The sequence below is a fragment of the Thamnophis sirtalis genome, unplaced genomic scaffold (assembly GCF_051295495.1).
Source record: "Thamnophis sirtalis isolate CommonGarterSnake01/CBP01778 unplaced genomic scaffold, rThaSir2_p1.2 scaffold_8, whole genome shotgun sequence".
Taxonomy (NCBI): Eukaryota; Metazoa; Chordata; class Lepidosauria; order Squamata; family Natricidae; genus Thamnophis; species Thamnophis sirtalis.
This window is the reverse complement of record NW_028261388.1, coordinates 69,051,531-69,156,876: the sequence shown is the minus strand read 5'-3', so window position 1 is coordinate 69,156,876 and position 105,346 is coordinate 69,051,531. Positions and strand designations below refer to the sequence as shown.

Below are 105,346 nucleotides of genomic sequence, written 5' to 3'. Positions count from 1 at the left end.
CATGTTTCAAAAGACAGAATAGTTGCCTATAGCTTTCTGCCCATCCCCAGCTAATGGGCCATTAAGATGGCCAGGCTAGCCCACTTTACATAATAAAGACTTCTCCTCACTGCAGCTGTAGGGGAAAGGGATATTACTCAACTCTCCACATGGCATCTGAGAACTCATCTATATCTGAGAACTCATCACAGCCTAGAGAGTAGCCCCCTGCATGGCACGATGGGAGTCTGATAACCAGTCAGAATACATTTCTTACACAGGAACAGGAAACAGAGAGGTGGGACTAAACATGGTATAAAAGCCTAGCAAGCCCCTTCCTCAGTCCTTCCTTCTCTTCTTCTCCATCAACATTGAAACATGTGATCACCTTTTCTGTACAGGGCTCAAGCCATGTGGCCCTTTCCAACAATAAACCATCTTTCCAAGCAGCCTCCATGTCTCCAGTGTCTTCTTCCTCGCTTGGAGCTGAACCCAAAAGGACATTTCTTTCAACAGGAGTATTCCTATAGCCTTGTGTAGGGGGTGGCTGCCCCCCTTTGCCAAGTTGTTTTTCCGGCAGATTACTTTAAGGATTTATGAGCCAGGAAAACTCCCTAGTTTGGTTCCTTTATCTATGTTTTCAAGAATGTCCCTAGCTTTGAAGCCAAGAATAGAAGTGAGATGCAGCAATGAGATAACATTCACAGTAATGCCATCCAGTATTAAGGTTCCAATTTGCTAGGCTAGAAAACAACTAATTTCTGTCATTATACAATAATATAAGCAGAAGCAAATATAGATTCATATTGATTCATATACTCCTTCACTACAAAATACCTTCCCCCTTCCCCTCTAGGCTAACCACAGAGTTTTTCAAGATTAATTTTACTTACTAATTTGGGAAATAAGTGATTAAGGAGAAACCTACAGCACTTCAAGCCACAACAAATGAAGACATAATTAGTACATTGAACTCCTTTATAGTGTCAAATGTGTATGATCCTTTGATTGAGGCATTATAAGAATATTGTGGAATATGTATAATAACTATGAAGGAGAAGGTGCTTTTAAATTGTGTATTGTTTTGTTTGTCTTTTTATCCCTTATCTGTATCCCCTTCCCTGACTTGGATTGTGAGCTGCCCTGAGTCCCCTGGGGGGGGGGGGGAGGGCAGCATATAAGTGCAATAAATTCCAATTCCAATGTTCTTAGAGAATAAGAAAATTTACACATCAGTTAGAAGCTTGTAGTAATACTCTTCTTCCACTATTATCTTCAACAAAACTTGTTGCCAGGGAATGCCTTTAATTTAAGAACTGTGGTGGTGCAGTGGTTATAATGCAATACTGTAGGCCAGTGGTTCCCAAAGTGGGTGGTACTGCCCCCTGAGGGGCGATGGGATGACTTTGGGAGACGTTAAGAGGCAAGGGGGGCAGCAGGGGGCTCTAAGAGGCAAGAGAGGTGGTAGAGGAGTGTTGGAGGTGGCCCCCTTGCAGGGCGCAATTCTGGTAGGACAAATTATGGGCAGTTCGGAGAACCGCTAAAATGCACCACAGACTGGCTCCGCCCTCACCTCCCGCTCCTCCCACTCACTCCTTTTCATACCTCGCCTGCCTAGAGGCACAAGTGCTGCTGCTGCTGCTCCCTGGTTCCCTCGCTTATCTCAACCACACAGCCCAGCAGATCTCTGCCTGGTGAGTCTTCCTTTGCTTCTATTCTAGCTATCCCCCCATGCCCCAGCCAAGGTATCTATTCTTTTCCCAAGCTATTTACCTCCGTCTGGGCTCTCCCTTGCAGAGCTGAGCCTAGCATTCAGTTTAAAATCCAGGGTGGGAGGGGGGTGGCAACAGAGTAGCCAGGAGGAGGGAAAAAAGTTTTTCTTTTTCGCCAAGCTATTTATTTTTTCACGAGGAGGGGGGGCAGAGAGGGAGGGAGAGAAAGAGGAGAGAGGAAGGGAGGAAGTCAGAGAGAGAGAGGAAGAAAAGGAGGAAGGAAGTTAGAGGGAAGGAGGAAAGAAGTGAGAGAGGGGAGGAGGGAGAAATAGAGGGAGAAAGATGGAGAGAGAGGAGAGTAAGAAAGGAGAGTGGGAAGGAGATAGGGAGAGAAAGGGGGAAGGAGGTAGGAAGAGAGAGAGGAAAGAAGAGGAAGAGAGGTGAGTGAGAGACAACTGAACTTTACTTATGAAAAGGGGTTAATTATGTCAATGGAAGAGATAGGAAACTGCATTAGTGATACATATGTCAATGCGTTGATTTGTACTAAAATGTTTAGCTTAAAAAATTATAAGGAATCACAAATGTAAGTTAAAAGTGTGGAAAATGTATGTGTGGTGACCTTTTGCATGAGTTGCATTGGGAAAAATAAAACAAAACATAATAATTAAAAAAAAAATTCCCCAAAGAGGTAAAAGGCTACATTTTGCTAGAGTTGTTCTTTGCTTCCAATCTGTTGAGGAAGGGGATTGGACTCCATTGTCTATATTTCCCTTTCCACCCCCATGGTTCTTTAGTGAAAATTATAACACGACCATATTTGTATGGGCAGTTGGTGCTTTCTTAATTACACCAATGCAAACACAAGTGCCCACAATGACTTTGTAAAATGAAACTTTATTTAATTGGTCATCTCATCACACTTCAGAATCCCAAATGTGCTTTTTCAAGAGGCAACAGTACTTTCTGGTTTTTCTTTGAAGACACTTCTTGGATGAGAAGCAAAACATCTTCAAACAAACATCAGAAAGTCCAGTTGCCTCTTGAAAAGGTATCTTTGGGACAACCATGACCTGGGTGACTGAGAATCTCCCTGTAGACATCAAGCTCCAGAATCCTTGCTTTGCTGCAGAGTAAAGAGCAACATCCTGGTTTATTTGCACAGAAAAGGCAGGCAGGGAGTTGGTTGGGTTTATTTATCCACTTAGCAAAGCCTTAAGCCAGATGTGAACACACACATATTGTAAGTATTCTGATTTTCAGAGCAGGAATGACAGAAGCCGAAAAATCAAAGAAGAAATGTAGACAATATAGTGTGGAATATCTGAAGTATGGATTTATATCAGCATCATCAAACCAGCAGCTGCCACAGTGCCTACTGTGTGAAAAAGTATTTTCTGATGAGGCAATGAAGCCTTCCACACTGAACATTTGAAGAAGGTACATCCTGACAAGGCAGACAAGAACCTAACTTTTTTTCAGTCACTTCGTGACAACTTGCAAAAGCGTCCAACACTGTCACGCATGTTTTACAATGCTTCCCAACAAAACACTGATGGTTTGCGTGCATCATACAACATTACATTGCTGATTGCTAAGTCTGGAAAGCCACATACTATTGGTGAAGAACTCATTCTACCAGCCATTAGTGAGGTCCTGAGTACTGTTTTGCATAAGTCACTACGTAATATAATTAAGACAATTCCTCTCAGCAACAATTCAGTGCAAAGACGCATAGATGAAATGGCTGAGAATGTGGAAGATATATTGTGCAGCATACTATGGACAACAGACTTTGCATTACAGTTGGATGAATCAACTTTGCCAGGCAATGAATCTTTGCTTCTTGCTTATGTGTGCTTTATTAAAGACGAAGGTTTGACTCAAGAGTTATTTGCAAGGCAACTAAAAACAGATACTAAAGGGGAGTCAATATTTCATGTTGTTGAGCAGTTTTTCAAAGACAAGGAAATTCCATTTACCAACATACTAGCTTGTGCAACTGATGGAGCACCATCCATGACTGGTCGCTACCGTGGGTGCGTTGCTTACTTGAAAAAAGCCGTGCCAAATGTGTTTACCATTCACTGTGTCATTCATCACCAACATCTGGTTGCAAAAAACCTCAGTGATCGCTTGCACAAATCATTACACAATGTCATTACTGCAGTTAACAAAATTAAAGTACATGCTTCTCAATGATCGACTATTCAGAGAGCTCTGTGTTGAGAATGATGAAGATTTTGATCATTTGCTGCTTCATACAGAAGTTTGTTGGCTATCAAAAGGCAACTATGTGAGACACTTCTACAATCTTTTGAACACTGTTGTGGAGTTTTTTGAAGACAAGAATGCTTTGCTCAGTGGTGAACTCAAAGAGATCAGGCATGACATTGCTTATTTATCAGAACTATTTGCAAAGTTCAATGAAGTGAATTTGCAGTTTCAAGGAAATTAGGTCAATACTTATTAAGGCCAAATCTATCATCTCTACATTTATTTCAAAGTTAAATCTATTCAAGCGCAATATAGGCCGTCGCGAGCTATACCAATTTCCGAGCTTGTCTGAGCTAGAAGAGAAAGGGATACAAGATGGTGATCTTCAAGTTTTTTGTGACCATTTGGACATGCTGCATAAAGCTATGTCTGAGCGATATCAGTTTCTTCTTTTGATGGAAATTCCAGATTGGGTGATAAATCCATTTTCAGATACTGAGGAAGATGGGGTAGTGGAGGAACAACTCATGGAACTGCAAAATGACATTGAGCTGAAGCCAAAGTTTAAGAAATTGTACCAAGAGTTTTGGTTACAGAAAGGAATTTCTGATCACTATCCTGCATTATGGACAGTGGTTAAGAAGCTCCTTGTTGCACTTCTAAAATCATATTTTGTGGAACATGACTTCAGTGTGGTCATCCAACTTCTCTTCAAGCAAAGAAATCGACTCCAGATTACTGAACGTGGTGATTTAAGACTCCTGCTAAGTGACTTAAAACCAGACATTGCTCAGAGAGCACCAGGAATCCAAGTGTTAGAACCAATTGCATGCAACTGAGCATTTACTTCTGACCTATTACTGAAACAACTTGCTTTCTGTTCTTCAGGCAGGTGATTCTAACTATATGAGTAGGCATAACCTAGAAAGTTGGGAGAATAAAATACAGACTATATTTTCCCTGGCTTGTTTAAAAGTCAATCCTGCCAAACTGAGTTGCCATATTCAAATTTGAGCACAGTAAATTTTGAAAATGGTAAAAAACTAGAAATGAAGCAGACTCAAGAAAGGATCTTATGAGATTCCTCGTGTCACATTAATGTCATCCCAAAGACTGGACTCTGTAAGTACCTTATAAATAACTAAACAATCGATGATTACTAAAGTCCCTGCGATGACATCTAGTGGTACTATCTGGTTTTCAAATGAGTCTGAACTAAGGCATAATGTTCAATGTAAACAAAGACAGAAAACATTTATTAGTACTCAGAAAACATGCCTTAACAGCATGGAACGCTGTTACCTTCCCACCAAAGGTGGTCCCTATTTTTCTATTTGCATTTTTTACATGTTTTTGAACTGCTAGGTTGGCAGAAGCTGGGACAAGTAATAGGAGCTCACTCTGTTACCCGGTGCTAGGGATTCAAACTGCCAACCTTTCTTATCAACAAGCTCAGCACCAAGATGGATATCTTGGTGCTGAGCTTGTATTTCACACCAATATTCTCTGCTCTTATATTTTTGAGCTTGTATTTCACCCCAATATTCTCTGCTCAGCAACAAACCTTTTTTTAGATCTGACATGTTTTACCTGCAGAAATCCATAGTGGTAGACTAGCCAAAATTCCTTTCTCCAAATAATTTGTCCCTATAATTCAATTTTGATAGTAGCCACTCATTTTCTGATATCATAATTGTCAATATCTTATTTGTCCTTTATTTGAACATAGGATAATCAACTAAGTTTTATCTTGCTTTCTCTTATTAGACAATAAGCCTAATATTATATGCAATGTAGCTTGATTTTGTGTCACAGCTATTAGGGCATGAAAATAAATTTCAACAGAATTAGATCTGTGGTAATATGCCAAGAGTTAGTTGTTACATGCATTAATTTTATATAGTTTTAAATAGTTTTTATTAGGCTATATTACTGTAATTTTGCTGTTCCCATCCTTGATCAAATGAATGTATGTGTTCTAGTTCCTTTTATACCAGAAAGTATAAGGAAGAATCTTAAAATTAGGCTGTTGGTTTGAACTTCAAACTTGACAATTTGGTTGTAAAAAATATGTCCCCATTCAAGGAGGCATCGTAGGTGCGTTTTGAATTCAAACCGCACTGACAATTCAAAACACATTAACAATGTCTCAATGGTGACAAAATGTTTGCAAATTGCCAAGCTCGTTTGTAGCCTAACTACAAACCCAAGCTACTAATTTTCAAACACATTTCAGTCTTTAAATTATTTAGAATGTAAACAATAAAAAACTAAATGGAAATAAGGAGAAAAGGAGTTCTGCAGTTTTCCACTGGTTGTAAAAAAAGAAGTGTCACGACAAGCTTTGCAAGGGCATATATACATCATGATCTCCAGATGACTGTGGCCTCCAACAGCTTTAGCAATATGATCCAAGATGAGGTATAATTTGAAACATCTGGATGGCCATAATACCCCGTGCTGTGAAGAACAATTAGCCAAATCTTGGCACAGGCAGGTTTTAGATGGGACAGTAATATAAAATCAGAAGCAATGTCATCCCTCATATAAGTAAAGCCAGAATGTTTTATTTCTTATTGTGTTTGGAGAAAAATTAGATATAAAATAAATATGAAGAAAGAAAACCCTATGTTAAGTCTACTTTAGGGTAGACCACTAAGGATTTCTACTATATCTCCCCTGGTTCCTATGCTATTTGTGTTTTAATTGGTGGGGCTCTAAAGGGATTAGGAAATGACTTGACTCTGGCTCCTTCAAATAGCCATTCCTGCACTGGCAATTCACCAAATTGGGTGAACATATCTGGACTCAAGGCTCTCTGGTAAGTTTCTCTTTGATTGTAGTTGCTGTATGATGCTGTGAAAAGACAGTTGCTTTAAAAAGGTGCAAACATGCACTTTATTCCGGCAGCCCAAAGTACCAATCATAAGTGCTTGTAGCTTACTCTGATCCTTCCGTTACCTGTACAATGAACAGCAAATTTCCACTCTAATCAATTTTTTAAATTTCATACAACAGCCAGGGGTTTGACAGTATCACTGAATAAGGAGACATGAAAAAACCCCAATTGCATTCCAAAATCATTTGGGCCCATCTGGCACAGACCATTTAACTGATGCAATTTGCCTACAGATAATTTACACAATTGATCCATTTAAGATTAAGTATGGCAAGTGCATAAAACAAAAGGTCTATAGTATTTATTAGTGCATGTCTACAGCCAGATATTAATTAGGATAAAGCTATGTGATTTGAGCAGAGGTCATAACCACACTCCGAGGAAGATGGGTGATTTAGAAATATGAAATAAGCAAAATCTAAGCATTCAATTCAATAAGCATGTCCTGGTAATATTTGTTTTCAACTGTGTCCCCAACCTAGGATTTAATAGAAATTTTATGCAGAACAAATTTTGGAATTTTTTACTTTCATTAAACAAATAGCGAGTTTGAAAACATGATTCACAACCAAATACATCATTCCATTCTTCCCTTTTTCTGTTGGCTATTTTGAATTAAGAGAAGCTGCTTGACATTTTAAACTGCAGAGCAATATGTAACTGGATATACAGCCCCCCCCCAACCAATAATGTTGCTTGATTGGTGTGCGTATGGAGGAGGAAGGTACCTCTGTTGTATTTCTCTACTCTCTACCTATTTGCTAAAGTTAAGGAAGGATTCTGTCAATAGTGACTGTTAACTCTGTGAGCAGGCTGGCAGTTGCAGTTTCTTAGGTTGGTAAAACTGCTGATCATAATTTTGACACTTACTATGGCCATATGTAATGGGGTAGGCAATTATATATCTACCGCTTTTATTTTGGCACATATCCATAGACTGCCCTGAATCATTTTGTGAACTTCATGCCACTTTCCAACAAGCTTTTTACAACATAACCACTGCCCAAATCCAATTTGAGATTTGAGAAGTTTATTTATATGCCGCTCTTTTCCCTGGGGGGACTCAGGGCGGCTTACAACTCGAAAAGGGAGGGGGAAAACAAACATTTAACATGTAGGACAATATGTCATTAAAAAACACAACATTCATACCATTCGGGTGGGTTACAGTCTTTAGCCCCAGGCCTGACGGGATAGCCAGATTTTGAGGGCTGTGCGGAAGGTCTGGAGGGTGGTGAGGGTACGAATCTCCATGGGGAGATCGTTCCATAGGGTCGGATCTGCCACCGAGAAGGCTCTCCTCCGCGTGGTTGCCAGTCGACATTGACCGGCAGATGGGACTCGGAGGCGGCCTAATCTATGGGATCTAATAGGTCAAGTGGAGGTGATTGGCAGTAGGCGGTCTCTCAAGTACCCAGATCCACTACCATGAAGGGCTTTATGGGTGACAAGTAGCACCTTGTAGCGTACCCGGAGATCGACAGGTAACCAGTGCAGCTCGCGGAGGATAGGTGTTATGTGGGTGAAGCGAGGTGCACCCACAATCGCTCGCGCGGCCGCATTCTGGACTAGCTGAAGTCGCCGAATACTCTTCAAGGGCAGCCCCATGTAGAGCACATTGCAGTACTCCAGCCTAGAGGTCACAAGGGCACGAGTGACTGTTGTGAGAGCCTCCCGGTTCAGGTAGGGGCGCAACTGGTGCACCAGGCGAACCTGGGCAAATGCCCCCCTGGTCACAGCTGACAAATGGTGTTCAAAAGTGAGCTGTGGGTCCAGGAGGACTCCCAAGTTGCGGACCCTGTCTGAGGGGCGTAGTGTTTGACCCCCCAGCCTGAGAGATGGAATACTTGCCGAATTAGTGGGAGGGAAACACAACAGCCACTCGGTCTTATCTGGGTTGAGCACGAGTTTGTTAGCCCTCATCCAGTCCCTAACAGCTTCAAGGCCCTGGTTCATCACGTCCACCGCTTCATTGAGTTGGCACGGGGCGGACAGATACAACTGAGTATTGTCCGCATACTGGTGGTATTTTATCCCGTGCCGCCGAATGATCTCGCCCAGCGGTTTCATGTAGATGTTGAAAAGTAGGGGGGACAAGACCGAACCCTGCGGCACCCCATATGTTAGGGGCCTAGGGGTTGATCTCTGCCCTCCAACTAACACCGACTGCGACCTGTCCGAGAGGTAAGAGGAGAACCACCGCAAAACAGTGCCTCCCACCCCCACCTCCCGCAGTCGTCGCAGAAGGATACCATGGTCGATGGTATCGAAAGCCGCTGAGAGGTCAAGGAGAACCAGGATGGAGGCGTAGCCTCCGTCCCTGGCTCTCCAGAGGTCATCGGTCAATGCGACCAATTCGTACTTGCCAGCTCTTTATTTAAACCATACTACTTCAACATTCAGTCTTGGTCTTAGTTATTAACCTTTTATTTGTTAGATTTATAACCCACATATTTGTACAACCCAAGGCGCATACTACACAATACTTTTGCCTCCTGTTTTCCTCAAACTTCCATCCTTTGAGATGAGGTAGGCTAAAAGAAAATAACTGCCCCAAAGTCAACCAACTAGTTTCCATGCCTAAGGTAACTCTGGAATTCATTGTCGCCCATCTAACAGTTCATTAAAATGGCTCTGTACTTAGTTTACCTGCATTTTTTCAGCTTTTCCTCCACCCCAATATTTTCAGCCCCTCCTTCTTTCTCCTATGGGAATATGCACTATATGAAGCTAAACTACACTGTTTCCCAGTGGGAGTATATGTCAGGCCTTCAAGGCACACCAGCTCAAAAAAAAGGCATGGGAGTCATTCTGTGAATGCTCTTTGTTAAGAGAATAATGATTTGTGACGAATGTATCTTTTCTTTTATGTACACTGAAATATGCACCAAAGACAATTTTTTGTGGGTACAACCACACTTGGCCAATAAAGAATTCTATTCCATTCCATTCTATAATAGAACCTTGAAAGATTGTTTCAGATTCTCTCTGTCCCATCTTATACTACCATAAAAAAAATCATGTTGAGTTTCCTTCTATCTTAGGCCTGGTTTATTTTTTTCTATCACTTTCCCAATAGTTTCTTACTCCTGCCAACACCCCCCTTCCAATATTTCTTTCATACCTTCCCCAAGGTCAGTCCTAAATTCCTTATGTCAAGTTAACAATCCACAGGAGACCACAACTGAATATAGGCTGTTACAGATATACATGCTGGTTGTATAGTCAAGTGGCAACAGGGAATGTGATCAGATCAGTAATTATTGATCAGTTGAGCCTGGTGAAATAATGACCCTTCTCTTATCATCCCAGGGCACTCTCTTGCAGGTCCATTCTCTTTGTGTCCTGCAGATCAGCTCTGGGAAACGGTGAATAAAAGCATGAGAATTCAGTTATTTCAAAATAAGTACTTTTTCAAGAATGAAACTCTATTTTATGATCGCATCTGTTGAGACACTTGATTTTGACAGATGGCTTAACCAGCATGGATTCAAAAGTCTGCATGTCTGTAAAGCCATCGATCAACAGGCTACTATAGATGGCGAGTTTTGCCAGATGGCTAAACCAATGAGTCAAAAACATTTATCATTCACAAATCTATCAGCACTGCTTTACAACTGTGTAGTTAGCTGCAGATTTGGGAACTGACATGCAAATCAGATTAGCAATGTAAATGGAGAACATAATTAATGATAATAACAGCAAAGCTAGTTCTTTTTGAAAGGCCAGCATACTTAAGCCTATGTACATAGCAATAGTGGATAAGAAAAGTACAATGACACAAATCCAGTTCTCTAAATCTTAGTTTGTGTGACTAAAATGTGAAATAATATTTTATTACAAAAAAGGGAAAGAAATATCAAACAACTCCAGGTGCTTCACAAACCTGCAGTATTCCATAACATCAGGATATAAGAATATAAATCAGCCTTAGCAGCAGTATAAAATGTCAATTACATGAAATTAAGTATTGTGTTTTTCCAACCTTCTCTTGATCTCCTCTATAAAATGCTCTTGAGGGACATTAACCTAAAAAGCAGATAATAGAGACTTGATTAGTACAACTAATCAAAATAGAATATCTTTACTGAGGAAAATTGAATTGCAAACATGATCTCAGTGTTGTTCGAACAGCTCTAGGGAAGATTATTTTAGAGCAACAGTTCCAAATTGACTCCATTAAATAACACCACCAACCTCTTTCCTAGTCACAACATCCCGAAGTTTCACTACTCCGTCATTTAGCTCTTGTTCTCCAATGATGATTGCCAGTGGGATTCCTGTTTCTTCACAATATTGCAGTTGTTCCAGTAGTCTGGGATTTTTTTTATACAACATCTCTGCCTGAAAAATGTTGGTAAGAAATGGAAAGATAAATACTGACATCAGTAAGATATACTACAAAATAATTGGCTCAGATAATTATTTAAGACATTTAGTAAAAAACTAAGATATTTTTCATCAAACTGAAGGCTGCATAGAGCAATGGCAATAGCGCTTATATACTGCTCTATAGTGCTTTACAGCACTCTTGGAGCAGCTTACAATGAAAGCATATTTCTCCCAACAATCTGGATCCTCATTTTACCAATCTTGGAAGGACGGAAGGCTGATTCAATCTCGAGTTGGTCAGGATCGAACTTGTAATGTGTGGGCAGAGTTAGCTTGCAGTACTACATTCTAACCACAGCTTTTATAACCATTTTACAACTCTGTTTAAGTATTTACCCCTTTTGGATCTTACGAATATTTGGAAAACTTTGCCACTATATATTAAAGTTTTGTGTGAATACTATATAAATAGTATTATGTAATTACAATAATATATAGTCTAGGTGAAAAAATTACAATATTTCTTTTATTTCATAAATTAAATAGGTGATCTGGCAATGTGAAAAATGTATCATCTCCCTAGTTCAATCAATACAATTAAAGAAATAACTGGTATCACTTTTGTGACATTTTCATTTGACATTCAGTGCTGCCTTATAAACATTTTACAGATTTAACTCCTCTCAGTACTGTAGGCTTCTCTTCACACAAATGAGACATGCCATGTCCTGCTCTAAAGATATTTCTGAAGACCTTCACAAACAAAAAGTTAATTCATGTTTATCAATGTGGTGAAGGTTATAAAACTAGTTATAAAACACTGCTTTTAAATCAGTGTTAAAAGTTATAAGGGACTTAGATGAGGAATTAAGACTTAGACTGTGAAACTAACTATAGATTACTCTCACATAATAATATCTCCATAAATACTCTCTTGTGAGAGAGGGTCCTGTGATGCTCTGATGAAGTTAAGAGCTATGCTGGTGATAGCACAGTCTACCAGAAGAGTCACACATGTCAGGTAGGCAGGTCTTACAAAAAGAACCAGATTATGTGTATTCATTGACTCACTTAATATTGTGAGAAAACAAAAAAAGAATGCTATACTGGATTGGGTTGCTCTGATGATATGATACATTGCTGGAATTATTTACTGGACACATCATTTTGGACAATAACCCCAGGAAAACTAATGACATTACTGTATATTACATCCCCATAGAGATACTAATAGATTATACCTACCCCACAGAAATATGTTTGTAAGTTTAGTTTGTAAGTTTGGGCAGAGTTTTAAGTCAAGCTGTCGAAGAAAGGCACTAATTTGCCTGATTACATAAGAGACAGCCAAGAACAAGTATCGATGCAAGTCAAAAATTGGAACTTATTGAAGCAAAACATAAATATTGAAATAATACAATAAAAACATGAATATTATGCTAGCAAGGAAAAGCATTACATGGTCAATTTCTACAAAGGATAAAGGGAAAAATGGATAAAGATGAAACCTGACAATGGCTTACAACTAGGTCATTAAAAAAAGAAGTGGTTTTGGCTGTTTAAGAGCAAGTTATTAATGCAATCAAAGCCAAATTGAAAAATCATCAAATAATTCAAAGTATAGATTGTTTAAAGACAAAAGAAACAGTAGATCATATACTCATGCAAAAACATTGTAAAAACTGATTACAAATAATAACACAATTGCCAAAATGATTCAGTGACACATCATATATCAATAATGAAAAATGGATGGAAACACAGCATTAAAAGAGGAAAAAAAGCAACTTAAAATATTGTGGGTTTTCCAAATATGAACTGGTAAAATCTTGGCCATAACACAGGGCTTTTAACTGAGGTTGAAAAGAAGAAAGTGTGGGTAATTGATGTAGTAATATCAGGAGATAGTAGAATACAAGACAAAGAATTAACACAAAGCATCAAAATCTGAAAATTGAAAGATTATGGCCATGATGGTCTGAGTAGTTATCCTTGCACTGGGTGTCATGTCAAAAAATGCTCAATAGCACTTAGAAAATCTGCAATTTGATAAAATTTCTATCAATCAATTACAAAAGGCCACATTGCATCAATTCGCACATGTACTAACAATATACTATGACATCTAGGTGTCAACTCGCGAAGCATTCCTGACCTGCTCTCGAGTTGCCGTAGGCAGGGGAACGGGAAAACCAAGCCTCACAGCTGTATTGAGGAACTTGCATTTCAGTTCAAAATAAAGCACATTCCAGCGGCAACGTCATGGTCATCTTCAGGGGGAGCCACAGTGGCTGGAGGAAGTGACTTCTACAACCCGCGAAATCGCTTTGTTAGGGAATGTGATTGATCACACACCTTGGGGGAGGGGGAAAGAGGGTCAGAGCCAAGTCGTGAATTAAGTGAGGGAAGAGTTGGCTTCACTTGGTGTGTGCTGACATGAAGCTCCTAATAAATATCTGGATTTCTTCTGAAGCTTGGCTTGAGGCTCATGATTTAATTAGGGCATTGGTCGGAACCCTGACACTAGGTTCTTGGGAAGAACTCAATGTGTGCAAAGCCCAACACCAGCTAAAAAACTGCCAGCTGTGATTTCACATTTTTGTGTATATAATCATAGTAATAGGTGCCTTGGATGTAATTCTAAAACATCTGCAACACCACCTGAAAATCATTGGTGTTGATAAAATCACCTTCAGTCAATTTTAACTTACAGCCTATGTCAATACTCTTAACACCACATAACATCTGCCCATCCTTGGTCCTCAAAAGATTTTGGTAGGTAGACAAAAATGCCAAATCCAGTCTAAACTTCTGGTTGACTCTGTGACCAACTATAATGTATTAAAGTTATATATTAATGGTGGTTAGAATGCAATATTGCAGGTTAACTCTGCTGACTGTCAGCAATTCAGTCCTAACGGGCTCAATGTTGACTCAGTCTTCCATCCTTCCGAGGTCAGTAAATGAGGACCCAGATTGTTGGGGACAGTATGCTGACTCTAAAACCACGTAGAGAGGCCTGTAAAGCATTAAGAAGCAGTATATAAGTCTAAGTGCTATTGCTATATCTCATGAACTCTCAGTGTTTCTATAATTGTTAGAAACATTTCAGAACAAAAGGCATCAGAAAACCCACAAATAAGAGAACAAGCAATAGTAGAAAAAACAAAACTGATTCCAGCGTCCCAAAAGATGGCATTGTTTAATCAATGGAATCTGAAGCACACCAATTCTGCTAGATTGAAGTAGCTGAGCAGATATTGTGGGGCACAGGAAGTCTCTCAAGAAATGTACATTCATTGGAAAAGATATGCAAACATTCAAAAAATCTGAAAGGGAGTAAATAATTTTTCACAGAAATATATGCTATAAATATATGCTAAATATAAAACTATAGCTTGAGGGTTTACACTAATGCAGGTGTATATAGCCTGTGATGTGGTTAGATCTGGCCCATGGAGCCATCCTGGAAACAGCGAAGGACCGGCCCACGGTGCCTCGGACCGGCCCAGGCTGATCAGGCGTTGATCTACAACCTGGTGGCAGCCATCTAGGCCAGAATGTGATCAGCCTTAGATCCATGGGGCTGCCCTGGAGCCAGCAGGGGGCTGCCTCCGCCCTGCCCCCTAGGAATGCACATAGTAGGTGGTGAGCATGCAGGGCCTGGCAACCCTGGGGACCATCTTGCCCTGTAGGCTGACTTCGTTCTGAGTACTTCCCTTTCACCAAGGATGCCAATGCTTGCTGCCTCCTTGAGAGACCACCTTCTGCCAATTACCTCCCTGCGACCAATAAGATCACATAGATTAGGCCTCCTCCGTATTCCATCGGCCAGCCAATGCCGGCTGGCAACTACAAGGAGGAGGGCCTTCTCAGTAGTAGCCCCGACCCTTTGGAACGAGCTCCCCGTGGAGATTCGTACCCTCTCCACCGTCCAGGCCTTCCGCACAGCCCTTAAGAACTGGCTAGCCCGTCAGGCCTGGGGACAAGGATAGCCGCCCCTCCCGAATGATGAATGTATGTTGCTTTACTATTTTATTATATGTCTTTATGTCAATGTCTGTATTCCCCCTCCCTGATTTTATGTGAGCCGCCCTGAGTCCCCTCAGGGAAAAGGGCGGCCTACAAATATTAATAAATCTCTAAATCTCTAAATCTCTGTGCACATGCCCAGCAGGAAGGGCTGAGGGAGTGGGGAGATCTCTTGATGGTTCCAGGGCAGCTACATGGGTCAGATCTAAGGCTGACCATGTTTAGAATTGGAAAGCTGCCACAAGTTATAGATCAGTGCCTGGTTGGCCTGGGCTGGGCCAAGGTGACACAGGTCAGTCTTTTGCTGTTTCCAGGGGGAGAGTTTGGTAGAGTTGCCGGTGGGCTGTGCCTTTCCCATGTGGGGGCTGGAGCAGTCCCAGTGAAAGGGAAGCCTTGTGGGCTACTAGGCCAGGGATGAGGGGAGAGACTAGCAGTGCTTCCCTTTTAATGGGACAGCCCCCGCCCCCAGTTGTAAAGCTTGTTGCCAGCGCCTGCCCCTGGTACCTATGGGCTCCTACATCTTTTGAACGCGCCAGGTAGGAATTCCACCGGCAAAGCTGGTCCAGGTTTCCTGATCTGCAGGCAGAGGAAAGGCGGCCAGAGCCTCGCCCCATGCCCTGCGCTCCGTGGCATTGCCTGTGGATGGGGCTTGGCCAGGGTCATCTGCAGGCAAGACTGCAGGCCGTCGCATCTGGAGGGCACTACGGGCCAGAGGTGAATATGAGGTGAGCTGGAAGGGTTGCGCCCCAGCCTGGCACTTGGGTGGGTGGATTGGAACGAGACTGCAGTCTTGGCATCTGGCAAAGGAGCCTCTGGGCACATGCAGTGTCCCTTGCTTTCTTCGCCGGGGTCAGGGTCTGCAGCTGAGAAGCCTGGCTGTGGTTTTCCAATGGGGGATGGTCCCAGTGAAAGGGAAGCCTCGCAGAGTACGAGGCCAGGACAACGATCGGGGCATGGAGGCTTCGTTGCAGATGTGGCACTGATCTACAACCCCGAATCTGAACACAGTCAGCCTTAGATCTAACTCGAGAGGCTGCTCCGCCACCTCCACCCCACAGGCATGCTCACAGAAGGCAGTGTGTGTGGGGCCTGGCATCTTGCCCCACAGGCTGACTGTGTTCTGAGCACTCCTTTCATTCTGGACGCACGCATGCACTGTCCCCTGTGTGCACACCCACGGTGTAGGGCCAAGGCGGCAGGGTGGTCTCTCAGTGTCTTCAGGTTGGATGTAAGGGTTGACCATATTCCAGTCTGAATGGCTGAATCAAGTTGTAGGTCAGCATCACGCCTCCATTCCCTACCCCCTGGCCTAGCCTTGCAGCCCTCTTTTGCTACAGTACTGCATATACTGCAGGACATTGGTGCTTGTGCATGGCTGAGTAGGGTGCCGGGTGGTGGTGGTGGTTGTTGAACAGTACTGCATGGACTGCAATAGAGGGAATGGATAAAAAAGGGAAGTCATCGCAGGCAATGGGCAGGCAACAATGGGCAGGGGCTTCCCATTTTGACCTCTCCCCACTGCCATTGCTTCTGTGCCTAGACTCCAGCCTAAAACTGAACTGGCAGTTTGGCTGTCCCACCCTTGCCCCAACACTGTTCGACCCCTCAGGCACCCTCCCCAGGTGTGCTCAAGCACCGATGCTGGTTCCCCCAGGCTTTGGCGCTCAAACTGGTTCATTATTCCCAGCTTTGTCTGGCCCATCACAGGTGCCCCTTGACGTGAGCAATACTGAGCGGGCCAGGTCGAGTTGGCCATGCCCACCCAATCACGTGACCATTCAGCCACACCCACCTGGCCCTTTCAGGGCACCCATAATGTTGATCCATCACTCAATGAATTGAGTTTGACACCCCTACAGTAGAGTAATAATTTCTCAGTATTACCTTGATGCCAGAATTCCATAATTCAGATATTAACTTCATTCTGATTGTAAGGAAATTTTTCTGGGGAGTTGCCACCAATACTTGTGTCTCTGTTGTGCGAATCTTCTCCTTGGCCATCTCAGAGGAAAGAGAAAAAAAAATCAGCATTATAATCAGAACTAATTAAAATTTGCAAACAAGCTCTTCTTGAATTGGACTTAATTATTGTTGGAAATATTCTTCAGACAGTTTCAGTTTTAGAAATTTCCACTTATTTCCAAAATATGGATATTATAAACAGTTTGTTTATAGAGACAGTGCCTTATTTCTCTTATATAAAGCAGTTGATTCTTGTAAGAGCCGAGGTGGCGCAGTGGTTCGGGTGCAGTACTGCAGGCCACTTCAGCTGACTGTTATCTCCAGTTCAGCGGTTCTAATCTCACCGGCTCAAGGTTGACTCAGCCTTCCATCCTTACGAGGTGGGTGAAATGAGGACCCAGACTGTGGGGGCGATATGCTGACTCTGTAAACCGCTTAGAGAGGGCTGAAAGCCCTTTGAAGCGGTATATAAGTCTAACTGCTATTGCTATTGCTATTTATTGATGGACGGAGAATTTAAAGCTTATTTTTCCTGTGTGGAACACTGCAAAATTAAAGCTGTGAGAATAAGGAAGATGACCTTGACAGAAATATGAAAGAACCAATATCCAGGCATGAAGGACTGAAATGTTATTTAAATCATGGGAAGAAATTTTTTGTAAGTAACTCAAGTAAACACCTCCCTTATACTCAATGGAGTATAAGAAAGAAGGAAAGTAAAGCACAATCAGACTCACAAGAGTCTGTTATTATAGCCTACCTCAATAAAATATAATTAGGTCTAGTTTTCTGTGGAACTGATTTTGGTATGGTCCACTTCAGAGTTCTCCAAACATTTCAGTCTGAAGGCCACATTGGACATTTTGCAAACATTTGAGAGGCCAGAGGGAAAAAACCCAATTCTTGATTTTATAAAATAATAATTGAATGAATGTGTTTTATTTTGCTCAATGTGATATGATTCACCGCAACAGCAAAAAAAGAAACCTATTAACTACAAAGAAACAATGTTGTTTTTGTGATATGATATAAGAAAAACTTCAAACATAAGCAAACACTGAAGAAATAATAAATTAATAACTGCAGATGAGAAAAGAAGGCTATTCTTTTTTCAATAAATGTTATTTATCGGGACTTAAAAGTTTACAAATTTACAATAAATGTGAATTTGCACATAAAACAAAAACAGAAAAGCTATGCTGGAATCACTCTTTCCCTCTTTGTAAGCAAAGGAAGCAACCTTCCAGCCAGCTAGAATTGGACGACGCACAGTGGCCAGGTGGGCATGGCTGGGTGGTCGCAGCCAGGTTGCTGCAACTAGATGGAGGCAATGGGGTGGATGTGGCGTGGCTGACTTGATATGGCCAGGTGGATGTGGCTTGGTAGACATGGCTGGGTAGGTGCAGCTGGTTTCACCTCTCTGACTTGGGCTGGCTGGGCTGGCATGGAACAAGTCATACCAGCTAACTCGACTGGGGGCAACTCGGCACCCCACAAGCTCCTTGCCTCCCCAAACTGCTGGCAGCCAAGCGTATGTGTGCATGCACACACACACACGCACTGCATTCCAAGCTTGAAGTCGTTTATCCACATCTGAGTTGGCAAGCTACCAATCATGCCTGGGCTTGGGGAGAAGGACCTCTCCTTCATCTATGGATAAAAGTCCCAAACGTGGAATGTTGTGTGTGTGTACACACCCATGTGCACACACTTGGCTGCCAGAAGTTTGGGAGGCAAGGAGCATGCGGGGCACTGAGTTGTTCCCACGTTGAGTTAGCCAGTACGACTTGTTCTGTGCCAACCTAGCCTTCTGAATCAGCAGGGCCAAGCCAGCTGCACCTTCCTGGCCATGCCCACCTGGCTGGACAGAGTCAGCTGCAACAAGTGACTATCATCGAACTGGCCACATCGACCATGCCCACTCAGCCATGCCCACCTGGCTGTTGTGAGTCATCATAGCCAGCTTCCTCTTCCTTGTCTGGCTGCCCTGACTTTGAATTGGGCTTTCTTTGTGAGGGGGCGAGGAGAGGGGAAAATGATCCAAAGGATCTAACCCCCTGCAAAGAAAGCAACTCTCCAGCTGGCTGAAAGCTGGGACTAATTTTAAAGGGAAAGTTATTTCCCCCTTCCTTATCCAGAAACCCTCCAGCTGATTTGAGTGCGTGCACGCATGCGCGCGCACGCACACACACACACACACCACCTCCAAACAGTGGTGAATACAACCTTGCTTTTTCTCCCTGTGCTGTTTGGAAAGGATCAGAGCACAGTATGTGGGAGGAACTGGTAGGCCGGAAGGAACCTTCCGGAGGGCTAGATGTAGCCCCCAGGCCATAGTTTGGAGAACTAGCTTGACATCAATTCATTTACTCTAAATTATTTAAAAGGGCAGATGAATTGCATCCTGGATAATAAAGGATTTTTTCAGAATATTTACCAGAATAACGCTTTTAAAACTTTTTAAAAATTCATCATCCTTCCCCCTTTCTTGCTTTGTTCTAACTTACTTTGTCTAGTGCCCATTTGTCTAGCCAGTCTCTATACCATCTACTGCTTCTCTGCCCAGTACTATGGTACTATCCTGCCTGCCTAATGGATCTTTTATATTAAGGATTGCTCTTTTTTTAATTGAAAAATTTAAACCCAAACAGCTTGTAAATTAATCTGGATGCAATGTAAATGTCTATAATGTTAGAATAAGAAATAAGACCTTTTTAAAAAGCTAAGATTGGAATAGATTAGAAAAATGGGGATAATGTGTTCTAAGACATCTTATTTATTTATTCATTTTTTTGTTATTTTAACAGGTGATTCAGTAATGGAATTTTTGAGCTATGACTGCTTACAAAAATCTAATTTCTGCTTGGAATGAGGAATTGACGTTGCGATGACACGACGTGTGATTTTGAAGCTCCAAGATCGCAGTTGATACTTTTGCTGCTGGACAGTCCTTTTGGACCTAAACCGTCCCGGAGACGGTCACAGGGAAGAGTATGTCCTGCTGATCTCAGGGATACCGCAAAGTCCCTGATTGATCCAGGAGAATCTCTTTTTGCCGGCGACAGAAGCACAGCCATTGAAGCTGCTGAAGTTGGGACAGCTCCGGAATGGGAGGAAAACGGAAGAAGAAAGTGTGTCCATCTGGTGAGGAAATCGTATTATTATAAAAGAGACTACCCCCAAAAAAATTAAAGCTAAATTAAATTTGAAAACAGAAAAGAACAAGCGGTAAAATTAAGCTACATTAGACAGTGTGTTATCCTTTTTTAAAAATTTTCTTTACGAATGGAACTTTTGCAAATGTTTCCTATTCTTTAAATTGAACAGATTAGTTTTTCTTCTTTTACTTTTTATATTCTTTTTTTATACCTATGGATTAAAATCTTTTTCCTTATTTTTATAATGCTGGATTGGATTTTTTTTTTTTGCTCCATTTAAGAATTTTGTTTTTTTAAGCCTGGAATATAAAGAAGATATAAAAGGAATACAAAGAGGGCTGTAATAACAGAGGGAAAGGAAGTAACACTGCCACTTGGAGGCTTGGAAATATTGTATTTTTTTCTCTCTTTGATCATTTGACTTTGCATTTCAAGGTTATTCAGCTTGTTTACAGAGAGTGATAGTGAGAAGAGCGTGGGTTGTTTATACAGGTGCTCTTCGGTAGCTTTATTGGCAGCTGGAGTGGAGCGAAAACAAAGCCTTGTCTTGAAAGATTATAAATGAACTTGCTTTAAATTTAAGAAAAAGTTTTGAATGCCAGAGTGGCAGTGTTTACAAGTTGGAAGAATGGCGCAACATGAAAAAGAAACCTTAACATTGCAAAAGATAATGTTTGAAATTCAAAAATTATTAGAAGTAACAGAGACAATTGAGAGGAGATTGGAGAACATAGATCGTAGAACAGTAAAATTTGATGGAAAAATTGAGGATGTTCATCAAATGAAGAAAGTGAAGGTCAGAGTTCTAAAAACTGAAGGAAAAAATAAACAAAGAGACAAGAAAATTGTTGATACTGACAATGAACTGAGCATGGTTGGAAATGGAAAGAGTGGAATATGGAAAGGGGAGATAGATGGACTGGAGCTCTACCCCAGATTTCAAAGTATAGAAGAAGAAAGAAAGAAAGAATTGATGTGTCAGGCCTACATTTATATTCCTTTTAGAATTTTGGCCTGCCACACTTTCTCTTATTTCATTATGCTGTTTCTTTACGTATAGTCAATGGGAGGGGGGATTAGGAGTAGGATTTTGGAATGTATTGTTTTTCATTCTTTGCTAGAAGTCAAGGTCATCCTTTGTCTCCGCACTTTCACCACCTGACCGGAAGAAGCTGGGCATGGACACCAGCGTGGGAGGAGAAGATTGGACCATGTGATGGACTGTGGGTGTGGGGACAAGATCATGAACTTTTAACTGGGTGGGATTCTGATGTAGCTTCCAGAGTTGGGATCCCACAGCTATGCGCCAACATGCCTGCTTTATTAAATTGGAACTTTAAGCATAGTTTTGCCTTAGATTCTGATTTGATTCTACATGGTATTTGGAACGCTGACGTGATGGAACTAAGGAGAGAAATCTTGTCAGAAGCACTAGTGATAACCAAAGATAAGCTGATCGAAGAAGCAGATGGAGGGTTTCGAGCTTATACAAGAAATGCAATAAGCAATAAGTTGCGAAGAGAAGTCCATACCAAACTTACTAAGGAAATAACCAGAATACTAATGCCATAAATGGCAAGAGACATAAGACTGCACTATTACTGGAAAGACACAGGTTGATATAATGAAAGCTTATAATAAAATAATTAAGTAAAATGTAGTTAAATTTAGAGCATTATGTATAAAATGAAGTGATAATGGATATAGTTAAATAATTGATTGATAATGATAATAATGCATATATATGTATTGGTTTGATAAGAGGAAATTTGATATAAATTGCAAATGGTGACTATGAAAGGAGGTTTAGAAACTCTGTTATTAAATATAACCAATTTTTATTTAGAACATGTTATAAAGATGTAATGTTACTGGATGATATTGGGAAGAGCTAATGGAATGCCATTATGTGGTTTTGCTTTAAATCTGGAATATTTTATATAAAAGGACGTAAAAACAATTATAGTCAAATGAAGGTTGAGGTATGGGTTCCACCACAAAACCGCGGTAGACTAAAGCGCGCTCGATGAAAGCGCGTACCTGACGTCATCACAGCGCGACAAAAACATCACGCTGTGAGCGGTAAAGTTAAAATTAACGCGAAAACCTTACCCTAACCCCCCCCAAACCTAACCCTAACCCTTAACCTAACCCTAACCCTTAACCTAACGCTAAACCTAACTCTAACCCTTAACCTAACCCTAAACCTAACCCTAACGCTTAACGTAACCCTAACCCTAACCCTAACCCTAACCCTAAACCTAACCCTTACCTTTACGTGAATCGGCTTGCTTTAAAAGCGCTTTTTAAAGCGCCCTTTTTTCTCCGCGGTCGTATTTGTCGTGCTGCTGATGACGTCAGGTATGCGCTTTAATCAGGCGCGCTTTAGTGGATCGCGGTTTTGTCGTGCCACGGAGGTATGTTGATAGTAATATATATAAATATATTTGATTTAAAATATATGATTTGCTATGAATTGTAGGTGATGACTGTGGAAGGGATGCACGGAAGTTTTTGTAACCAATCGACACACTTTCTACAATTTGTAATGGAAGATGGTTTTGTGCTTTGGTTTTTTTGTGTGTTTTGTCTGTTTGTGTTTATTGAAAAATAAAAAAAAATCTTTATTAAAAAAATCTAATTTCTTCCAAGGAATTCTATAACTATGCAAGTCTTATTAAAATACTTGAGGAATCAAGGTCTCTAAAAAACAGTCAAGAAAATGAAATTACATAAACCCCTTTAATGTGGCAGCAGAGTTGGAGCAGCACACATTCCCATGGATGATCAGTCTTAATCTCTCTGTTTTCATTCCATTGTTCTTTTTCTAGGGCTTAGCACTCAGGTATTGATTAGCTATGGGTATCCTTGTTTAATGTCCATTCATTTAGTGATCATTCAAAGTTACAATAGCGCTAAACAAGGGGTACTTAAAACTAGAGCTCATAGTTGTGGCTGTTGCATTGTCCCTGCTAACACAAGCTCTCAATTAGGGCCTACATTACATTACAGTTTTCTGCAATCATGCAATCGCTATTTGCGACCTTCATTACTGCCTTCTGACAAGAAAATAAATAGGGAAGACAACAGAGATCGCAAATTGTGACCATACGACTATGGAAGGCTGCAGTTGCTCAGGATTCACCTAACAATGGCAACTGGGCCTGCCAGAACTGCTGTTGTAAGTCAGCATGTCGGTGTGATGTCACACTTTACGACTGCATCATTTAGAAGCAGAGTTCCCACTTTCAATTACAGATTGCCTGTAATACAAGAGATTGATCAGAGAGATTGAGAACAAGCAAGAGAGGACAGTTCTGATTCAAATTGCATTGGTTCTCTTATTGAACAGGTAGTCTGAGCTAGTACCCTGTTTCCCTGAAAATATGCCCTCCCTGAAAATATTGCAACACAGCGGCAGCCACGAGATGACCATGCTCACCGCCTCCTGCACCTCAAAAATAATAAGACCTCCCCGAAAATAAGGCCAAGTGCTTATTTAGGGGGTCAAAAGAAAATAAGACCCTGTCTTATTTTTGGGGAAACATGGTAGTTGCTAAGAAAAAAATGAAGCAATAATACAATTCAAGATGCAATGATGGGTCATATTGAATTGAAAAGATTATGACCCAGACAAAAATCTATGATTCAACTTGGAAGAACCTGGCTCACTGTCCCCTAAAGTGGCAGCTGGGAGCCTGTTCAAACTGCCTTTGGGAGAAGAGTGCCATCATTTCCTTTTTTTCCCTATAAGATTAGACTCTCCTATCACTTTCTAGAGTTTTTCTCAACCTGAGCAACTTTAAGAAAGGTGAATTTCAATTCCCAGAATTCCCAGCCAGAATGAAACGAGACCTCGACTATTTCAGATTGACTCTAGTCTTGTGATACCAATAGGACAGTGGTTCCCAAACTTGGCAACTTTAAGACTTTAAGAATTCCAGCTGGGAATTCTGGGAGTTGAGGTCCACAAGTCTTAAAGTTGCCAAGGTTGGGAACCACTGCAATAGGATGTAATCTTTCCAACTGAGTCTTTTTGTGCAAGTGTTTTCCGGAGAAATTCTACAGAGCTGGTTTTCTGCCAAGAAGAGTGGAAAAGGCCTGATTACATGTGGCTGGTCCCTAACCAAAGAGTCTTTGTTATACACCATAGCCAGGTCCCAACCATTTTTTCAAAGCATAGAACAGGAAAGCAGACAGGTGACCAAACTCTCAGGAATATTTTAAAATATTAATGGGGAAGCTTCAATGCTTGAAGAGTTGGGGCTGTGCTATCCCACATCCCACCCCCACCCACCAACTAGAGTTTGGACAGTCCTTGCATCTCTCTATTATTTCCTGTCCTATAAGGATGTCTTTCACTTCCACACTTCTGCATTTGTACTCTGATCCCTATGCACAACCCTGAACTCTCATTTATTTAACATCTTCTAACAGATTAATAGACCTTACCTCATTATTCTGCTCTATGATAGAGAAGATCCTTTCAACACCAATGCTGAGACCAACGCAAGGTACTTTATGTCTTTTTGAACCGAACTTTGCTACAAGCTCATCATAGCGTCCACCTCCAGCCACACTGCTTACGCTAAGAGACTCATTTAGGTGGCTATGCTTCTGGCACAATAAAACAGCCTCATAAATGACTCCAGTGTAATAAGCCAGACCACGAGCCAGACTCAGATGTAAGGAGACCTGAGAAACAGGATAAGAGGGCTTTTAATAGGAAAATATTGGACTGCCACAGATCACTTATATTTACCTAATACCACGTTCCAATTCACCTGATCTACGATGCCGAATAGAGTAAGGTATTCAAATAGCAATTTCATGTCCTCCAACCCTTCCATAGCCAATCTGTTCTGTGCCAGTTTTGGATCTTTGAGAAGCTTCTCAATGAGACATGGTCCCCCTATAGAAAAAGATGCATTTAAAGATGGAAGATATACTTACATTGTTTTCTATCACCTTCAGTAAATCTTACAATTGCAATACTAACACAACATTATTTCAACTTAAATTGAATCCAATGTTTGGAACACAAAACATAAAAAAGAGAGCACTTCGCACAAAATACCTGCAGAATCATAGTCAATCTTATTCCAACTAGAGATTATTAATACATTACAGAATGCTGTAATACTGATACTCACCATGAAGTTGAACATATTCACTAATACGATTGACACACTCAGGAGAAATACCATCCTCTAGGATCATTTCATTTTTCACTTCCTCCCATGAGATCTGTGGAAGAAGTGGGGAAGGAATGCATTATCTAGGTTAAATAATTCATCTTTTGGCTAATGCATTTCTTTGCTCAAAAAGCAGATGATTTAAACTGACAATTTTTCCCCCCAATATGGATGACATTCAGACATAGGGATTGACAATTTAACAGGATCCAAGTGAAATAATTATTCTTTTTATTTCATGCATACCACATGAATGTGTAACATTTTCAGAGCTAATGACCATACTCAGGCTATTCCATGTTAATATGTGCCTGAACCCAAACAAATCCTGTCAATCCAGGCACACACTTGCTGAGTCTAGTAGTGCTAATTCACAAAACTGTATTTCAAGCAAGGACTTCCATGGCTGCATTCCTTACCGCCCCCCCCTTCCATATGCACAACCACAAGTTCTCACACAAACATGCTACATACACACTTCCATCACATATTCTGTTATCATTCTATCCCTCGTGTGCCCTCCCATTTCCATATATATATCCTGTCTCTTACATGTTCCCTCATGTACGCATGTCCTGCTACCTTTTGTATATATGATCAAATATACAAATTATTGTACTCTTCCCCTCCTCTACTTGTACCAATTCACTTCATTGCCTCTCCTACAAGCCCACCAAGATCATACTGAAGATACTTAACCTTATCCAATTTGTCAAGAGTTGAGCAAATCCTTTCAAATTTGATTTCTGGAATACCACATATTGTAAAGATCCCTTGCAAAATGCGTCTATCATTGATCTGGGGGAAAGAGCAGAAATAAAAAAGATTAAAAAATAAATGCATACACTGAATACATGCATACACAAGAAACAGCCAGTTTTTCTTACTTTGATAAGGAAATCTCCAACTTGCATGGCAGTTAAGATCTCATGTATGACTTTCAAACACTCTGCATCAGGAATCATAGGATCGTATTGGCCAGCAATGTCAAAATCCTAGAATACAGAAAGTAGCTTTTTAAAATCTCCAAATAAACCAGGTAGAGTAATTGAATAATTGAAGTACTCAATGATTAAATCCTATTTTCCTGAAGTGTGAAGTAACATATGTACCCCATCTCACAAAGCATTCACTCATTTCCATATTTCAGACATAGAATTCTCTGCTTCTTTGACAAGTTCAATTTAAAGGTCAAAGAAAGAAGATAGCCGCTTTGCCTTTCTGTTTTGCCTCCCCAAAGTGGAAAAATCTGCAGATACTCACACACTGGATAAACTCCCTGAAGCGTCCTCTCTTTATGGATGGGCTATCACGCCTATAGACTTTTGCAATGTGGTAACGTTTACATCGTTTAATTTTGTTCATAGCTAAGAAACGAGCAAATGGCACCTAGAAACATAGTTAAGAAAACTTACCTATAGCACAGAAAGTAAGCAAACAATGGGCAACCTTTTTCCACCTGAGAAATATTTTACTTTTTAACCAAACAACCCTCGCTCCCCAAATTCCCAGATCTAGTTTTCAAGACTGCTAGAAATACATCCAGTGACATCACTATGGCTACATTTCCAGTCTTTTTGAGTGGCAGATTTAAGATGTAAAATAGGTGTATAAAATCTCATATAGGCTCATCTCATGTACATCATCTGTTTTAATGACCACAACATTCACTTAATGAATGCAGTTTTCATTTAACGACCACTGCAAAAAAATGTCCAAAAAAATCAGGTCATGTGATGCCTCAACTTATGACCTTAACTCTTGGTTGAGGACTAGCCATATGTAAAAAGAATTCTCTATATCTTCTCAACGGTTTCAAAGACTTTTATAGAAGATGACACACTGCATTGGCTCATGAGGTTTATATTACAGAGTTTCACCCTAACACATTAAATTGTGAATGAGAACATTCTGGCTAACAATGTAAATAAGAGCTCCGATCTGATATGCTCACCTCAACTAGAAAGAAGAAGCTTCTTCTGAGTCTTTTTCAATTTTTGACCAGTCTTCAATTACTGTTATGGGTCATGCAGCAATCTATCGTTATTCCACAATTCTGTCTGAGACAATCTATCTTTAAAAAAGTGGTTTTTGCAAGTTAGAATTTTTGTTAGGATACAGTTAAGTCATATCGAAGAGACAGCATCTCTCCTCCTTGATCTTCCAGATCATAAATCAACTTTGCCTCTTCACCATAGTTCTCTTGCAAGAGTTCCTTAAATGAAGGAAAAGAAAAGAAGGAAAAACATGTTTTGTCATTTGTAATTTTATGTTTCAATCTCATGTATAATTTCATTAAAAGTTTTAAGCAAGAAGATGAAAGCTAATACCAACTAATTGAAAGTAAAAAAAAAGAAATATGAAAGAAAAAAAAGATGCAATAAAAAAGGAGAAATAGAAAAGAAAGGAAAAAGTATAAAGTAGCTTCCAATATTCTTCACAGCAGTTATAAATACAAATATATTTTAACTTCTCTCCAAAGTTATATTACTCATCTTTCTATAATCTATCCTGTTTAATTATAAAAACTGTAAGTTACAAGTTCATTTTTTCATTTTTACAGAAAGTCCATTAAAGACTTCCAGTTGGCAATAAATGTATATTCCTTTTTCCTAATCAAATAAATTAATTTACCCATTTCAGGAAAATGTTAACTTTACCAGCCATTCCTCCATAATAGGCAGTGTTGACTCTTTCTATCTTTGTGCATACAGTGAACTTACTGTGGTGGTTTCACATTTAAATAACCTTCCCTGGTTTTTTTTTCTAATTGTTTATCCATTAATCCTAAAAGGAAAAGTTCTGGCTTCAAATAAATATAAACCTTTAAGATCCTCTGTATCAAAGTATGCATTTGGATCCAGAATTTTCAGCTCCTTTACATCTTCACCAAGCATGGTGAAATATCCCTTCAACATTTGAAATGTCTTTATATATTATAATTTTTTTAACATCATATATCATTTTCTAAAAAATGAGATCGTAACACAGCATAAACTTCAACCCTTTTAATCTCATATTTTCCTATTGATCCATCTGTATATTATAACCAAAAGTCTTAGTCCACTTCACCTCCATTATCCCATTTTCCATTTCAAATTTCAACTATTTTTACATTTTAGCAATTACACGTTCATCATCAGTACACATTTGTATTTCAAATTCCATCTTAATTTGGTTCCATTCCATATATCTTTTTGTCCATTCTAAAACTTCCAGATGACTGCAAATGGGAAAGACATAGTCTGTATTTTAGTCTTTTTGTCCATTCATTTATGAGGGTTTGATCATAACCAGGTACCTTACCTGATTTATCCCAATATATTCTCTTTCTGTCTCTGCCTTTCTGTCTGCACACATTGCTCTTTTCATCGGTGTATACTAACAATCCTGTCCCCTCTCCCATCATACTTTAAATTCCCGGTTCCCTTATAAGAGCACCTATTTTCCTGCTAAAGGTTTCTTATAAGATATGTTCTGAAATATATTGACACACTACTTGCTATAATTATTATGGATGTTTTGTCCAGTACTTTTGAAACTCTGGCCTCTTGGAGTACAGCAATGTATCTCTTCATTGCTGAGCTACTAGGATAGGTAAGAATCCTGCTGCATTGGCAACACCTTGAATATATTGTTTCTGGTAAGGCCATATGATAAGAACTATGAACTACAAGTAGTCCAAAAGAAAAGTAAGATACATCTTTTAATAATAGAAATTGAGAAATGTTGCAATCCTATAGTAGACGGAGAGTATTAGAGGATACATAATACCCCATAATCAATCTAGAAGAAAAAAAAATCATAGAATTTTGTCAATTCTTCATAATGGGGCAGAGATTTCCTACCTAAGCTTGACAGTAACACCGTATAATCCTATGTAAGAGGAATATTGAAACAGGAAAATCAATTTACAGAAACAAACAAAAGCGAAATTCTTCACATTCTAACAGATGTGAAATCTAGAAGATGCAAAATAATTGACTACAATAAAATTGCTCTTATCAGGATGGGAGTAAAAATTATCTAACCACTGTAGAAGAACCTCACAGTAAACCTTACGTTCTGTTTTCCAAGAGGATTTATTTAAGAAAATGTATGTGGTCTCCCAACTCACTCTCTCGGGTATTCTGGATGGCTTACAAAGCTAAAAATCCAATATAAAAAACAGTAAAAAGCAATAGTTTCCCTTCACCCCACCCCACCCCCAGGTAGGAGAAATAGATGGCAGGTTAAAAGAAAGGAGATGCCATGTGACATAGTTTCTCACCATACTAACTATGAAGGATTTTCTCAATGAAGCATCTGCCAGCAACTCTGAGCAGGTAAATAACCTTAAACATCCTCCCTCCCAAACTTAATAACATTCTAAACAAGTCAGTAGATATATGTATAACATTTATACTACTACCAGGCCCAATGATCTGCAAAGCACACAGACATATACTGATAGCTCATGCAGCATCTTGGCCCAGTAGCCAAAAGCCAGCAGAGTTAGAGCCATCTGGAACTTAGAGGTGATACTGTTCCACAGGATAGGTGCAGTAAGAGAAGACGCTTCAGGGTCCAGCAAGACAGCAAGGACTATGCCAACCCAATTTAATCTTTTCGAACCAGCCTAAATAATTAAGTTAAAGGGTTTCCTCGTATCCTCTTATCCTTCGCTATGAAGTGTTTTATAATTATCAATTGAAGCCTTAAATTGCATCCAGAAGCTAACCAATAATCAGTGAAGCATGCAAACTATTGGTATTACACAGCATACTGAGATAAATCTATAACTACCTATGCTGTTGCATTCTGGATAAGCTATAGCTTGAGTGGTCTTCAGGGACAGACCCATATTCAATATGTTTCACTCATCCAGGTTAGACATCATTAATGCCTGAGTGACTGTGACCAGAGCCAAGTCAGGAACTGCCAAAACAGATGAATCTCTACTAAGATAGATTTATGCTAAGCTTCTCAAAACCATGGGTTATCACCTTCTCCTTGAGCTGGAGGCTTAAATCCAGGAGAAATTCACCAGAAGCACCATCTAGAAATAGTGATGGCAGATCTCTGGGAACAAAGCACAGTTACTTGGTCTTGCCCAAGTTAAGCCAGAGTCTATTCTTCCCCATCCAGATTATCGCATCTTCAGAAACTGAGTCAGAATTTTAATGGCATCATTTGAATGACCAGGAGCTGAGATACAGCTAGATATCAGCATACTGATACGCTAGTACTAGAGCTCCACTTGTCCCAACAGTGACTGGAATTGGTCCTAAATACAGGAAGAATACCATTATAACAACTGTACTTCCCATCCTAACAAGCTAACCTAGAAGGATAGCATCAATACTAGTGAAAGCTGCTGAGAAGTCAAGAAAGGCCAGGTTCGATGAAATGCCCTCATCCCTACCCACTCTAGGTCATCAAGTGCAATCATCTCATTACTATGGTATACGAAGTCTCATACCCAACTGGAAGGAAACCAGATAATTCACCAAGACCAACTGAATATGCAGCCATCTCTTCAGAGGCCTTTATCAACCAGGAGACACATTGCTGTAATACACTTGCAGCTCTGAGGATTCTGCCCATGTCCTTAAAGTTACAAACACAAACTCCCACTCCCCAATTAAACTATGTCACAATTACCTCAACAGGACCTGCAAAGACAGAATCCAAATCAGAGCAAATTCTAGATAAAATCAGATTTCATCAGTCAGATGTCTAGAATAATCCGCACAGCAGCTTTTATAATGTTCCTGTAATCCTTTTGTTCCAGCCCAGGTCATCCTACCTAAGGCTTCTGGCCGACACAATAAGAGCAGAAAAATAATTACATTTTGCTCTTCTTATTGCCACAGTATAATCCTTTGTATAAGCTCTTACCCATGTCCAGATGGACTCACTCCTAGTTTTCCTTCAGCAGTGCTCCAGGCATATCCTTTGTTGCTTCATTTCCCATGGTTTTTTGTGAAAAGCAGGGACTACTTCAAGGTTTAAAAGGAACCATATGCACAATCCAATATAAAGCTAGTTGTCAGTCTCATTCTTAAGAAAACTACACTCCAAAGAAATTTCTTCAGGTTTCCTCAGAAACCCAGAAGAGTCTATCAGGCATCTGTGGTGGATTAAATAAGTAGGTCCAGACTCCCTTAAATGGACAACAATACTAGAGAACTCCAGACAACCAATAAGATGGTCATGACAAGGGATGTTGATCCTGACCAGCTCATATTGGCACTCTGCTGACACAAAAGTCAGGTCTAACATGTGACATTTGGTGGGTGTTAAGCCCTCAATGATATGGATCAGGCACCTGGTAGCCATTATTTCCCAAGACAATCTCGAGTTCCTTATAACTATAGATAGTCATGTTTCTCAGCACCATTTTGCAGCTCTGTGAACACGTTTTGCATTGCTATCATCAGGCAGCAAGAACAGTATACTATTTCCTCTTTTTTGTCTAAATATAGAATATTATGTATTAGAGGGATTAAACTGATTGTTCTAATTATATTAGAGAGAAAATGGCCAAAATGTTTATTTCTTTTAGAAATTAGAAATAATTTATTTCTCTAAGAAATGAGTTGCTAACTTTTTATAGTAAAACTATAATTTAGGATCAAGTTACAACTTAGAAGAAAATGAAGATGAATTATAGGATACTAGAATGAGGTGCGTGAAATTATGGCATTCAGCCACAGGTAGGGCCATGTTACTTTGTTGGAATTTTTGGAAATTATAATTATTAATACAGAGCCTGGTACAATCTCATTAATTTTTGGTTAAAATTATTTTTTTCTTTTGTGTCTGGCTGTACTGGTACTCACAAGACCATTTTAATGCAACTTGACTATAAAAAGCTAATAGCAAACTCTATTAGCAAAATCTTGCTGACGTCTCTCTATTCTATTTTGAAAAAGCCAGGAGTCACCTTAAGCAACATACATAGGATACTGATTTCCAAATGAATCCCTCTATATCAGTGGTTCTCAACCTGTGGTCCGCAGACATTTGGTGTGTGTGTGTGTGTGTGTGAGTGTTGCCAAAGGTCTGAGAAGGCTTGAAATGATTTAAATCTTGAGTTACATCTTGATGGTCTGTGGCTGCAAAAGGTATTTAAATGGGGTCCGTGGTGAAGAAAAGGTTGAGAATCATTGCTCTATATCACATTATGCCCACGTGGAAGAGCTTCATGGAATCCTTTAGTCACATGCTCCTCTTTCGCTCTCTTTACAAGGAATCTTGGATGATATTAATCTCATTTGGAAGAAATATCCTGGCAGAGAGTACTTATCTTCTTCCATTTTACAATGACTCTAATGAAACTTCACAGGTTGCTTGAATGTCTATTTGTCCCACACTCATTCACAGCTGAAGAATATTACATATATAAATAGCTGCTGTATTATGTATTATTATTTTTAATAATAATTTCATTATATTTTAAAGTAATGTTATGTATTATAATGTTTATGTTTGCGGGTAGTCTTCAATTTAGGATTATTCATTTAATAATGGTTCAAAGTTATGATAAATTGTATGTTTTTTATTATTATTTACCTCCCTAAAAGATTTCAGTTGAATTGTACAGCTTATACATTATATTAAAGTTGGAAAAAAAATCTGAAATAATTTATCTTGGTCTGATTGTTTTTTACATTATAAAAATCTAGCATTTTAACGGGATCTGTAGATTTTTTAATATCCACTTTATGTCTATATGTACGTACTGTATTTTTCAGTGTATAAGACGCACCTAGATTTTAGAGAAGGAAAACAAGAAAAAAAGTATTCTGAACCAAATGATGTAGTTATATATTATTTAATAAAATACAAGTCTAGCAGAATTTTTATAACTATGTATACTTTTTACAACCATGTACCATACTTTTTACAACCATGTAAAGTCAACAGCGGTATTAAGAACCATCATCACTGTCATTAGCAAATGAGGAGAGACTTCAAGGTTCAAGCATTCCTCTAATTTTCTGGAAAACCCAAGAACTCATTATCGTCGCTGGTGTCAGAGTTTAGGAAGCTCAGTTGCTTCCTATTCACTTTCTTCACTATCTTCATAAATTGTATCTTCTTCAGTTCCATCTAAGGCATTGCTAATGCCACATTTTTTGAAGGATTGTGTAACAGTTTCGTCCTTCACTGAATTCCATGATGATCCAATTCACAAACCTGAGTGATAGTGGGCTCCACATTAGTCCAGTGGGTGTCAAATCATGATTACCAGCAGCCATCCATTTGTTCCACTCTTCTCGCATGTAGACTTTGAATGGCTTGTTGATGGAAACATCAAGAGGTTGCAACTGGTGGTAAGACCCCCAGGAATTACAGCTAGATGAGTCTTCACTTCTTTGAATCTTTTCTTAGTATTGTCACTAATACGTGCTCTAATAAAGCTGTTTTTGTCAGAAGCCCTCCAGGACATTTGGACCACACTTTTTCAATCCATACTTTCATTCCATCTTCGTCCATCCATCCTTTCTCATGGACATGCACAACAACACCTCTTGGAATCACTTCTTTTGGGAAGGTTCTCATTTTGAAATATTAACATTGGTGACAATTTGGTGCCGTCTGCACAGCAGGACAACACAATCGTGTATTGTGTTTCCTCATGTCCTGTGGTTTTCACAGTTATGCTTTTGGCACCTTTCACATCAACAGTCCTATTTGATGGCACATCAAAAGTTAGCGGGAGTTCATCCATATTCCCAATCTGGCAATCTCAAAATTATTTCTCTTCCTGGAGTCTATTACAAAAGTATGAAAAGACAGAATCTTAACTTCATACTCTTTTGGCATTCTTTGCACAATTTTAGTTTAGGGGCGCATAGCAAGGCCATATCGCCTCATAAATCTGAAGCACCATGATGGCGATCCAGTAAAATCCTGAATGACTTTCTGGGTAGCAATGCGTTTGGCTTCATACATCACCATTTTTGTGGTGACTGCAAAGCCACTGTTCCGGTAACCTGTGATCCAGTCTCTTATGTCCTCCTCTAGTTGTGGCCACTTCGCAGGAAGCCCACGAAAGTTGTGCTTGCTTTTATCTTTTACAGCTTATCCACCTGTTTCCTCCACTCTCTTATCATTTTTTCAGTTGGAGGTGGTCCAAAATGTTTCTCCCCTGCTCTGTTTCCATGTTACTCAGCATATTTCATGACTTCCAGCTTGAAAGAGATTTTATATGCCTGCCTTTTTGGTTTTGACATTTTTCTGCAAGAAAGAATAATAATGTGTCCTTTATAACAATACAGTGCACTGTAGCTGAAACCACATCAATACATTCATACGCACACATTAGATCATTATACCCTTGCCCTAAACTATGGTAACCATAGTGAGCTGAGAATTTTAGGACATTGGTGATTCTTTTCCTCCCTAACCCTAACCAGCAAATAGGCAATAAGGCTTAATCTTACCCCTTACCCCTTGCAAACAGGCAATAAGCCTTAAACCTAAACCCAACCTGCAAAGAGGCAATAAACCTTAAACCCTAAGCCTAATTCATTACAAATGGGCTAACCTTAACCCTAAGCCTAACCCAGGGGTCTTCAAATTTGACAGCTTTAAGACTTGTGGACTTCAACTCTTAGAATTCCTCCTCCAATCATGTTACCTCCCTCAGGAATTCTGGGACTTAAAAGTCCTCAAGTCTTAAAGCTTTCATGTTTAAAGACCCTTGAGATTCCTAACCAGTGTTTACCTGTCAGGTGGTTCAGGAGCAAGTGGCAAGCTCTCCAGGCAGCAGGCAGCAGCGGCTTTGGCTTCTCCTGGGAGCAGGTGAGGCAGGCTCCCTGGACAGCGGCAGGACAGCAGCAGTGGCTTTGGCTTCGCCCAGGAGCAGGTGAGGCAGGTTCCCCGGGCAGTGGCAGACAGCAGCTGGGTGGCAGTAATGGTTTTGGCTTTGCCTGGGAGCAGGTGAAGCAGGCTCTCCAGGCAGCGGCGGGCAGCGGCTTTGGCTTCACCCAGAAGTAGATGAGGTAGGCTCCTTGGGCAGTGTCCAGGCGGCAGCAGCAGCTTTGGCTTCACCCGGGAGCAGGTGAGGCAGGCTCTTCAGCCAACAGCGGGGTGGCTCGGGTGACATCTGGGCGGAAGATCAGAGCAGGTCCAGCAGGAAGTCGAAGTCCGGTGTGGCAGGGCTCCTCTGCTAATGCCTCAACTGGCAGTTTGCCTCAATTTATAGGAACCGGTTCCCCAGAATCGTTTTAAGTTCACCTTTCTGATTGGCGGTTGGATCAGCCTTCCAGAATACTGCCAATCAGCTGCATGTTGCCATCCATTGTCGCCATTGCCACCATTGCCGTCACCACACCAACTCCTTCCCCCCTCCCCCCAGATATGGCTGATGCAACATTCAGAGTATAAGACTCTTTTTTGGGGGGAAAAGGTGCGTCTTATACTCTGAAAAATATGGTAGTTCTTGACTTACAGCCACAATTGGGACCAAAATCTCGGTTGTTGAGCAAAGCAGTTATTAAACAAGATGTCTATGTTACTGCTTCACTCAATGACTGCCATCTTGGCAGTCCTGACTGTAGCTGTTAAGTGATCTCCTGGGCTGTTAAGCAGATGGAACAAAAGAGGTAGTTGGCTCATAAATGTTCCTGTAGAAGAGATGCTATTGCACAGTGATCTGTTTGAAATACATGGTTATAGTTACTATTTTTATTGCAAAACACAAAGTATAGCTGTACCCTCATTGTAAGAACGTTTTATAAAATCATAAATTGATATTAAACATTTTATTATGACTTTATCCTTAGAAATAAAATTTATTTGGCTTGCATTCAACTTTTTTTAGTTATTTAACACCTCATGTTGTAAACTTGAAAAAGATAAATTTGTCTTAGGGTATGCTGGAAATATCTCCTAGTATTATTCTAATCAACTTGATGAATTTCATGTACTCCCAACATTATGATTTTGCTTGTAAAATACATTTTGACGAAAATGAGGGACGCTGTAGAATTTACAGTGTTAAAGACCTCTGCAACAAAGAATCATAAAATTGGGTCGGTTATGTGATTGGGCTACTTTACAACTGTCACAATTTATGACCGTAACAAGTAGGCAGGCAGGCTCCAATACAGTCATAACACAAGGTCTACCTGTATAAGGACACTACAGAACAAATACATTTCCATTAAAGAAATTATCCTAATCTCTAGTTCTAAACTTCATTATTTAAAACAAAGTAGCAGCATAACGAAAGGAATTCAACAATAACAACAAAACAAAACCATCCTTCTTTTCTCCTCACCCATCACCATGTTCAATCATGCATATAGTTTAATTAATTACAATTAAGAAAGTTGGTTTAGTCCAAAGAAATAGGCTACAAAAACCTTATCAGCAACAGCAAAATTATTACTGACTTATTCTCACCTTTAGCTCAAACACAGGAGTATCTATTGTTACTGCTCCATGACGCTTGAAACAACTAATTATGGTGCTCAAGATTTTTTCACGGATAGCCATTTGCTTTGGGCTAAAATCCCTGGTACCCTAGGAGTTCAAGACAAGGCAAAGAGGTTAGAACAGGGCTGTCAAACGTAATTTCTTTGAGGGCCGCATCAGCATTATGGTTGCCCTCAGGAGGACGGGGAGAGCGTGGCCAGGTGGTCATGCTTGATTGGGTGGGTGTGGCCAGTTCAATATCGCTCGCGTTGGGGGCCGCCTGCGGGGGACCGGGCAGCAGTGGTGGGATTCAAAAATTACTACCAGTTCTGTGGGCGTGGCTTGGTGGGTGTAGCAGGGAAAGGATACTGTAAAATCTCCATTCCCACCCAACTCCAGGGGAAGAATACTGTAAAATCTCCATTTCCTTCCAATCAGCTGGGACTCAGGAGGCAGAGAATAGATGGGGGCAGGTCAGTCATAGGTGACATTTACCGGTTCTCCAGAACTGGTCAGAACCTGCTGAATACCACCTCTGCTGGGAAGGCCTGTGGGGGATGCTGGTGTCTCTGGCAGGAAGAGGGGGTGGACCAGGGTTGGTGCTGGGGCCTGAGCCACCAGAGGAGCAAAGACAGACGGTGGGGTTGCGGCGAGGCTGCCCAGCCGGTCACAGTCATTGCCAGTCCCTGCCTTCTCAGCCTCATGCCATCACGGGTGGGATGGTGAGCGGAAGGCTTGTCCCGTGTATGTAGCAGAGCTGGAAAACGAGGTTGGCAGGCAAGGGCACCACCCCCATCCCAGCGACACTGACAGCAGGTGGAGGTAGAGGCACAAGCAAAGACAGACAGTGGGACAGAGCAGGTGGATGGTCAGCTGCCCGGCGGGCCAAATCACATGCCTCCCCCCCGGCGCCTCCGCCTGCTGCTTGGAGGGCTGACCTAACTGTCGCAGCCTCCTGCCTCCATCTGTGCTGCGTGAGCTGAAGAGCCCCAGAGTGCAGCAGTTGAGGGGTCGGTGGGCTTCTGACATTGTCAGCCCCTGCACGCTCATTGCCTCCTATATGCACAACAGGGGAGCATCCGGCTCAGATGGGCTGTGATCAGGGCAGCAGGGGCCGGTCCCTTGCTGTCTCTGGGGCAGCACAGTGGGCCAAATCTGGGTCCATTGCGGGCCGTATTCAGCCCACAGGCCTTGTGTTTGATATGTCTAGATTAGAACATGAACATTTTTGGAAGAGAGGATAAAACTGAAAAAGCTGAAGGTGTGTGTGCATGTATTTATATCTATGTATGTATATGTGTGTATATCTCTCTGTGTATCTATGTGTATACATGTATGTATGCATATACATATGTGTGTGTATACACATACAAACACACATCTATCTTTCTAACCATACAAACAAACATACATACATACATACATACATACATACATACACATACAATAAAACATATGTGGAAAGGTGCAAGTTCACTGATCAGTGCTAACTCCAAGAAACCCTGGAGAGGAAAATAATACAGTAAATTACCCCCATGCAGCATTACCTTGGGAACTTTGAGAATCAGGTTTCCTTTTGAGGTACCAGCATTCTGCTGGTGTAATAGCTGTTTTTCTGCATTTTCAGTAGCCTGGGAAAGAGCAGAGTAATACAAACATGATAAAGAAAACAAATAGCATTGATCCTCTAGTTCTTGTTATTGTCATAAAATTCAACTTGTAAAATACAGAATGAAAGAACTTCTGCACTTTCAATGATTATTCTGATTCTGTGTGGTACATTGGTTAAATTTAGGATTGGCATGGGTACTGAGATGGGAAACAGGTTCTTGTTGTCCATAAGCTAGGCAAACTCACTGCATGAATTTCTCTCAGCTATTAGCTCAGAGCCTACTCAGGAGAATATCTCTTCCATTAATTTTTTTTTACAGTGCTAAGGTATGTATTAATAAAATTGGCATATGATATTATATTTAACTTAAATATTGTTAACAAGCCTCCTAAACATGTTGAAGTAATTTTGTAATACTAACTGAGATGATTGTTGACCTAGCACAGGCTTATTTGATTAAAGAACTCCACATGTAATCTAGCAAAGAGCAATCTAGCTATATGGCATCTTTTAAATTGAAAGTAATACATAAAGCATTATTCATTATTTAGCATCTACAGATTAAGAAAGGGCTGCACTTAAAAGTGGATGAAGGATAGATAAAAATATATAAATATTTTTCAATTCCAGCATTTCCAATTGATTTAGTTCTCGGTTAATCAACAGAGCCATGGATCAAATTAATTCTAGAATTCTAAGTGCATAAACAAACTATACTAAGGAGAATGCTAAATGAGACACACCTGATTTGGAAGATGACTGGAAAACACACGTAGGATGCTAAACTGTACAGGCAAGTGCTGTGTTCGAAAGGAAGCAGTTCTTAAAACAGTGATCCAGTGCATGTTGGAAATTTTAGATAATTATTATCTACACAGAAGACATGCAAAGAAAATGGAGAAAAGGAGAGAAATAATAGATAAATCCCTTAATGAAGAAATCATATTGGCCTAATGTTTAGTACTACAGCAAAAATGCAACATAATTACAGAGCAAAATAAAGCCTGGGAGACAACATTTGCATTCATTGATCACAGGCATAACTTCTTGACTCTTCAACTATAGAGCTTAAGAGGTATAAGAATCTGTTAGAAAGATTAGGTCATGATATGATTAGCATAAGGACCACACAATAAACTTTATGACACAGTAGAGTTTAAGTCTGGTATAACTATCACTCCTACTGCCAATACTAAGGAGATGAGTAACTCAAAGTCCCTAACTTCTTTGTTGCAGCCCACCCAGCCTCTATTGATAAAAATGAAGGGCGGGATTTCCTGCCATTTTGAAGCAGGAAATATACTTTAGACACAGGAAGAGAAAAGATCCATTGAAATTACTTCTCCAAGGAAAAATCATGCCCAGGAGCGTGCTATATCCCACGAATTTTGCATCACAAGAGTGGCTGCTAACGGCCAAATGCATTTTTTGAAAAGTTAAACCACCGTTTCACAAAACGACAAAGGACTGTCCAGATAAAAAATTCTAAGCAAGCAAGAATTTCCTTACCATATCACCAATTCTCTAAAGTTCCCATAAAGTGCACGAATTGTTCAAAGAAATTGCCTAAACCAATAAGAAAGTCCGCCTCGAAGAAAAAAAAAGTTTAGGTCAACTTCATATGATGACGGTATATTCCTCACCGGAAGTAAATCGTTTTCACTTTCTCGGTCACGGATTTAAAAGGATAAACCAGTTTTGCTCAACCTTGGAAAAGTTTTAAGATAGGTAGATTTCAGCGCCCAGAATTCCCAGGCAGCAGACTGGCAGGGCAATTCTGGGAGATGAAGTCCTCCTATCTTTAAGTCACCAAAGTTGAGAAATACTGCGGTAAATTAACCATTTCACCCATCCTGCTGCGGTCTTCTGACACGCTTTTCTGTTTAACTCCTCTGTTTCTTCTGAGACTAAGAAATAACACGTGCCGTGAATACGTGAACAAACACAATCGTCTGAAGGTTTGCAACTACTAGAGGCTGGGCTTAAAGCATAAAGTAAAAACAAACCGCGTAGCCCGCGTTCCTTCAGCTTCCAGGTTTCGACTTCGGAGCATCCGACCAGCAGAAAGGCGCTACCGGGGGCGAAGAAGCTCCTGGTCGTTTTGAAAAAAGCCCGGGGCCCGCCTAACCTTCCTCCCCACTTCCCTTTACAGCCATAAAGCCCTTCCGACGCCTCGGAGCCGGCCTTTCCCGAGCGCTGGGCGGCGGGGTTGGGGGCGGGGGGAGGCGGTCGCGTCGTTTTCCGGCTTTCCGGACTCTTCAGAGGCAAGATGGCGTCGAGCAGCGGGGTAGGTGATAGGTTTGTGTTTTATTCCCCCAAAGAAGGGAAAATACGGTTTCTGTTCTAGCTCATATGCTGAGAATCATAACGCAGAGTTGCTAAGGTCCTCCGTATAATTTCATCAGCAGAGATCTGGAGCGCCTCCTGTTTTTAAAGGCCGTAAGAGAAAGTCCCAACTCTTGATAGGTTTGGCTGTGTTTCTCTGCATTGTGTAGCTGGGACCCCGAGGAGCCTCCGTGGGCTTGGCCATAGTCGCACCGGCATTTGGGGTGACACAGTGGCCTCACGGACGGAAATCGGGAAGCTCCCAGGATAAGACGATAATGGTGATAGCTTCCTTCGTTAAAGGAGACTTAAAGGGTCGCAGACTTCATGGTTGCATACTAACTCTTGGATGCTAACTCCACCGATGGCGAATTTTTTAATTTTAAATGAGTTTTGTGCAAACAACTTGATTTTATTGCTTATGAATATCCTTTTATTGGATATCACTTTATACGTACACAGGTTTATGTAAGGTCATTGGCAATTTTACTTTCAGGTACTTTCCTGTTGATTTCAAGTATGACATTAGCCACATAGTGAGTTCACTTCTTATTATAGACATACGCTTGAACAGGGCACTAAGCTAAATTTTTAAACCATAATTTATAGAATAAATGCAGGTAGTCCTCAACTTACAACAGTTCATTTAGTGACTTTTCAAAGTCACAATGGCACTGAAAAAAGTGACTTATGACTGTTTTCACACTTACGACCATTGCAGCATCCCCAGGGTCACATGATCAAAATTTGGATGCTTGGCAACTGACTGTTATTTATGACAGTTGCTGTGTCCTGGGGTGACGTGATCGATCACCTTTTGTGATTTGACAAAGTCTATGGGGAAACCACATTCACTTAAACATGTTGCTAACTTAACAACTACAGTGATTCACTTAGCAACTGTAGCAAGAAAGGCTGTAAAATGGGGCAAAATTCACCTAGCAGCAAAAATTTTGGGCTCAATTGTGATCATAAGTCAAGGAGTACCTGTAAAGGTACATAGAGTTGGCATATTGTATTAGGTAAAAAAAAAAATGATAATAGGAATTGGGTTCAAACATTATGAAGCCACAGAAATAATTACATTATCAGTCTATATGCAGTACCAAAAAGGTTGGAAAATAACATGAATAGGATCATTGTGTGCTCTCTGCTCATTTTATCTCAAAAAGGATATTGTAGAATGAGAAGACAAAAAAATACTAAGATATTTGGAGACCAGTTTTTAGTTGAACAAAATCATAACTTACACCTAGTATTCAATAAGCAGTCTATTTCTAGATGGCACATGTATCTTTTTAGGCTTACCAATGCATAATGGCCCTGCTTGTACACACATATGCAGACACCAAGAGCAGTATGAAGTAACCACATGAGCCTAGAACAACTACCTCTTCATTGATGCAAAGAAATATGCTATGTGCATGCTTCTACACTTTGGGAAGCAATTGTTTCAAAGGATTTTAGCCACCCTAGGTATAGTACTGTAAGGGATTGTGATGGCTCAGTGGTTTAAAGATGCTGAGCTTGTCAGCCAGAAAGCTGGCAGCCTAGACTCGAGAGCTGAGCGCTGCATGACGGGGTGAGCTCCTGTTCCTACCCCAGCTCCTGCCCACCTAGCAATTTGAAAGCATTGAAATGTGAATATATTAATAGGTACCACTGTTATCTTCAGTGGGAAGTTAATAGCATTCCCTTGCCTTTGGCATACTGTATATGTGCGCACTTAAATCAGAACACATTACACCTCCATGAGCTACATTGATTACCAGTTTCCTACTGGGTTCAATTCAAGGTACTGATAATGTGACCAATAAGGTTCTACATAGCATGGTACTGGATTATTTGAGGGACTGCCTCTTCCAAAAGAGATAACACCCATCCCATCAGATCCTGCAGGAAGGACATGTTGCAGGTCCTATCCACAAAGGAATGTCATCTGATGAGATCCAGGAGAGCTTTTTCTGATGCAGTACCCATCTTTTGGAGCATCATTCCGTCTGAGGTTAGATTGGCCTGAACTTTGCTGGTTTTCTGGAAGAGCCTGAAAACATGACTTTGGTATCTGGCTTAGGGATACTGTAACTATGTATAGTGACATGGATGGCATATAAATTTAATAAATAAATTAAAAACACTCATATTAAGCCTGCGAAGTTGTCTGTATTGCTAAGGAAATAGTGTGCTATCCCATAGATTATTTGTAATGGTTTTTAATTATTTTTGTTATTTGGTTTTACAGTTTTGTTTTTTAAGTTTGCATGGTGCTCAGAGTCCTGAATGTGAGATGGGCAGCTACATATGTTCATCAAATAAATATATATCACAGTTCCTTTTATCTCTTGTGGTTAGTAAGCATGGTAATGGAATATAGCTAAAGTAATACTTTATGTGTTCAACCATAAGCTGGATAGCTATCGCTTGAAATCCTTTATAATAATAACATAAAATATTTTTATCAAATTTATATGTTACTTATTTTGCTAAACAATACTTTAAGAAAATGTTAAGATTCACTCATTAAAAAAATGATTTAAGGCAAACTTTAATTTAAAAGATCTTCAATTTTTATCTGATTCTGTAGTTCACTAAAACAAAATACTTAATATAGTGGAACCTCCGGCCATGACTGTAATCTGTTCCAGGACTTAGGTGACAACCCAATTTGGTTGTGACTGGAAGCAAGCAAGACTGTGCATGCATGTACCTCCCTCCCCCCCAAAAAAATGGGGCAGAAGGGGGAATTGCCACGGTGTGTTTCATTGTCACCCGAGGATGTGTTCGCGACCAGAGTGAAGCATTTAGCGGATTTTTTGGTAGGCACCTGATTTGGTCATGGTCAGAAGCAATTTTGACCTGAGGTTCTAGTGTACTCTCAAAACCTTCACTTATTTGGAATGACGAAAATCTTAGAAAGACTGAAGTAAAGCTGCCACTATTCAGTCCAGCAAGATTTCAGTGCCTTGTGATCAACAGATAACAAGTGATATATTCTATATTAACTTTATCTGCTGCCTCTGTTTCTGCTATGGAGTTGGAAAAGTATATGACTTTGGTGGAGCTGAAAATCATGACTTTTAACCACACAGTGGTGAAAATTTGAAAAGCAGGCCAATCATACTGACCATAGATTTATTTTTCCTCCTGGCCGATATAGAGAATTGGATGAGATGCAAATTATATAGTTCCTGAATCTGGGTGCACAATAAATGTTAATGCAGATGTGAGATGGAAGAGTGAGCGTGCCGCTTGAGTGCATGGCGACAAAGAAGTAGTGAATATAAAATATGTCCTCTGGCTATGAAGTACAGTTCATAGGGCTTAAAATTTAAAGCATTCCAAGAGATGTTTCTGATTGAATAGATCCACCGAAGAAGAATTCATTCCTATTTGGTACTATAATCAAACAGTTTTTATTTGGAAGGTTTTAATAATGACTAAATGTCTACGGAGATTCTCAGTCATCCAGGTCATAATTGAAAAAGCACCTTTGGGTTTATAATGACTAGAATCTCTCTTCTTGCAACTTAAAGCCATTGTTCTCTACCCTTCATTATGGGATACAGATAGTTCTTGTTTAAGCACCATTGGGAACAGAACTCCCTTGCTAAGCAACTCTACCATTAAGCAAGACATGTGACTGAGGGACTACAACCAGAGGCGGGTTGCTCCCAGTTCGGTCTGGATCAGGCGAACTGGTAATAGCAGTGGTGGGAGGCTTCGCCCACCTGCCAAGCGGCACTTGTGGTAGCGCGCCCAAAACAGTAGTAAAAAAATTGGCAACCTACCACTACTTTAAGTGTCACTTCTGCTGCTACAGCTGTTCTTTTTTTAAAAAGTTTTTTTTGATACATCTCATTGCGTGAATAGTTTGATTCCTTGGTGTCATATAGTTCAATACAAATAAACATAACTGTATTTTTCCTAATAATTACATTTCCTTTTCCTTTTTAGTTTTACCAACACATAACTTCTACTATCATCCTTCAATTTTAAACCTTCTCATAGTTCTGCCATATGTTGTATCATCTTAACATCTCTTTTTACTGTTTCCCCCCTCTTATTTCTACCTCTATTTTAGTCCCTTTTTCTCTCCTTCCCTTATCATTCTAATATTCAAAGATGTGATCCTTCTTTTTTTCCTTTTTCAATATTTCAATATGCACTTCTAACATCATTCATGATCTTTCAAGCATTTAATTATATTCAATCACATTTTAACCTATTAAAATTTTCCCAACCCTTCAATCCTTATGATTCTGCTATTAACACTCTTGTTTTCATTGAAATATGTTTTCTTTGTCTAATCTCAAATTACTTAATCCTAGCTTTTCACTGTTGACCATATTTTTATACATATTTGATAATGCCCTTATACAAATTCCGTTTATCTAATTTACAAAGTATTTTTCCACCTATATAATTCTAATAATAATATACATTACATTACTTCCTTACTAATATATATTCAAAAATGATTTTTATCTCTTACACCAAATACAAAGTAGTTATCCAACATATAATTCTAATATCCATACACATTGTTAAAATACTTTCATAAAGTATTTTGCTTTACATTCCTTTTCCCCTTTTCCCCGCATCTTTCATCCAAATCCAAATTTTTAATCTTCTTTTTTTGGGGGGGAAGGGTTGTCTCCCATACACTTCTTTTAATTATTTTATTTCACCTACTTTTGAATCTGTATTATAATTATGCCCTTCGCTCTTTCCCCCCACTGTAGTTCTATGGCTACGTATTCTAACCCCTTTTTCTTTTCTCCAGTGGTCTTCCTGATTCTCCCATTTCCTTTTCACATCTTTTAGAATATTTCCTTTCTGTTCTAATCCCTTATTCACCATCAATTTTACCAGTATCTTCTTGTTGTCTTCTTCTTGTTGATTTCCTGAGTCTACTGTCTCCTCTGCTCTTTCTAGTGATTCCATTCTTTCCTCATTGTCCTATTCTTTACTTGTTATTCTTTGTATTATATTTTTCATTTTTTGATCTATACAACCAATTTTTCCTTCATCTCATTGTGATGTTCTTTTATAAAATCTTTAATGTCCTGTACATCAGCTCCATTTCATTGTTTCCACTTGCTTCCATTTTTCAGTCAATCCAATTTAAGAAAAGAAACCAGGGATTTGTCCACGCCTCTTCCAACTACTTTAATTTTCTCAATATTCAGGATCACTTGGCTAAAGGTCTTGTTTATTGTATACAGTAATTTTAAAGTAAATACTTTAAATACTTTAAGTAAATACTTTACTTAAATGTAAAAGATCCCAAAGTTGTACAGCTCTCTTTTTAGCAGCAGATGGTGCTCAAAATTCAACTTGGCACTGCCTCTTTGCGTAATGCTGATAATCCAATTTTAATTATTTTAAATTATAAATCCAGTAGAAGGGCAACATTTATAATTATAAAAAATAAGCTCCAGATAGAATTCCCTTATTTTTTTAAAATACCTTTTCAATACCATGCCTTCACTTTGAGAGTTCAGTTTTCCTTCGTTTTCTTTTTTTTAAAAAGTCTTCTTAAATCTTCTGATTTTTTTAAAGTGCTTATTCCACCGCTAGCCAATAGTTCCAATATGCTTCCCCTTGAATTTCTCAGGGTCACCTTTCAACAAAAAATATTCTCTTACCAGTTCACAAGCCACTCATTTCTCTACTCCTCACAGTCCTAGGTTTTCAGGCTGCCTTCGGCTTGATGGCAGCCATGTTTGTTGCCGCTGGTCTCTGTTGTCGGCTGAGGGGGCTTTCCTAGTCAGGGAGGGGAGATGGTCCCCCTTTGCTTCGCTACTCCTCCAGAGTGGTTATGGTCCAAAATTGGACCCTCCGATAAGGAGAGGTTGGAGGTGGTTGCGGAGTTTGCGGACCAGGCTTCCGATGGCTCGGGAAGTACAACTGGAAGTTTCTCCTTAAGCTGTTCTTAAGCTAGACATCACAACTTGCAATTTTACTGCCAGCTTCTTCATTGATTCTGCTTGTCAGAAATCAACTGTAAAATACACAAATTGATTACATGACAGTGGAATACTGCAACAGTTGTAAATGCCTGTTGTTTGCAAAGTGTTTGAATCTTGTTCAGATGACCACAGGGATGCTTTGCAAGGACCACTTGCCATAAAGTGGAGTTGTAACTTCAGAATGGTCACTAAATGGTCGCTAAATAGAGCAGCTGTTAAGCAAGGTCTACCTGTAATAGACAGAAAGTTGTAGTACTTCTTCATGTACTTGAAGAAGTACTTGCTCTTCTATTACCCCTCTTTTTTGTAAAGGCAAATTTATATCCAGTTTCCTCAGTTTTACTCCTAAGACTTAGTTTGAAATTTGTGTAATAAGCTCAGGAAGAGGATAAATAGTTATCTGTCAGAAGTAGTGTAACTTGATTTTCTGCACCAGTCCGTCCTCGGACTGACCACTCTGCATCTGATAAAGTGAGCTGGAACTTACAAATACTTAGATTTTTAAATAAAATTAGTTATTTGGAAGAGGTTCTACCATACTCCTGATATTTTCCACCATAGATTAACATAATTCTCCTCTTACAAATCACCAAGCAGAAGATGTTTATTAAATAAGTCCATACGGCCACCCAACTGACAGTGACACCAGGTGGCCTACAGCAATAAAAAGCTGCAATAGCAATAGCACTTAGACTTATATACTGCTTCTTAGTGGTTCTACATCCCTCTCTAAGCCGTTTATTGTCAGCATATTGTCCCCAAGAATCTGGGTCCCCATTTTACTGACCTTAGAAGGATGGATGTTTGAATCAACCTTGAGCTGGTCAGGATTGAATTCACAACACCCCCCCCCCCCACACACACACACCCCACACACACTTAAGGAGATAAAATTCCCTTTCCAACTCTATAATGTGAATAAATAAATATGAACAGAATTGGCTGGGCCTGAAATTGGTATAAACAGTTTTTTCAATGTGCCTCTGCTATGTAAAGTATTTACTTCTTTAGCATAAATATAACACACTGATATTTTCCAATCATTTACACAGTGTTGTTCCATATTTGTTGACCTAGAGCTAAAGAACTAAGTGCCTCTTTTTTTTTTGCTGTTTTAAATGTTTCAGTCAATATTTCTTCAGTACATGGTGCTGTCCTTCAATTTTCAGTGGAATTTGTTTCTGAATGTATTCTTGCTTTACAAATGTTTAAAGTAACATTTGTAAAGAGTTGCGGTAGTCTTTCTATCTTCCTTTAATCTCACCTCCCTCTTTCACTCTTCTTCCATGGTTTTATTTATGTATTTTTATCTTACCACTGCATTTTCCGTGATTTTATTGATAGCCATTCATTAGTTATATATTCTGCCTTTATTTTGTATAACTCAAGCCAATGTACATAATGCTGTTTTCTCCATAACAATCCTATGAGATAGAGAGGTTGAAAGAAAGTGATTATTTCAATGTCCAAGTAGTTTCTGTGTCTAATAATTGACGAGTATTCTTGTTGGACTGGTTTCGTCCAACACTTTTAACTTCAACCTTCATGAATATCTACATGACTTTCTTAAAATATTTTTAATCTGTAAAATATCTGATGACAGTTTTTTGTTTTAGTATTTTTTGATTTATTGATCTCCTTCATGGAGGACATGCATGTGTGAGGGAGGCAACCTAGCTAGGGAACAACCTCCAAAATCTCATCTAGAATCAGGAATTGGTAAACCATTTCTGTATTATTGCTGTATGGCTGTGGCTGCTAAGCCTATAATGAAATGCTGTTGTGATTTCCAACAAACCGGTCTTTCGATTACATTGGAAAAGTTTTTTGAAATTACAAGCTTGACAAGTGAGTAGTTGAATTTAATTCCTTTCTACCTGCTTAGTTTAGGAATACAGCTAAAGGACCTTCAAAAGACTACAGCTTCTTTTTATTATTTAGGAGAAAAGTGAAGCAGCTAGTAAATTGCTTTCTCACAGGCATGGGAAACTTTGATTTATTATAGTATTGCTTCAGTGTAGTTCAATCTGGAAATACCCTCCTTGCCACCTTATTAATTTTTGCCTTGTAAATCATCTTTATTATTCTTCCTGGAAAAAAATAAGCCGTGATTTAGTTATGACAGGTTTGAAACTGCTTAGCAGGCCCCAGAAATAAATGAAACAGGGTTTTAAGCTGTTTGGGGCTCTTTTTGGTAGAATTTGCACTGGTTCTGTTTTAGGTTTTCGGCTGTATAAAAGTAGGAGGAAACTTTGATTTTAGTATACCCTTTTCAATTGAAAACTCATTTCTGTGCACTCAATAATTAATTGTGGAAAAGAAAATACGAAAATGTTGATGCTTTGAGACATAAAATTTATGAATAGCATGCATTCTCCCCTCACTGAACTGGTTTATCATGTTAAAATATGCACCCAGTTTCTGAAAAAGTGATGGTTTTTGGAGGCTGTTTGATATCTATTCTCATCTTAGAACTGTCTGGATGTTAGGAACAAGAACCTAATATAAAGAATTCTCCATTTGGCAACCAACATGTCTTACAGGCAGTCCTTGACTTATGATCACAATTGAGCCCAACATTTCCATTGCTAAACAAGACAGTTGTAAATTGAATTTTGTCCCATTTTATAACCTTGCTTGCAACAGTTGTTAAGTGAATCATTTCAATTGTTAAGTTAATAATATGGTTGTAAAATTAATTTGGCTTCTTTGTTGACTTTGCTAATCAGAAGGATGCAAAAGGTGGTCACAAGACTCCGGGACACTGCAACCTTCATAAATATATGCCAGTTGCCAAGCATCCAAATTTTGATCATGTGATCCTGAGGATGCTGCCATGATTGTAAGAGTGAAAAACAGACACAAGTCTCTCTTTTAATGCTATTATAACTCAACCAGTCACTAAATGAGTGGTTGTAAGTCAAGGACTGTCTGTATTTTTAGTGTATCATGCAGCTCCATAATAAAATAAACAATTTAACTTTAGTAGAACAATAGATAGTACTCATGAATGAAGAAAAACATACATGTCCCCGGATAATGTTGCAGGATCCAATCTGAGTCAGTCACCAGGACTAGAGCTTTTGGACTCATGCTGGAGCCCTGACGAGAGTCCTGTTTCCAAGGCTTTGGTCACTTCCCTGGCTGTTTTTGTTCCCTGCATGGATTGCCCCTGTAACTATGTAATCACCAGATTGCAAGAACACAAACAAGCGATCAGACGAGAAGACCTAAACTCATTGGTAGCCTCACACTGCAATGAACAAGGACACACATTCAGTTTTGCAGATTGTTGGATAAGCAGGCACAAAAACAGCCAAGAAAGAGATTGAAGGCCTGGTAAACAGGCCCTTTGTCAGTCAACAGGTGTACTGATTTACCACCAGCATATCAAGTATTTAGAAGGTGATGGGTGGGCAGTACAATCAAACACCAGCTAATGACTTAAAAGCAAGCCCCATATCAACACCCCAATCAACATCTAAAAAGCCACATACAGAAATCATCTTGCTGGTGGCTCTTTAATGCTAATCTGTCTCAGTTGGAGTCAGTTAACATAAATAGAAATATCCTTGTGACACCATGATCAACTACAAGACACTATTAGTTGTTTAGTGATGATCAGATTCACTGAACTGATAATGAAAAAAACCTTGTAATCAAGTTACAAGAGAATATGTGTGAACATATAATAATAGAACAAGTTAAAATACTGTAGTACAATTCCAGGTATGTATGGTTTAGAGCTGACTATTTGCTATATAAAAACAACTTTGCTTTTGTTTATGCCTCAACTTCCATAAACCTGTAATCCTCAAAATGTCTTTTAATGTTAGTCCAGATAACTTTAGATACTATAGATGGATAGGCAATGACTATGAAGGACAAAAGGGAGAGCTGCTACTGTGGCAGCATTCAGATAAGCAGGGCTTGAACTCCAGTTGAAGAAAATAACTTGAGGAAGCACTTTGAAATTTACAAGATTGATGTCAGCCCAACAAGATAGACCAGAATAAGAAACCAATGCCATATATACAGAGAGATGAAGAGTCTACACACCTTTGTTAAAATGCCAAATTTTTGAAAATTAGTAAAAAATTAGACCAAGTATCACTTCAGATTTTTCCACCTTTAATGTAACATATAAGATCTACAATTCAATTGAAAAACAAATTGAAATCTTTTAGAAGGAAAAATAATAACAAGAAACGTACAATAACAATCACTAAATGAATGGTTGTAAGCCGAGGACTACCTATAATGTTTTTAGGCATTTTCTGTATAATTTCTTTAGCGTAGAAAATAAATAATGTTTAAAGAAAGAACTAAAGAAAGTTTATCATGCTTATCAATGCTTATTGATAAAGCAAAAGTGAGAGCCAGTGTGTTGGAATGGTTAAAATATCAGGTTGGAAACGAAGAGACCATGAGTTTTTGTCCTGACTTAGGCATAGAGCCAGCTGGGTGACCTTGAGCTTAGGAAGTCTCACAGACTTAGGAAAGAGACAATGGCAAATCACTTGTGAAAAATCTTGCCAGGAGAACTGCCGGGATTAGTCCAAGCAGTTGCCAGGAGTCAACAGTGTTTCAAAGGCACCTTTCCTCTCTCACCCCCCAATCCCAAAGTAAACGGGATATTTGAAATCAGTTGCTATTTTATCAAGTCTCTTCATAATTGCATTCTGTGTGTTGGGCTAAGGCAGTGGTTCTCAACCTGTGGGTTGTGACTCCTTTGAGGGTCCTTTAACAAGGGTTGCCTAAGACCATCCACCTCCACTGGCGTCGCTCATGCTCAGAAACGGGTCCTGAAGCAGCAGGTGCATGAAGAGCGCCGGGTGGTGAAGCAGCCTCCTCCCAGCTCCGGCGCAACCTAGAAGCCACCCTGCCTGGTCTCCATGCTAGGAAAAGGCTGAGGCGCTGAAGGAGGAGAGAGATGGGTTCTTCTGGGTGGCAGATCAGCTTCGGCTCCAACGGAAGTTCAAAGCGAGCATGGTCGGCGGTGCCGCTTCAGCCCAGCTGTCTGCACAGGAGCTTGAAGGTGCCCGGAGAGCAGGAGACCAGCGGGGCAGTTGGGCCACCCGCTTCAGCCGGCGGGATGGGCTCTCGCCCAGACAGGCGCATGCCGGGATTCAAGCCACCTAGGGCCTGGACGCTGCCTTTGCCACCCCTGCCGCCGGTCCTGTCCTGTGGGCTAAACTGAGCTCAGAGGCTTTTTGGCCCCTGGGAAGGGCTGGCAGGAGAGGCTGGAAGGGAGGACAGGCCCTGCCCACCCATTCCTTCTCTCCCGAGGAATTCCACTCAGGATGGAAGCCCAGTTCGATGAAGCTTAAGCCTCCGTTTAAAATCCCATTTAAAGGGCAACTTCTTAATCTGCGTGAAAAAAAGAAAGAAGGAAGGAAGAAGAAAGAAAGAAAGAAAGAAAGAAAGAAAGAAAAGGGAGGGAGGAATGGAAAGAAAGAAGAAAAAGGAGGGGGGAATGGAAAGAGAAGAAAGAAAGAAAGGAAAGGGAGGGAAAATGGAAAGAAAGAAAGAAAAAAGGGAGGGAGGAATGGAAAGAAAGAGAAAAAGGAGAAAGGAAAAGAAAGAAAGAAAGTAAGAAAGAAAAAGAAAAGAGAGGGAATGGAAAGAAAGAAAGAAGAAAAGGGAGGGAGGAATGGAAAGAAAAAGAAAGAAAGAAAGAAAGAAAGAAAGAAAGAAAGAAAGAAAGAAAGAAAGAAAGAAAGAAAACAAATTGGGTAGGTAGGTGGATGGGTGGAACGGAATGTTAAAAAGTAAACTTAATAAAGTGAAACTCATGTAAACCACAAACTGCTGCTGGAGGCAGGCAGGCAGGTTGTTTTATCCTGGAAAATCCCAGCTAGGCTGATCTTCTCCCAAACCAAGATTGGCAGATTAATCACTATGCTTTAATTATGTTCAATTTATAATAATGAAAATACATCCTCCATATCAGATATTTACATTACAATTCATAACAGTAGCAAAATTACAGTTATGAAGTAGCAACGAAAATAATTTTATGGTTGGAGTCACCAGAACATGAGGAACTGGGTTGCAGCATTGGGAAGGTTGAGAACCACTGGGCTAAGGGATCCAGAATAGAAACTGATGCATGGAAATATATTGCTGAGCTATGGTAGGTTGCAGGGGAAGGAAATTATCTTACTGAGATTTCTGAGCTGCTACTGATATCCTGGAAGCGAAACTCCTCATGCTCTAGGTAGGTGACAATAATTTGAGTAATAATAGAAATTAATATTTTTCAAAGCAAATTAACAAAGTATAAGAAAACAGCAAGCTATTTTTCCTCCTTATGATTAATATTAAAATAATAAATTACGCATATCATCCTTAACCATCAGTGCTCATCTGATCAGAACCTCTGAGTTATTTAGATGAGCTGCCAGAGGGATGGATTTTCAGAGTAAGGGATTGTTTGCCAAAGGATATCTTGATCTCAGCTCTTTCTTCAATGTCTGGTACAAAAACAGCATGTGATGCACATGCAGTAGTTGATTTTTACACACTGAACAGAAAAATTAATGCATGTGCTAGGTAAGCAAAAGTACTCAGTTCTGTTATTTAAAAAAAATAATGCCTGCTTACTATGAACTGATGGTACTATTTCTGTTACAAGGTTTAGAAAGTATTGTGCTGCTTTTTAACATTTGAGCCTTGAATTGAATGAATCAGGAGGGTGGTGATCATGTATCTGACAAAATCTTGAATAAGATAATCAAGCAAAGGATTTATGAGCATCTAGAAATAGATGATTTTTAGAAGCCAGCTTGGGACGGTTTAGGTCCAGATGGACCAGAGGTGGGTTCCTACCAGTTCGCACCTATTCGGTAGAACCGGTTCGTCAAATCTACCGAACCGGTTAGAAGAGGTTCCACAAGTGGACCCGGAAAGCAGGCCACACCTACAGAAGAGGTTCCAAAATTTTTTGAAACCCACCACTGGTCCTTGGATATGATTATTCTACACTATCATGCTCATATTTATACAACTCAGTGCCTCTGTGAAAGGTAAGGATGACTACTGCGTTTGTGGTGCAATCAGAACATTGCCTGTGTTGAAGTTGTTTTAACGCAAACCAAAGATGCCCTTTAAAAATCAAGTTTACATCATATTCTTATGCATGCCAGTACTGTGTGTGAGGTAATTTAAGGTGGTTCTGACAAGTGTCATCGGCATCTTCATATCTGGTCACATGGGCGGCAAGCCACTCCCATCTGGTCACATGGGTGGCAAGCCACTCCCACAAAGGAGGCCACACCCATAGAGTAGGTTCGAACAATTTTTGAAACCCACCACTGAGATGGACCATCCAGTGGCAGAAATTCGACTGCGATCTCGGAGCACCAAGATTGCACGTCGTGCCGTCGCGACATCAGCGCTCCTCCTCTCCAAATGTACTTCTATTGCTTTTTCCCTCTTGCATTTAATGACAATATTTTCATTTTGGTTGTAATTCCCTGTATTTTTCTTAAAGCTATATAAATACTTCACTTATCAGATATCTGCTGCCTTTATTTCTGTGTTTAATAAGCAGTTTCTACCTTCTTGGTATAGTAATTGTATCCATAGGCTAGTATTTATTTTAGTCAGGAATGGTATGGTCTTTTCTCGTAAAACAAAAGTATTCTTGTAAGAATATTAATAAGACGAGTGTATCAGCAGTTGTGGGTATCATCATGCTTCTAAATGGCACATATGGAACTCCAAGGTTAAACAGCCTTCCTTTTTGAGAAAGAGAGAGCTAGACTTTTTTTCTGAATGATATCCTTTCAGACATTTGAAGACTATAATCATAGCTGTTGTTAGTCCTCTCTTGTGACCACTTAAGATGCTGGGCTGTGATGGACTTTGGCTACAGAAAAAGTGGAATTATTACTTCTCATGATTTAGAATGGATATTTTTATTGATATAACCTAAAATTTCACCACGTATGCATAGTGCCTAAAGAGATTGCTGATCCTTGTGGAATTCAGCTGTTGAAATTTAAAGAAAATTTTATTCCTTATCAGACCTTCTCAGTTCTGTAGCTTTTAGAATTTGCCTGTAGCATATAATAGTTGAGTTTAATGCTTTCTGTATAAACATTGCCTGCCTATGCTTTTCCTGTGTAAGAGTTTTTAGAGAAAATGAGTCTCCTACAAGCCAATAATTCATATTATTGTCAACACCAGACCTTTTTTGTTAACTGAAATATTACATTTTTTTCAATCATAGGCTAAAAACTTAGACTTCCGCCGAAAGTGGGACAAAGATGAATATGAGAAGCTTGCAGAGAAACGGCTTACAGAGGAAAGAGAGAAGAAAGATGGTTAGTAGTATGCTGACTATGCAGTGCATGTCTCCATTTCATTAGTAGTTGCTAATTCAGTTTGTAGAATGAGATGCAAAAGACAACATTTCAGAGGGAAGGTTTGGCTCCCCACAGTCACCTTGTAGGGGAGATGGGCGGCATAATACATGGATACACATCTAGCTAGCTAGACAGACAGCTAGACACTTCATGTTATGTTCTTTTAAAAATTGTAAAAAATTATTTCCTGTTTACTCATATTCAAGAAATTAAGAAGTTAGGTTTATTTGATCTTAAGAGTTGGGGGAATTAAAATTAAGTGAAGAACTTTCTTGGGCAATAGAAGAAAAAATATTTACTGACTAAAATGAAGGTTTTATATTTCAAGGGTATAGCAAATCATTTTATTTCTCTGTCTGTCTATCCTCATTAATTTTTTTAATTTATATTTTAGGCAAACCAGTGCAGCCTATCAAGCGTGAGCTTCTGCGGCATCGAGACTACAAAGTGGATCTGGAATCCAAATTGGGGAAAACTATTGTTATTACCAAAACTACTCCTCAGTCTGAGATGGGCGGGTAAGGTGATAGAGATTGTGTCTGCTAATGTAGTAACATTTGATTAACAGAGAGGTTTAGCAACTAACCTTCCAGTACTCTTTTTTATAATGTATTTGGAAAGAGAGGGCAGGTGAATGAACAAAATGAAATGAATCTGAACCATTCCATTCCAAGGTTGATAATAGTAGCATCCCTTCAGATTGTGGATTGTACAATTTGTAAATATTTGAGATGGCTGTTGTTTACTCATTGAAATAATGAGTAATGAGTTTACACAGCTTTAGGAGAGACATTTGATTCACCCTTTTCTATCAGTAAATTATTTCATTTAACATAAGAACATAAGCAGTGCCCTGTTGGATCAGACCCATTGACCAGATAGCCCCGTGATGGTGAACCTCTGGCACGCCTGCCAGAAGTGGCACACAGAGTCATCACCTTTTGCACTTCCGGGTTCCGGTGTGCTGGCAAACTGGTCTTCACATGCATGGGAGCGCAGGAAACCAGAAGAACAGCCGCCGGGTGCGCGTGCTGGGAAGATGATCTTCCGGTTTCCAGCTTGCACATGCACATTGGCCACCTGGTCTTCTGATTTCTGGTGTGCATGTGCGCACAAAGACCAGATGCCCCATGAGCATGCGTGTACTGGAAACCGGAAAATAATCTTCCCAGTGTGCACATGGACTGCTCTTCCGGTTTCCGGCGTGTGCCTGCGCACATGCACATACTCAGTGCTGAAAAGGTTTGCCAACACTAAGATAGCCCATCAGACTGTTTTCACAGTGACCAAACAGCTACACAAGGAATCCCACTAATCTTCCAGCTGATGGCCTTCAAAGCCAGACACTGCATTAAGGCTAAAAGTTATTGCTCCCCATGATTTCCATGAATTGATCCAACATTTGTTTTTAAGCCAGCCAAGCTAGCAACTTGCACAACATCCCATGGTAGCAAATTCCAAAGTTTAATTATGTGTTGTATTTTAAAAATTGGCAATGGAGATTCTCATTCAGGTCATGGTTGTCCCAAAGGTGCTTTTTCATGAGGCAACTGGGCTTCCTTGTTTTTCTTTGAAGATGTTTTGCTTCTTATCCAAGAAGCTCCTTTGGCTCTGATTGGATAATGGGGAATGGAAAGATTTACATTTCTTGCAGACAGTTGGTCATTTGCATTCTTTTAGAGTAGACAGCCATTGACGTCATTTGGAGGTTTATCTGTGTCCTTAGGTTCACCTGAGTAGTTCAAATGGAACTGGTTTCTGTAGTCTGCAATTTTTTGGAAATCAGTTCATACTCCCACAGGTATCGAAGGGGGTTCAACCCAAAGTGCATAGCTAAATGTTTATGGATGAACCCCCTTCGAATGGTATATAAATTTAATAAAAATAAATAAGTGATATTTCAATGAAAGTCAGGATTAATAACTGCAACCAATTATCTGTCCTGCCCTTGAAAGTTTTGGCCACGGCAAATTATTTTCATTTGCCTTTGAGTAAATATGAGTAAATATGTCTTAAAATAATATTGAGCCAGTGTTATTCTACTGGCTTTTGCTACCAACATACTTACTTCTGAATTTGATTCAAGAAGCTTATATTAACACATGAAGTTCCATATTCCAACATTTTTCTTACATTTTTCTTTTTATATTATCCTATACACAGAATACTTCTGTTCTTCAGTTCAAGCCCTTTTCTTCCTGCTAGGTTCAGACAAAATTAGATCTATTTCACAAGAGATAAAACTTTTACATAAAGAATCTTCAAATTGTAAAATAAATTTGACCCTAAGATATATCATTCCTCTTCTCTCTACTGGCTTTTTGAGGAAAAAAATAAATCCCTTATCTTCTTTTTATTCTTTATTTTATAATTGTGATCCTTGTACTTGAAACATATAAGTAATGTGACTGCCCAGAACTTATAATTGACACCATAATTGGCAAAGGCAGGTTTTTCAATAAAAAGTGCCTCCTTGGCACAAAGTATATGCTTCTAGTAGTGGTTCTTGCTTTTCCCCTTAGTTTTCTTCTGACTACTAGTAGCAGCATGAGAAAGATTCAACTCTGAATTTCACTTCCTCTGATTTTTTGTTCCTAATATTTTTAATGAGTTCCATTTTTCCAAAGAGCCCTCGTATGTATATCAGAGTCCTTTGGTTTTGAAGAAGACATGGTGTTATACAGTTCATCTCTGGATTTGGAGATGGCTCTCTAGTCCCAGTCTGGAAATGAAGAGTCTAGCACATTGAGGGCACTAAAAATCCATTGTTGTAGTAACTATGGGTGTTATTCTATGATTTCATGGTTATCTATCAAGTTTGGCAATCTTCAAAATTGATGGAGGTTTCATAGCATAGGGGTCGCCAGCAGGTTCTGTCAGCAGATGCAACTTTTAGTTCCCTTAGCTGGATGTCCCAGTAGTGTTTTCTTTCATGGTGTGTTTGTAGCATTTAGCTGGTTGACCTCAAGATCTCTTCCCAGATTCCAGCACACTTATAGAATAACTGGAGAGACATAAGGAGGTCATCCATTCTGATGACATGTCCCACTCATCTCATATAGGCTCTGATAATTGAGACTCAATGGTTAGCAGTATGCTGACTATGAAATGCAGTCCATGGCTGGTGGACTCTGCATGATCCATGACCTCCAGGTTGGAGATACAGTCTTGCCACAAATGCCAAGAATGAAACAGAGAGCACAGATGTGATACTTCTTCAGTTGTTTGATATGCTTTCAGTACAGAATCCACGACTTATGTCCATTTTGTTTATACTCATAACATTATGACATTACTCATGTCGTGGTTATCCAGGAGATAATGAATAACCACAGCTCTATAGACTTTTAGCTTTATGCTCACTCGGGATTGTCATTAACAATGGTCTGTGATGTCGACACTGTGCATTCCCTATTGTCAGTGAGTAAATGTGTCCCAGTAATAACAGATGAGTCTGGCCCATCCACTGGATATGGAGAGTCAGGTTGCTCAGCCACACACAGATCCACACGATTGTGACGATAGAGAGTTCCTTCAACGTCCACTAGATAAGAGCGTGGTACCACCTGTTATATACAAATACCTGTTTTCCAGCAACCTGTTCGATCTCCAGGCAGCGGTCTCATACGGGTTTGTTGCCCAATATTCAATTCTGACAAATCTCTGACTGATTTGTCATATCTTGCCTTGAATACTTGTCTCTTAAGCTGTAACTTCTCTGGGATGCCTTGTATCACAGAGGGCTCAATCAACTTATTTGCCACTGGTAAGGAGGTCTTTAGTCTCCTTGACATCAGTCTCGGCAGCAGACTACACTCCATGCCCTCGGTTGGAATATTTCTCCAATATAGAATGGCCTTCCATGGGTCTTTACCAAAACTTTGTGCTTTTTTGCATAAATTCTTAACAATCTTCACAGCTGATTCAGCTTTGCCATTAGCTTGTGGGTGATGTGGTGAGGAAGTCACATGCTCAAATTCCCACTCCGCAGCAAATTTCCCAAAGTGAAGGCTTGCAAACTGAGAGCCATTATCAGAGATCACTTTATCTCATGGGCCATGAAGCGCAAACTGAGCCTTGCATCTCCTAATAGTAGTTTCAGCAGACAAGTCAGGAAGAAGTTCAATTTCCCAGAAGTCTGAATAATGATCAACTAATTATCAGGTACTCTTTTCCTGCATAGTTGAACAAATCTATACTGATGATCCACCAAGGACATGAGGGTATTTCATGTCACATCATGGTTTCTTTTTGTTGCAAAAGTGCATATTCATCGCAAGTGGCACAATTACTAACAAAGCCTCTGATTTTGGATGTTAGGCCAGTAAAGAGTATCGCAAGCTTGTTTATAGCATGCCTCACCCCCAATGTGTCTTGAGTGTATGTGCAATAACATATCTGCTCTCAATGACTTTGGCACTATGACTCTTGGATCTTTGTACAAGAAACCATTTTGTATGCTGATCTCATCTCTGAAAAACCAATATTCCCACACAATTGCAGGAACTCCTCCTCACCCACCCACCCACTCAACGATAGCATTCAATGCCTGTAAAGTTGCATCAGTATCTGTGTGCTGCAGGAGCTGACGTAGCCGCTGCTTAGTGACTTTGAAATAGTCTGCTTGACTGACTTCAGCAAAGAGGGGTTGTTCCTGTTGCAACCAACAAACCATGTGATGCTTGTGCTCTCCTCTCGGTGATGCCCGATCTGATGTAGCCCTGCTCAGGGTATCACTGATATACATTTCACATCCTGGTTTGTAGACAACGTTGAGATTGTAATGCTGCAGTGTAAGCATCATGCTCTGCAAATGCTTGGGAGCATACCAAGCTGCCAATATAGCTATTGGCAGCTTGTGATCAGTTTCAGCTATGATTGTATTCTAGCCATAAAGAGAATGATGGAAATTCTGGCAAGCAAATTCAATACTTAAACATTCCTTTTCAATTTGTGTGTAATTTAGCTCAGATGAAAGAGCCTGTGCACATATGCAGTTGGCTGACGTTCTTGCAATAGCAATAGCACTTAGACTTTGCAGTGCTCTACAACCCTCTCTAAGTGGTTTACAGAGTCAGCATGTTGCCCCCAACAATCTGGGTCCTCATTTGACCCATCGTGGAAGAATGGAAGGCTGAGTCAACCTTGAGCCTGGTGAGATTTGAATTGCCAAATTACAGGCAACAGGCAGTCAGCAGAAGTAGCCTGCAGTACTGCACTCTTAACCACGGCACCACCGTGGCTCAATAAGCAACATCTTAGGCCATTTTTGCTTAAGTCATTTTGAATTATAACAGGCTTTGTGACATCATGGTATTTCAATACTGGGGCATCACAGTATTTCAACACTGGGCAAGTAGTGAACAAGTGTTTTATCTCCTTTACTGCCTGGTCATGCTTGGGAAGCCAGTACCAAGCCGCATCTTTGTCCAGAAGACGTCTCAATGGCTGACACACCTTAAAACCGATAAATCTGTGCATCAATTTGGCATTGGCAGTCAGTGGCATATCTACAATGGCTCTAATCGTATCTGGGTCAGCTTTTAAGCCATGTGAGAACAAGGAAATTGACTTCTTGTACCTTGAACTGCAATTTCTTTGCACTGAGCCTCAGCCTCACCTACCTACAGCAGTCTAGTAATGCTATGAGCTTCTCATCATGGTCATGCTCAGCTTCTTCATCTGTATCACAACAGCCAACTACAAGAATGTCATCAGCTATTGGCTCAATTCCACTGAGCCCACTTAATTCATGCTGCTTTTGTTGATACACCTCTGGTGTTACAGAGGCTCCAAAGGGTAGTTTGAGCCATCTCTTTCTGCCCCAAGGAGTCCAGAATGTGGTCATGTAGCTATTCTTTTCATCCAGTTTGCACTGTTAAAAGGGCATCTCTGGCATCAACAAGCAAGAAACCCCATGCTTTGGGTAGCTTGTGCAAAAGGTCATCAAGTGTTGGCAATAGGTAGTGTGACCATTTCAGGGCCATATTCAGAAACTTGGGATCAATGCAAATTCTGATCTTTTCAGGCTTCCAAATAACAACCATGTTGTTTATCCAATCAGTGGGCTCAGATATTGAAGTAATATGTCCCAAATTCTCTTGTAGCTCCACAATGAAGTACATGAATATTTCTTTCTGGGGAGTGGTAGGATTGGCCATGGGCTGCAGTAAACCTGGTATCTTGTCAGGGCATCTTTTTGCTGATGGGCAACTAGTCATATATTTCTCAATGTCCTTCATGCTCAGCCACCAAAATTGACGGTTGATGAAGTATTGGATTTTTACAAATCCAGTAGGTCCAGCTGTTTTGAAGTTGTGGCTCCGCTGAAGGATTAAGCTCCTCTGATTGGAAGGCACATAAAGTCTGGTGCCAGTTCAGGCCAGGTCATCCCTTAGTGTAAAATCCCCTTTATGGAGTTCAAACCATTCATCACCCAGTAGAGCGGTCCCTAACATCCAAGTCAGGTCCCCAGTCATTTGCAACTTGGGTTTTTTCTGTGCTCCAGTGATGGCAGGAGCTGCTGTTTGGTTGGATGGGATGATGCAGTTTATGACCTCCTCTCTGATGCTGTTATATTGGAATAGCCTAAGGGCATCGGCCAGGAAATTCTCCCCCCCAGGCAAATAACGAAGGATGAAGTTAAAATGGTTGAAGTATTGGACCCACCACACTTGTTTAAGGGATAATCTCCGAGGAATTTTCAGTGCTTCTAGGTTTTTGTGGTCAGTCCAGACTTTGAACATGGTTTTACTACCCTCTAAGAACTGCCTCCACTGTACAGCATAAACTTCTTTCTCTCATACTGCCCATCTGCATTCCGCATTGGAAAGCTTTTGGGAGATCTAGGCATAGGGTTGCAGTGCCCCTTGTTTATAGTTTTGGAGGAAGACCACTCCCATTGCTCCATTGCTGGTGTCTGCTTTAATGATAAACTGCTCATCAGGGTCAAAGTGTTTGAGCATGGGCTTGACTGTAAAAAGATGCTTCAGCTTCTCGAAAGCTGCCTGACACTGCATAAAACATTGTAGAGTTGACTCAATTCCTCTTCCAGTCTACTGATGGATTCCATTTCTTTAGCCAAGCAAGCCCAAGCACCATCAGTTCTGTCATGCCAGGTCCCACGATGAAACTGATGGTTTCCTGTGGGGCACTGTCTTTAGTTCCATAGGCTCCGTTAGGAATGTGGCCAGGCTTCCCCCTGTTAGGGTCCCCTCTAGTTGGGAAAATTCTACGAGGATTTTTAACTCCCTGAGACACATTCCCAGTCCCCACATGCCAGGGCTAACCAGGCATCTGCTACACCCAGCCCAAGAAGGCAGTCATTATGCCCTTATGTTCCAAGGAACCAATCGTTAGTTCCACCCTGAGTAGCATCAGTATAATTGTCATACATATCAGGGTGTCGTTTTCTCCTCTGCTGTCGCTCGCTCTCCAGGGTGGTCTTGGCTCCCTTGGTTAAGAGTTCCCTCACCATTGCCAGAGGATGGGGTGAACTCTATGACTTCCTTGCCTTTATGTTCCCCCTTTTCAGGTTTGGAGAACCTTCTTTCCCAATCCACTAAATCTATATTGTGTCCAAAAATTTTGGCCCATGCTATCATGCATCCTTTAACTACTACTTCTTCCAATGTTACTTCTAATAAATATTTGTACATTTTTGTTATGAATTTATCTTCTTCTATTTGTTGTAATTCTGTGTATATTCCATATTTTTTACATCTTTTTTGTACCTTAATTGTAGTTGAAAATATGGCCACCAATCTATATTTATATTTAGCTCCTTTAATTCCTGATTTGTTTTCAGATTCCCCTGAATGTCTAAATTCTCCATGATTGGGAATGGGAGGTACCTACCATCGGGCTGTTATCAATCCTGATTGGTCCATAGACTGAGAGAAAAGTGTTCCAGCCATGCCTCTACTCCTTTGCCCAGTTTCCTTTCAGTCTATGGTTCGATTAGGCTGATAGTTTTTTAGGCTAGTGAAAATCTAGGTTTTTTACTAATTACTTGAGATCTAAACAATATTTGGAAAATTGGATACTCTAAAATTTCTTAATTGGACTCCACTAAATTTAACAAATTGGCAGTAGCCACCCCACAAGGGGTCACATCGCCTGTTAGGCATTGCGATCAAATCCCCTGCTTAGTGTAGCCAGATAGAGAGGTGAGGTGCGGCTGGCATTGGATTTTAAAGATTGAGGTTTGTTGCTCGCATGGAACCTAGTCCGTTCTATTGGAAATCCACCGGTTGGCTTCTAGCACACTTACAGCCATTAATTGAGCGAGTCAGCTTGCCGCCGCTACACGAGCCGTGCTGCCGCATTTGAGACCAATTTCTGAGCTTATCTCTTTTCCGATCGGCAATTACTGCATTCGGCTTGCCTCTGTCATTCCTGGCCGCACCATGAGGGAAGATTGACTTTGCAAGGAGGTGCCACCTTAGAGACTGCATAGGCAGAAGATGTGTGGCCATTTTGTAGTGCACCACGAGGCTTGAAAGGAGAATCTACTATTCCTCTAGTATCTTCTTGTGCCCATTTCTCTTTTGTTTCTTTTTGCTGAATACACTATAATAATTCCATGGGAATAGGCTTTCATGGTGTCCCATAGATTTTGTATAGATGTCATTTTGTATTTTCCTTAAGGAATAACTCCAATTCATTTCTACATTTCTGAATAAATTCTTTTTCCTTTAGTATTTGCAAATTTAACATCCATCTTTGTCTAGTTGTTTTTTTTTTACCTTTCCAAATTATTTTAATGGAGTTGTGGTCTGCCCACGTATTTGGTAATATTTCAATTGTTAGTATTTTTGTCCCAATTTCTCCATTCATCCATGCCCTATCAATCCATGACCAGGATTGATGTGGATTGGAGTAAAAAGTAAATTGTTTTTTTTTTCTGGTTCCAGTTTTCTCCAAATATCAATTAAATTTAGCTCCTCCATCAAGTTGTTGGTAATACTTTCTTTCTATTTTTAGCTTTTTTGTCACTTACATAATCTTTTTTACTGTCCACTATGGCTTTATAATCACCTATTATACAAATATTCCTCAATCCAATTTCTCTAATTTTTTCATGTAATTTTTTTATAAAAGTCCTTCTGATTTTCGTTTGGGGCATATATTGCTACCGATAATATCAAATTTTAGTTTATCCATATCTCTATCATTAATATTCTTCCCTTTGGATCTGCATGAATTAAATTCGTCTTTATCTCTAAACATATATCACTATCCCTTTTCTCATTTCTTCTGCTGATACTGCATATAATTTTCCTAATATAGGACATTCCAGGTATTTTATATCTTGTTTTTTAATGTGTGCTTCCTGTAAGCATGTTATATCTGCCTTTTGTTTTGTTAATCTTGCCCAGATACACTTTCTTTTTGTTGTTGAATTTAAACCATTAATATTTACTGACAATAATTGAATTTCCTCTTCCATCCTCCTAATTCTCTGCCTGTCTTTATTTTTTATTGACTCTAGTTTCTTTTTTGGCTCCTTGTTTTTGGTCTCACTTCCTCCTCTCTCTGTTGCTCTTTCTCTTCCCTACTACTTTCTTCGTTCTCCTTCTTTTATTCCCTGTTGTCATTCTTCCTGGCTTCTAGATTCTAACTCCTCCTTACTGCTCTGTTCCTCTTCCGGGCCTACTAGTTGCTCATATAAATCCTGTGCCTTCTCCAGATTATCAACTTTAATCCTTTTCCCCTGCTATGCATATCCTTAATTTTTGTTTCTTGGGACCAAGACAGGGAATGCTAGTTTTATTATATAGGTTTGCAAGGTAGAGTGTAAGAACCATATCCTGAAATGCCAGATAGCCAAGCAGTTACTTTAGAGCAGGAGCGTCAAACCGGTGGCCTGCGGACCGGATGCATCACATGCAGGCCATGCCCACCCCAGTTTTGTGAAGGGGAAAAAATGTTGCAATACATCACATGATGGCAACGTAGTGCAGAGGGTTTGACACCGGTTTTTTAGAGGATCTCAATGGTCCCTTTACACAGGCAATATCCTGTTCCATGGCCTTTTACCAGGCTCTTCCAATTCTGTAGTTATGTAGAACCGAATCTTGGTCCCAATCTTTTACCTTCATTACACTATTGCTTTAATGTTCATGTCACAATACCTGCATCTTATATGTGAATAGTCTCGGTTTCCACTAGGTCTGCCATCTATCTATCGCCAATTGTTAAACTTGTTCCTTATTTATAAGGTTCTGGCTTACCTTTGACTATTGTCACACTGTATAAAAGAGGATGCTTCTATTGCAAATCACAATAGTTTCTGTGTAGCCATATCACTTACATGTAGGAATCCATAGGCCATTCAAAGAAGCACATTCAGAGAAGCAGGCAAAGTTGTTTAGAGAGTAAACAACTTTGTACCCTCTGTAAAGAGTTTTTTTTAATTTTTGCAAGCTTTAGGTAATTGTTCTTTTACTACAGAAGATGATAATAAAGAAATATATTTTTCTTTATATCAGTTAAATAAATAAACAAACAAATAAAAATACACTTCGGTATTATCACAGGCAGCCTGCAATCATGCAATAAAAATGCTGTATAAAACATTAAAACAATAAATAGAGATCTTAAATTTAAATTTTAGTTAAAATTAAATTAAGATGGAGAGGAAGGGAGCAAAGTATGCATAGGGAGGAGGTGGGGTATTAGCTAATCTATTAGACATTTCCAGAGTGCCACACCTCTATTAGGGCCCTAAGCCAGTTGGCAGATCCATATCTTCAAGCTTTTTCTGAAGGCCAAAAAGGTGATTGTGGATCTCACCTCGGGAGGCATGATGTTCCAGAGGGCTGGAGCTATCACAGAAATGGCTCTTCCAAATTCTGCCAACTGAAATTCCTTGACTGGCAAACATTCTCTTTCTGCCAGTGTGGATGGGGCAGTATAGCCACATCCAGGTGAGACAGTTCATCGGATAACTTGGATCCATGCTTTAAAGGTGATGAGTGCATCGCAGTAGTCCAAGTAGCCTTGGAGAAAGGAACCAACCACCAAAAGACTGTGCCACTCTGTCTTAAATCCCACAGCCAGCCCAAAAGGATACCATGGTTAATGGTATCAAAGGCCACTGAGAGATCAAGGAGATCAAGGAGGGATGCACTATCCCCATCCTGCTCTTGCCAGAGATCATCAGAAAGTGTGACCAACCAACGCTGTCTCTGTCCCATAAGTGGGCCTGAAACCTGACTGGAAAGGGTCAAGATAATCCATTTCACCCAGGATCCTCTGAAACTGCCATGTGACCACCTTCTCTGTCATCTAAAAGGAAGGTGGGAGAATGGATGGAAATTGCCACACAGATGACAGAGATTTTTTTTTTTTTTTTTTGAGGAGGGGTTGAACCAGAGTCTTGTTAAAAAGTCTTGGAAACGTCCCTTCCTGCAGTGAAGAATTTATCACTGCCTGTACTCATCTGTCTGTCACTGTCCTGGACGCTTTCACCAACCTGGAGGGATCTAATTGACAGGTGGTTGCAGTGACAACATCAAGGGCTCTCTTTACTTCATCAGGTGTGATAGGATCAAACTGTTCTAAGATAATTAAGATCTTTCCCCCAGCATGAACGCACACCACATATGGATTTCATCTGGGGATTAATCCAAGTAACTCTGTCAGGCATTCAACAAATTCTTTTGAAGTTGATCGCCCAAGCAGGAGGGACTGGGCGATCCTGAACATTTGCAGACACTTGCAGATGCAATAGGTTTGGAGAACTAGTGATTTGCCATTCTTATTTCATGAAATAGGCCTTAGTAGCAGCTTGAAGCTGTGTCCCATCAGATTCATCCCTTATTTTCCTCCAGCAGCGCTCTGAGCATCATCTCCTAACCTCATTTCAGAAATGTAGCTCAGCTGTGAACCACAGGAAATGCTGGGAGCGACGGTCAAGAGAGACTGCACATGTGCAATCCTGTCCAAAACCCTTGGCCACCCTTTAGTTGTAGGATATAACCAGAGCTTTGGCAGGACTATGCAGCAAACCCCCCACTCCCTAGAATATTCCCCTTCTGGGACCCATTTAGGCCCATCAGTCCCCAGGACAGACCACTTGAATAGGTCTGGTCTCCCTGTGATGGTGGTGGGGTGCCCTAAGAGAATCTCAGGGATACCAGCGCATGAGATGACCATGGTGGGGGAGTAATTATAGATTCCCCCACCAAATCACATTGCCATTGCTCTGACAAGATCATATTGGCAACATGGCCACTGTCCTGAGTTGGATCCAAGATGACCTGGGAATAAGCCCATGGCCACCGTGATAGAAGATTTTAATGAAAAGTGGTCGAAAATAAAATATGATAAAACTAGATGGTCTTTTCATGAAGACATCTCATTGCTCTGTTCCCTTAAGCATTCTAGTGCTATATCAGCCATTTGTAGAATGTCCTTGTATAGACTTACAAGTAATATAACCTCCTTTCATATAACCATAATTAATTAAATCTTTGTGTCTCAGAGCTGCATTTCCCCTGGAAATTGACAATAATATTACAGTGTCATGTGGATTTGATTGGTAATCACTGATAGCTTTTAAATAATTACTTTCTAAAAGAAATTAATTACTGGGCTATTTAACCACATATGCAGGAAGTTGCCTGTGTTTCCAAAAATCCTTCACAACTAATTTAAGAGGCAAGGATAGGAGTAAAAATGCCATGCCTGCTGCAGCTTCAGAAAAGAATATTTCAATAGAAATAGTTTTAATAATTTGAAAAATAAAAAGTAAACCACATTGAAATTCTCCAAGTTCCTTATTAAAGTCATTTTCCCATATTGGCTTGTACCCAGATTTCTTTTTTACAAGTTACTTGTTGTTAAATGGAACCTTCCTTATCTATACCTTCCAGCACTGCAAAAGGCTGTTATAAATAAAAGAGTTAATGACATACAAGTTTCCCTGACTAGATAAGCTGCAGTGGATAATGCATCTGCAACCCTCCTAATGGATTATTCTCTAGCATATTATTAATAGAATCCCCAGTCAAAGAAAAGTTTATTCTGCCACATAAAATCACTAAGCCTTTCTCCTCCAAGCCAATTAATTGTTTATATTTTATAAGTATAGAAAAATAGGATAATCTTCCCCATCCAAAAAAAAATCTAGTTCAAGATTTCCAAGTTTTTAATCTAGATATGTCATTTAAAAATGACAGTGACATAAATACAGTCAAGATATGGCGAGTAACATCTTGGAAAAAAAAATCAGTAGCATTAATGATTTAGTATTTGACAAGCTGATTCTTAAAACCTCCTGGTATTTGACTAAAATAATTCATCTCTATGTCTTCTCCCATTAATCTATTTTTAATAAGGACTGCTGCTGCTTTAACTTATTACCTGAAGGTAATCTATGGACTGTTTGAACAAGAAAAAAATGGGGTAAAATAATCAATTTAATTATAAATATTTGCCCCAAGAGAATTACTTTTAAATCATGAGAATACGTCAGCCTTAATTGTCTTAAATGAAAGATTCCTAGAGAATAAATTCCTAGGCATCTTGAATTCAAACTTAAATATTGATTATGCATAAGGTAAACTTTGACAATTCACATAATCTATATTGAATGGAACTTGACATCTAAGTTCACATAAGAAAGACTTTTTTTCACTAGGCTTGGTGACTACCTTGGCAGGTGAGAGCACTCAGTCAACTTTTCCTGAGTTTAAAAGCTAAGTAGGACCTCCTTAGCTCCTTCCCCATTGGGAAATGCTGGGGCTAGGCTAGCCCTAAAATCATCCTGGAATAGCAAGCCATTTCTGTATTGTTTCTAGGTAAACTACATGGATGTGTCTGTGTAGTCTTTAAGAGCTGAGTGATTCAAAGACCTCTTTCTCTTTGTAGCCTGTGGCTTTGTGTCACTTTAGATATTAAAATGAGCAGCTGGCATTGTAAAGGCGCTCAGAAGTTTGTGAACCCTTTTGAATTTTTAATATTTCTGCATAATATCACCTAAAATGTGATCTAGTCTCCATGCAAGTCCTAAAACTAGATAAAGAGAACCCAATTAAACAAATGAGTCAAAACTTTATACGTGTTCATTTATTTATTGAGGAAAATGATCCAAAGCTACAAATCTGTATGTGGCAAAAGTATGTGAATCTTTGCATTTGATAACTGGGAAATAACTGCAACTTAGTATTTCCAAGAACTGGATTAGTCCATTCCTCCTTACAGAACAGCTTCAACTCAAGAAAGTTGGTGGGCTTCCTCACATGACCTGCCCATTTCAATTCCTTCCACAACATTACAGTCAGGATTTTAACTTGGCAAAACATTAATTTACTTCTGTTTTAACTATTCTACAATTTGTGTGTTTTGAATTGTTGTCTTACCATGTGACTTTTGATGGATACATACCGTTTAGATACAATTCAGAATTCATAGTTCCATCAATGGCTGCAATCAAAGTCTAAGCAGAAAAGCAAGCCCAAACCATGATCATCAGTGTACTTTGCAGATGTGATAAAGTTCTTATGGTAGAGTGCAGTGTCTGCCTTTCACCAAATGTTAACACTTTTCATTAAAACCAAACAAGATTGGAAGATGGATGTCAGCCCTTGCAAATGCAGGTAGTCTTGATTTATGATGATAATTGCAACAGGAATTTCTATTGCTAAGCGATGCAAATTTGTAAAGTGTGATGTCATGTGATTGCATTGCTTAGCAATTGCAGCAGTCCCAATTGTCATCATTAACCAAACTCCAACAGTCTCTAAGTGAGTATACACCCCATTAAGGGCGTGGTTCCTCTCATCCTCAAGCCTCGATAAGATAAGGGACTGCCTCCTCTGCCTCCTGTTCAACCTCCCCCCTCCATACCTATCTCCCCACATTTTTGCCCTTTTGGCTGTCCTGCACTCTGCACACCCTTTTCAGTGAAACTTAGAGCAGCAGGTGCGTTGCACAAGTCATGTGCAACCTTTCCTTCAAAGCCTTTAGAGAAAGCTGCATCTGATTTGGACAGGGCTACACACAGCCTCAGGGTGAAAGCTTGACATGGCCAGCAGCTGCCTCTTGAGGACACAGGCCAGGCACATCTCTTTAGCAACAGGAGGAAGAAGACAGTAAGAGTCAGTTGAGGTGGCAGGGTGAGCACGGCCCAGGGTGACAGGACCAGCAGAGCCCAATGTAGCAGATGTGGCAAATTGGGATGGCCCAAAGGGCAAAGATGGGAAGATTAGGGGAGGGGCATTGAATCCTCCAGTGATAAGTTCATTCAGGATGCCAATCGCCCAAATTTATATCACATGACTGCAATCATTGTAAATTCTGGACTGGGCATAACTACCATTTATTCAGTGCCACTGTAACTTCAAATGGTCACGGCATAGTCATTAAGTGAGTGTTCTCTGTAGTCCAGACAAACAACTAATACCATTAGAACTAACTACTTTTATTATAAGATTACAATAACCTCTCTTTCCTTACTTTTACTTTCCAGAGAACTAGAAAGGATCTCTTTTGAGGGACCATGCTCCCATTCCTTCTGTGGGCTGAAATGTCTCTTATTGCACTGGCTATGAATCTTCCTCCTGCTCTCTTTTTAAGGATATTCCTGCAGATCATTACAGAATCTGGGGGAAATGGTTAGGCAGGAAGTCTTGCTCATTCTTCCCTAAAAAGGAATTCTCTGCCCTAAACAAAACTGACCAATGTAATGAGCGAGGAGAATTAATGATGTTTAGCTCTACACCATAGGTCGCAAAATGGTTTCACATCAATGGGATTTATTCCCCCAAAATTCAGTGCATTGTTTCTGATGTTTCATTTCTCAGAGTTCCTAAATAAATCCAGGTGCACACCAAACTTGGGGCACAGAGAAAGACTGCTCAGGACCAGTGTTGTAAAGGATTTGTGTTGGAAGGCAACACAGTTTTCTGCAGTTGTGTCAGATCATCAGGAATATTGTCAAATGTCCTCTGGAATTCCTCTAGAGCCATTAGGGGTTCCACCACAAATGCGCGCACAACAAAAGCGCGCCTGACTAAACCGCGGTGTCTAAAGCGCGGTGACAAAACCGCGTGACGAATGAGCAACTAATTAGCCCTAAAGCGTGCCGACAAAAGCGCGTTGTAACGTAACCCTAAACCTAACCCTAAACCTAACCCTAAACCTAAATATAAATCTTACCTTAAAGTAAATCGCGCTTCTGTCGGCGCGCTGTTGTTGGCGTGCTGTTGTCGGCGCGCTTTTGACATCGCGGTTTTAGCGCCGCGGTGTGTCGGCGCGCTTATGACGTTCGCGCTTTTGTCGGGTCACGGCCATTAGGCACCTAGGGTGGATGCTTTTTAACATTTCTAGCCTTTGTGTGGTTCCGGGAGACAATTAATTTTAATTGGAGCAGGAAGTTATTAATTCTTGGTGCTATTGCTGCGTTATGTGGTACTTGCCAAAAATTCCCATTTCTTTCAAATAATCACCTTTTATTATTGGCTAGGATTAAGCTATGGCTATGTGGTCTTCAAGTGCCATGCTCCATCTTCTGCAAAAGAAACAAAAATACTCCTTACATCTGGAGTATTGCATGGTCCTAATATATACCTAGTCATATTTTTCTTTCTGTCTTAAAAATTAAAACATTCTATTCTTTATGTACCATATTGTGGGAATCATCATATTTACAGTAAGACTATGGATTCTGTGGGTGAGGTGTTCTTTCTGATGTTTCACTACATACACTAATGTAATAGCCTAGAAACTAGTATCATATTTCTTTCTCCGATATTTAAGTTGTAGATTTTCATCTCCAGTCCTCAGAGAATTCATTTTAAATTCTCACATCATGTTTCACATATTTTGTACCCTTGGAAGGTGCAACCCATCTCATGCTAGCACTCTTCTAGAAAACACAGACCAACAATCTCATATGAGCATTATTTTCATAGTAAGCAGGATTTTACATTCCATTTGGAGTTATCATCCATGGATTGGATTGGGTAGACGGGAACTTGACTTGGATTGGGTAGACGGGTACTGGGGCTTGTCTTGAGGAGAGGTAGGGGCAATACAAAGAGGCACAGAACAAAGGGAACTGCTCTTGGTATTTAAAGTTGCAGATAAGGTCAGGAATTTAAAGATGAAATCAATCGTGGGCCTAATCTTCACATTATTATTATGCCTTGACAAAAATGAAGTCCTTGATTGTTTAGCACAAAGACATACATTGCATGCTTAAGCTGCTTCTACTTTCTTCGAATTTGGATGCTTTTTAATTCCTGTAGTTAACTGTCAATGGCCTGTGAAATGCTGTCAAAAGATATGGTGTTTTAAACCTCATTAAAGAGCATTCCTTATTGCTACTTCAAAAAACCAATAGCAAGAATCAAGAGAGGTTGTTGTCATTGCATTTTTTAATTAGAGGACAATATTGTGCTACCAAGTCAACCAAAGCCAGAGGGTTATAGTATTGATCGTGAAGCAATGTCCAATCACCATCAACAAGTATGAGAGGACTGGAATTGCTGATGTGTTTTTGAAAAAGATAATATAGCTAGGCAATCCTTAAAGTAGCCTCCTTTTATGCTTCATATATGGAACAGTTTAAATGTATTTCACTTATCCAACCTGAACCTGAATTATTCACTGAACATTAAAAAAAAAATTGGAAGTGGGGTTGAAGAGATAAAAGTAGAAAATTCAGCCATATATTTTTTTTAACAAAGCTGTCAGGTTTAGTTGATTATTAACAATTACTAGATATACAAAGATTCATATACAGGTGAAACTCAAAAAATTAGAATATTGTGCAAAAGTTCATTTATTTCAGTAATGCAACTTAAAAGGTGAAACTAATATATGAGCTAAGACTCATTACATGCAAAGCAAGATAGTTCAAGCTGTGATTTGTCATAATTGTGATAATTATGGCGTACAGCTCATGAAAACCCCAAATCCACCATCTCAGAAAATTAGAATATTACATGTAATCAAACAACCAAGGATTGTACATAGAACAATATCGGACCTCTGAAAAGTATAAGCATGCATATGTACTCAGTACTTGGTTTGGCCCCCTTTTGCAACAATTAGTGCCTCAATGCGATGTGGAATGGAAGCTATCAGCCTGTGGCACTGCTGAGGTGTTTCAATAGCGGCCTTCAGCTCTTCTGCATTTGTTTGGTCTTATGTCTCTCATCTTTCTCTTGGCAATGCCCCATAGATTCTCTATGGGGTTCAGGTCAGGCGAGTTTGCTGGCCAAACAAGCACAGTAATCCCACAGTCATTGAACCAGGTTTTGGTGCTTTTGGCAGTATGGGCAGCTGGAAAATGAAGTCAGCATCCCCAAAAAGCTTGTCTGTGGAAGGAAGCATGAAATGCTCCAAAATCTCCTGGTAGATGGCTGCGTTGACCCTGGTCTTAATGAAGCATAGTGGTCTAAAGTCCTGTTGCTCCTTGGTCCAAAGTCTTTTCTGATGAGAGCAACTTTTGCCAAGAGCACCAAAAACTGGTTCAATGACCGTGGGATTACTCTGCTTGATTGGCCTCTCCATTCTTCCTCCATACTCTGGGTCCTTGGTTTCCAAATGAGATGGAAAAGTTGGGTCTTTTGGGTCTCCACATTCTGTATCTTGAGTCTGTCTTCAAAAGTGTTGACTATTCCTCCCAGCTTGGTGCCATCTGCAAGTCTGATGAGTTCTCTTTCCATCCCCTCATCTAGATCATTTATGAAGATGGTGAAGCATACTGGGCCTAAGACTGAACTTTGCAGTACCCCACTGCATGCTTCCCTAGGTTTAGTTCCACTGAGAACTACTTGTTGAGTGTGGTGGGTCAGCCAATCACAAATCTGTCTGGTGGTGACATTGTCTGTCACAAATCTTACCAAGAAGTAGGCCTTGGTCTATTTTGTCAAATGCCTTACTAAAGTCTAAGTAAACTGTGTTTACAGTATTCCTCTGATCCATTAATTTAGTCACTTTATCAAAAATGCTATAAGGTTTGTCTGGCATGATCTATTTTTGACAAACCCAGTTGATTTCTACTAATAGCTTTGCCTGTTTCTAGATTTTTGCAGATCCGTTGTTTTATTATTTTTTCCAGAATCTTCTCTGGTATTGAAGTGAGGTTGATTGGTCTGTAGTTTCCTAGATCTACATTTTTCTCCTTGCAGATTGGAATCATACTAGTTCTTTCCCAATCTTCTGGTTTCCCGGTGCTCCAGGATCTTTGAAAGATATGGTTCAAATACACACATTAAACTTTAAAGTAGGATAACACTGCAGGCTTTACAGTTATTTGTTGCTTTGTAAGAAGATCAGGATGTTGAATGACAAATGAAATCAGTAAAACTTAAATAAAATAATGAGAAATCTCCAATACGTGATCTGAAATTTAAAGGCTCAGTCTTTGAAATGAAGAAAATAACAGCTAGTTTTACTGTTATGCAGAATGAGATAGATGATGTTTACTTTGTGATCATTTGGTTTTGGATGTCATGAAAGAACTGAAAATTATTTTAAGCTATATTTATTTATGAAATTTTTACTTGTAGGGTGTGACTGTTATGGAAAATTTTGTCTTATACACCAAAATAATTAGGCTCATTTTGATGACAGTTATGCATTTTGACTTGGGGAATGCCATTTGCTGCTGTGCTTTAAGTACAAATTGATTATAACTAGCCACTAAGAACAAGGTCTGTTTTCAAAACCCCTATGGTCACTGAATAGTGTTCCTCTTCTTTTTGTAATGTCTTTAGATATAAATATTGAATAACAAAACTGAACCTCTTGAACTCAGTCAGCTCTTATGTATACCCCCAAGTATACTGTATAATAAGGAGGACTGAAACTGTGCATATAGCAAAGATAATAGGCATCCAGAAAAATGTTTTATATAGAAGTTATGACTGCTATTGGGACCAGAATTTATGTCGGTAGGTGATATAGTCATAAAGTGTAATTGCATCACTTAGTGACAGCAATCCCTGCAGTTCTGGTTGCCTTTGTTAAATAAATCCTATGGTCATTAGGTGAGGCAACTTCCTACTGACTTCTTATATCTAGGTCAGTGGGGAAACCAGCAGGAAATTGCAAGTGTCAGGTACTTGCAAATAAAGTGCCTGCTGCCAGGTAGGGAAAGGCGGAAGGGGGTGCACAGGGCTATGAGAGGTGCAGCAAAACGGGGGGAAGGTACAGAAAGGTACAAGAAGGACATAGTGGGGTTCATAGTGGATGCATTGCAAGAGGCTATGTGAGAATTCTGGGGACTAGTCATAACCACCATTCATTCAGTGCTGTTGAGGACTCTCTGAATGTGGAAGCTGCAGATTGATATTAAACATAATTATAGGGCTGGAAGGGACCTTAGAAGTCTTCTAGTCCAACCCCTTGCTGAAGGCTAAACACATTTATAACATTCCAGTTAATTTTTTTCTCCAGTTTATTTTTGAAAACCACTAGTTGATGAAGCACCTACAACTCTGATTCCATTGTTTAACAGTTTAACAGAAAAGATTTCCTACTAGATTCTAGGAAGCTCTTTAAAAAGCTTCCATCCATTACTTCTAGTCCTGCCTTCAGCTGCTTTGGAGAATAAGTTGACCCCCTCCTCCACCCCTCCTCCCCGTGACATCCCCTCAAGTATTGGAAGACTGTCCCCTCTAATCTATCTCGTTGACAGGCTAGACCAGTCATGGCTAACCTTTCTGTAAAGATGTGGCAAAATTGTGCTCGTGCTCGCACCCACAATTCATGCGCCCTGCACATGCGCCCCAAGTTCTGGAGGCTTTCCTGAAACCTGGGAAGGGCAAAAACAGCCTCCCCCAGCCCCCCAGAGGCCCTCCAGAAGCCAGAAACGGATCGTTTCTGAACTTACGGTTAGCCCATTGGACCTATTTTTCGCCTTCCCCAGGCTCCGGTGGCTTTCCTGAAGCCTAGGGAGGGCAAAAAACAGGCCCAATGGGCCAAAAGGAAATTTGGGAATGAACTTCTGGTTGACCTGTTGGGTCCATTTTTCGCCCTACCAAGGCTTTCCTGAACCCAGGGGAGGGTGAAAACGGCCTTCCCCGGCCCTCTAGAAGGCTGAAAATCAGCTGACTGTAGGTTTGCCATCATGGGGCTAGACCTACTTAGCTCCCTCATACTCTTTAGTCTCCAACCCTTTATCATCTTTGTTGCTCTTATCTGCATACTTTGTAAGATCTTAGCATATTTTTTTGTATGTAAACAATTTGGGAGATTATTTCCAAGATGATAGTACCAAGCAGAAAAAAAGTGCTATGGTTTAACCTGCTTCTGGAAACCTAATAATACTGTTGCCTTTGGGTAGGACAATTAATTAGTTTCAAAATGTTTATTAGCTATTTGATGATTGATTATCTTCTCTTTCTCCTTAGGTATTATTGTAATGTATGTGACTGCGTAGTGAAAGATTCCATCAACTTCCTTGATCATATCAATGGCAAAAAACGTATGTATAACATGTTTTTCATGTACTATTTTGATACTATTGTTGTTGTTTTGTTGTTATTATTAATCATTGCACAGTCAGCCAGATGTTCAGACTGGGTTTGGCCTTTTTTGTCTACCTGTTAAGTCCTTACCAAGGATCTGGGATAGGCAAATGTGGATGTTTGGTGTTACAGATATTGTTGCAAGATGGAAACTGTTCCCAGTAAAGCTGCCTTTTGCAATTGACTGATGGTAAATGTGTCAATGCCAATGGTGTTCAAATGGTCCTCTAGCCAGACTTTTTTATATTTCTTATCGACAATTATTAAGTCTGGGATGTTATGTGACAAGTACTTATCTGCTTGAATTCTAAAGTCCCAGAGCAATTTAACTTCATTTTCTATGACTTTCTCTATTTTATGGTCCCACCAATTCTTCCTTTCAGGCAAGGTATTTCTTGCAGATCTTCCAATGCACCATTGTTGCTATTTGCCACTGCTTGTAGTCAGTCTGCAATATTCTTGAGCAGCTTGCCAAGTGGTCCACTGTTTCTTCATCTTCTTTGCATAGGTGGCACTTACTGTCTGTTGTAGTCTTCTAAATTCTGACTTTGTATTCATTTGTCCTTAAGGCTTGGTCTTGTGCAGCTAGAATTAGTTGCTTGATCTCTTTCTTCAAAGTTCCTGCTCCTAAAAAAATAGCCAATGCTAATGCCCCGTGACCCGCCAAATGCACGCACGACAAAAGCGCGCCAACAAAACCGTGGCGCTAAAACTGCGACATCATCAACACGACATCATCAACATGGCGACAACAGCGCGCCGACAGAAGCGCGATTTAAGTTAAGGTAAGGGTTAGGTTTAGGGTTAGGATTAGGGTTAGGGTTAGGTTTACAGCGTGCTTCTATCGGCGCGCTTCAGCACTCATTCATCGGCGTGCTTTAGAACTCGTGCTTTTGTCACCGCGGTTTAGTTGGACGCGCTTTTGTCGTTCGCCCTTTTGTTGGTGAACCCTAATGCCCTGCTAGTAGAGGAGCTAAATAGCTTCTTCACCTGCTTTGAGGTCAAAAAATCAGTTTCTGTGGCTCTAGCCCAAAGGCCCTCTGACCTCCAGCCATTCACTCTGGATGAACATCAAGTGAGAGCTGAGCTGAAGTCTCTAAATCCCAACAAAGCTGCAGGTCCAGATGGGGTGTTTGGGAAAGTGGTAAAAACCTGTGCTGACCAATTAACAGGGGTCCTGACAAGGATTTTTAACCTCTCCCTGCAACAGGCTAGAGTCCCATCAGGCTTGAAAGCAGCCACAATTATCCCAGTTCCGAAGAAAGCAGCCATAAAAAGCTTGAATGACTATAGACCCATTGCACTGATGTCTGTAGTGATGAAGTGAATGTGACACAATTGTCCAATCCAAGTTCCATTGCTAAACGTTAGCTATATATACAGAGAATGTTGAACAGTGATTCTATTTCAGATGGTGTTTTTCTATCTATTGGTAGCTTCAGATCTTCCATGTAAAGGAAGCGGGATAGTTTGGCAGATGTTTTTGTTCTCCTAGGTGCTGCTTGGAGAGTCCAAGCACGGGTTAACTTCAGCTTGCTGCCCAAGGACTGAGTTCAAAGTTTGTGTAGCTATGCCTCCTGCTCCTTTTAGAGGCCAGTTTTAAAAACTCAGTCACCCTAAAAGGACGCAGTTTGGGGAGCTCCAGTACTTGAGCAGCAGAATTGGACTCTCCAAACTGTGTAGTGTATAGTGTAGCCTTTATTATTTTTGTCTTAAGTTTGCTATAGTTTAGGTCTTTTTGCAGTTAGATTATTTTTTTCCCCTCAGCTCTTCTGGGACGCGCGGAGCAGGCTGCTTGGAGCGAAGCTGCCTTCCGTGATTATCGCGGTTAAGACACCACCACGGGGAGTTTGTTCAGCGGCTGCTGACAAACCTGAGGTCAGGTAGGAAGCTTAGGGGTGCCCCAAAAACTGTCAGAGGACTTCCTTTCTTGCTCCGGAGGATCCTGTGAGCTCTCTGGATTGCCAACAGTCCCCATCGTTGCTCCGAGCCGCGCAGTGGCCATTTTGGAGTGGTTTAATTTTGGCGTATTTTTTCTTTCCTGGCTGTTTGCATTGGCTCCAAAGCAGATCGCCGCTGGGAGGGGTATTAATTCAGCGACCTTGCTCCCAGCTGCCAGACAGGTCTCCCCCTCCCCAGGAAGAACTTTCTATGCAGTTGCAGGGTGTTTGGCTGTATGTCTTTGCCCTACTCTGCTCCTCCGCCTGTGGAAACTTCTGCAGACCCTTCCCTGCCCACTTTCCATCGGGATATATCACCATCCCTGGCGGAGGAGGGGGAGCTTGACTTATTGCCTGATTCATCCAGGATGTCTCCTAGATTCCTTGTCCGTCCCTGGTTGAGGATTCAGTGCATGAGGCCCGTTCCCTCATTGAGGAGGAAGATCTTCCATCCCCTAGGTTTAGAACCAAGGGCCATCACCCATCTGAGGACCGGGGTCCTAATCTGTCCCATGAGATGAAAGAAGTTATCGCATGTGCAATATCTCAGGAGATTGCCGAGGGCATTCAACAGTTAGACCACAGCTTGCCTCGCCAGGGTGAATCCAGAACTAGAGCACACGCCCCCAGTTCCAAGGACCAGCTAGGGAGATCTTCATTTCCAATCTCGTCTGCTGTTAGCAAAGCATCTGAGGTGGAGGAGGGTGGACAGGAGGCCCCAGATTTGTCGGAAGATGAAAACCCAGCTCCTGAAACGCCCACCTTCTCGGGATTATTCAAACTCTCAATGTTGAAGGCTATTCTCACCAAAGCCGGAGCATCCACCCAAATGGGCACCCCAGAGCAGGCAATAAGGAGGCCACTGGATCTCAGGATTCAAGTGCCAGTCTCTTCAAAGAAACCACCCCGCTCCAGGAATTGGTACCAGTCCCTCAGCTTTTCCTGGATGTCATCCAGCGTCAGTGAGCACAGCTTGGGTCAATGGCCAACCCCAGTGGGTTGGACAAGAAGCTCTACTCCATGGAGAGCAATATCAAGCACTTAAAGCTCCCTCTTCTAGATGATCCCATAGTAGCCCTAACCTCCAATTCTGTCCTTCCAGCTGACCTGCTGGAGGGCCTTAAGGCGGAGGATAAGAAAGCAGAGAAGGCCTCTCACAAGACCCACCAGGCTATTGCATGGGCCATGAGGGCTTCCTCCTCCTCTTCCTTTTTCAATAGGGCATCCCTCTTCTGGCTGCGTAAATTGCAATCCAAACTGCCAGCAGGTGCCATTAGTTTGCGCCAGGATGTCAACAAAATTATTGCAGCTGTCAAATATTCGGCAGATGCTTCACTCAATGGCACCAAATTTTCCTCAAGAGCTCTAGCTTCCAACATTACCTCGCACCGTCTGCTTTGGTTCTGCCACTGGTAGGGGGACATGAAGTCGAAGTGGAAGCTTGCTTCTGCTCCCTTCAAAGGGGGAAAACTCTTTGGGGAGGCCTTGGATTCAGTCTTAATAGAATCCAAGGACAAGCGCAAGGTCTTGCCATCCATTACCAGGAAGGCTGACTGCAAGAGTCACTCTTATTTTTGTAGGCAATCCTTTCAGAATGCGGATCCCCCAGCCCACCTCTGTGGGATTTAACCGATCTTATCCCTAGGCGCAGGATCGCACCCACAATAGGACATCGTTTAGGGACAAGGGTAGACAACAGCCTGCTAACCATAGGTCCTTTCGAGGGGTTTTTTCCAACTGCCCCTTTCATAGAAATAAAAGACTATCATCAGTCCCCTCCCATAGGCGGATGTCTCCAACTCTATGCCTCTCAGTGGGAGACGATGGACCATGGGAAACAATGATAACATAAGCATTTGGTAAAAGGTTCTACCCCAGTTTTCTGGAGTATAAAGGGAAGGGAAAGAGAACTGCTGTCAAACTTCAAGATTCTGTTGATATAGCCTGTATCAATAAAGTAATTTTAGTCAAATTTAAGGAATTGGCTTTCTTGTCTGATTTATCTTAAAAGGCTGACATATCATGAATATTAAAATGTGAAACAATTATAAGTGAACAAATCTGAAATGCAGTTACCATCTGAGTCTATACATGCTGTGCTGTGATCTCTCACAAGCACCCCCCAATAGGACGTATGACTAGGAAATACAGTGATGGTTATCTAAAATCAGGATTTTATTTGCCCTTAGATCAGTGGTGGGATACAACCGGTATGCCCCGGTACAGGCTTACTGGTGCCTGCTGGGAGTACCAGGTACCTTTCCAGTACGGTGTTCCGGAGGGCCCGCCCGCCTGCCCTCCTTACCTATATTTGAACCAATTGGGGCTTTCGCACATGCGTATGGTGCCTGCATGACACTCCACCGAGTAACTGGAGCATCACAGGCAGCAAGAATGCATGGGCACGCTGAGCATGTGCTGTGTGCACGCATGTGATGGACGCCTGGCCCCGTTGCAGCATACCAGTTGCAACGGGATCCGGAACCCATCAGTGCCTTAGATCCTTAGTACTTTGAGATTTCTGTTGCAGAATATTCTGAACTAGCAAATTGTGACGGTACTGAAAAAAGTGACTTATAATTGGTCCTTGCGGTTATAACAGTTGCAGCATCCTCAAGGTCACATAACTGAAATTTGGGCGCTTGAGAACCACCATGGGTTTATGACTGTTGCCGCATCCTGGTGTCATGTGATTGCCATTGTCAACCTTCCTAGGGGGGCATCCAGTGAGCAAAGTCAATGGGGGAAGCCAGATTTGCTTAATGACCGGATGATTTGTTTAACTATTGTAGCAAAAGAGGTTGTAAAATCTGGAGCAATTCACTTAATGATTGCATCACTTACCTCACCTCCCAGTTGTGGTTGTAAGATGAGGACTATCTGTAGTCCTTTGCCAGTAATCCTGGAATCCTAAAATCCTATAATCTTTACAGGTAACATTTAGAGGGCTTGAGATAAAATGTTCTCTTTTTCATCCATTCTTTCCCATAAACCACTTTCAGACTTCTTTAATTTTAGGATGTCTGTACATGAAGATCAAATGGAATAAGGCCACAGAGAGGCTTCCTCTGTATACTATGTCTTTACCTGGAAAAATCTCCTATCCGTCATGTCTCTAAATTCTTTCTGTAAAATGACGCTGTGGAGAGAGATAAGATAATAAACATAGTACATTTTCAAGTAATGCTGTTTTCTTTTTTCACATTCTTATGTGCTTGAGTTGACCACTGTTTTTTGCCTTAATAAATCTTAAATGTCAGGTGGTTTTGCTTTTGAATTATTCAATACTGTGCCATTTATAAACTCATTCTTCTGTTTAGTAATTGCATATTTACTTGCAATAAATGTAGAGAGTTGTGAATGGTAAAGATGGAAATCCCCAATAAGTAAAGAGAAAGCAAACACAATATTATATCCATATATTTATTGTTAGCTGGATTTCTCTACAAGCTGATTTTTTTTGTAGAAGTTTCATCCAGCTTTCCTTTCAATATAGTAGCCACAGCACAAGCAAAAGAGAAAGAACCCTGATTGCATTTCATACCATGGAGGACATAGAAACATTCTAGCTGACAGAAATAGATGGAATGTACCATATTTTTCAGAGTATAAGATGCACTCCTCACCACCACCAGAAGTGGGTGGAAATGTCTCTCCGTCTTATACAGCAAATGTTGCCAAAGCCCTTTCCACCCACCGGCCCCTACCCTTTGGCTGTTTTTGGTCTCCACATGTCACATTTTCGGCCTTCACATGCTCCCATTTTAGACCCATTCCAGGCTGTGGGGATCACCACAGCACATTGTCGTTGATCACCGCCCCTTCGTGTCTCATTTTCAGCCTTCACGCGTCATGTTTTAGGCCTCTGCAAGCTCCATTTTAGACCCATTCCAGGCTGCGAGGATTGCCACAATACATCGCTGCTGATCGCTGCCTCCACCCATTGCGTTTTCGGCCTCTACACATCCAGTTTTTGGCCTCTGCATGTTTTCATATTTTCAGCCGGTTCCGGGCAGTGGGGATTGATGGCAGTGGCAGGGATCCCCGCTGCCTGGAACCGGCCAAAAATGCAACTTTCAGAGGCAGAAAATGGGGCCCGTGGAGGTCATGATCAACAGTGACGTGCTGTAGCGATCTCGGCAGCCTGGAACGTGCCTAAAACAGAGCATGTGGAGGCCGAAAATGCGATGTGCGGAGGCCAAAAATGCAATGCGCAGAGGGGTGTGGTGATCCCCGCAGCCTGGAACAGCTGATTGGCAGTATTCCAGGAGGCCAATCCAACCACCAATCAGCTGCTTGTGCTTAATCCAGCTGCAATAACATGTTGAAGCTGACCTTGCTGTTTGCTGCAAGGACATTACTCAGATGAATACCGATTGATGCTGGTAGGCAGAGGCAGATTTTTTTTTCTTGTTTTCCTCACCAAAAACTAATGTGTGTCTTATACTCTGGAGCGTCTTATACTCCAAAAAATAAGACTATTTATAGCCCAACTGGCTTAGGCCAAGAACCAACATCCTGCATCATACATTAACCCATCTGATTCTTTCAGAAACTTTACAATCATAGTTGAGATGGTGATAGTTCTTTTCATTGCTCTCCCCTAGTAGTTTAAGCCATACTGCCCATGGTTTCAAAATTAGCAAACTGCCCTCAAGACCATTGATAACTTGTTCCTCCATAGACATTTGTCTGGTTCCCTTTTAAAACCGTGTGTGTGTGTGTGTGTGTGTGTGTGTGTGTGTGTGTGTGTGTGTGTGTAAAATAACGAATATAAAAATCTCTTTTTAATTTTAAGTAGTCACATGTAAAATATTGGGCAAAAGATTAAAATATAGGGCCTTTCAAAACAGGTGTTCAAATGAAAAAGGCAAAAAAATAAGTATGGCTGGTCCTCACCTGGAGCCTCCTGGTCAACTCGGTGCAACTTGCCTCACCCAGCCTCAGTCTGTCACTTATCTGATCAACTCAGGTGAGGTTGCTCCTTCAGGCTAGCAGTTTCTGAGCTCCAATCTGGCCCATTACATGACTGTACTTTCCTCTGCAGACTCTGACTCCTCCCAACTCATGTCTAGAGATGAGTTCGGGAGCGGATCCATAACACTGCCCTCTCATAAATAAAAGCTTTCTCATTTGGAAAGAAAAAGTTGTGAGGAAATGTCCTTGTGAAAGTCAATCATTCTGGAAGATCCTGCTTGTTGTGGAGGAATGTATACAGAATTCCTTATCTGGGAAACAGCTATCAGTCTTGTGGGTTATCAGGTGATATGACATCATCCCCTCATTATAGTATTTTGATCAGGTTTATTTGCCATTGTTGTACCATCCTTTTTCAGAGCGGGTTGGAGCTGTACCAGTGGTGGGTTCCGGATCCCATTGCAACCGGTACGCTGCAACGGGGCTGGGCGTCCACCATGTGCATGCGCGCACCACGCACACAGCCCATCAAATGGATCGGGGCTTTGGTGCACGTGCACATGCGTACCTACCGCCCGCGATTCTGCGATGCTCCAGCTGCTCGATGGAGCATCATGCAGGCACCGTATGCTCCGTGCACATGTGCGAAAGCGAACAGGTGGGTGGGCCCTCCGGAGCACCATACTGTAATGGTACCTGGTGCTCCCAGCAGGCACCAGTAAGCCCATACTGGGGCGTACCGGTTGTATCCCACCACTGAGCTATACATAATATTCCAAGAATAAATTTACTGCTACAGATTTATATAAGGATTTCACTAAATACACAGATTTTACTCTGAGTTAGTACCTTCATTGAGATATCTACATGACTCTGAACTCCCCTTTCTCATCAATCATTGCCAACACAGAGCTCATTAATTCTTTTGTGAAATGGGGGGAGGGAGGTTTTCTTATGTGTATTGTGAAGTTTGGTGCATTGGCCATTGAGAAGTACCTAGCTGGGGGATAGCCTTTTAGAGCTTTTTCAGTCTGTTTGATTAATAGCCCTAAACAGTTAGCCACTTAAGGATTATCATTGGCTTTCACAAATATTTACAAATACAAATATTTAGTGAAGAATGTTGTCAAACATTTTTTAAAAGTAGAAATATACAGATAGTCCTTAAGTTATGACCATTTGTTCAGCAACCATTCTAAATTCCAGTGACCCCAAAGAAGGGGGAGTTATGATGGATCCTTCAAGTTCTAGCCGTTGCTGTGTCCCTCTACAGTTTCTCTGCAGATCACAGTTTGTGACATTGCCTTCTGGCTTCTCACAAGCACAGTCAATGGGGAAGCCAGCAGAAATTTGGAAGTCTCAATCTTGGGGAATTGGTCTTTTTTAACTATGGCAAATGGGACTACTAGAATTGCTATTGCTAAGCGATATGTTCATGTGACATCACACTTCATTCAAAGCGGCAGTGCTTTTGGCAAGGCGAGTGGCTGGGCACCTTTTTACAACATTAGAAGCCTATCCTGCAGCTAGAAGAGCCCCAGATACCGCCTGCATTTTTTAACTGGGCCTCACTACTTTGGCTTGCAGGAGAGGATCCCAGTGACAGATACCAGGGCGCACCAAGATGTCAACAAGCTGGTGGCGGCGATCCAGTTTTCAGCTGACGCCAATCTCAACACCACCAGATTTGTATCCATGTCTCTGGCCACCTCAGTGGCAGCATGGCAGTTACTCTGGCTCAGACAGTGGCAGGCGGATACTCGCCACAAATAGCGCTTGGCATCAGCCCCATTTAAAGGGGGTTCCTTGTTCAGAGAATCACTGGACCCCATCTTGGTGGAGACTAGGAACAAAAGAAAAAAATTGCCGTCTGCCACCAGGAGGGGATTCTTTCATCCCTCACCTTATTCGAGACAGCCTTCCTTTCAGGCCCAAGAGTACAAACCAGCAAATTTCAGGCCAAGGAGGATACACCCAAGGCAGAGATAGCAGGCGGAACGACCACCCAGTAGTAAGACAGTCTAAGAGGCCCTTTCATGGTGGAGAGGGGCAGTTCTTCCATCCCCTCTAATACCGATGCATCCATTTCTCCCATTGGAGGCCACCTGGCCCTCCTTGCTGACCGATGGGATGAAGTTACCTTGGATGCATGGGTCAGAGATATAATGAGGTCTGGGCTAGCCCTAGAATTCAACTCCACACCCCCAAGGTTTTTCCTTCATTGCCCAGTCTCAAACAATCTGGCCAAGAGGGCCCTCATGCAGTCTGCTATTCAGCACCTGCTGGATATCCAAGCCATCCAGCAGGTACCAGAGGGTCAACAAGGGCAGGGCTTCTATTCAATTCTCTTCATGATCCCCAAAGCCTCGGGGTGTGTGTGTGTGCTGAGACTATTCGTGATCTCAAATGCCTAAACTGTGATCTGCTCTAAAGGCGTTTTAAGATGCACTCGGTGCACACTATTCTGGGGGGCGTATGGAAAGGCGACTTCCTCACATCCATAGATTTAACAAGCTTATCTCCATATTCTCATCTCTCCATCAGCAATACCTTCAATTTTATTATTCAGGCTGTCATTATCAATATAGGGCCTTACCATTCAGCCTCTCTTCACTGCTCAGGGCGTTCACTAAAGTCCTAGCAGCATTGGTAGCCCAACTGCGAGCTATCCTCATGTGGGTCTAATGTTACCTAGATGATATTATTGATCCAATCCTCCTCTTATCATCCAAGCCATGGAGGACCTGAGACTCACGGCCCAGACTTTATAGTCACATGGCTTCTTCATTAATATAGACAAAAGCCACCTTGAACCATCTAACCAGCTGCTCCACTTGGGAGTTCTTATTGATATGGTGGTGTGCAGGGTTTACCTGTTCCAGGAACGGCAGACTAACCTCAGGGAACTATCAGGGCAGGTTGAGAGGAAGTAGACTGTATCCTTGGCCATGCTCTCACAGCTCCTAGGCAAAATGGTGTCTTGTATTTCCATCGTTCCCTGGGCATGCCGGCACGCCAGAGACCTTCAAGGGTTCCTTTTAACATTTCAGAAAAAGGGCAGCAGCAATTCCCTAGCTAGGGTCACTGTCCACTTGGAGGTCATCTGGGATCTTCACTGGGTGGAGGTCCCCCGCTATTGCCAAGGAATGCTGCTTCAAAAAACCAGAGTGGCTGACAGTGACTATGGATGCCAGCCTCTTCAGATGGGTTGCAGATGGCCCAGGGACAGTGGGACCAGACTCGCAATATCAATTGGTTGGAGCTGAGAATGGTCCACCTGGCCCTTCATCACTTTCACCAGACGGTCTCAGGCAAACATGTGCTGATTCTGATGGACAATGTGGCTGCCAAAGTCCATGTAAACCTTCATGGGGGGCAGGATCCACTCCAGGTCCCTCATGCAAGAGGCCAAGCGATTGGGCCTCGGGGCAGAGAGGCACCTATTATCTATTGTGGCAGAACACATCTCCGGGGTGACAAATGTGCATGCAGACTGGCTCAGCCAAGCTTCAGTGGACCACGCCAAGTGGCGCCTCCACTTGGCGTGGTCCGCGGGAACTCATGGACCATTTCAGCCTCCCAGTAGTGGACCTTTTACCACCCCAGACAATACGCACCTCTCAAGGTTTTATTCCAGGTTCCTTGCACTGGGGTGTGTGTGTGTGGAGTGGGTCATTGCTCTCCGTTGCCCTTGCACTAGAGAAAGAGCAGAGGTCATAGTTTTCTCCCCCCCACTAGCCCAGATGGCCATGGTTCGCTGATATATGGAACCTGTTGGCGGACAGCCCCTGGAAGATTCCTCAGGAGAGGATCTCACAAAGCCAGGGGCCACTGGTTCATCCAGAACCACAGTGGCTCCTAACACTTGAGTGGTGCATTCTGAGGGAGAACAGGGTCATTAAGACCATCCAGGCCTCTAGGAGGCCCTCCATGGACCGCGTATATAACTCCACCTGGTGGATCTTTTCTACCTGGTATATTCTTCCCACAGGGTCGTCAGTACCCCAGATCCTGGATTTCCTCCAGGATGGACTGGACTGGGGGCTGTCTCCAAATACTGTCAGGAGGCAGGTAGCAGCACTAGCTTCTGTGCTAACTTGTGGGAAGCTACAGTCTCTCATGTAGCATCCCACAGTCCACCGTTTTCTAAGGGCAAGCCCCAGATCACCAGTGGTGCTCAGATACCCTACCTGGGACCTGTCTAGGGTGTTGGACTCTCTCACAGGAGCCCCCTTCGAACCTTTGCGGATGGCCACCTTACGTTTTCTTACCCTGAAGGTGGCATTCCTCATGGCAATTACCTCAGCCAGGAGGATTTCAGAACTGCAGGCCCTTTCCATAAGGGAGGACCTCTGTATTTTCCACTCTGACAGGGTAGTGCTGCATCTTGATCCCTCCTTTGTCCCCAAGGTGTGCACCTGGTTCCACAGGGCCCAACTGAACTTCTGCCCAGCTCTGTCTCACCCCCTGGAAAAGAAGTGGCACACCTTGGATGTCAGGAAGGGTCTCAAGATATACATAAAGAGAACTTTCCCCTTTAGGAAGTCGGAGTCCCTTTACCTATCATTCCAGCTCTCATCCCTAGGCAGGAAAGTAATTTCATTGACTATAGGTAGATGGCTAAGGACATGCATTGCAAAGGCATATCATCTGCAGGCCACACCATTACCAGCAAGAATCACCACTCACTCTACCAGGAGCGCAGCAACTACCGCAGCATGGGTAATGCAGACTTCCTTAGAAGAGGTCTGTCAAGCAGGTACATGGTCCTCACCGTTCCCATTCATAAAGAACTATAAAATTGACACCTTTGCCTCGGCTGAAGCAGCATTTGGTCAACAGGTGCTGCAAACTGTTCACAGGGCAGTGGGAACCTCAGACCAGACTGCTGTGGCCCGCAGTCACCTTTGGTATGTCCCATTTTTGGATGCTATCTCCACCTCAATGGAGAAAGGGCATTGGTCTTACCTGATACGCCTCTTCTCATAAGGTGAAGATAGCATCCAGCCCCTCCCTTGAAGGGGCTGGTCCTCGCCCCCATCTAGCAAGACTTCACCACAAGACACGTCGAGTCTGTCACTTCAACTTTGCTGAAAGCTGGGAAGCCCTAGCAACTAATGGGCAAAATGGTTGTTTTAAATCTTGCAGATGCTTAAGACATCTGTTTCATTGCCTAAAATCCCTAAAACTTTTTAAATGCAGTCTTTGACATTCTTGTGTAGGTTGGTGCAGATCTTCAGCTAGTGGAAGTTGCACGTTCCTAATTTAAACGTATGCTGAATAATTTGTTCTAATAACTAAATACAGTTTGGCTCAATATAGTTTTATATTACAGAAATGATTCTGAGCACTATTTAGGATTAAGCCTAATCTGTACAGAAAGATTTAATTCTTACAAACAGAGAAGAAGTGATAGAGGGAGTTGAAACTACAGGAATCTTGGCTGAGAGTGACCATATCATACTAGAATTCAACATAAAGGAAACACAAGCAATAGAACTTAATGATATTAGAGTCTTAAATTTTAAAAGAGCTTATTTTAACAAACTCAGATACAACTTGGGAAAGATTCCTTAGCTGAAAATCCTAAAAGGGGAAAACAACTCAAGAATCATGGGAAACTCTGGGAAATATTATTATAAAAGACCAGACTAGCACAATACCATTGAAAAAGAAAAACAAGAAATCCAAGAAGAAACCAGCATAGCTAGACAAAGATCTCTCTGGCAAATTGAAAGAAAAAAAGGACAAGTACAAAAAAAAAAGGAAAGGGGGGACCCACAATTAAGGCAAAATATTAGCAGATAGCCGGAATCTGCAAAGTTTGAAGTCAGGAAAGCAAAGGCTCAGAATGGACAAAGACTTGCAAAAAGCTTGTAAAGTAGCGTGTTAAAAGTCTTTAAAAACACTTCAAAAGCAGCCTTTCAGATGTTTTTCACAGCCATGTGATCCAGGGCCGGTGGGTGAGTAGGGAAGGGGCTGCTTTTAAAGTAGCGCTTTAAAAGTGGGTGGGTGGGTGACATGTATCCATGTCTCCTAGCTTTTTCAAAATCAACTGAAGTTGGCTAACATTAATTAAAATGCAACTGCAGTATAATGCCTGAAGGAGAATTCACCCACTGCTTTGATTCTTCCCATATATAAAGCGCATCCACAAAATTGGTTGCTGAACAATTTTGGTACATATTCATGAGTGTATATACACATGACAAGTGTGGCAAAAATCAAATCATTGTCTAAATTCTCCTTTAGGTTTAAAAGACCTTTAGCCCTGTAATCCCAAATAAGAAGGCCCACACTTCCCATTGGATTAGTAGTATATTTATATTGGTTAAAATTGTTCTTCATTTTAAATATTGTATTATTTCATAGTTTTTTGCACTATAAATGAAGATATGTGCAGTGTTCATAGAAATTTGTTCATGTTTTTTTCAAACTATAGTCCGGTCCCCAACAGTCTTGAGGGACCATTATCCCTCCTTAATTCACCATTGGAGGGTGTGTGTGTGTGTGTGTGTGTGTGTGTGTGTGTTGATTCTCGCCTTCTTCCACCTGCTTATTTATTGGTTTATTGTGTAGTCATCTGAAACATATGATCAGGAGTTATTTTGAAGGAAATCCTGTTTGTTGTATTATTTTTTAATGGCCTATTTTAAGGAGCCTGAAGCTGCTGTTGTAATGAAGTTAGGCAAGTGGCAAGAAAGTTTGTGCTCATTTTCTCTTTGGGGGAGTCAGGTAAATAGATTCCTTGGGTTGAGCAAGTACAGCAAGGACAAAGGCAAAATGGACTGCTAAATTGGCCACCTCCACCCAGTCACATGACCACCTAGCCATGACCACCAGCTGGTCCAGCCCCCCTCCAACAGTGTGAGGGACCATGAATCGGCTCCCTGTTCAAAAAGTTTGAGGACCCCTGCCTTAATGGATCTACGTCTACATAAGGGAAATAAGCAGTGAGGTACCACAAGATCTGGTCTTAGGCCAATACTCTTCAATATCTTCATAAATGACTTGGATGAGGGAATAGAAGGGGAATTTACCAAATTTGCAGATGATACTAAGCTGGCAGGAGTAGCTAACACCCTAGATAATAGGCTCAAAATCCAGATAGATCTTGACATACAGGGCGGGGCATAACCTTTTCCTAGGGGGTCACAGCAACACTTGTAATAACAACACAAATAATTCATACACCATTCGAAAGCCCATCAAAAACTGAGTTTATTGACACGATTTAATAGTCAGTATGACCACCATTAGCCCTTCGAACAGCATTCAAACGAGGTGGATAAGAACACAACAAATCTTCAAACAGTTCCGTTCGATTTTCCAGATTTTTCAACACAGTTTCCAAATTCATTCTCAAAGTTTCAACCGAAACAAATTTAACATTTAATAGCTCATTCAATTCAGTTTTTTATGGGCTTTAAAATGAGGTGTCGCGGAAGTTGTAAACTGCTGTCGATCTTGCTGTGACCCCCTAGGAAAAGGTTATGCCCCGCCCTGGAAAATCTGGAAAATCGAACGGAACTGTTTGAAGATTTGTTGTGTTCTTATCCACCTCGTTTGAATGCTGTTCGAAGGGCTAATGGTGGTCATACTGACTATTAAATCGTGTCAATAAACTCAGTTTTTGATGGGCTTTCGAATGGTGTATGAATTATTTGTGTTGTTATTACAAGTGTTGCTGTGACCCCCTAGGAAAAGGTTATGCCCCACCCTGTACTTGAACCCTGGGCCCTAGCTAACAAAATGAAATTCAACGTAGAGAAAAGTAAAGTCTTACACCTAGGCAAGAAAAACCAAACCACATATAGATTGGGTGAAACCGGGCTCAATAGCAGTAACAGAGAGAGGGATCTTGGAGCCTTAGTGGGCAACCAGTTAAATATGAGCCAGCAGTGTGCGGCAGCAGCCAAAAAAGCCAATAGAATCCTAAGTTGCAACAGAGGGACAAAATCAAGATCAAGTGAGGTACTAATACCACTCTATAAAGCCTTAGTAAGACCAGACCTGCGTACAGTTTTGGTCACCACACTGTAAAAAAGATGGTGAGACTCTAGAAAAAGTCCAGAGAAGAGCAACCAGGATGATTAGGGGACTGGAGTCTAAAACATATGAAGAACGGTTACAGAAACTGGGCATGGTTAGTCTAGTGAAGAAAAGGACCATGGAGACATGATAGCAGTGTTCCAATATTTGAGGGGCTGCCACAGAGAGGAAGAGGTCAAGCTATTTTCCAAAGCACCTGAAGTCCAGACAAGGAATAATGGATGGAAACTGAACAAGGAGAGATTCAACCTAGAAATAAGGAGAAATTTTCTGACAATGAGAACAATCAACCAATGGAACAGCTTGTGTTCGGAAGTTGTGGGAGCTTCATCACTAGAGGCTTTCAAGAAGAGATTGGACTGCCATTTGTCAGAAATAGTGTAGGGTCTCTTGTTTGGCCGCGGGGGGGGGGGTTAGACTAGATGACCTACAAGGTCCCTTCCATCTCTGTTAATCTGTTAACATTCCTTCACTATCTCTTGGAAGGCACAAACATTTAGCATATCCGAATATTTGGCCATCTTTATCAGATAACATTTATTATGTGAGTATAGCTTGAATCACAGAGGTTTTTTCCTATATCTTTCTGATGTCCTTTTCTTTCTGAAACTGATTGAGTTTATTAATTCCCACTGAAAGGAGTAGAGAATAGTATATTCTGCAACACACGGATTCTGTGGAAGAGTGTGCTTCACTTTTGCGTTCTAGTTTACAAATTGCTTCTTTGAGACATAGAACCACTCTGCAATAATTCTTGCCCTTTGTATGACTTATATTTCAATAAAAATATATCCAGTTGCTTCTCTCCATTTCACCTGATTTCTGTAATACTTGCCATATTACTGTGTTCTCTTCTAGCATTAAACACATCTCATTTTGACTAAGGGACTTCTGGGATTTACATACAAGTGCTTACACACAATATCTTCATTTAATTTTCCCCATATGGCTTTCTTGATCAACTACACTAATTTTCTAGATCTTCATTGCCCCCCCTAAAAAAACCATTATAATAATTTATACTCGCATCCTTTGGAGTGGTTTCTTCCTATACCAAATGCTCTTTACATTTTGTTAGTTTACCCGGCCTCCCCCCGAATTAGTTTAAAAGCTGCTTTGCCACATTTTTTAATAATATGTGCCAGCAATCTGGTACCTTCTTGGTTTATGTGGGTCACACACACACACCATTTGCAGAAGCCTGGCTTGTTCCCAAAGGTATTCTAATGCTTCACAAATCCAAACCTCCTTCCTAACATCTTCTCATCCAGGCACTAAGGCTGTTCAGTTCTGTCTGTTTAATGGGGCTGGCATGTGCAGTTGTTAGCATTTTGAAGTCATCTGCTTTGTCAATCATGGATTTCAGCATTCTACTCCATAAATATGGTTTCCAGAACTGAATGATTATTTTTCCTTTCTTTAATGCCAATGTGTAACATGGTCACATGCTCTTCTCCAGCACTGTCTGCCAGACTACAATACATAGCGTGTTATACCTACAAGCTTTAATTCTGTCAAGCAAGTCACCATGTGATTGAATGCCTAGTGCTTAGCCACCCATCTGTAATAAAAGTTATAAGTGCAGCAAACAAATGTAGGTTCATCCCTTGTCATTTATGCAGCTTATCAGAACCATCAATATTATAAAGGAAGGTGTTCTAAAATGCATCTTTAAAAAAGCCTCACTCCATCCCCAAAAGCCCAGGAATACTAAACTAACTTGGTATATAGACTTGAATAATGATCAGGGTGAGGATGGACCCTTACATTATTCTAGGAGAATGAATAAAAACACACCAGAGTTAAAAGAAGTCTCAAAGTAATATTTATAGCAAGCTTTACTTATTTGTGCAAAACCATTGCTCACCTACAAGAAAACAATACATTCTGCATGTGTTGCCTGTTAAAGTATTGATAAGATTTTTAGGCAATTCCAAAAATGTTTAATTGGTTCCTACTTTTTCTAGATCAGAGGAACCTTGGTATGTCCATGAGAGTAGAGCGTTCTACTCTGGATCAGGTGAAGAAACGTTTTGAAGTGAACAAGAAAAAAATGGAGGAGAAACAGAAGGATTATGACTTTGAGGAGAGGATGAAGGAGCTCAGAGAAGAGGTGAAGTATTACCCATAAATTAAACAGGACGTTATTGTAATCATGTTAAGCTGATAGTTATTATATTATGATTATCTTGCCGAAGAGTCATTTTTACATTGACTTTAAAAAACATGTGCAGCAATAATGATGATCATCATTTAGATCAGGGGTGTCAAACTCAATTTCATCGAGGGCTGCATCAGTATTGTGTTTTACCTCAGGGGGGGGCTGGTAGGGGGGGCATGGCCAGTTTGACATCACTGGTCTCGGGGGGCACCTTTGATGGCCCAAGTGTTCTGCCAGTGAAAATGAGCTCCCGAGCTCCGTTTCCAGCTGCGATGGCCTCCTGCAACCCTCAAGGGGAAAAGGAGCTCGGATGTGGGCCAGTCCTTCCCTGTTTCCAGGGAGCCCCGCAGGCCAAATCTTAGCCCCCTGTGGGCCATATCCTGTCAGTGGGCCTTGAGTTTCACACAGCTGTTCTGGATGGAATTAGATCTTTGTGCCAAATTCAGCATATTTAATATTCTGATATTGCTCCAAGAGTTGCTTGTCTTGAAAATGATCAGGAAAGGTTTTTTTGTTCCTTGATTTCCCCAGTATAATAATGGGCTGAATATAGCATTCAAGATTTCATTGACTTTGCAGCACAATCTGGTGAAATTGTATATGAAGACTTCTAATAATTAGGAAAACTATATATTTTGGACATTCCCCCCTCTTTTTTAAAACCCAGATGTGACAAAAACTAGAATTATATGTAATATAGAAATATAGAGGTATGTTGTCTGTCCTGTTCACTAAAACAAAATTGATTTTTTAACATTTATTATACCTAAAACTGAAATTGGAAGATATGGGGAAGATTTTCAGAAGTCATGGGACAATCTTTAATACCACTCATGGGTACTTGCACTTCCTAGAAGCAAAAGAAACCATTTGTTTTTTATTGCATGCATATATGCATATTTAATGAAGGTTGCAATGTTAAGATAGTTTTGCAAATTATCTTTACTATTTAGCATAGAAGCACAATGGAGCAGGGAAGGAAGGAAGGAGAGAGAGAAAGAATGAAAGAAAGAGAAAGACAAAAGAAAGACCTTGCAAAGCATCTTTTTTGGCTATATTTTTATGCTATCTTTTGTCAATTGAAAATGACCTACATGATGATCCTTGTTTCCTTGCAACATCTCTTCTCCATCCACCTATAATGTGAATTAGAATGCAAAAGAGTAGACTACCGGTTGTACGTCAGGTGGCGTCAGAAGCGAGGACTGCAAGCTCCACGGCCCCGTTTCGGAGGCTTCAAAAGGAGCTATAGTCACACTGTAGGGGTGGTGAAGCAAAGTGGGGCACTTTGCAGGTCGAGGAGAGCCGCCTCTCCTCCAAAAATGTGGTACAGTGGCGGTCAACATGGTTGCCATGAAGCTGGGGACAGCCAGAACACCTAAGAAAGTACAGGAGCGAAGAGGTCAGTGAACAGAGATTGTTTCTGGGTGAGATAATTTTTCTTTTCTTTAAAAATTAGTGCAAGGAAAACAAACAAAACAAAAAAATTCTGAGAAGAGATTCTAAAAATATAACCATTTAAGCCGGTAAAGAAAATATTTTTAATAAAGAGATCTATGCTGAAAAGTAAATTGAGAGTTCCATCTATTGACGAAAGGAAGAGTGGCTCCTATATGCCTGGAAATTTACAATAAAAGACTCAAAGAACTTGGAAAACACCTTGGTCTATCAGAGTATTAAGTACCGTATTTTGGGGGTATAAGATGCACCTTTTTCCCCCCAAAAAGAGGGTGAAAATCTGAGTGCGTCTTATACATTGAATACATCATTTTTGGCCTACCGAAACCCCTCCCCTTTGCAAAAATGGACCTGTAGAGGCTTTTGGAGGCCTACAAAGTGCTGCTGGGGGCTGGGGAGGGAAAAAAACGAGCAAAAAACAGCCTGGTTTTGCTCCCCACACCCCCCAGGAGCACTCTACAAGCTTCCTAAAAAAACCATGGCGTGCAGAGGATTTGGGAGGCTGCAGAGTGCAAACACTTTTTTTTAAAAAAAAAAACCTCTTCAAAATCATGGTGTCTTATAGTCCAAAAAATACGGTAAATGCTGAAACTGGCTCATTTAAAGAATTGACTTTGCTTTGAAAAAAAATTGCTTTTGAGTGAAATAAATATCTGGTGGAAAAAAGGCAGCATGGAAATTTGAGAGGAGAGTCCCATCCTCTGATGATCTGAAATTTGGATTCTTTTTTAACTAGATTGTGGTTTTACTGTTTATTTCACCTTTATTGCTATTATGATTGGAGTTGAAGGTACAGTTGTGGAAATGAGGACTTTTTTAATGAGATGACTTCATTGTTCCAAAATATTATGGATTCAATCGATGGTATGAGAAAAGGGAGAACATTTTGCAAAGAAATTAATAAAGATCAAACTGCCCATGAACTGGTGGAAACAATAGAAAGACTAGATGAAATGGATTACTCAAGCCAGCAAATTGAATATGAACAGGGAAAAAATGTGGATCAGAAATATCAGCAAATGAAGCAACAGTTCGATGAAGAGAAAGACCAGATAAATGGCAAGCAAAAGGAGCGGAAAGAACTGATGGATTGGCCACATTAACAAATAAATCAAGGATTGGAGGAAAATAGGACTGACAAATCAGCTGTTAAAGGAAGAAAGACTGAAGAAAATAAAACAGACAAATTGACAATTGGAGAGACAGGAAGATACTTTTGATAAGGAGACGGGGACATGGGCAGACATCTGGGAGAATTGGCATTATAAGATTGTACTGGGAGAAATGCTTAGATTCAACAAGAAAAATATAGATGCAGATAGAGATAAAGATGAGGAATGTTGGAGGCGAACTAAAAATGGATATGGATTGAAGCACTACATGGGAGAAGAGATGATGGATAGAAAAAAATTGCCCTTTAAATATTAAAGTAGTCTGATTGTAAGTTGAAAGAAGCAAAAATTAAATTAGATAGGGGAAATATTATAATATAAATGTTTATAGAATGAATAAAAATAACAAAGATTAGAATTTTACAGATGTTAGGCATTTTTAATGCATGCTTAAATAATACAATGAGGATTACTTAAATTTGATAAATGTGACATAAATCACTAACATTGCTAGCATGAATTGGATTAATATAAATACTCAGAATCAATTTTGCCTATACACAATAGAGAAATGTTTATATTCAACAAGAAAAATAGAGATGAAGATAGAGATAAAGATGAGGAATTAGGCATTTTTGTTTATGTATGTTTAAACAATAGAATGAGGATTACTTAAATTTAAATGTGATAAGCGATTACTAATATTGTTACTGTGAATTGAATGATACTCAGAACAAACTCTGTTCACACACAATATGGATGTATATTTAAAAAAAAATAGAATAGAAAAAAATAGAATGCAAAAGAGTGACTGGTCAAATCACTTAGAATTGAGTATCTGAATGAGAACTTGAACCTGTTATTTTGGCTATTGAACCATTGCTGTAGGAATGAAAAAGGGTTTTTTTTGGCATGCCATGTATTGATCATCTTTATAAAATAAGAGATTCAGAATTTGCTTTTGGAATTTTGGAAACACAAAATAATATAGAAACTATATATGTGTATATATGACTTTATTCAGGTTGCCCTAATAATCACTTCAAGATATGTTTTAGGTCTCTTGGTTGTGTGGGTAGATAATATAAAACGTCTTGCAATGTCATGCAAGCTTTTGCAGCCTTAACAACTGCTGAGAAACCATTAACCAAAGTCCCACTTCAACATCTCCCAACACAAGCATGGCTGCTTTCCAGGTCTTGCAATCTCATACAACAACAACATATTTTGATTAGAGCTGTAGAAGTCCTTTGATGCCAGAGCCATTCAAAACACAGCTTATGTTCTGCCGAGCAGCTGTCATCAGGCTGTTCCAAGAGCTATCAGCTGCTGACATTGCCTTCTGGCATCATTCAGCACCACATTTGTAACAGGGCATTAATACAGAATCTACATGATTGTTTTCAAGCAAAGCTGTATTTCTATCACTATTAATTTCAGATCAAATGTTCAATATTGGTTTAAAAATGGATGCTGACAGCTAATGAGTGTTCTCCCATACAATCAGCATCTTCTCTTGGCACTTTGGTATTTGCGTGTTTGAGTTGCTTTTCTTTCATTGTTGCTTTGGGGATGAGCCATTTTTCTTCCACTCATTTTGTTTCTTCTTCAGACCAGAAAGCATGTTGTCTCAATTGCCTAATTTCTGCCAGAGGAGCCATTACAATTTCTGAGGTTTGTTTTTCTTTTCAAAGATTTTGATAATGTAAGCAAGTTTGGATAAAAAGAGTTACTTCCTGTGTTGCAGGAGGAAAAGGCCAAAGCCTACAAAAAGGAAAAACAGAGGGAGAAGAAAAGGAGGGCAGAGGAAGACTTGACATTTGAAGAGGACGATGAAATGGCTGCTGTAATGGGTTTCTCTGGTTTTGGCTCAACTAAGAAAAGCCACTGATAAGCCAGAAACTGCATTTTGAATGGCTACTGTTTATGTCCTGATGATGCTTCAAAATCCTAGAAAGACAATGCAAAGAATTTGCATCTAAATTACCTGATATAAATTGTGAAACAATTCCATACTACACATGTGGGACTGATTCTGCCCTACCATATTTCCCTGGTTGAAAAGATAGCACCACGTTTGCTTGTGTATTGATAACTCTAAATCTCAAATAAAAATACCATCAAATAATATCTTCCCTCCCTTGATTCCCTGACTATTTAAGGATACATCTTTTCTCAAGATCTGCTTGAAATGCACACATAATTTCACACAGAATTCTGTGGAGATTATAGATTAATTTTTAAGCACTAAATTTCTCTTGGCCTTGTCTGCAGTTGCAATTTTCTGGTGCAAGTTCTGTTTGCTTTTTACTTTGTATTGCATGCATGTTTTTTTCTTTTAATAAACTCATAAAAATCTAGTGCAATGGGTTTTTTAAAACTGTTTTATAAAGTGTTTATATATGGGGTGGGGAGAGGATAGATTCATATACACTATTATTTTCCAGAACTCACTGGAGATTATTATCTATATACTGAGCAAGTTATTGTCTGCACCATTAGCTTGCTGAAATGTTTCTTTTAATATATTTAGTTGGTAACTTAGAAGGATCAAGGTTCTGGTTGATCTCCTTTCATTGATATAGATAGTAAATTATCTGAGAATCTGGTAAGCTTAGGCTAATTTGATTTTCCCCCTCTGAAATAGCAGTAAATGGTGCTCTGCTCTAAAAATAGAGAAATTTCTCATCAAGAAAAAAATTGCCCCAGTGGGTTTGCCTGTATTTTTTTAAAAAAAGAAATCTCCAGTTTAAAGATTTTCCAAGGTTAGAATAGTAAAATTCCCTTTGGGCTTAATGCAAGTGTTGAGAAGGAATCCCAGATGAATCTCTTTTCTATTAAAGTAGAATGAGCCTTGCCAGTATCTTGCCACTGGCCATATTGAATAGATAACTCTGAGTTTTATCAGAACAGATGGGGGGTTGATAGAGAAAAAGGAGCTTTCTTGCCATCTTGATTCAGAGTGGAGAAATGTTATCAGTGCTGCTCTAGCTGCTGTTTATGCCCCGTGTCATTTTCATTGCTTTCTTAATTTTAGTTCAGCCAACCCCACTGTGACTCATTCATCGGTTTAGGAGGATTTACATCTAGCATGACTGATTTTCATAGTCTCTCCCTTATAGTGATGGGATCATTGTTCTTGCTTTTCTCCTCACTTTAATTAAATCTTACGTTCTTTCAGATACAGGTAGAATAAATCCTACAATGTTTTCTGCTGTTTTAATTCCTTAATCTTAGACTGCTGACAGCTTCATTGCTTCAGATATTTCCACTTCAATTCAGATTATAATCCCCACTGAAGATGTCATTGAAATGATACAAAGCCTGTAGCACTGCTAGCAGAGATTCAAATGTCCTTGGAGACTTGATCCTTCAAAATAAAATAAAAAATACCTGCTTAATGTTCCCCAGATTCCGTCAGTGCACCTGTAATGGCTTCTCTCCTAACTTGAGAAAGTAAAGACTCTTGAAATGGATTATTTCAAAAGCAACCTTTAATCAGTCAGGATGGAAACTATTGGAAGGAAAGCAGCATCTGAAAACCTTTAGTCCATGCAAATGGGATTAAGCTGATAATGACCCCCCCCCCTTGTCCGAATGCAGATTCTGACCAATACACGTGTGATGATGCTTCCATAACTTTTCTGCTCTGGGAGTCAATAAAGCACACGTCCCCATGGCTTTCTCTAGTTAGACATCAAAGTTATATATCCCACATGGCTACCATAAACATCCCTCCAGAGATGCTGGGACCTTCAGTCTCCCGGTGACAGGAAACCAGTTGTAAAGTTGTAAAACTCAGTTGTTTCAGATGTAGCTAATGATTTAACTCCGAGGCTCCCCTCCTCCCAATTGAATGGCATATCACTTTTAGAGATCTGACAGCACCAAAGAGAAATGAACATTTAATTCCAACAATGTCCCTATTTGCATTCAAACCATAAAATAAAAAATGAAACCTATTGCTAAATATTGTAGACAATTTGAAGAGAGGAAGTGCAAAAAAGAGATACAATGCTGTGTTAATTCCTTTTATGCACATTAAAATATGGAACATTTTGAATAATTTTACCTAGCCAGCAGTGTTGCAAAGTGCTCATTATTGTACCTTGATCCAATTTGGTTAGTAATAGTATAATCCAGGAGATCTCTGATACAGGTGAGCAGTGAATATGCTGTCCTAATGTTCTAAACTTAATACTAGCTGTGTTAGTGTGTTTCAAAGAGATTCCTCTGTTCTACATATTGTTAAAAGCTGTTGCAATTGAAGCACAGCCCTTTTATCTGCACTTTATGGGTGGGGAAAATCAATGACTACTTAGCTCTAGTGGTGGGTATATTCATTTTTAGTCTCAGAGATTGACTAGTATTTGCTGGGAAATAAATGTGAATGGCATTCCTATTTTGCTTATGAGTTCCTATATATGTTTGATCTTTATGGAATCAGAATGCTGTTGTAAATGGGCCTTTGATTTGATACAGCATTGTTCTTTTTGTGTTCTTGAAAAGGTTAACATAGAGATGTTTGCTCTTTTAAGCCATGCAGTACAGGAAATGGCACTAATGTACAATTTTTACACATGTTTTGATAATGTATTGTTTGTCAAATTTTGAATAATTATCTTAATGAAGAATAACACAATAAGCTACAGAATCATATCAATTGCTAGTTAATATGACAAAAGGGGAAGGAACCCCTCTGCACAATATAGTGTCTATATGTGTGCATCAGTGTGGGTAGAGAAAGGAATGTAATTTCCATGGTATTTTCTTCCCTGTTTCCTATTAGAAACCTTTTACCTCTATTCAAGCCTAAGGGCATCTTCCTCTATGGGGCCAGAGCATCTGCCTGCACATGCAGTATTTCTGCCAGTTTTTCCTATCCCAGCACTGGAGGTTTTCTCCGAGTGGTGGTGTGGGGGGAATGTCTTTGTCTTGGGCACTTGCTGAGAGCAATGGAGTGTGTAGTGGCAGAGATACAGACTCCTGCTGGATTCCCAGCAGCAGGAGCTGCCTCTAGCCAAGGATGCAAAAAAAAAATGTTTCCTTGAAAGAAATAATATTTAGACAAGAAACTAGAGAAAATGTTTTTCTGCAAAGATCATTAATCCCAAATTCCCCATTCAACTTTTTGTGTGCTGAAACTAGCCCTTTGATTTCCTACTGCTCAAATCACAGTTCTTTGTACCAACTGCTAATAATTCAACCATAATTCATCTTTACCTGATCTGATTAAGCATGCTGGAATTCCTCTGTTGTCTTTTTCAATGTCTCTGTGTGCCACGTTTTTCCCAGGGAGCCAAGGACTGCATAGGCTGAAATGGGTGATTTTTAAAAATCTGATTCTGTCTTGAATGGATACTGATTTGCTACCTCTTTGGTTAGGCAGAAAAAGCCTGGGTGAAGTCTGTATTAAATTTCTCACTATGGGTAGGCCTCTCTTAATGACCACAAACTGAACCCAAAATTTTGGTCATAAATTGTTGCAGTCATTAAGTGGTCACCATGTCACCTGACTCAGTTTTACAACAGTTTTTAGTACAGTTGTAAAGTGAGTCACGGTTAAGCAAATCACATAACCATTAACTGAACCATGTATTTATTAAAGAAATCCATTCTCATGAATGCAAAAAATGTCAGAAACAGGTTAAAAAAGTCACAAATCGTTTCACGTGAATACAGGATGCCGCAATCAGTCATAAATGCAAGCCAATTGTCAAGCATCCAAAGTGTAATTATGTGATTGTTTATATGTGCACAGGCAGTCATAACTCTAGAAAAGGTCATAACATTTTGAGATCCATTGTAATTTCAAATGGTTGTTAAGTGACTGGTCATTAAACAAGCATTACCTGTAAGTTTATTTTATCTCTTCTGTAATTTATTGCTCTTCATGCAGATATATAAAGTCAGAATGATGCAAGTTTTGTTTTCCGGTTTTAACAGATCAGGAAATTGAAAGTGCTTTGTAACCATTATAGGAATATTTATAATTAAGCTTGTGCCGTTGTTTCTTTATTCTTACTGTTGGTCCATGTAATCCATGAATGTGATTGGTAATAACTGTAAAAATGACACATTTCCCTCCTTTAACTACTGTCGTCCTCAATCAGGATGATTTTTTCCCTAAGGTTTTGTATATATGCACTTCTTCAACAAGTACGGAAGGGATTTTTTTTAGCAAAAATGAAATTATAGAAAAACTAGTCACTAAAACAAAAGCAAATTTTTAAACAAATATGAGTATGTGTATGGGCAGAAAAAAAACACACAACTCTAATTTTAAGGACAAATTCAGATATTTTAAATATATTTAATATTTCTATTCAGAAATCATCAATGTCACTAATAAATTATAACCAGATTTAAATATATTTATACTATGTTTTATGATTTTTTCAAAACTTTCAAAAATGGGAGAAAACACCTTGTTCAAAGCAGTGTGCTTTCTAAATTTCTTTCAAAGACCTTTTTAAAAATTAGAATTAGGTGAATTTTACATGATTGCAATACTCTAAATTAATTGAGATATATCTTGAAGAAAATAGAGGCATGAAAGAGAAATATATTCTAAACACATCAAAATGGCCTGCTCTGCAATTCTGAAAGGTAGAGTTCTGATGCAGTCTTAGGTATGCTGACTTTCGCTACTTCATTTCAGCATGACTTGTTGCATTATTTTGGATCAAGAAAGAGATAGCATAGTTAAAGCCAGTTGCTTTCTGATTTTTTCCCTAAAACTTCAGAATGTCTGGCAAACTATTAAATCTTTCTGTTGGTTTTTGCAGTATTTGATTATGTATCAAGTTATATCTATCCATTTTAAACATTGAGATAGTCTGAAAAACAGTTTTGATTAACTTGCAAACTTTTCCATCTGATTTGGAATGCCAATCCCACTGAAAGAATAATTCCAGTGGATTTGAAAGCTTCCACATTACTGCAATATTTTAGTTAGATTCAGTTGAACAAGCAGATTATACTTATATCATAGGATGTTTCTACATATGTCTCTTCTATTATAGAGAACTGCAGCCATATTTCTGTCTATAATAAAGTTCTGGTTTTACAATTCTTTGCAAAGGACAGAAGACTGATAATAGTGACTATTTTTATAGTTTTGTCTTCTAACTAGAAAAGGCAAGATTTAGGAAGACTTGGATACATTAAGGCTGACAACTAGAAGCTACCACCTCTTCTCTGGTTTCCCTATTCTCTAGCACAGAGGTCTCTAAGCCCTTGTCCATGGACCGGCACTAGTTCTCAGCTTGCCAGAAACTGGGCTGCACAAACAAGCACAGGAATGCAGGCAGCATAGGAACCACACCTCCTCCAGGCTGCAGAAAACCCTCTCTCCATGGAACCACTTCCTGGTGCCCAAAAAGTTGGGGGCCACTGCTCTAGCAAATGCTTCAGTACTATGTGCACTGAAGGAATCATACCTTTTTAAAAATTCAGTGTTTTCTAGTCAAATATTCCAGTCAAATATTTCATAGGTGATCTTTATTCAGTATAAGAATTGGCCATTAGCTTTCGTTGAAGAATGTGGGTTCTTCATAGAACTGATTTTGACCCCTGTGCATTAGTGACTCCCTTTAGGGGCAGAAAACCACAGTCTGGTGTTCGAAGGGAGCCTGTGTTTATACAACTGCTTGCAGGAGGTTGAGATTGTTCAGCACTCTTTGCAGGCTTGAAATGAATGTAAAATATTACACACTGTTAGGAGTCTTGAATGTCATTTATGAACTTGAAAAGTTCTGTTCCTTTGTGTCCTAGACATAAAAATTAATGAGCCAGTTGCAGAGTGTTTGTTTGCTGATGAAGCACAATATAACTTATTAACTTTTTATCTAGCTCCCATAGCAGACTGTATTATATAGAATTAAATCTTTTGGTTTTAGATTTTCTTATATATTCCCTATCTGACACTGTGTCTCTTCTTTTACCACTTCATTGCTATTTTTCAATTCTCCTTCCTTTCTCCTGCCAGTTTTTTTTTAATTCCTCATGGAGGAGATGGAGAGAAAATGGACTGAAGATGTTTAATTGTACAGTAATATTTTGTTCAGTACAATTGCTTATGCAGTTGTTTGTCTATGCCAACAATCTAATAGAATGTTCATATACCAAAATAATTGAATTTCTGGTTAAAATAACAGATGAAAAGAATTCTAAAATGATTTGGAGAGACACACGTACACAAAATTGTGCATAAATTACATCTGTAAACTACTCCAAGGATATTTGTCGGTTGGCTGATACATACATACAGCCAATAGAGTACATTTATAATAACAAGAAGCCTCACAGAGACATTAGAATTTAACAAGTTGATGACATTGAGGGAAACAAAGCTGCTTATCAGCTGCAATAGATACATTCTCTTATCGAAGCTGAGGGATTTTAAGACACTCTTAAATTTGGACTATTGTGCATACCGGATTATCAGGCATGAATTCTTTTATCTTCTGTAATTTTGTTCTCTAATACTTCCCACAAAACATAATGCCTTTGCTATCTATTCATACATTCCAGTCCCATTTATCCTTCAAATCCCCTTTTCACAGTCTGGTTTCCTCAGTTTATTATTAAATCCCCATTACTTTTTCAGGAAAGGAAAGAAGGACTTCTTTGCTATTTTCCACATATTTCTGTATACTTTGATACACTAAATGTTAAGTATTATACTTCTTTAACTCCAATTAACTAAGGATATGCTTTTAATAATGTACTATAGTAGTACATGTATATAAGAGGAAGTGCATGAGAAGGACATTGCAGCTGACTAAATTTGATACTGCCACCATCAGACATTTTGGCTATGATACTGTGGGTATAGCATTTATCAAGTGCTGAAGGAGAATAACAATTTCAAAGGAAATGTAATTAAGAAAAACACCTTATTCTACATATCAAAATTAATGGCAGCCAACATGTAACCTTCCCCCAAATAAAATATAATGTAAATCACCATGTATGTTTTCATCCATGGCTGTCTTTCAATTTTGAGAGTTTACCAGAGTATGGTAACTAAGA

At 40.3% G+C, this 105,346-nt stretch overlaps 2 protein-coding genes, 1 long non-coding RNA gene and 1 pseudogene across 4 annotated transcripts; 1 reads left to right on the top strand and 3 right to left on the bottom strand.

Moving 5' to 3' along the window:
- Window positions 1–9,218: 9,218 nt before the first annotated feature.
- Window positions 9,219–40,707, bottom strand: LOC106542987 (histidine--tRNA ligase, cytoplasmic). Of its 2 annotated transcripts, none has more exons than XM_014058872.2 (14): window positions 40,517–40,707; window positions 39,254–39,380; window positions 38,446–38,529; window positions 36,887–37,006; window positions 27,606–27,701; window positions 26,750–26,875; window positions 26,374–26,481; window positions 26,186–26,284; window positions 25,445–25,538; window positions 25,076–25,203; window positions 24,744–24,986; window positions 17,056–17,172; window positions 11,005–11,151; window positions 9,219–10,836 (listed from the first exon to the last, which is right to left on the bottom strand). In XM_014058872.2, exons 2-14 carry the CDS (start codon window positions 39,353–39,355, stop codon window positions 10,771–10,773), a joined length of 1,530 nt encoding a protein of 509 aa, XP_013914347.2. In that variant the 5' UTR covers window positions 39,356–39,380; window positions 40,517–40,707; the 3' UTR covers window positions 9,219–10,770. The 2 variants fall into 2 exon arrangements, with proteins under 2 accessions (XP_013914347.2, XP_087577972.1); XM_087721846.1 differs by lacking the exon at window positions 40,517–40,707 and adding an exon at window positions 40,020–40,358.
- Window positions 33,279–36,876, bottom strand: LOC106542988 (uncharacterized). The gene is made up of 2 exons (XR_001313102.2): window positions 35,205–36,876; window positions 33,279–34,714 (listed from the first exon to the last, which is right to left on the bottom strand). It is a non-coding gene; the product is annotated as an uncharacterized LOC106542988 (long non-coding RNA).
- An 11-nt stretch (window positions 40,708–40,718) lies between the features above and the next one.
- ZMAT2 (zinc finger matrin-type 2) lies at window positions 40,719–102,168 on the top strand. Its single transcript, XM_014058875.2, has 6 exons — window positions 40,719–40,797; window positions 55,044–55,137; window positions 55,574–55,697; window positions 76,554–76,627; window positions 93,547–93,692; window positions 98,058–102,168. Exons 1-6 carry the CDS (start codon window positions 40,780–40,782, stop codon window positions 98,199–98,201), a joined length of 600 nt encoding a protein of 199 aa, XP_013914350.1. The 5' UTR covers window positions 40,719–40,779; the 3' UTR covers window positions 98,202–102,168.
- Window positions 76,660–80,148, bottom strand: LOC148044482 (uncharacterized; annotated as a pseudogene).
- Window positions 102,169–105,346: the final 3,178 nt, after the last annotated feature.

Excerpts from the sequence above, each read along its gene's own strand:
- LOC106542987 (XM_014058872.2), bottom strand. The coding sequence starts at position 39,355 with ATGCACTGGATCACTGTTTTAAGAACTGCTTCCTTTCGAACACAGCAC. Across the intron at positions 37,007-38,445 it reads TGATTCTCAAAGTTCCCAAG|GGTACCAGGGATTTTAGCCC; the intron begins GTAATGCTGCAT and ends TTGAACTCCTAG. Across the intron at positions 27,702-36,886 it reads CTCCTGTGTTTGAGCTAAAG|GAACTCTTGCAAGAGAACTA; the intron begins GTGAGAATAAGT and ends CCTTCATTTAAG.
- ZMAT2 (XM_014058875.2), top strand. Across the intron at positions 55,138-55,573 it reads GGAAAGAGAGAAGAAAGATG|GCAAACCAGTGCAGCCTATC; the intron begins GTTAGTAGTATG and ends TTTATATTTTAG. Across the intron at positions 93,693-98,057 it reads TGAAGGAGCTCAGAGAAGAG|GAGGAAAAGGCCAAAGCCTA; the intron begins GTGAAGTATTAC and ends CCTGTGTTGCAG.